At 37.2% G+C, this 121,896-nt stretch overlaps 1 protein-coding gene across 1 annotated transcript; it reads left to right on the top strand.

The window, feature by feature from the left end:
- Positions 1-290: 290 nt before the first annotated feature.
- On the top strand, positions 291-75,979 carry LOC116656646 (nucleolar protein 4). The gene is made up of 5 exons (XM_032467234.1): positions 291-2,806; positions 51,803-51,952; positions 68,722-68,833; positions 69,879-69,991; positions 75,664-75,979. The coding sequence occupies exons 1-5, from the start codon at positions 2,543-2,545 to the stop codon at positions 75,838-75,840; spliced, it is 816 nt and encodes a 271-aa protein (XP_032323125.1). The 5' UTR covers positions 291-2,542; the 3' UTR covers positions 75,841-75,979.
- The last annotated feature ends 45,917 nt before the right edge of the window (positions 75,980-121,896 follow it).

The raw sequence follows: 121,896 nt of genomic DNA, 5'->3' as shown, positions 1-121,896 counted from the left end.
TTTAAAAGAGTTGTTCCTGTGAGGTATACCACATCTAGAAGAGTGATTGAAACTATTCTTCTAATTGTTTGCTCCAAATATTTACGTGTTTAAGATACTGAAAGTTTTTTAAAAACGTGAAAAGCCTAAAGATAATTAGCCAAGTCAGTAAATTGAAAGTGATGCGCCCCACCCCACCCCCACCACTATATTAGATTCACTTGTGACTTCTATTGGAGCGTGGATTTTCTGAGCTCTACTGGTCATTTGATTGCCCCCCCCCCAAAAAAAAATTCAAGGACTCAGGACAACTGATTTTTTTTTTTTTTTTTAGATGCAAAAGAAGGAAATAAAGGGAATAAAAGCAGTCAGGGTAGCCTCTAGAGAAGGGAAGCTGTTGTTGCAGGAATCTTGCAAGTTAATGAGAATTCACCCGGGACTCCAGAGCCACGGAGAGAGGGGAGAAAGGAGGAGATGGGGAGGGGGGTGGATAAAAACTCTTCCTTTGCAGCTGGCCCTCTCCCTCATTTGTTGCTCCAATAAGCAGTAATTAGGTCCTGAGCTAATGGTGTCAGCTGATCTGCTGTTTTTAGGCTAGACCCAGAGGAATCTCCATGGAAACCCGGCTGGAGTCGTCCCCCCACCTGGATGCTGAGTGCTCCTTTCCGCCACCTGGCTGCCGCCGGGCCCGCTGCTACCTCCTCCTGCCTCTAACCTGCAGCCTGCAGCATGCGCACTGCCCCCGGGATCCCTAAATGGGACAATTCTGCCCGTGACGTCAGCGCCCAGCCGTCTCCACAGAAACTTTTGTCCCATTGGCCAATCAGAGAGCTTGGAAGGGGCCGGGGAAGGGGGGGCGGGAGGAGAGGGGAGTGGGAGGGGTGGGGGTGAGGGGAGAGGCGAGAGGTTTAGTGTGTGGAGCTGCTCGCGCTCCGCCCGGGCTGTCAGTCCCGGCTCCAGCCGCCGCGAGACCTTCCCGGAGACGCGCGCACACACAGCGCACCCCCTGCACACCCTCGCCCCCTTGCTCACACACACGCACGCACTCAGGCTGGCGGAGCAGGAGCCTCTGACCATTTTGCAAGTGCCGGGACCAGCTGCGGCGCAGTGGGTACAAACACTCCGCCTTCCCAGTCGGGGCTTTCGTCTCGGAGACGACGGCGAGGAAACGAGGTGGACTAGGACGCGGACCTGGCGCCGGCACTGGTCGGGCCGCTTTCCTGGGCAGAGCCGCCTCCCGGGACGGGCGCGGGCCTCCGCAGAGAGTAGAATAAAGAGGAGCGGCCGCAATCGCAGCGCGAGGAGGATGGGAACTCCCCTGTTTCCAGCTCTGTAACAAACGGATGGAAATCCTGAATGGAGGAACTGCTGATTTCATTTGCTTGAGAAATCGTCCAGAGGAACTCATATTTGGCTACTCTCAGCAGTGGAGGGGGTGTCCATGACGTGGCAGGGGGAAGACAGACATCTGAAACCTCCCGTGTGAACTGCAAACTGTAACCAAGCAAGGGGAAAATGATACCTCGCTGTATTTTAATTTCATGCACAGGGTTTTAAGCATCTGTGTCATAAACTTACTTCTATGCCTTGCACCCAGTTCAGCAGAGACCAGAGGAGTCCTGTCTGGGGACCCCGTCATTATCCGGGAGACCCGCTGCCAGTGGCCTGCCTTCGTTTACCCACATCCCCCCTGGAACGGATATCTGTTTGGGGGTACCACAGTGTATCCTACAGAACTATGGCTAAATCTCCGTGAATGCTTTGCTAATTCTGGGACTTAACTCCTGGAACCTACCTACGGGGCTGGATTTTAGCTTAAATACAGCAGAAGAAATGACATTTTAAGCCATTTTTTAAAAACCTTAATTATTTTTTCCTGTGTAGCAGGATTTGATAGGTTTAACAACATGACAGGTAAGAACTTTCTCTCTTTCTAGTCCCTGAACGCCCCACGCAGGGAAGGCCGAAGCAGAACAGGACCCTGGAGGAAGGAGAGCCCGGGGACCTGAGCGCCCTTCCGGCTCCTAGGCGTTCGGCTGGGCAGCTGCTTTTGAGAGGCTCCTGGACCGTGGGGTCAGAGGCTGGGGAAGCTTCTGGGGCACGCGCGGGGAGGCGGCGCTGCGCTCCACCTGCCTGTCCCGGACACAGCCTCGGGCGAGGCGTCGAGGGACCACCCCAAGTCAATATTGGGATTTTTAATAAACCAAGGAATGGGATTTTAATTATTCAAAACCCAACTCCTTTGGGCCAGATGCTGTTAGGATGGTCCTACTCACACAATATTAAAGAGACCCATCACTAAGAGGACGAGAAAAGCGTCTAAGACATCCCTTACAATTACGAATGAACCCAGAGACTCGGTGTAGCACAGGGCATTGATCGCTCGTGCCCAACCGGACCCTCCTCCCCTCTCCCCATTCCTCCCCCCACCCAAGGCAGGCTCCGGCGGCAGCCGGGACCTCGCATCCCTACATCGTGGCCTGGGCTGCATTTTTCATGAGCCCCGGGTGAACAGGTGCGAAGTGCGCTAGGAGCATCCGGCCAGCGGCCGGGAGCCGGGAACATGGAGAGCGAGCGCGACATGTACCGCCAGTTCCAGGACTGGTGCCTCAGGACTTACGGGGACTCAGGCAAGACCAAGACGGTGACCCGTAAAAAATACGAGCGGATCGTCCAGCTCCTCAACGGCTGCGAGTCGAGCTCCACGGACAACGCCAAATTTAAATTCTGGGTCAAATCGAAGGGTTTCCAGCTGGGCCAGCCGGACGAGGTCCGCGGGGGCGGCGGCGGCGCCAAGCAAGTGCTCTACGTGCCGGTCAAGACCACGGTGAGTGACTCGCCTTCTTCTGTTATTTGTCTGCCCGAGCAGCCCGGTGGGGAGGGGAGAGAGGGGGGAGAAGGGGGGGGCGGTGAGCCACCGTTGGCTCGTGTGCCCCCCACCCTGCTCAGCCCCCTCCCCGAGTCGTCCCCACTCTCGTGAGCCAGGCGCGTTCCCCCCAACGTGGAATCTTTGTGGTTCTTTATTTTAAAGCAGCAGCGCACCTCCAGAGCGCACTGCCCTCCTTGCCTCCTGGCTCCCGGGCCCGCTGCTGGAGCTTCCATCCCCGGGTCCCGCGTCCTCGGGCTGGGCCATTGTCCCACGTCCTTCGCTGGGCGCCTGGCGCGTGTCCCGCCTTCGCCACCGCGCATAAAGGCCACGCTGGAACCCCAGCCGCACGCTTGGATAATAGACGATTCTGATCGATAGTCTAGTGTCTCCTTATTGGCACAAAGCCCGAATGTGGCGCTAGTGGTGGATGTGGGGGCTCCCCCCCTCCTCCACGAACACTATCAGGTTTTATTGTTAGATTGCCGCCCGGGAGACACCGGCTGCCAATTGCCTTAATCACTCCCAGAGATCTTGCCACGACTACTTAGGTTGTAGATAAGATCCTGGAGATTCCTCCTCCTCGTCCCCCCCGTTCCTTTCCTCACTTCCCTCTTTCACAAATAAAGCCGCCGGAGCTGAATGATGAACAACAAAGAGAGATGGGTTTGGGCACAGTCAAGTGGTGTGTATTTGTTCCTCATTCTGGGACGTTTCTAGTCTCATGGCCACAAAGCTCTAAGCCCAGGCGCTGAAAGCTGCTGGCGTTGGGAGCTCAGTGTATCTCAGCCTCACTCGGCAGAAGCCTGTGAGGTTGGGGAGCGGCAGCGGCGTCAATTTCCTTTTTAAGGAGATGGGAGCTGTGGGCTACAAGTAGGATTGCAGATCAGATTCTTAAGACCGCTTTTTCCATCATGCTAGGTGGGTACTCGCCTGGAGTAGGGGTGGGGGAGGGTAACTGGCATCCTGTGTATTTTTGCCTTGCTTTGGGGTTTCTTGAGCATTTGCTCCTTTTCCCTCCCTCCCTTACTGGCAACTGTTTCCCGTGCAACATTCCTGGAGGATGCTAGAAAGGAGATGCCTTGAAAGCTGTTCTTCTATCTCAAACGGAGGTATATTAAATTGGAAATCTGTGCATGAAGGTTTTTCAAAGGATTATTTGTAGGGCTCTTTTATGTTTAGAAAGCAGTTTATGATTTCCTGAGATTAATTAGGGATAGTTGTTTGAAGGAAGTATATTTCTCTTGAAATTTATATCGGAAAGGGTAAATAGAAATAAAGGCAAAATAGAAACACGCATAAAAGTTCTACTGTTTTTTTAAAAAATGTACAGTTGTTGGCAGGTTTCTAGGAGGTAGATCTGTAAAGGCAGCCTTCTCCTTTAATGTGTGGCATTGCTAAGACAATGGTGAGATTGCCTTAATAAATGAGAACTAGATGGGCATGGATTAGAACTGAGGTTTGCATCTGGATGAGCCCGAAGTCTGTCATAGAGAATGAAGTACTTCGAGTCATTTGTATTTGGAATAATATTAAGAACTTGATTAAAAAAAATAACTTACTGTTACACAAAGTAAATTAGAATTCAAAACGTGAATATATTTTCCTTTGGACAATACTGGCTAATGGATGAATAAAATAATCATTTAAGATATATTTACTGAAATATTATTTAATAAGATTGTAATATATATTTTTTAATTGCTAGCTGGGGAGGTTTTTTTTTTAATTTTACACAGGCTCTGTTTATGTGTCAGATAGTTAATTTTGTATTGGTCGAATGAGTTTATACTTGCATGGATTGGGTTACATCCACTGTATAAACATGTGCCTTTTTAAAATGTTAATTACAAATTCTAACATAAATTCTGTAACAGACGTAGAGGCACTGAGATAAACATGGATGCCAGTAATTCAGACCAGCATTCACATGCTCAGATACCATATTTTCATTCGAAAATTAATGCAGAGTTGTTAAAGAATGGCTCCTGAGACATCTAATATAGAGTGACAACTCCAGGGTTAATAATAAAGTAACACGTGTTTCTCTTTTCGGTGAAGATGCCATATAGTTACAGGAGAATATGTCATCCTCAGGTGTTATTTTTGGAGAATGGTTTCCCGTGTAGTATTTAAGAGCGCTGATCTTCATTCACAGCTGTTTTGAATTGTTGAAGAGGTTTTTAATTCATGAACTCTTCTATTGCTCTTTATGAAATTTTTATGCGGCTCCTGACATAGAATTATAGGCTCCTCCTTCTCTGAGAGACAGCCAATCATCATTTCAATGAGTTAAGAAATACAGGATAAAAGGGGATCTTTTATTTGTTTCCCCACATCTCAAAATCTCTCTTCCTTAAAAATACATTGATTTTTTTCTTTATGATGGTAGGAGCGCAGTTACTAGAGAGATAAAAATATATTTTCCTTGTAATTCAAAGGCATATACTGGTTAAAAGAAAGTACTGTATTTGAATGGTATTTTCAAGTAGACAATCATTCTAGCTTTTTGAGGTTTGAAGGTTCACGGATGGCTTTGCTGTCGCTGAGAAAGATTTGCACCTGATGTTTCAGTAACCCACTGCTGCTGATAATTAGACATCATTACCACTGCGAAAAGGGAAAGGGAGAAAGGGAAAGGACAGGCTGGGGCTAATTAACTACTTGTGTTTAATAAAAGAAAGGGAGACTGATGGCAACTGGGAGGTCGGATGAGAACAGAGCAGACGCATGCACAGACTTAACTGAAACAGGACTGTCTTTCTGTCTGAAAGAAGCTTGGTTCTACCTCTGCTTTTTCCAAAAGAATAGATGGAGCTGAGCAAATGCTTTTTCCCCTAAAGCCTAAATGCAGCCGACGATAAAATCAAGCATCAAACTGACTTAAAAGTGCAGAATATTGGAGAAGATAAATATGCCCTTTAATGTTTGTCCTGGCCATGCCTAAAGCTGAGGGACATATCTGTCACTGCCTAGATGACTGTGTGGCTGAGGAGATACTGTTTGGTCACCAAGCAATATCCTGCAACTCAGCCATCTTAGGTCTGGAGTGGGACCTCTGTGTGCACGCGTGTACGTGGTTTGCTGAGCATCACCTCCAAGTTTTTTATCCCCGGGCTACCGCTGTTCTTTTTGTACGTGCTTTCATTAAAAGTGTCAGAAATTTAGAAGTATGAAATTAGGAGTAACTTAAATCAGTTCTGAAAACAATACAGCAAATGTCTGACATGGATTATTAAAAAAATGTTTAACCATCAATGACCATTTTAAATTAGCATTGCTATGGTTACTGTATTTTACATCTTTGATAGTTCTAGTTTAGTCTGTCTTTAGGAGCTTTGCAACCTGATTGACGTTTTGTTTTCTGGCAATAATTAGTTGAAACATCACACTTAAAATTTAAACTACCAAACCACATTCTACCACCAGATATTATGAAAGGTAAACCTAGAAAATAAACAGAAAATTCATTACAACTTTCCGTCAGTAATATGATGACTGCATTATCATGTTATTTTTTTTAAAGTCCACTGCACCATATAAAACGTTGAGAAATTCAATAAACTCACATATTTATTTGTTTTTCAGTCTCAAGCAGACAAGGTAATAAATATCCAAACTGTAAAATCAAATGATGGGAGCAATGCCTTTCTTGACCTGTAGTTGTAGGAACAGACATTTGAGTCTAATTTTTACCATTTAGGTATATTTTTTTCCTTCTATTTATTCGACTAGGAAACATACGATGAATTTTTCCTCCAGAAAAGAAAATGCATTATCATCAGTTATGTCATTTAAAAATGATGATTTATTCAGTTCTGCAATCTGTAGCCTCAGATTTCATATTATTCTTTCTGTGTATACTGCTAATTGACTATCATACAGTGATTAGAATGAATATTCATGGACTAGTTCATAAACAGTTACTGGGTTTTGTTTTTATTTTTAGTCTCTGGCTGTGGTCTTTGGTAATTTTTTATAAATAATCATTTATAAGGAGTCTGTACATTTCACCTGACCTAACTCCATGGCTGAGGCACACGTCACTCACTACATTGGGCCTTGATCCAGAATTCGCTGCAGAAATTCTAGAAAATGAAGCTGAGGGACATGCAAGCTATACGTGGTGATACTTTATAACTCTGACACTGAGACAAATCATAATAGTAGTCACTGAGATATAAGCAAATTTTTGCTTATCTCTTAAGACTCCCACAGTGGAAACTGCTACTGATAACCCTGCATTTTTTGCTTCGTTCAAGTATTTTGGGACATTCTATACCATGGGTCTTTGGGGTCAAACAGATTCTAAGTATGACTCTTAGCCTCGTGGCTTGTCAGCTGACTTTAGCGGTTCCTTGTGAGTTGTTGTCAGGAATAAATCCTCCATGGCAGGTCCCTAGCACAGTGCCTCTGTGAGGCTCTCAGGGAATGGTGGGTCCCTTTATTAGAGGCCAGTTGGCCATGAGTATTCAGGGACAAGAGGCTTGTAGAAATAATCCCTCTGAATTTTAGGAAGAAATCAGACCCTCTTAGTTTATGAAGACTATCCCTCTCTATTTCCTGAGATACCAATGTTTGACCTTTCCTTTGGTTCTTCTTCCTTGTCTTGCTAGTAACTACACAGGAGGTGAGGGCCAGGACTCCGTGTTCATATATATCTATCTCTGTAAACCTTCTGAGCCAGCTGAGATTCTACTTGGCAGGATTGTAACTCTAGACTTTCTGCATAGGATAGAGGAAAAATGAAGAAGGAAATGCAGGGATGTGGCAGCAGAACTTCCAAAAGTTTCCATCTCCATGTCAAGGTCATAAAGACCTTTCATTAACAGCTGTTGCCTTTGCTAAGCCTTCTTATATCTAACTGGGAGAGACTGAAGTGATTCGGAGGTGCTTTAGGTTACGTTCATTTTCACAGTCCTGGGATATCAAGATAAAACTTCATGGACAGCAGTAGATGGCAGGAAACATGGTATCAGTTTGCGGGGTATCGATCTTAGAGCAAGATTTAAATCCTGGATTTGGCATTTACTGGAGCTGTGAGTTATGGAAAGTTTCTTAACTAAGGATGCAGTTTCCTCTTTGTAAATGTCCGTAATATTACTTGCCTAACTAGTTTTGGATAATAACAATCATAGTTCATCCTTCATAAGCATATAGCATATATAGCATATGCCTGGCACATAGTAAATTGTAAAAAAAAAAAAAAAGAAACCATTTTAAGTATTGTAAATAAAGCAAGAATACCATGATGTAATTATAATTATGTATTATGAACTCAAAATCACCCTGGAGTTAAAATACAGGGTACGTAATACATATGTATGCATTAATGTATTATTCACATACCTATTCTGCCTACGCCACTTTTAGAAAATAAAAATGACTTTGTTTTCTTAAAAGTGATGCATTCTTATTATTTCAAAAGTCTAAGTGAAAAGGAAAAAAATACTAAAAATTCATGCTAAATCTCTTGCCGGGATATGACCACCACCAGCTAATTATCAGCATCATTACAGATGTCCCTCCAAACACGTATACCAAAAGAATATTAGATATAATGATTGTTAGTCATACTGTATATGAACCAGCAGAAGTAATTTTCTGAAACTGGGATAATTATATGCTAATTTAAGTAAGAAGAATAAAATATAATATTACCGAAATGTAACAAAAGAAGAAATACAATTCAAAAAAAATTGCCAATAGATAAATGCTTCTTCAAAGAGGTATTTTTTCCTGAATTAATAGATAAGATTAAGAAAAACATTGAGAGTGAATTACATTTATTTTTTCAACTACAAATTTCAATTTTATACCATATAATTGACTTTCTCCAGTGGCAAGTGAGTAACAAATGTAGTTTCACTTCTCACCTCTTTGTTACTTATCTCCCTGTTTATATTGGATTGTATTTATTATATTAGAGTTGTTATATATTTTATTGTATTATATTAATTATATAATTGTTTTTGTCAAGATTTTTTATGTTTATGTTTCAGTAGATAATTTGTTTCTTACAGCTATTTCTCCTTTGTTATATTTAAATGCTTATCCATTTTTTTTCACCTGGTTTTCTTTACTTCTAAATTCTTGATTTACCAGTTGATTAGCTGTAATTCCTGATCATCTTTTGTTCCATTTTTTCCTAAGGAAGAGTTCAAGAGTTCTGTTTTTTGAGGTTTGCAGGTAACTGAAAATATTTGTCCTTCGCCTTCATACCTAAGGACAGCTTAGCTAGGTATAATTTCTTTGTTTCAGTCTTTCTACCAGAACATCGTAGATATTGCATTAGCTCTGCTTAAAATTCTAAGGCCAACCTGTTTTTCCAAATTTCAAGGATTGTTTACTTATGTATCCTTGAAATTAAATAATTTCACCAAGATACATTATGAATTCCTTTCCTCACTCTTTATCCTGAACAATCGTACTCATATCCATGGCTTCACTTGTCTCTGGTGACTTACTGCACATCTTCTGGGGTTTTGATCTGTGTTTTCTATTAGATGATATCCCAAAGCACCTAAATGTGAACATATCCAAAAATGAATTTTTCATCTCTATTCCTCCATTCTAGGTCCTCCAAAGTTACTTCTTTCTTACAAAAAATATTTTTAAGTTTTCTTTCTCCATGGATAGAAACAAAGTTGCTCTCTTATCCAAGCCAAAAATCTGAGTGAGATGCTTGATTTCTCCCTTTTCTTGCTTCCTTATAGTCAATACTTGACAGAGTACTGTTTTTTAATTGAAATATAGTTGACTTGCAATGTTGTATTAGTTTCCAGTGTACAGTATAATGATTCAATTGTGTGTATATATTTGTTTTCATATCCTTTTTTATTATAGGTTATTGTAAGGTATTGAATGTAGTTCCCTGTGCTATACATTAGAACCTTGTTGTTTATTTTTACATTTGTAGTTTGTATCTGCTAGTCCTAAACTTCTAATTTATCCCTCCCCATGCTCTTTCCCCTTTGGGAACCATAAATTTGTTTTCTATGCCCGTGAGTCTGTTTCTGTTTTGTAAATAAGTTTATTTGTGTCAGGTTTTTTAGATTCCACATATATGTGATATCATATGATATCTGTCTTTGTCTGACTTCATTTAGTATGGTAATTTCTAGGTCCATGTTGCTGCATATGGCATTATTTCATTCTTTTTATGGCTGAATAGTATTCCATTGCATAGATATACCACTACTTCTGTATCCAGTCATCTGTCAATAGACATTTAGGTTGTTTCCATGTCTTGGCTATTGTAAATAGTGCTGCTGTGAACATTAGGATACACGTATCTTTTCAAATTTAGAGTTTTCTCCAGATTATACCCAAGAGTGGGATTGCTGGATCATATGGTAACTCTATTTTTAGTTACTTAAGGAATCTCCATACTGTTTTCCATAGTGGCTATACCAAAACACATTCCTACCAACCGTGTAGGAGGGTTTCCTTCTCTCCACACCCAACAGCGTACGGTTGATTCTACCAACTTACTATCACTTGACTCTACCATGTTCTTATCATACCACATTATGTAATATGCCTATGGCTTGATGATTTGGTAATTTTTCCAAAACCTGTTTTGAAGGAAGGGAGTTAATCTCTGTGCCTTCCGTAATGTGTAGTATATCATTGGTGCTCAGTATTACTGGAATGAATGAAAATTACTTCCCAGCCTCATACCACAGATGGGACCTTCTTAACTTACCACTGCACTAGTTACATAGTCATATTAGGTACTCTTTTAAAAATTCTTTTTATTTATGTATTTAAATTGTGGTTTAAAAAACCACCACATAACATATAATTTACCATCTTAACCATTTTTGAATGTATAATGTAATAGTATTAAGTACATGTACATCATTGTGCAATAGATCTCCAAAACTGAAACTCTACACCCAATAAACAACAATTCCTCTTTTTCCCTTCGCTCTAGTCCCTGGTAACCAGGATTCTACTTTCCGAACTACTGCTACTTTAGATACCTCATATAAGGGGAATTACACTGTTTGTCTTTTTATGATTGATTATCTCACTTAACGTCCTCAAGATTCATCCATGTTCTATAGTGTGTGACGGGATTTCCTTCCTTTTAAAGGCTGTATGTATTTACCACATTTTGCTTATTCATCTGTCAATGGACATTGGAGTTGCTTCTACCTTTGGCTGTTTTGAATAGTGCTGCTATGAATATGGGTGTGTGAATGGTGTCCCTTTAAGACCCTGCTTTTGGGGAAGCTCGCAGGAATTTTTCTCATATATTTAATGTGGGAACCTGCTTGAGCTCTTGGAGGTAAATCTCAACAGTATTTTGGGAGTCCCCCATGACTTGGTCACCTTGAAGTTTTTAAGCATCAGGGTCTCCACACCGAGCCTCCAGCAGTTCATTAATTACAGTTCATTAATTACAATTTTCCTACCCGGGCACTGGTTCCTGCTCTCTCTTCTCCTGTGTCTCTGCTCTGCAGATTGATTGAGGCCAGGGGAATTAAGTTTTTTTTTTAAAGACCCTGCTTTCAATTCTTTTGGATGTATACCCACAAATGGGATTGCTGGATCACATGGTAGTCCTGTTTTTACATTTTTAAGGAACCACCATACTGTTTTCCTTAGCATTGCGCCCATCTTACAGTCCCACCAACAGTGCATAAGGGTGGGCTCTTTATCAGGCTGAGAAACTGATGACTTTGCTGGTCATCTAGAGCTCTTTAGTGAGCAGATTTCTTCTTTAGGCAATAGCAAGTATTGAATATAACACGATAATAATGCCTCACATTTATCAAGTTCTTACTGTAGGTTAAGGATTGGGCCAATAACTTTAAACAAAATGTCCCCTTTAATATACACAATAGTCCTATGATATGAACACTTTATTACATACTTGAGAAAATGGTGATTTAAGTTAACTTTCTAAGGTCACAAAGCTTCTAAGTTTTAGTGTTGGGATGAGAAATCATTTGCATTGGATTCCAAAGTCCTTTCTTTGGTCTCCAAACTTTTAAAATAATGCACTCCAATTATTTTTTAAAAATTGAACATTCCCCCAATATGTGTATTTTTATAAATTACATATACTTCTGTATCAATACTTCACACATTATAACACATATTCAAAATATAAATGTATAGGGCTGATACTAAAATATATAAGAGCAAATTTTAATATTCTTCATCTCAGTAGGTCATCTCATGCATTGCCTGGGGTGTGCATATACCAATTTGGAGACAATTACTCTAATCTATGGTACAATATTGCCTCATAGTAAAACATTGTGTTTAAGATCTTATACTTCAGCTAAAATCTCACCTCCTCTCTTACAGGAGGCTGCCTCTTTACTTAATCAAAACACAATGTTAAAATAGTTCCTTAGCCATAAAAATCCATGGCATCCATAAAACAATTATACACATTTGGTGTTGGTACGAGGCAAGAGTTTATGTCATCAAAGGCAAGTTGAGGAGGTGGTACACAGTCAAGAACAGCTGAATTGTAGGGTACACAGTGGAAGATGAAGTTGGAAAAGTAGACTGGGGCAAAATTATGGGAAGCCTCCATACCATGTTGACAAGGTTGACTTTTCTATAGGGAATGGCAGCTACCAGAGTGAGCAGAGATGTCATGATTTAGGTCTCATAGGTAGGGACTTGAGGTCTCTCCATGATTGATGCTGTAGAATATAAATCAGTCGACTAAAGAATAAAAGTTAAATAGTTCCCTTGACTCAATATATTGTTTGAAATATTATAGACATTACAAATAAATAGTATACAGCTATTGAAATCAAATTATTAGGCAGTACATCAGTATAATTCAATAACTTGATATTGTTGTGTAACTGAATAATGCTGTACAAATCTCAGACTTATTAATTCCAATAAGAATGTTAAAAATAGGGTTCTGTTAAACTTAAGAATAGATTTAAAGATGCTTAAAAGGAATATGGATCAAGTCATCTTATAATAAACTGGAATTTTGTTTTGTTTTGTTTTGTTTTTGGAGTTGAGGAGAAATAATTTTTGACCTCTTAGTTGTTAACTACATCCACAACTACAAAGATTTCCCAGAGACATCTTTCTACCCAGAGGAGATTTCTATACAGGATACTTATTCAAGCACAGACCTTTTCAAAGTCGAGTTAATGTTTCAAATATTGCTTAGAACATGGAGTTTATACTTTAAGGCAGTATTCTAAATCTTACTCCAAGTTGTTTCTTGCTCAGATTTCTTTGATTTTATACCCACATGCCTGCCTCTTTTACTAACAGTCTTCCCTATGATTCTTCAATTTCTGTGAACTGCAGTAGGCAGGATTCTAAGATGACTTCTAAATGACCCTCACACTTGCTTAATTCCCTTCCCTTTGAGCGTTGATGGAACTTGTGAATGTTATAAGCTATCACTCCCAGAGTTATGTAATGTGATAGAGTTGATGTGAAGAAAGGGGGCTCTTTGGGAGCGGGGGAAAGGTTATGAGTTAATCACATAAACCTTTTAAAAGCAGAGTTTTTCCCCTGGCTGTTAGTAGTGGAAGTAGTCATAGAGTTTCAAAGCCTGAGGTAGATTCAAGGCAAGGGAGGTTCTCTGTTGCTGAGATGGAGGGGGCCACGTGGTTAAGAGCTGAGAGCAACCTCTAGGAGCTGAGAACATGCTTTGCCAGCAGCTAGCAAAACAATGGGGACCTAAGTCCTACAACCGCAATGAATGAATTCTGCCAGCAACCAAAGGAAGCTTGGAAGTGGATCTTTCCCTAGTTGGGCTTCCAAGTGAGAATGCAGCTGGCTGACACCTTGATTTCAGCTTTATGAGAACCTGAGCAGAAGACCCAGTTAAAATGTGCTGGATGTGGGACCAGCATATTTTACTGTGAGATAATAAGTTTATGAAGTTTTAAGCCACCTGATTTGTAGTTTTGCAGCAAAAGAAAACTGATACATAGTTTTTTCAGTGTAAATTTTCCAAAAAGCATTTGTTCAGTTAAAAATAACTTTTTAAAAAGCGTAGTTGACTAAGATTATTTGTGGTTTAAGATACAACTGGGAATAATTTAAATGCTATTTTGGCTCATCATGTTGCCATTTTAATAGTTTCTGATGAGGTCCATGATTTGCTAAAATATGTAATTTCTCACAGATTATTTGAAATATTTAATGATTGTGTTAGGAATATAGCTATTTTCCTAATAATATATATGTATATATACACATAGATATTATTTTGATTTTTCTAAATGTTTTTACTTAGTTAAAAAAAATGTTTAGGAGATACCTCCTAAATAGAATATGAAATGACTTACTGTAATTTTAGGTTTTTCATGGGAGGATGTAGATAGAGGAGTGCACATATTAAAAGAGATTATTATTCACATAATTAATATATGTTTAAATATTTTTGAATATATAGAAAAATATAACAAAATATAACATTCTCATTTAGAAATAACCATTCTACAATTTTACTTTTAAATAATTACATTATAATCGTACACATTTTAAAGAAGATCTGCCTAATATTTGGGGAATATAATATAGAAAATAACATGAATAGGTGTATCTCCTTCAGTTAAGATATTAGGAAGACTTGAAAATAATTTTCTCGTCTCTATGTTGAGAAGAAAAAAATCTTTATTTTGATTTTTTCCCCTTTCTGAGGTTTATTTAATAGACTCTTAAGTTCTGCTCTTCCTAATTTTAATCGAATATTCATTTGTGCTAGTTATTCTGAATTACAGATTTTTCAAATGGTTGGAGCTGTTAGGAAACGGGAAGATTGAGAAGGGGATTCAGAATATAAGTTGGAGGACCTGGAAGCTTGATTTTGGTGATAGGGAATACCGTGCCTTACCGGCAGAGAGCTGGTGTTTTTCTTGTTAGTAGTTATTTTCCTTGATTTTTTTAGTTATAATGTGTTTTCAGAAAATATTACTTGAAAATATTACTTGAATTTTTGCACCTCATCATTATATATAAAGGTAGTAGTCATTGACATAAGATTGGCCAATATTTTATAAGGTTGTTTTTTTTTTCTTTTTGGTGGGGAGCCAGGGTGAGGGGAGGTGCAGAGGGGACACTCATAGGTGGACCTAACTGCAGTTGCCAGATGGCTAGAGGGCTTTAGGGATTTAATCTGGGAACATGGGGCAAAGCTAAGAGGCACATGTGAGGACCTGATGTCTAGCTTGGTCATGATAACACCGTACGCTAAGAAATTGACCTAATTAGATAGGATTTTAAAATCAAGACTAGGTGGTATTTTGTTTGAAAATATAATAAAAAGATCTCTTAATAGTTGTTCATTATCTAGTGAATTAGCCAGAACTCTCTCTTCCCAGGGTGTGGACAGACTCACTCACAGTTGTCTACCCTGTAGTTACTTGCGCTTTGTGCACAGAAAATTGAGTTGTATGCATATTGTTGGTTATGTTTTCCCCACATCCTTTTTTGTGAGTTTCATTTATTATCATAGCGATGTGATTTAAATAGCTCATAAACTGATGAAATGAGTGCATGAACTTATTAAAGTCAGTGCTTTAGAAAGACTCAAAATAAATGTGGATGGCTAAAAACATAATCAGGAAAAATAGGGAAAAAAGAAGAAAACTTAGGTTTCCGCACAGACTAAATTACTTTGCAAATAATAACTAACTTTTCATTCTTCTTTAAAGTAACTGAAACGGGAAGTCATAGATGACGCATTCATTATTGAGGGCTCATACACTGAGAATGTCAACCAGCAGACTCATACTTCAGGAAAAGATCTTTGTCTTATCACAAAAGTTCAGCAAATAATTGTATATTAGCATGTATTAAATGAGAATTTGATATTAAAGTGTGTATGTATCATTTTCTCTGCCTTCCAAATTTATCTTTTTTTGTACACTGAGCAGCTTCACAGGCAACAGCAAGAGCTTTATGAGCTAATATACAAATTACAATACATGGTATTTGGTTAGCTGTGGAAATATGAGTTAAAGATAGGGATGTTGGCATTGCTGATAAAATAACATACTGTCATGATGATGAAGAATGTAGTGCTTCCTGAAGGCATATCCCTATTATGGAGGACAATGTTTCCATCCAGATGAGCCAGATGCCGTAACGTGATCCGCTTTCAGCCCACATTTAACGAGCCACCTTTTGATTGTTTGGGTTCCTACATAACTTGACTGAAGAGGGAGGATGCACTGGTCAGACTGTTGCCAATGTTGGGAACATTGAAGTTACATTTCTCTGTAAGTTAAGTGATTTTAGGTTTTATACTGTAATCTCTTGAGAGTTTTGGTGGAGTTTAGAGTCTCTTTGTCTAACCAACTTATATACACTGATGAGATCTCCAAAAGAACATGGGAGAGCTGTTGAGAAAAGAAGGGGGAAGTGCCCAAGGAGGCAACGAAATGGGGTCCATTATCTGACTCACTCAGAAGTCTTCCTTCTAGACAGTCATTCTCTCTTCGTTTCCAATGTCCTTGACATCCTGGTTATTCTCTTCTTAAATTATTTTCTAAAGTATGGTACTTGGCATATTTTATAGGATTATAATCATAGTTTAATATAACTTTGAATTGTGCTTCTTTTCATGGAAAATAATTAAGATTTTCCCAATAGTCTCAGTATTTATTTTTCTGGCTTCACAAGTACCTAATCAAGTATCTTTACCATAATTTTCTTTACAATTTCCATATGACATTTTATTTTATTTTCTGTTTTAAGTCCCTTCCCTACTGAATTATGATAATTACCTTTTCTCTTAAAAAATGCGTATGTGTGAACATGTGTGTGTGTGTGTGTCTTGGGATTGATGTTTCGGACCTCATTGAAGGACTTGGCATGAATCTTCTTAGGTTCCAAGAGCTTTGTAAATTTTGTTCCTGTTATTTAGCTCAGAATATGTCCTATTTTGCTGTGCTTACCCATTACCTGAGGATCTTATTAAAATGGAGATTCCGGGGCAGGGGAGGGCTCATAACTCTTTGTTCCTAAAAAGCTACCATATGGGCTTCCAGTGCTGGCCAAAATGGTGTAAGTCCATTAGGGACTATCTCTTCCACTGATTATGCTAAGAACTCTGGAGAGAATACAAAAGATAACTACATGAGAGCTTTGAAAAACAGACAATAAAAGCCAGGGTGGGGATCTGAGGACAGCAGTACAAGGGGTGAGTGTTTTTCCCCCCGTTTTATCTCCTACATTCAGTTGAATAGTGCCCTCAGTCATGGCGATGTGCTGCTGTTGTGTGGTGGCAGTGCTGGCAGAGAGGGACCTCAAGCTCTGAGTGGAAAACCTTTCTCTTTGGCCAGAGGAACAGGGGAGAAGGGCCCCGGTGGTCCAGTGAGCATGTGTGAAATCCCACTACTGCTTTATCTCTCTCTTTTTACTTGATACATTTTGCTGAAGATGACCCCAGTCTCTTGAAATTGTGCAAAGTGCAGAAGCCTGAAACTCTGGGGAACTGAGACATTCAGGCTAGAGGAATCAGAAAAAAAAAAAAAAAAAAAGGAGATATTGGAAATAAACTGTGAGGGAAATACCAAAGAGGAAATCCCCTATATCTTTATGTGAACAAGAATTCATTGAACAACCTTCCCATTAACCCCTTCCAGCTCATTAACTCCCATACACTCTTCAGATCTCATCTCAAGCCTTTTTCAGACCTAAGTTAGGTTTCTGTCTTATTCACATTCCTTCTTAGTACGTTTTATTACTTATCTCACTCTATGATAACATATGTGCTAGTATGATAAATTAATTAAAGCTTGTCATTTCCATGAGATAAATTTCATGGGACAGGCAGAATCTAACCTTCTCCCCACCATTGTGCAGCCATGGCTCAAAGCAAGCACACAGCACATGTTGCATAAAAACATACGCCTTTGTTCTTCTGAAGTATTATCAGCCCTCACACGTGTTTAATGTAGACAAGTCAAACAGTAATTCGCCTCTTTTTTTTTTTTTTTTAAACCTCACCTTGCTGCAGTATGAAATGAAGGGATTGGATTAGATTTTACCTTTGGATCTGTTCAACTCTGAAATGCCATTTGTCATCTCTTGGTTGAGAAGGATGAACTTCTGGGAAAAAGGATAAAGATCATAGTTTTCAGGTTTCTTTCCATTTTCTGGATTGTAAAGGCATAATTAAAAGGAATACTATACTGCCTATCACTGAAACTTGTTTAATTCTTGTATATGAGTTAGTGCTGTTTTGTATTATTGTCTTCTCCATCTGAGTAATGAATCTGCATAAATTCATCATTACATCCTCCCTCCCCTAAAAAAAAAAAAAAAACAAAAAATAGAACTTAGCATATCTCCTTAGCTATATTTACTCTGTAAGTACTTTTGAGAGACTGCAAAGGTAGCAGAAATCCACCTCCAAAAGCTCCGTAATATCTGCCTTGAAATTTAACAAAACCTTCTTAAACGTATTATCAGAAACATCTAAAATGTTATAGAATGGTGATTTTTAAACTATATGTAATTAAGCTACAACCATTCAATTTAGAGGGAATACTCATCTGTTAAATATTATTTAGTTTCTTGAATTTTTCAGTGTGGCTCCTTTATGTGGAGAAAGGCAAAGATGCATGGAAAATAAATTGGGCTCAGTCCCTTCCTGCTGGATTCTGTAAATGACAAATAAGCTTTCCATTTTATGGACATTTGCTGCAAATTCATGTGTTTTGCAGTTAACAGAGTGTGCATAAATCTCCTCAGAAATGTTTGCTTGAGGGGCCTCAAATCCCTGCTGTCAACGTCTGAGCAAAATTCATATTCTACCCACAATAGTTCAGAAACACCCAATTCACTTCCAGGGCATTTACTTAATTATTTACTCAGTTATGTCCTCAGCTAAAGTCACTCTGTGGTCCTGACTCTGCAAGTTGAAAATGTTGTGAATGTGTGTGGTTTCTAGTCTCAGACGGCTCTGACCAGCACTTTCCATAAGATGCGGTGATGTTTTCAGACTTTGATTTAAACAAGATGATAGACTCTTTGTAGTCTAGTTGACTAGCCTTAGTATCTCCATGAGGGAAAGAATGTGCACACCTTTAAGCAGCCTTCTCCAGGTAGCTTTAAGATTTCATGAACCAGGTACAATAGTACGAATAAGGTTTTCAATATCCTCAGGGAATATGAGGGAAACAGTGTATTCAGCCTAGACATTTTGGTGGGGAATCTGTTATTTAAAATTTAATGCATTTTTCAAGCATAAGAAAAAGGAAAAGATACATTTACATAATAATCCTTTTTATTTTGTCAGAATATGAGCTTTTATTACCCATTTTTGGTTCTTCATGAATATATCTATTTCCTGCATTTGTCTAGCTTTTTTAAGTGAGGAAGTGGGTAGAGATTAGCTTGGAAAGTGGAAAAATTAATTCTTTATATACTGGAAAGGATTTTTAAAAATAGGTGATTGATCCACTTGTGGACCTAATGCCAATGCCATGTCACCTTACTGAAGCAATGATAGTGAAGAATTCCAGACAAGGTGACACTTATTAAGGTCTCAGTTACCTTTTCTTAAAATTAATTTTTTTAATGGAAGCATGTTTGATTTACAATGTTGTGTTAGTTTCTGGTGTACAGCATAGTGAATCAGTTATACGTATATAAATATACACACATTAGATTTCACTGTATTTATAATTATTTGACAATTATTTATAGAGCATTGGATATCTATGTGTGTGTGTGTATATATATGTCACATATATATTATTTTCCAGTTGCATTGTATTTTAAGAGATTATTTTAATTTATATTCCAGGCTTTTATATGCATGTAATCTGTTACTGATGGCCTCTAGCCATCCTTATCAAGAGATAAGCGTTCTCAGCTCGTGTGAATTATGGTGAATGAATATCAATCAATCTGTTTTGCCTCTTTGCATAGACTATAATTCCAGGCGGAAGCCTGCTGTTTATAAATCTGAATTCCTGCCAAAACAGAGATGTTGAAATTCATTTGAATACTATCTGTATGTGGTGGATTACATATATACACACACACACACACACACACACACACACACACACACACACACACACACACACACACATATACACATATATACGTATATGTATTTTAACTTAAAAAAAAATCATCCAGTATGTAGTTTGGATGGGAAACCTGATGAGGTCTTAGTAAAAAGCAAAAAGATGGTTAAAAATGCATCTTCAAGTCCAAATGTCAAAGTGAGTCTTCTAGATTCAAGTATCTCACAGCCATATGGAAATTTTAAAAAATACATTTTGCAAATGAAGAACTGAAATAAAGTAAATATTTTGAACTTGGTGTAAAGGGTTTTAGCCTTACTTTCAGATTGATTTATTTCTAAACTAGAATAACATTAATTTAAAATATACCAAATGGCATATTAGATGTAGGGGGGGAAAGTGAAATGTATATTTCAGTAATCATTAACCTTATCATTTATAGAAACACTTGATTTTGCTCACAATATATTCCTTGTTCCAGAATAGTGTCCACTACATAGTGAATACTCAATAAATGTTGAACGATACAATTTTGATAAAATAATGAAAGTCAAATTGCCATTACTCAAGGTGTGGGGAGGTCCTGAATAGGAGTTACCATGTTGTAAATATAGCTCATTTTCTCTTTAATCTCTCTCAGTCTGTGCAAACAAACAAGGCTCCAAGGGTGGTACATTAAAGCCATGTACGTTGGATCCACAAATTTATTTCATTACCAGAAATAATATCACCTGAGGACAAATAATATGCAAATAAATATTTGCAAATATGCAAAATTACTACAATTCCAGCAATGACTAATTCTGATGTTAAAGCTTAGACACCTGGGGTGCTGAATTCATCCTTCTAATTAAATGAGACAATTCCTTTAAATTTATTTTAGTTTTTTACTAAAATCCTAGCATTTATTTAATAATTATTTCAAGGCCTTATGTACATTCAATGGATGACAAAACGATATATAACCTTGGCTACCCTTAAGTCCATCATTAACATGGAGATATAATGTGTACAAAAATAGTTACAATACTCAATATCATATGTTATTAAAGAATTGCAAAATTAAAACAATAATGAGATACAACTGCACACTCATAGAATGGAGTAAATCCAAAACAGTGACAGCACCATATACCAACAAGGATACGAAGCAACAGGAACCCTCGTTCACTGTTGTTGGGAAGGCAAAGTGGTACAGCCACTTTGGAAGACAAGTGGGCAGTTTCTTATAAAACTAAGCATACTGTTACCCTACAACCCAGCAATTGTAAACTTTGATGTTTACCCAAATCAGTTGAAACTGTGTGTCCATACAAAACCCTGCACAAGAATGTTTATAGCAGTTAATTCATAATTTGCCAAAACTTGAAAGTAACCAAGGTGTATTTCAATAGGTGAATGGTAAATAAACTGTATACTCTGACAGTGGAATATTACTCACTGCTGTAAAAAAAATGAGCTGTCAAGCTATGGAATAACCTGGAGGAGCCTTAAATGAACATTACTAAGTGAAAGAAGCCAAACTGAAACATCAACATAATGTATGATTCCAATAGTATGACATTCTGGAAAATGGAAAATTATGCAGACTGTAAAGGACCAGTAGTTTCTAGGGGTTATAGAGGAGGGAAGGATGAGCCAGGTAGAGCACAGAAGATTTTTAGGGCATTGAAATTATTTTGTATTATACTATAATGAAAAATATATCATTGTACATTTGTTCAAACCCATAGCATATACAACACGAAGCATGAACCCTGATGTAAACTCTGAACTCTGAGTGACAAAGAAGTTTCCTCAGTTATAGCAAATGCACCATGCTGTCGTGGGACGCTGATAGTGGGTGAAGCAGTGCGTGTGCAGGGGCAGGGAGTATATGGGACATCTCTGTACCTTCCACTCGATTTTGCTGTAAACCTAAAACTACTGTAAATATAAAGTATTTTTAAAAAATATCTGTATTACAAAAGTTGGTAGTGTTATAAGAGAAGCAAAATCCACATGCTTTGGGAATTTATAGAAGGTAGTTATTCTGGTTAAAGAAAATCTTCTGAAAAATATAACTATGATGTATAGATAATATTTTATTTAGGGTAAGAGTTAAATATTGCTTGCAGAGAGGAACGGCAGGGGTAGAAACTTTGACAGTTGTACTAGCAAATGACACACCCAGTTGGAATGTGGAGATTAGGTCACTGATCCCACACAGTTGAAAATCTGTGTATGAATTTTGACTCCCAAACTTAACTACTACTAGCCTACTGTTGACCAGAAGACTTAGCTTTCCTTATAACATAGTCAATTAATGCATATGTTATATGTATTATATACTGTATTCTTAGAATAACATAAGCTAGAGAAAAGGAAATGTTAAGAAAATCATAAAGAAAAGAAAATATATTTCAGTATGGTATTGTATTTATCAATAACCTAGGTGTATGTCTTCTGTTTACAAGATGAATTGTCTATCAGTGCCTCCGTCAATATTGTCCCATCTGATACAAAACACTGGATGTTAAGCATATTACTAACAGTAGACATCACAAATTAAAAGACAGTGTGAAAAACAAATTGATGTCTATTTACAGGTATAACAATTCATGCATTGGTAATGAAGAAGCAGCAATATGATTGGTTTATGGTTGCCTAGTGCCATCCATATGGTTGCTTCACAGTAGACCAGCCTGTACACTAATGAATGACTCCTTCTCAGCTTTTAGGGCATTACAGTATTACAGCCATATTCATAATGCAGTACTGGAAACACTGTTACGTTAAAAAAAAATCCCTTACCTATGATCATAGGCTGATATGAAGTTTCTCCAGTTATGAGAGAGAGAAGCATACTGAATGGTAATGTAATTCTTTGAAAATGAAGTTATGAAACAGTAAAAAAAAAACAAAACTAACACTTTCTTTTTCTTTTTCTTTTTTAACATTTTTTATTGATTTAGAATCATTTTACAATGTTGTGTCAAATTCCAGTGTAGAACACAAATTTTCAGTTATACATGAACATATATATATTCATGGTCACATTCTTTTTCTCTGTGAGCTACCATAAGATCTTGTATATATTTCCCTGTGCTATATGGTATAATCTTGTTTATCTATTCTACAATTTTGAAATCCCAGTCTATCCCTTAAAAACATAACACATTCTTAATTTTATATTCAGTCATTCACCTTATGTTTATGTAAGGATAGGCTATCTGCTTCAAAACAAGTCTTGTACACAATGTTCTACACGTAGATTTTCATATATTTATTGAAAAAAAATCCCCATATAAGTGGACCTACTCAGTTCAAACCCATGTTGGTCAAGGGTCCATTGTGGTTCCACTGGACTGAAAAGCAGAGAACACTTAGTGGAAGACTGGAAGCTAAGATTTGAAAGAGAGACTTGCACAGTTTCACAGTTAGCTAAGAAGTTTGTTTGATATACTCATTCCTCATTCTATAGATAAAGAAGGAGGCTTAGAGGTAGGGTAACACAATTATAACAAATAAGCTTGTCCACCTAATTCATAGTCCAAATTTTTGTTATTTTATGCTTCAGCAGCCATACAAGATCCTTGAACGTTAAGACAAGAAGTTTAAACTTTATTCAACTGGCCATTGGGTTTTTTTTTTTTATGTTGGATAGTAGCAAAAATAGAACACGTTCTTAAGATCAGTATGGTGGAAGTGAGCAGAATGAATTATGGACAAAGTAGAGAGACTCAAATGGAAACATTGCCATTTTGATAGGGCAGATCTGAGCTAGGGTGGTTGCAGCAGAATTAGAAGGAGAGACCTGGCATGAACTTGGGCTTGAGGAATCAGTTTGTTGATTGATTCATCAGTGAACTGTTGAAGAATCAGCAACAGTGACGGTTGTGCCACGCCAGTCTTGGATCGCTGGGTAGAAGAAGCAGGGCATGGAGTCTGGGGCTGAACTATCAATTATTTTCTTATGCAGCTTTCGATCAATTAGTTCTGAAGTAAGTCCCTCTTACAGTTGTAATGGAAACACAACTGTAAACAAAATAAATGTGTTAAGAGGATAACAAGGCTTTAATGTTGCCAGCAGATGGGAGACAAAGAGGAAATAAAAGGCTGGCAAGTTGAACCTGGATTGCGAGCGCAATAATGTGACAAGTGGCAGGGGGAACGAGGAGGAGTTGTCTCTGATGTTAGGTACTATGTCGGGATGAGCTTGTTTGGGAAGTATTAAACTTGAAAAGTTCTACCACACAAGTGGAAATTTTCCAGCAGCAGAGTAGCAGTAAGGGTTAGAAATTCAGAGAGGCCAGACTGGATTGAAAAGTCATGCTTATAAAAGTTGTTTTCCTAGAGTCAAAAGGATGTCAAGGCAAGAAAAGGACAGAATTTGAAACAAACACTGGGAACTTTTGTTGGGCACATATTAGTTCTCAGCTGATCTAGGTGTGCGGTATTCAGAGGAATGCGTGAAAATCTTTACCTGCAGGTAGCTGGCAGATGAGTTAGTGTTTATCAAAGCAAAATCTCTGACCTGCTTTACAACCTGGCTGAGCATCAAATGGTCCACAGGCATTTGAGCTGTGCCAGGAGGAAGAAGGATGAAACTTTTGTTGAAAAACATTTAATAAATGTGAAATGCAGAATTAATTATATCATCATCAGATTACATTCTCAGTAATGGTTCATGAATTCCATATCCTTGGTTGCTCACGTACTATGAGGGAAATAATACTCACGTGGTCTTGGCTAACATCCAGTTAACAGGGGGCAGGTCAGGTTGACCAAAGTGTTTTCATGCTATTGTTTATATTTGTGAAACTTGCATATTATTTTATTGAATTCCATCCTGAATTCACAGAAGTGGACCAGGGAAATAAAATGATTTGTCAAAGTATAAAAGTAACGTCATTCACCATAGAGTAAACAGAATAGAGAATACAGGTGTATAAATGTCAGGATAAATGGATTTGCAAGTGTATTATTTCCACCAGGCAGCCCAAAAAGAAGCATTGCATAGAAAATGTATGATGATGAATGTCTGAAAATTGAGTTTTGACTGTGTGCCTACTTATTCTCTTTCCCTTGCACATTGGCAATAATGAAACTATCAAACAGTGCTTGACATCCTGAAAGTCTTTGCAGCGAACTCTTTGTAAAGCAGTCAAAACTATCTTTCAGAGAATGCGTGAAATAACACTTTCCATAATAAAGTGGATCATATTGTCGTGAAAGGCCAAAAGGATTCCAAAAGTAAAGTGACATTTTCTCAGCTGAAGATATCTTTGCCAAAAGAAGCATACTTATTTCTGATAATGTTGTCAAGCCAGTTATAAGCCTAATAATTAACACAAAATAAGGGGTAAACATTTTCCCTGGTCAAACGACTGTTGGTCGTCACATCATCTTAGACATAACATGTAAAGTAAAAGTGCTCTCACCTGTATGTCCTAGATAGATAGATGGTATGATAGGTCTTTTGAGGTAGAGGAGAGAAATTCTCCTTAGTGAAGAGGCGACCATGATTTGAGTGGTTTAATGATGGTCTTAGGAAGGTAAATTGTATTTAAGCCTTATTTAAGAATTGAGAGATGCAGACTATAAACCTATTATAAAAAGTTAAAGAAAATATAAAATTACCTGAATTTACTTGGGGATATTGTAGGGACCATGGGAAACAAGAAATTTCCATGGAACACAATGGAAGAGAGTAGGGTTGAGCCTTAAGGGAACCAGAAAGCGTGCTTTTCTTCCCCTTTGTGGAATTGCATGGTAGCTTGCAAATGCTTCCCTCTGCATGAATGTTCCATTCTGCTCTCTGAAGATTAAACCTTTTGGTTTAAAAAGTAAGACTTTGCTAGTTATCTTCTGTGTCTTCAGTTTGCCCATGGCACTGTCTGGCCAGTTCTTGGTTGCCTCAGTCTTTTGTCTCAACTTCAGATTCTCGGAAATCTGGTCCAGGGAGGGGCAGTTATGTCGGAAGGGTTTAGAGGACATCCTTTGGTGATTATGAGTGCTGCTCTGTAAACCAGAGGTGGGCAATCAGACATCTCTAATACAGACAAAAGATGAAAATAATAAAGGCGAGTGTCTGTGAGGGCCACCTCAAATTCTTTTTTCATAAAGGATGCTGTGAGTTGTTTTAATAACTTTCTGTAGTAAATATATGACCCCAAAACCAAGAGAGAAAATTTGGGGAGCATTGGAAGGTTACTAGCATTCCTGCATGTCTTACGATCAGAGACACTGACTACCTTTGTTCAGGACTGTCTACAAAGGATATTTGTAGAGTGAACAGCCTTGGATGATAGAGATGGTGTCTCCCTTTGGAGCAGGGGTGAGTTTGCTCACTGTAAAAGATTCAGGCTCCCCGAGCCAGGGATTTCTTTCCTGTGATGCTCCCGAGTATGTGTGCAGGTGCCATCTGGCTCCTTCTTGTTGCTCTGTGAGTACTGGAGCTTGGGGAACAGATACAAATGCTGATACCTGGCTACTACTATTCCTGTAAGTGGCCATTGGTCCTTTGACATTGGTGCAGGAATCTTGTGTCTTCTGCCACCATCCATGGAACTGTGGCAGGCTGAACCAGCTTGCAAATAGGGAGACATCTCAGGTCCTTCACAGTTCTTGAGGGAGAACTATCCAGACTTTAAGGTAGACATTGTTTAATGGTTGCCCATGGGAGCCTAGGGTAAGGAGGCAAGTGACACTGGAAAATGGACTGATAATTGGAAAGACAGGAGAGTGGGAGGTAACTCCAAGTCTTAACTAGGGACAAAATAGTGAGTGTAGTAAGAGAGTGGGTGACATCAGAGTAAGGAAATCTTGAAGCCCTACTCAGGTACCGTTTAGGCTTCACAGAGGTTCCTACCCTACCATGTTTGAATTCTAACTTGTGATTCCTCTAATATCTGTTTCACCAGTTTATTGCTTCTCTGTCTTCTTTACTCCTTGCTTTATACAAACACTTGGTTTCTACTGGTTCATTTTCATAAATTGGCAATGGACAGTTTGATCACTCCCAAATATCCCAAATGCAACTTATATGTCAGCTAGAGAGTCCCTTCCCCTAAGAGACTAGATTGAGCTTCCAATCTGAAATTTGAAAAGTCAAATGCTCTCCTCCAGATTTCTGTGAATTAATGAGGGGGTTTTATTTCCATGTCACTTTTGGATCTGAATCCCTGCCTTCTCCGAATTCTTACTATTTATTTTGTCCCTAGAGGCTCTTCCCTTATCATCAGACTGATAGCGCTCAAATGTGGAACTCAGTCCTTCCATGAATTCCTTGCTGTCCCTTGCCCCACTCCACCTTCTCTGTCTTTGTTGTAGGTTTTACTATTATTTAGGAGAAACGTCATAGTGATGCAAGCAATTTCTAAGTATTAGTTATCCTCATATGAGTGTTCTTTCATTCCTCTTTATGTTGCTTGTCCATCTTCCATCTTTTTATAGACACATCTTTCTCAAAAACCTAATTATAATGTGCTATTGTATACAATATTTATGTATATGTTGTCACATAATATATAATTTGTATATTATTATAACATTGTTATGCTAACCATAATAGTAATGATAGAAAACATTTTCCTATTCAGAACAATTTAGCACTTACTCAAAATTATCACCGAATTTCCCTTTGCAGTTATAAGAACTCAGTTAAAGCTTCAAAATCACCTAGCAGGGTTAATATGTTCAATCTTTAGACAAAAAAAAAAACACTTTTGTTTTCAGGCCTAGTATGTGTAGATAAGTTTATGTGTCCACATATGAACTGGGATGGAGTTCCTTTGTGTGGTTACAGTTTACTTAATGCTTTTTGTCTCTTACCAATTGCTTGTTTTGTTTTTCTTCTAAGATATTCTTTATTCATTTTTATTTATAAAAAGTCTTGAAATCAGGTAGTGTCATTCCTCCAAGTTTGTTTTTTTCCTTCAATATTGTGTTGGCTATTCTGGGTCTTTTGCCTCTTCATACAAATTTTAAAATAGTTTGTCAGTATCCATAAAATAATTTGCTGAGATTTTAATTGGAATTGCCTTGAATCTACAGATCATGTTGAGAAGAACTGACATCTTGAAACTAGAGTCTTCCTATCCATGAGCATGGACTATCTCTCCATTTATGTAGTTCTTCACTGATTTCATTCATCAGAGTTTTATAGTTTTTATAGATTTTGCACGTTTTGTCACATTTATATCTAAGTATTTCATTTTTTAGTGTTAATGTAAGTGATTTAAAAAAATTTCAAATCCACTTGTTCTTTGCTAGTATGTAGAAAATTAATTCACTTTTGTGTATTTAGCCTTGAATCTTGCAACTCTGTTATAATTGCTTGTATGTCCCAAGAGTTTTTTGGTTGATTCTTTCCGATTTTCTACATAGATGATCATGTCATCTGTGAACAAGACAGTTTTGTGTCTTCCTTCCCAATCTGTATGTCTTTCACTACCTTATAGCATCAACAAGGACTTTCAGTACAATGTTGTAAAGGAGTGGTAAAGGGGGGAAAACACTCGCCTTGTGCCTGTTCTTAGTGGGAAAGCCTTAAGTTTCTCATCATTAAATATATTAGCTGTAGTTTGTTTTTTTGTTTTTGTTTTTTGCAGATAATCTTTGTCAAGTTGAGAAAGTTTCTCTCTATTCCTAGTTTACTGAGAGTTTTTACCATTAATGTGTATTGGTTTTTGCTGAAAGTTTTTTCTGCATCCATTCATATGATCATGTGATTTTTTTTTTCTTTTTTAGTTTGTTAACATGATGGATTACATTAATTGATTAACCAACCTTGCATTCCTGGATCAAATCCCACCTAGTCATGGTGTATAAGCAGATATTCTCCTAGGTTTTCTAGTAAAATGTTTTATAGTTTTACATTTTATGTTTGCTATGTGATTCATTTTGAGTTAATAATGTATGAGAGGTGGGTCAAATTTCATGTGCTTTTTGACAAATAGATACCCATTTTTTTCTGTCAAACTCATTGTATTAGGATAGAAAGTTAATTGAATTATTTTAAAAATTGAGAAAGAGAAAGTTTAATTTTTAAAAGTACCCTTATTCCCACCACCCCCAAATTTTCACTGTTAAACATTTCGGTGCATTGCTTTCTATACTTTATTTTTCCTACATTCAATTTACAATAAATCAGTGAAGATATGAAGCCATTCAGAAATTTATTTTTGTATTGCTATTTTATGGATATAATTTATGTACCATAAAATTCACCCATTTAATATGAATGATTCAGTGGTTTTAAATATATTCACCAGGCTGTGCAACCATCACCACTGTGTAGTTGCAGAATATACTCATCATCCTGAAAATAATTGCTCACATCCATTAGCATTCACTCTTCATTTCTCCCTCCTCCTGGCCTCTAAGAACTAATCAACTTTATTATCTCAGTGGATTTGCCTCTTATGGACATTTTATGTAAATGGAATGATACAATTTGTGAACTTTATGTCAGACTTCTTTCACTTAGTGTAAGATTTTCAAAGTTCAACCACATTGTAGCATATATCAGGACATTATTCCTTTTTTATGTATGAATAATATTCCATTGTATGGATATGCTAAATTTTGTTTATATATTCATTAGTTGACAGACACTTTGAGTAGTTTCTACTTTGGGCTGTTATGAATAATGCCACTATGAACATTTGTGTGCAAATTTGTGTGTGGACATATGTATTCATTTCTCTTGGCTATATACCCAGGAGTGGAATTGCTGGGTCATATGGTAACTCTAACTTTTTTAGGAATTGCTAAGTTGTTTTCAAAATAGCTTTACCATTTAAATTCACATAGCAGTGCATGAGGTTTCCAAATTATCCATATGTTTACCAACACTTGCTATGTCCCATTTTTAAAAAATTATAATCACCCTAGAGGATTTGGAGTGGTATCATCTTGTGGTTTGCATCTTCCTAGTGACTAATGATGAGTGTCATTTCATGTGCTTATTGACCATTTATATATCTTCTTTGGGGACATGTCTTTTCAAATTCTTTGCCCATTTTTAAAATTGGGTTGCCTTTTTTTTTTGTAGAGCTATACGACTTCTTTATATATTCTGTAACTATATCCTTATCCAATATATTATGAGCGAATATTTTCTTCCACTCTGGGTTGGCTTTTCATCTCTTTGTGTTCTTTAGCATACAAAATGTTTAGTTTTGTTACAATCCAATTTACCTATTTTTTTCTTTGGTTGATTGTGCAATAGGCATAACATTTAACTGTTACTAAAAGTAGGGTCATAAAGATTTACACCTGTGTTTTCTTCTAAGAATATTTTAGCTTTAGCACTAACATTTAGGTTATTGATCCATTTTGAGTTGTATTTTGGACATGGTATGAGATAAACATCTGACTAATTCTTTTGTGTGCACGTTTCCAGCACCATTTGTCAAAGACTGTTCTTTCCTTTATTGGATTGTCTTGGCACCCTTGTCAAAAATCATGTGACTACCAATGTATGGTTTACTTATGGATGCTCAATTCTACTCCATTGGTCTATGTGTCTATCCTTATGCTAGCACAGTGCTGTCTTGATTATTGCACCTCTGTAGTAAGTTTTGACATCAACAACAGTGACTTTAACTTTCTTCTTTTTTAGATTGGTTTAGCTTTTCTGCATCTTGCATTTCAATATGAATTTTAGGATCAGCTTGCCAGTTTCTTTTTTAAAAAAAGACAGTTGTAACTTTGATGTAGATTGTGTTGACTCTGTGGATTAATCTGAGGAGTACTGCCATTTTAACAATATTAAGTCTTCTAATCTAGGAACCTGGGATGTCTTTCTATTTACTTGTATTTTTTTAAAATTCAGCTTTATGAGATAAACTGATGTAGAAGATTGTAAGATATTTAGAGTGTATACTTGGGTGATTTGATATACATAGATGTGGTAAGAGGATTTCTCCAGTCTAGTTAATTAACACATCCATCAGGTTTTTTTGTGTGTGTATGAGAAATTTAAGTTATATTCTCTTAGCAAATTTCAATTATATGATAGTATTATCAACAACAGTCACCATGTTTTACATTCAATCTTCAGATCTTATTCATATTATAGCTGAAAGTTTGTACTCTTTAAGCAACCTCCCTATTTCCCCACATCCCATAGTCCCTGACAACCACTTTTCTACTCTGTTTCTGTGAGTTTTGTCTTTCTTTTTAGATTCCTCATATAATTGGTACCACGCAGTATTTGTCTTTATCTTTCTGGCTTATTTCAGTGAGCATAATGCCCTCAAGGTCCATCCATGTTGTTGCAAGTGGTAGGATTTCCTTTTTTCTTACGGCTGAATAATATTCCATTTTATTTTCCACACATGCATACATACATACATACATACACATACACATACATACATACATACATCTTTTGTCTAATATCCATTGGTGGACACTTAGGTTGTATATACAAAGAAAATGAAAACAGAATATTGTAGAGATATCTGTACTCTCATGTTCTTTGCATTATTCACAATAGCCTAGCTTTGCAGATACCCAGAAGGGGAATTGCTGGATCATATGATCGATCTAGTTTCAATTGTTTGAAAAACATCCATACTGTTTTCCATAGTGGCTGTACCCATTTACATTTGTACCCATAGTGGCTGTACCCATTTACATTTCCTTTTCTTCCTGTCCTTACCAGGACTTACTGTCTTTTGTCTGTTTGAAGATAGCTGTTCGTGATGATACCACAGATGGTAGCTGTGAGGTGATTATCCCATTGTGGTTTTGATTTGTATTTCCCTGGTGATTAGTGATGCTGAGCGCCTTTACATGCATCTCTTGGCCATTTGGATATTTTCTTTGGAAAAATTTCTATTTAGAAAAATTTCTATTCTCTGCCCATTTTTAATCAGATTTTTTTTTTTTTTTTTTTTTTTTTTTTTGCTATTGAGTTTATGAGGTCTTTATGTTTGGGATATTAACTCTTTATCAGATTATGGTTTGCAAATAATTTCTGCCATTCCATAGGTTGCCCTTTCATTTTATTGATGGTTTCCTTTGCTGTGCAGCAGCCTTTTAATATGATGCAGTCCTGCTTACTTACTTTTGCTCTTGTTGCAAAATCCAAAAAAAATGATTGCTAAGATCATTGTCAGAGAGCTTACTTACTATGTTTTATTTTAAGAGTTTTATGGTTTCAGGTTTTACATTCAAGACTTTAACCCATTTAGTGTTGATTTTGGGGTATGGTGTAAGATGGGGTATAAGTCATCTTCATTTCAACAATATTTTGAAGTTTTCAGTGTACAAGTCATTTCTTGTAAATTTATTCCTAAGTATGTTTTGTAAGGGACTTGTTTTCTTAATTTCATTTTCAGATTTTTTATTTGCTAGTGTGCAAAAACACAACTGACTTATGTACTGGTCTTGTATCTTGCTAAACTCATTTATTAATCCTATCAGTTTTTCAGTGGATTTGTTAAGATATTCTCTATACGTGATCATATGATGTACAAATATAGGTTCATTTCTTTCTTTCCTATTATGGATGCTTTTTATTTCTTTTTCTTGCCTCCTTTTTTTGGCTAGAACCTCTACTGCACTGTTGAATGGAGTGGCAGGAGCTAACACGCTGTCCTCTTCCTAAGAGTAGGGGGAAGCTAAGGATACCATTGGTTTTTACTGTAGATGTCCTTTATCAGGTTGAAGAAACTTCTTTCGATCCCTAGTTTATTGAGGGCTCTCTTTTTTGTCATGAAAAGTTACTGAATTTCTGTCAAGTTTTTTCCTGTATCTATTTACATGATCGTATGTATGTCCTCATTTATTTTATTAATATGAGGCTTTATGTTAATTTTTATAGATTGACTTAGCTTTACATTCCTTTGATTCATCTCACCTGGTCATTGTGCATATAATTTTTTATATGTTGCTGGAATTAGCTTTGCTATTTTTTTTGTTGAGGATTTTTGTATCTATAGTCATAAGTGATACTGATCTAGAATTTTGTTTTCTTTGATGCCATTGTATGGTTTTGGTATCAGGGTAATACTGACCTTACTGTTTTTTGGAGGAGTAGATGAAGTGATGGTATTAATTCTTCTTTAAACATTTGGTAGGATTCACTAGTTAGGCCATATAGTCCTGCACTCATCTTTGTGGTAATTAAAAAAGAAAATTAATATCCAGTCTCTTTTTTTGTTATATGTGTATTCAGATTTTCAACTTTTTCTTGAGTCAGTTTGGTAGTGTTTTTCTAGTAATTTTTCCACTTTAAAAATGTAGTGTCTATTTTTTTGTAAACAGCTCTTCATAGTATCCCCTTATAATCCTTTTTATTTATATAGAGTGGTAGTAATGTTCCCTTTTTAATTACTTATTTTAGTAATTTGAGTTTTCTTTTTGTAATTGGTTGGTCCTAGTTAAAGAATTATCAGTTTTTGATCTTTTCTATGAACCAATTTTTGATTTCATCGATTTTCTCTCTTGTTTTTCTATACTCTAAATTCAAAACAAGCAGAAATCAATAAAATAGTTTGCTTTCGTTTTCTAATTTCTTATAGCAGAAGCTTAGGTTACTTGAAATCTTTCTTTTTTAAAATTTAAGGATTTACGGCTATAAATTTCCCTCAAAGCACTTCTTTTGCTGTATCCTATAAGTTTTGATATGTTTTTGTTTTCATTCATCTCAGAGTATTTACTTATTGGTTACTAACGAGTATGTTTTATTTTCTATATATTTGTGAATTTTTCAAATTTCTTTGTTACTGATTTCTAATTTCTTTGTATTGTCTTTGTAGAACATACCTAGTATGATTTCAACTCTTTTGAATTTATTGAGACTTATTTTTTGGCCTGGTATATGGCCTATAATGGAGAAGAATGTGCATGTGCATTTGAGAAGAATATGTATTTCTGCTGTTGGCCAGAATGCTGTAAAGATGTCTGTTATGTTTAGTTGGTTTATAATGTTTCTCAGGTTGTCTGTTTCTTTGCTGATCTATCTAGTTGTTTAATTCATTATTGAAAGTTGAGTATTGAAGTTTCCAACTATAATTTTTGAACTATTACACCCTTTCATTCTGTCACGTTTTTTCTTCTTGCTTATGGGTATGTAGTTCAGCATGCATATGTTAATGATTGTTATATATTCTTGAAGGACTGTCAATGTTATCATTATAAAATGTCCTTCTTTGCATCTAGTGATTATTTTTATCTTACAGTCTATTTGGTTTAACATTGATACAGCCTCTTCACCTCTCTTTTTGGTTTCTGTTTGTATGATGTATCTTTTTCCATCCTTTCACCTTCAACATTTTTGTGTCTGAATTATAAAGTACATTTCTTGTAGATGTATTTTTGAATGATTTTTTAATCCATTATGCCAATATCTGTCTTTTAATAGCTGTATTTAATTCATTTACATATAATATAATTATTGATAAGAAAGGTCTTATTTCTTCTCTTTTGCTCTTTGTTGTCTACATGTCATGTCTTTTTGTTTCTTAATTCCTTCTATATTGTCTTCATTTGTATTCAGGATTTATTTTCTCATGTACCATTTTATTTTTCTTTCTGTTTCTTTTACTATATATTTTTGAGTTATTTTCTTAGTGGTTGCTTTGAGGATTACCATCAATTTCTTAATATATAACAGTCTAGTAAAGATTTTTATCAGCATAATTTCAATAGCATACAAAATGCTTCTCCTAAATACCTAGAACCGGTAAATTTCCCACTAAGTTCTTTCCTAACCTTTACTTCCTGCTTGTGCAGAGCCTCAAGGTCAACTAGAAGTTTGACCCTTGGGCCTTCTTAGACCTTCCCTGAGCATGCAAACATCTCTATCCGTGTGTGTCCTTCTGGATTCCTAGAGAATATGTTGGACCCTTTCAAAACCTCATGGACATCTCATTCCATAGTTTTTGCTTTTAAGATTTTGTTCAGTCTGTTGTTTGACTCAAATGTTATTCACTGTCTTAGGCAGCTGTAAAATAAAACATCTTCCTGTAATTGTTTTCCGTAAATGCTCCTAGGGGAAGGCTTTTCACATTAGGTGGATTCTGAGTCATTCAACTTCAGACAGCCTGCTAAGTGGAGTCTTCCTGGGAATCACTAGACAGATAAAATAATGTGAATGTTCTTTGGGACTAAGGCTTCGAAAAAGTTCCGGTTCCATTCTCTTTCATCTGGTAACTACAAGGCTGCACTAATAATGTGGGCTGTGTCTTTTCAAAGCCACTGCAGAGCAACACATTAGGAGATAGAACTAGAGCAAGTTAAACCATGGTAAGTTTCACTATTCCTCCCAAGACTCAGCTCTTTATCCTTAATAAATGCTTGCTTGGTTGTTACAAGGCTTTGATGAGTTTCCAGTCTTTTGGAAAAGTTCTATCTGCCAATTTAGGGCAGATCCTTCATTGCTTTTAGGAAAAGCAGATTTTCAGAGGTTCTTACTCTACCATTTTTGCTGACATCACTTCCATACACTGAATTTGAAGAGTACAGTTTAAGCTTTCTGCCAAAATTTTTGGGTGTTAGGCTGACACTTTAGTTTACTCTAAAGGGGCAAGCAAACTGGTAGGACACTAACTGAATAGTGCAAGGCAATTTGCTAACCGTCATCTGCTTTCCTAATTGTACATAATGTACTATTCAGCTACTCTGATTTCACTCTATGAGGTTATGAGTTTCCTAAGGGATTTTTAAGGTATAATTGAAATAGTTAATAAAAAGGATAAGTTGATGTTAAAGGGAGGTTCCTAAATGAGGAAAGAGTGAACATTTATTATGATTGAGGTTAAAATAAATATCCTTCATATTGAGAAAGATGAACATATCACCCAAGTTGAGAGATGCTTTCCCCCAGTAAAAGCACATTCAGACAACACATGGCACTGACAAGATTTGATTTTGATACATTTGCAACATCCATGAGTGTGGCAAAGATTTGCCATTCAAGATTGCGTATAATACCGTGAAGGCAGATCGAGGTATGTGGCGCCCCAGAGCAAGCTAGTAATTTGGTGCCCCTTAGGTAGACACTCTAAATGTTTCTTCACCATTTATTTGGAGCATATAAGGAGAAACTGATTTTTCATTTACAAATGCTTACCTTTTCATTTTCATATTAAAATGTTAAAATCACACTTTAACTGATTTGCATGACTAGTTCTTATTTTAGTCAGCATGTAAAAATGGATGATTCAAAAATTATATTAGTCAATAGACTAGTATTAATTGTTAATATACTAATATTGATGTAGTTATCCAAAAATATTTAGTTCACTTGCTACTGTACTGCTGGGTGGTGACATGGAAGAGATATATTTTGATAATTTCAGATTTGTAACAGAACCTCGCTTAGGTTGTCTAAAGTATATTTTGAAATGATTTGCTTGTATATGTATATGTGTGTATATATATGCACACACATATATGCATATATATACGCACACACACATATATATACATATATGTAAATGCCTAGGTTAGAAATTATTGGAGTTGTAAACAAAATATATGTTTTCTATCTCAAGGAATATCGTATCCAGACTGAAAGAGAAAAGATGTGTATTTGAAGTACTGTGAGAGTAATAATAAAGTAATATATTAATCAAAGAAGTGATGGGTAATTTAAGAGTGTGTATTCTTATACTCAGCAACAGACTGAAGCCTTTAAGTCTGGAAGAAGGTAAAGGTTGAAGATAGTACAATAAAATGCAGTTTGGATGACTGATAACTCTGGAGTATTTTGTGTATTGTAAAATTCTGTATTGCTCCATTGTTTTTATAAGTCCTGTTTAAGTCATATTGATTGCACAATGTGTGGCAGGGAAAACATACATGGTTTTGTTACATGATATGTTTATGATACTTAATTCTCTGTCTGGCTTTGACATTTCCCCTTAATGCCTTACTCAATGCCTGAATCAGTAACTTGTTCAGAGGTTTCGAACTAGATAGACAGGATAGGACACTGGCTGGAAATGTAGCAAGAGTAATACCCATTTTAGTTGCTGTAGGGATGGTAGGCTTTATCATCATCATATTAGACTGTAGATGATCAATCTGGGAAGTTTTCTTTCAATTATTATTTAGTATGTATACTACACATTTCCTAACAAATTTGTAATTGACAAAAGTTAATTTTACTTGGATATTTTTATAGTGAGATTATTATATTTTTCCTGTATAGAGTACTTCAAAATAGCTTGAAATGTTAGTAAGTACAAAAATCTGATTTCCTATATTCTTTTTTTTTTTTTTGGTTTTGGTTTTTAAATTTTTTATTGATTTATAATCATTTTACAATGTTGTGTCAAATTCCAGTGTAGAGCACAATTTTTCAGTCATACATGAACATATATATATTCATTGTCACATTTTTTTCTCTGTGAGCTACCATAAGATCTTGTGTGTATTTCCCTGTGCTATACAGTACAATCTTGTTTATCTATTCTACAATTTTGAAATCCCAGTCTATCTCTTCCCACCCCCTACCCCCTTGGCAACCACAAGTTTGTATTCTATGTCTGTGAGTCTATTTCTGTTTTGTGTTTGTGCTTTGTTTGTTTTTTAGATTCCATATATGAGCGATCTCATATGGTATTTTTCTTTCTCTTTCTGGCTTACTTCACTTAGAATGACATTCTCCAGGAGCATCCATGTTGCTGCAAATGGCATTAAGTTGTTGGTTTTTATGGCTGAGTAGTATTCCATTGCATAAATATACCACATCTTCTTTATCCAGTCATCCATTGATGGACATTTAGGCTGTTTCCATGTTTTGGCTATTGTAAATAGTGCTGCTATGAACATTGGGGTGCAGGTGTCATCCAGAAGTAGGGTTCCTTCTGGATATATGCCCAGGAGTGGGATTCCTGGGTCATATGGTAAGTCTATTCCTAGTCTTTTGAGGAATCTCCATACTGTTTTCCACAGTGGCTGCACCAAACTGCATTCCCACCAGCAGTGAAGGAGGGTCCCCTTTTCTCTGCAGCCTCTCCAGCATTTGTCATTTGTGGATTTTTGAATGATGGCCATTCTGACTGGTGTGAGGTGATACCTCATTGTAGTTTTGATTTGCATTTCTCTGATAATTAGTGATATTGAGCATTTTTTCATGTGTCTATTGATCATTTGTATGTCTTCCTTGGAGAATTGCTTGTTTAGGTCTTCTGCCCATTTTTGGATTGGGTTGTTTATTTTTTTCTTATTGAGTCGTATGAACTGCTTATATATTCTGGAGATCAAGCCTTTGTCGGTTTAATTTGTAAAAATTTTTTCCCATTCCATAGATTGTCTTTTTGTTTTACTTATGGTTTCCCTGATTTCCTATATTCAACAAAAATATTTGATGATAGTGGTATGTAGAACAATGGCTTCCAAAAGATAGCATCCCGATCTCCAGAACCTGTCAGTACATTGCTTTACGTGGCAAAATGGACCTTGAAGATGTGATTACGTTTAGGATCTTGAGATAAGAAGGTTATCCTAGAATTTCTAGGTAGGCCCTGTGTAACCTCAAGAGTACTTTTAAGAACGAGACAAAAGGCTAGAGTCGAAGAAGGAGATGTGAGGACAGAAGCAGTGGTTGGAATGAGGCACTTTGAAGATGAAAGAAGAGGCCCTGAGCCAAAGAATATAGGTAGCCTCTAAAGAGTGGAAAAGGCAAGGAAATGATTCTGCCATAGAACCTCCAGAAGGGGATCTTGGAAATTGAGAGTCGGGGTGAAGTGGAAGAAACAGCATGTGCAAAGTTTAAGAAGCAAGAGGAAAAATACATTAAGAATTGAAAAAAAAAGAATTGCGTGGCTAGAAAGTAGAATAAGACAGGGAGACTTCTGAGAGTCAAGATTAAAGAATTCATAAGGCCAAAACGTGAATGGTTTGACAGTTCATATTGAGGAATATGTGTTTTACTTAGGTGTGTTTTTGTGGTCTCTTGGCCTTTTCCTTCAGAGATATTTTTTTCCCCTAAAATTAGTGCTTTAGGAGTTCCTTTAGTTAAAGTCTGTGGGTGGTTAAATTTCTTAATTTCTTAGCTGAAACTATTTTCATTTAGACCTATTATTTTAACTTTTTAAACTTTTTAAAAAGGTCTTTTCTTTCTGTATACCATTATACTTCAGGTTGAGAAATGTCCACTCAGTCCTGACGTCCTTTCCCTGTAGATGATCTGTTTCTTTTTCTTGAAGGTCTTTACATTACTTTTCTTTATTTTTCTATGGTGTTCTTCAGATTCACTGCAGTGTGTCTAGGTAGAGATTTTAAAATAATCAGCCTTTTTTGATGTGTATTTATTGAGTTTCTGAATTAATGACTTTTTAATCAGTTGTGGAAAATTCTGTTATCTTCTTAAATTAGAGGGAAGGAAATTATGTAAAAGTGACTAGGAAGATTTAGAAAATAAAAAAGAGAAAGAAAAACAAATTTAGAAAGGAGGAACTCAGTGGTTTCAATGGAAACTTAGATCACATTGAAGTGAGAACTCGTGAAGCGAAATCTGGATGTGCAGGCATTGCCCCGCGTGCAGTCACTTTTCATTCATTCCTTTCCCTCTGATTCCTCGCACTTACAAATCAGCTTCATTTTCCTTACTTTGCCAGCATCCAAGGTTTAGTCTCTTTTTCTTCCCACTCCCTCCAGTCCCCAGAAGCTCTAGGTTCCTGGTATAGGCAGTTGCGCCCAGATAAGCCTAAACTTTAGTTTTCTATTATAGCTTATTCCTCTGGTTTCATTTTTACCATTTCTTTTAAATTTTAATTTTTGGGTCCTTGAGGATTTTCTGTGCTTTTATGTGAGCTCAGTAATACATTTTAAATGCTTGTGTTCGCTCTCTCTCTCTCCCCGTTTATCTGTATGTGGTACTTGAATAAGTAGTCTCAGCTATTTTGATGATCTCATCTTTTTTTTTAATTCTTATTTTTTATTGATGTGTAGTCGATTTACCATGTTAGTTTCAGGTGTACAGCAAAGTGATTCAGTTATACAAATACATACATATATATTTTCAGTTTATTTTCCACTACGGCTCATTATAAGAAATTGAATATAGTTCCCTGTGCTATACAGTAGGTCCTTATTGTTTACCTACCCAATGTTCACAGCAGCACTATTTACAATAGCCAAGACAAGGAAACAACCTAAATGTACATTGACAGATGACTAGATAAAGAAGATGTGGTATGTATGTATGTGTGGCGCACACACACACACAGACACACACACACTCAGAATATCACTTAGATTTTCGTTTTAGAAAGATACTTTAGACTACTCTGAGAAGGATGAATTGTAGCAGTTAGAAATGAAACAAGTAGAACAAGTAGTAAATTCAGTACGTAATCCAAACGAGATACAGACAAGCATCAGCAGATTCGAGAGCCACTTAATATGGATATGTCAGAAGTGTAAGAAGTCAAAGACGACTATTTTAAAGCTTCACAGAACTTTGTACATCAATTATTACACATCTGTTGGAGTAACAGCTTGATTGTTATAAATTTATAAGCTTTAGTTCGTATTGTTCTATCGATAGATATTTATTATCAGCACAAGTTCAAACGAGGTACCTCTGATGATGGGACTCTGGGGAAATGGATTTGGACAGATTTTTGTGTCCTATTTCCTGCAAAAGACAACCATCTTTCTGTTCCCCCCTGCTCACCTACGATAGAATCTGTTTATTCACTTCAGATCCAGGTGGCATACTCTATTACAGAGTGGCTACTTTTATGTTGTGTCCTTTTGTTGTTTCATTAATGCTTTTCTAGCAAACACTTTAACTCCAACTTATAAATTACTTGGTAGCTACTGGCTCGGATAAGCTAGCATGTGATTTTATTCTGATAGAGTGGTGGATTAAAACTGTCCATTTTCCATCATATGATGCATTGGCGCAGGGGATTGACAGCCTTGTAATAAGGTAAATGTAACAATTTCTTATAATACAAAATTGTTTAGTGAGTAAGCTGGAGATTTACATACAAATTTCTCTGGCTCTGTGTTCGATTTTAAGAACCTGTGAAATGCTCCCAACTCTTGGAAAGACGTATATTGTAGATTTTCATTCAGTTGGCCTTTTATCTACCACATAGGACTACCTAAAGATTTTAAACATTGAAAAAGTGTAACATTGCTTGTCATAACCAATAAACTAAAATAAACATAATATGCTTTTAAAAGTATAGACATTTATCAATCTTAAATGTATATTAGTGCTTACTATAAATTAATATCCACTTATTATAAATTTCTTAAAAAAGAAAACCAGAAGAAAAAAAATCATCTCTGGCTCTTCTATCGAGAGACGTCTATGAATAAAAATTGCATATTGAGTATATGGTATGTTTCTTTAAAATCATTTCTTAATGGACTTTTCTTTTCCCAGCTTCCTCACCTCTGGTGCACACTAATATTAAATGATCAGATAATTATTCATTTTGAAAGCATCAGCTAGCAGCTCTGTGTTAAATTTTATATTTTAATGCCCTGGCATCTATTGCACCTTGAGGAAATGGAACAGTACTCGATTATGCAAACATTGAGACCTAGGTGAAAATGTACCAGGCCTGCCGAGAGCTTCTCATACTGCGTGAAATAATAAGGGTGAGAAGCTAGGCTAACCTTTCCAAATGGCAAAAGCAGCAGTCCAGAAAGCTAAAAGCTTTTCTACTTACTTCCCATTCACTTAAACTTCCCATTGGAGTGTGGGGCGCTCTGATCGTGAGCCTCCTTCTGTGGGATCCTGATAACATAAACTGAGGTGTTAAATAAATTCTATGACTTATAGACAGATCTGTCTCCCAATTGAAATATACATTTGCCTTTAAGCAATGTAGGCAAAAAAAATTTTTTTTAAAGGAACAAATTTGGCATAAAGGGCATGGATAATATCTTAGGGACAGAGTAGAAATATTTCTTCCAGTAATGTTTGAAATAGCTTGGCAGTTTGGAAGGTGATTAAATAATGGTACATTGTCTTAATTAATTAATTGTTAAAGTGAAATTCTTTAGAAAAATCACCTTTCAAAATAACTGCCTTATACTTTTGATTATTTCTGTGCAAGGACAAGAGGATATAAGTTAACAATCAGATAACACTTCAATTTGCATTTTAAGGCATATGTCTAATCTCCAAACTTTAACTCAAAATCCTTTATGTTTTGGTAGTGAAATTTATTTAGTATCCCATATATACATATGGGATGTATATATATAAATAAATAAATATATATAAAAAACGAATCACTTCAAAATGTCTTAAGCAAACTATTAATTCTATTTTGATGAATGCTCTTCATTTTCCCACATATCTTCTCCAGTTAAAGATTATCTTCGCTGTAAGTGCTAGGTAACAATTACTTAACAATAAGCTGATTCATTAGGAATCTCCATAAATATTCAGAAAAATCAATGATGCAATATGTATTCGACACACATGTTGCTTCTGAATTTATTAATTTTCAAATTTTGTGCATCTTATTAAAAAGATCATAATACAAGCTTTATGAAAACTCCTGGTTATAGCAATAAAATATTAATCATTGCTCAAGAAGAGGACGGATCCATATTGTAAACTATAGAAAAACTGTCCTCAAAATTTCAACTAGAGAATGAAAAGTAGTTTCTTTGGCTTTTTCTTTGTCTACACCTAAACAGTGATTTTTCAGAATCTGTGGTGCTTTCTGATGGTTTTGAAAGCCAGGCAGCAACGTCCACTTGGCAGCCAAGCCAGCTAACCTCCACCTATTCTTATTTTGCTCCAGTAAATAAACCCATGATTCAGTTCTTTTAGGCTCTGAGTAGAATCAGTTTCTAGATGCAGTATTGAATCATCCGTCAGGGGTGCCTCTCTTGGATGCGATTTACAAGGCTGGGAGTAGTAGGGCACTTACTGCTGGCAACCCCCCTCCCACGTCGTCCCCCTTCCATGAGACGCCTGGCCAAGCCGAGCTGCTGACCCTGCGGGAAGCCCGGAGTCCTGTAGGGCCCCTTGCACTGACCGCCTTCTGCATGGCTCTGAAGCCCTACCCTTAGCTCCCCAAATGCCAAGGAAGAGCAGAGAAAAGAGAGAGGACTCGGTGTCCTGGTCCTTGGAGATAACCTCAAGTGGATGGAAGGGGCTGGCGGAGGGTGTCGCTGAGTTTGTGTGCAGACCGGCGGGAATCCCTGGAAGAGAGCCCGTGGCTCTGGGACTCCTCCAACTCGTCGGGGAAGGCGGCATCCTCCCTGCTTCCATGCGAGGATGGATTAGGGTGGGGCAAGCTTCTTTCAGGTCTTCGGATCTTTGAAGGGGACGTGCACAACCCCAGCATAACAGCGCCTCTGTCCCCGAGGGGCTGGCCAGGAGAGAGATGCCTTTCCAGGGCTGGGCGGTTGAGCCGCTACCCTGGCGGCTGCTAGGTCGGTGCTCCGGTCTCCAAGCAGGGTGGCCTGGTCCTGCGAGCGCCCCAGCGTGGTCTAGTCCTGCTCCTCCAAGCCCTCACATTCGGGGCACGGGGCGACGAACGCCAGAGGGAAAAGGACCTTGGTCTTCCTCCCCCACCCCCCGGCCCGGCCGTTGCCAAGGCAACCGTGCAGTTGGAGATGGACGCCAGGGGGCGGCTGGAGCGCGGCTCCCCCTCGAGGAGCGTGCGTGGCTGGAGGACCAGCCCAGAGGGAGTGAGTACGAGGTCGGGCGAGGCGCGGCCGAGGTTTGCTGGACGGAGGGCGCCTGTCTCACCTCCACCCCCTCCGGCGTTGCCGCGGAGACCGCCAGGGCACCATCACCTGCACCGGCTGCTGCAGCTGTTGCTGCCTGAGCAAAAGAAACAGAAACCAGAGCCCTCTTTTGCCCCAGCGGTCTCTACCGGGAACTCTAACCCAGCAGCTGCCACTGCTTGCCTCCCGCAAACAGGAAACGAGGGCAGACATCCGCAATTTGCCCCGGGTTCCTCCACCACGCCTTTCTTTATTCAACTTGCCACCCAGAATTTTATACCTCAGCGTCTTTCACAGTGACTGATCTGGAGGATGAAAAATCGGCTCTCTTTATGCTGTGTCTGCCACGCACCTCTTCTTAACGGCTTATTTAGTTCCGCAGTTCACTGTCCTGGGCCAAACCTAATTATCAACAGGGATTTTAAGCTGTTTTTTGTTTCTGTTTTTGTTTTTTTAATTGCACTAGCTACATGAAATTTAGTTTCCGTTTATAGGGTATGGATAATATTTATAGGGATGTCCTCTTACTGAAATTAACTACTTTTGGACAAATGAAGGAATAATTAAGTTCCAGAATATCTGGGGACATACTAGAGAAAGAATGGGCTGTTTAGAAGCCCCTTGCCCTTCTTTCTTTTTTTCCGGTTCTTTATGCCATTCCAGTGCTAAAATCTTTCTTTTCTGGGCTCTAGTCCATCCATGTTTGAGCTCAATTTTTGGCTTTGCAAAGGAGGTTATTTTAGCATGGGTCTGCCTTTGAACTAGCGAATGGGTGGTAAATTAAATACTCTAGAAGACTTAAACTCTGCTCAGGTTCAAATTTTAGTGCATGGATGCATCTCTACTGGCTACCAGCATGAATGCACTTAGCAATAAGGACTCTCCCTGATTAGAGCACACTGAGGCATCTGTAATCTTGAATTGCCAGCCACACACACAGCCTGGCAGGCTCTGTGAACTGCTGTTGGCCACAACCTCTTGCCTCTCAAATTTCTCTCCTGTTTAATGTGTATATGGTACAGCTTTCATTCTCTGAAAGCACCCTGGTGGCTTTTGCTACTGATAATCATGAGTTTCCTTACATAGTTCTGCAGTTTTGAATAGACCAGCCTTTTCAATGGACTTTAATGGTACCTCTTTAGAAAATCCCCATAAGGCAGGGTAACTGTTTCTTTCCTAAAGCTGATAGGTGAGATACTTAATGATTTTGTTTTATCACACTTCCTGTGTCACAGGGTTTTCAAAGCCACTAAAAGATTTTTATATATTCCAAGCCCTAGCCGAAGCTACGGATTTGAAACACTTTTGTCTTTGGTGTCCAAGTCTGCTTGGTTGCAACCTCTCCCAAAGGTCACCAGGGTTTCCTAAACCGTAAATCTGGTTTCCCCTTTTCATTTGTCATCGTACTTACGTTCTCCTAAGAATTGGACCCGCCTGATCTAACCTCTCATTTTCCTCGAAACTCTCTCCCCATCTTCTCCTGATCTGTCTCTGACGTCCTTGAAGGCTCTTTCTCAGTCTTTAACTTTTTCCTTTTCTTTTTTCTTCTATTACTTGTTGGTCTTGTGCTTTATCCATCCTGCGTATCTTCCTGGGCCTTCATGTTTACATCCATGGCTTCACCTGTCCTATTATTGTCTTGTCTTCTAAGTCTGTGCAGGCTTTTCTCTGCATGCTGGGGCCCTGTTTCTAGCTACTTCATGGACATTTCTACGTGTCTCACCTGTAGGCATCTCAAATTCAACCTATATCTTACTGAAGTATGTTCTTCTCCAAAACTTGCTTTTCCTACTGTATTTTGTATCTCCGATGGTGACCTTACTATCTCCCTGCTTACCCAGGATAAGAACCAGGAGAGCCATTGACTGATTCTTACATTCATCTAGTCAGATTTCTTATTGGTACCTAGCGTGTGCCAGGCAAACATTGTCATGAAGCTTAATTCTAGCGGGAGAGACAGGTGGCTACACTTACAGCTGAGTGATCAAATTACAGCTTTTGAGAAAATCTACTACAGAGGGAGGTGGGGGTGCTATATGACAAAGAATACATTGGGAGGAGCACTTTAGATGGGATGATCAAAGCAAAGTTCTGTGTATTAAGCTGAGATGAGGGAGGAAAAGAAGCCAAACATTCAAGTTGCTGGAGAAAGAAAAGGCCAGGCAGAGAGCAGAGCCTCGCAATGGTCTGGAAGTGGAGAAGCTCTTGTTGTGTTCAAGGAATTGGCGTGAAAGCCAATGTGCCTGGTGGGAAGGGAGAAGTGGGGTGCAGTGAGTGGACAGGGAGGCAGGGGACAGATTTTATAGGACTTTATGGGTCCTGATGTAGAGTGTGCATTTTATCTCAAGTGCAGGGTGCAGCCGCTGAATGTTTTCAAGAAGAGTGACATGAACTGTTTTATGATTTTCAAAGGTCATTCTGGCCATCGGGTGGAGAATGAATTGGAGGGGGTGACAGTTTGGAGGTGGAGAGGAAATTAAAGACTGGAGAAGTGTTCCAGATTAGTGACAGCAGGGGTGTGGAAGCGGAGAGGGAGAAAAGGGAACAAATAGTAGCTATTTTCAGTGGTATTTCTGCACTGAGCAGAACGGCTACAGTGGAAAATACATGCTCAGTAAATGTTAGATGTTGGTGTTGGTGACCTGAGATCTCACTCTGATAAGCATTTTAACGTGCCCATTGGGGAAAGTTCTGCAGCCTTTATTTTTAACCTATTAGTAAGTAATAATCTGAAGTGGCAGGGCGTTATGGCTAATCTTGAAGGTGGGAGGAAGTGGGAGATGTTTTGACAGACAGGCACCCTAGGGCTGCCCCTCAGATACCCCTTCTTAGGAAAATTATCTATGAGAAATGAGTTTTCTTCTTCATTCTCATTTTTAAGCCTATGTTTTGCCTTTTTTTTTTCTTGTTTGAGAGAACTGCAAGAAAAATGAATATGGAGTTCAAATCATGGCAAGGATGATAGAGTGTCTTTAAGTTGGAAAAATTGGATCTTGCTGCTACTTGATTTTTTTTTTTTTTTTGGTCTTGCTGATTCCATAATAAAGGCTCCTCAGTAATTCCAAACTTTAATTTTCCTAAGTTCTCATCTGCCAGTATTGATCGCCTTTGTTTTTTCAAGTAATCACTGTTCTTCATGAATTGCCTACATTCCCTAATTTTCCACATCAGCTATCAAGGCTTCTCAGTATTGAATAAATAAATGGATGGATTAATCCTTTATAAAGTATCATTTTCATCATTTTCCTTTCTTTTCTATTATTACAGCCCTCTGTCTAAACTAGGCCCCTATTACCTTTCTGCAGGAATATGTATATATTATCTTTTCAAAATATCTCCTCTTGACTTTTAAAATTCATGGCAGATAATTTTTCTCAAAGTATGCAGTTACTCATTTCACTCTTACAGTAAAAAAATTCAAAGGTGGTTCACTGAGAAGAAAGTTACAAATTGGCAAAGGGTTCATATTCAGACTGTAGGTAGAACTATAAATTAAAAAGACAGACCACCCAATAAAAAAAACTGAGCAAGTGACTAGGAGAGATACTCAACAAAAGTGCTCTCCAATTGACTAATAAATGAAAGAAAGGATCCTCAGTTCCATTCGTCATGGGAGAAATGAAAATTAAAACCACTAGGAAGTCATCAGAGAAACGAAAATCATACCTACCAGAATGGCTCCAGTGAAAAAGAATGACATTTCCAAGTGACAGGAAATTAATACAGCTGCCTGGCATAATCTCCAGAAGTTGAACATACGAATACCCTATGGAGAAATTCTACTCCTTGGGTTTAGACAAGAAGAGATGAGTGATGGATGCACCCAAAACAATACAAAACCATGAAGGGAACTGTTACAGCAGTATTGTTTTTAATAGCTGAAAACTGGAAAAAACACAAATGCTTGGGGACCATGATTAAATAAATTACGGCATATTCTGTAGTGGGATACTATGTGGCAGTAATACCTAAAAAGTACTGCTACACACTACAACTTGTATGAATCCCACAAACGTAATGTTGTAACAAGATAGGCAACGTTAATCTATGTTGAGAAGTTGAGGTAGTGGTTATCTTTGGGGAGGTGTTTTTAGCATATTCATAGGATATAAAAACTTCACCATCACCTAATTTTAGAACATTTTTGTCCCTTCTAAAAAAAAGACACTTGTACCCATTAGCAGTCCATCCTCATTCTCGCCTCCTGCCAAGTCCTAAGCAGCCAGTAATTTATGTCTATGTAAATTCGCCTCTTCGGTGTATTTCGTATGAAAGGAATCATATAGCGTGTGTGCTTTTGTGTCTGGCTTCTTTTACTTAGCTTGGTGTCTTCCAGGTTCATCCATGGCATGGCATAAATCAGTATTTCATCTCTTGTTATTTCTTCATATGGTTATTTTTTGTATAAGCACACTTTGCTTATATATATATAAGTATTCATCAGTTCAGGAACATCGGAATTGTTTCCACTTTTTGGGCTATTACGAACATGCTGCTGTATTGCGTTTTTTATGTGAATGTATGTTTTCATTTCTCTTGACTATATACTTAGTTGTGGGCTTGCTGAGTCATCTGGTAGGTCTGTGTTTAACTTTCCAAGTTACTGTCAAGCTTTCCAAAGCAATGGCATCATTTTGCATTCGCATTAGCAACACATGACAGTTCTAATTTCCCCGTATCGTCAGCTGATACTTAACTGTTTTTGATTATAACCATCCTAGGGGATGTGAGGTAGTGTCTTACTGAAGTTTCGATTTACATTTCCCTGATTCCTAATGATATTAAGCATCCTTTCTTGTGCTTTTATGCCATTTCAAAATCTTCTCTAAGAAATGTTTGTCTAGATTTTTTACTAATTTCTTAACTGGGTTATTTGTCTTTCTGTTATTGGGTTGTGTTTTCATGTATTGCAGATGAAATTCTCTTATTAGATGTATGATTTTCAACTATTTTATCCCATTTTTGTGGGTTGTCATTTTCCTTTTTTGATTATGTCATTTGCAGCATGGATTTTTAAATTTTAATGGAGCTCAGTGTATCAGTTTTTCTCATAGCTTTTGCTTTTGGTATCATAACTAAAAAGACCTTGCCTTACCAAAGGTTAAAAGCATTTCCTCCCATTTTCTTGTAAGAATTTAAAGTTTTAGCTCTTAGGTTTAGATCTATGATCCTTTTTGATTTAATTTTCATGGTGTGATACAGGCATTCTACCTCATTCTTGTGCATTGAGTGTCCAATTGTCTCAGCATCACTTGTTGAAAAGACTATTTTTCACTCATAGCATTATCTTGACACTCCTGTTGGAAATGAATTGAAAATAAGTAAAAGGATTTATCTCTGGAATCTCAATGCTATCCCATTGATCTGTTCTCATGCCAGTGCCATGCTATGTTTATTACTTTAGATTTATAATAAATTTTGAAATCAAGAAATGTGAGACCTCTGAATTTCTTCTTTTAAAATTTTATTTTGGTTATTCACAGTACTTTGCATTTACGTATAAATTTTAACTTGTCAACTTCTGCGAAAAAAAAAAACTAGGTAGCTTTTTAATAGAGTTGCATTGAAGCTGCAAATAATTTTTTGGAGTATTGCCATCTTAAAAATATTAAACCTTCTGATCCATGAACATAGGATGTCTTTGCATTTATTTAGATCCTTTCAAATTTCTTACAGCAATAATTTGTAGCTATCAACGTACAAGTTTTGCATGTCCTTTGTTAACTATAACTTTGTTAAAATTAAATTTATACCTAATATTCTAGTCTTTTGGATGCCATTATAAATAAAATTATTTTTCCTCGTTTGCTCTTGGGTTGTTCATTGCTAATGAACAGAAATACAATTGATTTTTGTATATTGATTTTGAATCTTAACTTTGCAAAATTCAGTTATTAGTTCTAACAGGGTTTTTTTGGTGGCTTCCTTAGGATTTTTTACATACAAGATTTTGTCCTCTGCAAATAGAGATAGCTTTACTTCTGTTTTTCCAATCTACATGCTGTTTCTTCCTTTTTCTTGCCTGATTGCTGTCACTAGGACCTCCAATACAGTGTTAAATAGAAATGGCGAGAGCAGAAATTCTTGTCTTGCCCCTGTTTTAGAAAGAAAGCATTCGGTCGTTCTCCATTAAATAAGACATTAGTTATGGGGTTTTTATAGAAGTCCTTTATCAGATTGAGGATTCCTTTCTACCCCATTTTCTAAGTTTTGGTCAGAAAAGTATGTTACTTTAGTCAAATATTTTTCTGCATCTGTGGAGGTGATCACATGCTTTCTGCCTTGTATTCTATTAATATGATCTAGCACATTAATTCATTTCCTTATGTTAAACCAACCTGGGATTACCCTACTTGGTTGCAGTGCACAATAACTTATATATATTATTGGATTTTATTTGTTAGTATTTTGTTGAAGATTTTTACATTTATATTCATAAAACACATTGGTCTGTAGTTCTTTTTTTTTTCCCCTTGTGATGTATTTGGTTTTGCTATAAGGGTAATCCTTTCCAGAGCTGGTGGGTGGACATCTGAAATGGTGCTAACCTGGCACTATCCTTTAAGGGGCAGGACATTTCCAGGCTGCAGGCTGCTGTGTTTTTTGCAGCTTCCCTGAACTGTCACTGCAGATCGGTCTTGCATCACAGTCAATGAAGGATTATTCATCGGGCCCGGTAGAGAAGAAGAGATGCCTCAAGATATTAAAGGAGAGGTCAAAAAGATCTGAAACCTACTGAGGAACCACATGCATCACAGATAATGTGTGAGGGAGCCCTTCAGATTTAACCAAGGTGGAACGCCTGGCTGTTTGACCTCACATAAAAATTCACACACACACATACAGTTATTTGAATATGCTGCTTTAAACACTGCTACTTCTGAGGCCTGTTGTAAATCAGAAAAGTAAAATAAAAATCAAACTAACAAAAATCATGTAATTTGCTTTCATTTTTGCAGTGAGCTCAGTCTGCTGGGGCTACTGTTCAGAAAAGCTTTTGCCATTTGACTCACTGACTACATAATGATTTTGCTCAGATTAATCACCTTCTTGTGTTGAATGCCAGCATTGAAGGCTGTGGCACGTTGCTCTAAGTTATGCCCCCAGTTCTGAATAAGGACACTGTGTGAGTGTGTATGTATGTGCGCGCTGGCAAGTAGGAAAAGCTTTCATTTCAAAAAGGAAAATGCATCTACCATGTTGTCAGTATTGGACTAAGGGACCCATGTGTTAAAGGTTAAAAATCTGAACTCTAGAGATTATCTGGGTGTGAACTTTGGATCCTCCACTCAGCAGTAGTGTGTTCACTCATGTTGCAGCCATCTAAGATTGAATTTCTTTCTTATCTCGTTCCAAATGTGTTACTTATTCTTCTCAATCATGTGTGGGAACTTTCGGCTCTTGGCTCATGACATCCTCTGCTTCAAATCTCACCCATGTCAAATTCCATTTCTGCCATGAAGCTACTTCAGCAGGAAGTGATATCTTTGATCTCTGACTCCCATAGTACTTGACTTCCATTTTTATCATGATCATCAACATGGCAAAAGTCACTATTTATTGACTGTTCACTCTATGCCAAACATTGGGTTATATATATATATCACTTACATACATTATTTCGTTCCACTATTACAGTTCTGTGAAGTAGGGTCTATTACCCCTATTTTATAGTTGAAAAAACAAATTTAGAGAGGTTTAAGTGATTGCCCAAAACGCAGAACTTCTGAGTGGATGGCCCAAAGATCACACCTAGATAATCTTCAGGTCACATTTTTGACCTTTACCCCATCCTGTCCCTTAGTCTTATACTGATAGCACAGTAGTTGAATTTTATTTCCTAGATTGTATGATATCAAAGGTAGAGATTTCATATTATTTCTTTCATTTCTCTAATAAAAGAGTCCAGTGCCCAAGCAACACAATTGATGTTTATTGGATAAATGAATCACTATGTAGAAGAAATTATTGCAATAAAAAATTACAAGTATATTTTAGAATAACTTAAGAAAGTTATACTTATGGCTACAAGAAAGTCATTATAAAATGTAAAAGATGAAATTAGTGGGTAAGCATGATTAACTATGCCAAATACTGTTTCTCATGTTTCTTAACATTTTATATGTAAACAATGTATAAAATAATGCGATCCATCAGGAATCTTTGACGTTTCCTATCTAGTTGGTTTGGTTCAGTTTATCAGAATATTGTCTGATGAACTTGATGTGGTAACTTTATATATTAAATACTTACTTGTGTATTTATCTTGTACCTTTCTGAACTGTTTTGTTTCCAGGATGGCATAGGGGTTGACGAGAAGCTGTCTTTGCGGCGGGTAGCTGTGGTTGAAGATTTCTTTGACATTATCTATTCAATGCATGTGGAAACAGGGCCGAATGGAGAACAGATTCGGAAACACGCCGGACAAAAGAGAACTTACAAAGCGGTAAGTTCAAAAAAGAAAAAAGGAAAGAAAAGGCATGCATTTTGAATTTTGATATTATATGCTTGTTTAAAAATGGGTTAAATAATTATGAATATTCTATCTTCAACATAAATTAGACCATATCATGGTCACACCCAGCATTTTATTATTATTACTGATTCTGTTTTGGTTATATCACTGAGTTTATTGCATATAGTTTAAATCTCTTTCTAGCTTTATCATTTTCTTTTCTTTAAATATGCATAAAATGTGGTAGTCCCAGTCAAATGCCCACAGATGGGAAGATTGTTTGTTATATATTCAATACATAATCTATATTCAAATCATCATCTATGAATTATATACTGGAACATATAAACTTTGTACTACCACTATTTTAACAGACCTTCCCCCTCAAGTCATATTAAAAATTTCTATTTAATACTTATAGTCACATGGATAAGAAAATTTCATATACTTTTCTTATATCACCTTATATGAAATACATTAGTCCTGAAATGTATCCATTTCTTAATTTTCCAGTATAGAGTATTTTAAAATATGTGTTATTTTTTATAGACCTAATGCCCTTGAACATTTAAAAGGAAAATATATTATGTTTTTATTATAAATTATGAAGAAAAAGATTTCATTAACTGTTAGATATTGAAATATATATTGTCAAAATGGAGTTATATATTACTTCTAAAGTTTCTAATTATACTTATTGTTTGATCTAGACACCTTAATCTAGTTTTTTATTTAAACGTTTTATGAAATCATCTTACTGTAGATAATTCATCCTTTCTAGGAAAATTGAACAGTAAATTACTCTTTTCCAGTATGAGCAAAGTGTACATCAGAAATACTTTATCAGCAATCAGAATAATATCCTTTTTTTAGAATTCTTATTGAACTTTGCTTTTGGCTACCTTTTATTAACTGTTTTCAGCTATATTTATACACAATATCAGTCTGGATCCATTTTTTTTTCAGATACAGAAAAATGTGTGAAATGCTCAAAGTTTCAAATACAGGTACATATGTTTGAAAATTAGCTACTGAGCATAAGAAATAGCTTCTTTTCCATAACTATTTTTTGCTATATTTCCAGGGTCATATTGAATCTTTGTAGTCGCATAATAACCCCTAATACATGTTGTATTTATCTCTCCTTCTCTATGGTTTTGTTTCTTGGCTGTTTCCAAATTGCATGGTTTGTGGGCAGGCACTATTGTAAGTTTCCTTACATAATTCTGCCACATAAACTTTCCTTTGACTTACATATCCCAGGAGACATTCTTATCATGACTAATGACAATGACCTAGCTTCTTGCGATATTTTTAATGTAGACTAATATTACTGAACTTAGTCATCTTGCCTGTCTCCTAAGCCAGGGCTGTATCTCTGGATACTAATAGGAAAAAAAATTGTATATTGATTTACTAATATCACTAACTGTGTACTCTTATGAGAATTCATTTTCATGAAACAGCTACTGAATTTGGTAGGGCTTTGTAAGGTAGGAATATATAAGTTCAGTTGTGTTAAATGCAAACAAACCAACAAAAACCAAGTGGCTTCATTGTCAGGAGTGGGGTGGCAGCCAAATCTCTTTAGGTGCCAAAAGCAATTTAAAATGATGTAATCTTTGAAATGCGCTTATTAGAGACCTTTAATTGAAACGGGGGTATGACATAGACCCAAATCTCTCACTCTGTGTTCCTAAATGAAATGCAGAGAATCTGACCCATTGCCACAATGCATGCTGAACACTTTGAATAAATTGGTTAAACACATTTCCAACATACATCATTTTTGCATTAACATTTTGAAGACATTTTCTGCATTTTGGAGTAGGAGACACCCACTTTGAACGTACAAGCAGTGTCTGAAACATCATCCTTCCCTCTTGACAATGTCCTATTTGAAGATCCGTCTCGTTCCCAAGTTTAGTTTTTGTTTCGCATCTAAAGTATTCTTACCTTTCCCTAATATCATGAAGGTTTCTCCTGGCCTCACCGTTTGCCTTCTGGTATCTCTCCATTGAATCCTAATTAGAAAACATTTTCCATTTTCTTGAGTAATAATACATCATAGAAAAAGAAAAAAAAGAACTGCATTATCAGCAAAACTGTGCACATTACAAGGAATTTAAGTCTAATGTTAAAAATTAATATAAATGTTCAAGTAATGGGGCATAAAACTAAATGCAGTTTGAAATGAAACGGTTTAGTGCTATCAGGGCCCTAGACTTTTGGGTCAGAATTCAGTTCTAATACTAATGCTGGAACTGGCTGGAACTGGAGAATTAGCTAGATGCCTATTGCAATTATAACGGTTCCCATTGAGATTAAGCTTTTTTCTACCTCTAACACATTAGCTCATAGAGCATGCATGATTATGTTTATTGACTTTCTTTTTCTCCCTTATCCTACATGGCCAAGAAACCATACTTATCAACTAATCATTAAAACGTGTCATATTGTCTTAATAATATTATCAATAGATTTAGTGGTCATTTTATTTACTTTTGCCTTTTTTTGCCAATCTTTCTATGTTTTCACTCTGCAGGAAATGGTGGTCCTTTAATACTGGATTAACTTTTGAATGCTATTTGTTTTTACCTATCTGCAGTATATCATTCCTTGAAATATCTAGTCATTATACAAGTTAAATTTTGTTGCACTCTGATCTGACTAGAGATAAAATTGGAGGGTGTGTATTCTACTACTCATGAACTCTTTTTAAAAATCCACATAAAATGACACATTTTAGGAATGAAGGCATAATTAATTTTTTTAGTCATGGTTGAATTCTAGTGTCGTTTAGGTCTTTTCTTTTTTTCTTCACTTGTCCCTATGTATCTGTAACCTTTACTGTTGCACTGAATTTGTTTCCTTCAATATTTTTGACTGTAGTCAACTCTTAATTATCTACATTAACAGTGGAGAAGTGTGGATCATTCAAAATCACTTACGTTTGGTCTTAAATATATCTTTCTAGTGAAAATTGAATGCTAGTGTGCTTAGCAATTTGGAAAGTTACTTCAAAATTGATATTGTAACACTGTAAAAAGAAAAAAAACTAATGCGAGAAGTTGTCTTCCAGTCCTTAACTCTGCTCAGCTATTGCCTGAACTTCACCTTCAGGGAACATACAGCTCTTCTCTAATTGTCTTATATCTCTTGTATTTTGTCACAGGCTAAGCATAGCTTCCTTTCCAGGAAGGTTGCTTCAGTTAGGGTCCGATTAAAGGATGAAGTTTCAATGCTCTTTCTTGCTACATGTAAAATAAAAGTAACCAGTGGAAATGCGGGAACCAAGAGGGAAAGTCAGTGTTTTCAGTGGAGAGAACAGTCTATCTATATGTGTACATGCACACACGCATGCACACATGTGCACAACTCATAGCCTGATACACTAAGTTTACATATATGACTCACATACATAGCTGTCAACAGTTACACTCATTTAATTCCAAGTGGAGAGCATGTGCTATAAGCAAAAAGAAAACAGGCTAGAGGCCAGACAAACTCAGTTTCAAATTTCGAAGCTAGTGCTTCCTATCTGTGTCGCTTTGGGCAAATTATTTAGTTTTTCCCCCTCCTGTTTAGAAGGAGATAATGATATACATGGTGCAGTAAAATGAGTGAGCTGATAGGCGTAAAGGGCTTGCCGTGTGGTAAACTTTTGGATAATGTTCTTTCTCCCTTATCCAATCACTGCTTATGTTCCACGTAGAAGGACAAGCAAGACAATCAACACAGCTCTATCGCTGCCCTAACTGTAATTACGGATGTAATTTCCTCTACCTGCCCCAGTGCCTCTGTGTTGAGAGGGAGGAACGGTGGTCACTTAGGCATCCTTTCATGTGCATCCTGTAAATGTCACTGTCTCTGGAAGTCCACGGTGTAACTGTTATCCAAGGTTTGACTGGGCTGAAGGAGAGAGAAGACACAGTACGTATATATAGAAGGTCTTCTGCTCAGTGAAATTTATGAAAATTTCAGTTATTTCATTTGCTTTCTTCCAAAGTCATCTATTACTTTTAAGTTAATTTTCTGAAAAATTTTAAAACTGCACTCTTTAAAGGATTTGCTTTCACTATGAATAGAATATTCCTTGCCAGGGACACACCGTAGAAAAATAACATATCAGGTAGAATTTCTACATCCCGATTTTGAATATTAAAAAGGAAAAGTCTTTTCTATCAGGTCTACGACACTTAACCTTAATACTTTAGTTAGCCCTCATTTTTATCGTGTTCTTCTTATCAATATCTCTTGGTTCAGTGTCTCTCCTGCTAAATGAGATATTTTAACTCGCAGTATTTCAGCTATTTTGTTATGTAAAAATTCCCAGAATTCTTGTCAACTTATAATGAGGCTAATGAGCAAAATTTGCAACCATTGTGGTGTGAAAAAACAACGCTAAATTAAAGTTCAAGAGTTCCGAACAATTCATTTACCCTCTTTTTGGCTTCGGCCACGGTTTTCTAACTTATAAAATAAAGGGGCTGAGTTTCTGTTTTCTTCCAGCTCTGGAGGGATTACAGCAATTTTAATGGTGTGTATGGGGCCCTTTCTGTGCAAGGGGGCACAATGAAAATAGTAACCCAAGTGAGCAAGTTGGCTGGCACGAGAAAAGTTCAAGCATAGGGACATGCCTCCTGCCCTTGAAAAGGCAGCTTATGAGCATAGATAGTACAGAAATAGGTTTTGGCTTCATCACTGTCTAGAGAATTGTTCTATAAATGATGATGATGATGATGATGGTAACGAAAAAGATCTGTGGTCATCAGACTTCATATTTCCAGGATTTTAAAATGGCAATCAAAGAAGAAAGGCCATAAAAATGACCCTCAAGTCTCAGCAGATTGTTATTGCTCTCCATTTTTGTTTAAAAATTTTGCAGGAGTCTGAACCATGTTATGCAAGGCTGGCTACTTAACTTGCAGTGTCATTTTAAGCTGCAGTGTGGTAGACGTGACCACACCTCCCGTTTCACTCTGAGCATAAATGCTCACGTGAACATCAGTGTCATCATGGAACTTCTTGGTCCTGACACTGTTGAAATGCGGTGTTATCCTTCTAGTTCTGTGATTAGTACCAGGAAGGCCTTGCTCTCCCAATATATTCCCCTTCCCTATCATGATGCCTTGAGTTTTACAATTAGCATTTAATTTATTTGTATTAAATCATTGACCTCCATATCTTTGTATGGACTTCAAATATCCTTGGTCAGGGGAATCTAGAGAATAAATCAGGCTGCTAGCATTTAGTCAACATTTTGTGTGATATTTTGTAAATTTGCTTGTCTCTCAAATCTGGCTGGTTTCAACTCAAGAATAGGGAGGTCATCGATAAACCTACTGGTATCCCCAGCAGCATCCATAGGCGCTTCCTGACTTGGGTGTGAATCCTAGTGGGGCGTCACGCATAACAGCCTTCAGCGCGTACCTTATAGAGACTGAGAACTCATGGCATCAAGACGAGGATGAAGGGCCCCCACAAGCCTTTCAGAAATATCTTCCAAATGAAGACGGTACTGTTTCTTTTAGTGAAATATTTCTAAAAAAAGAGAGTATTGTTTTGAACTAGATAAAAAGTATTAGATTAAAAACTATAAACATTAAATAGATTACTTGGTAAAAGTGTACCATGTAGTCATGATTCACTGATAGAATGTAAGCCACTCTGTTTTTGTGTCCTTGCTCACTTCCTTTTACAATTGTGAATTGTTCGTTTTCCTGCCACAGGTCTAAGGGCACGGATAGGGTGTTTCTGAAGCAAAGGGTTGAAGCAAGTATTCTCTGGGGCTTGGAATTAGTTGTATGCCTGTAAACCATCTTCTCTGACCTGATGTTAACCCCCAAAAAGCAAAATAATACAGCAGTTAAATAAAAAGAGGTCCTTGTCCTTTTTATGCAGAGGATAGAACAGAGTGGCTTAAACAAACAGCTGTTCTGGATAACACATAGAACTAGATAAACCTTAAAATTATTCCAGATTCAAACGGTTTTTTGTAGACAGTCTTTAATAGAGAAGCCAGTGATACTGTCACACAGAAAGTCGGTGATGTAAAAGTGTATTTATAACTAGTTCATCCTGGAGAGTTTATGAGCACAAGCAGTTACTCCATTATGGATATTTTAATGTAATAATTTTTGTGAGGTTCCTTTTGTTTGTTTTTCTTTTTTCATGGCTAGAGTACATGTTAAAACAATTGTGTCTGTTCCTTATACCCCTGTATAGTCACAGCTAGTAAAAGGACCGTCTCAGAGCAGAGCACCCTCCGTAAGTACTTGTTGAAGGAGTAAATTCGCCTTGTCTCTGCGAAGTCCTTGCCTTTTTGATACCAACTGAGTAGCATAAAGATGGTCCTATAAATAGAAATAATGAAATAAGATCAGAGCTGTAGCCCGTGGCTGAAAGATCCTGCACCACACAACTCATGTTTACCTGGACCAGCGCCCAGGATTTCTGCAATTTTGCAGGCTCTGAATAAGGTCAAAAAAGTATTTAACACGAGTGCTTCCCTTTTGCTTTTCAGGGAAGACTTTGACGCTCCATTAAATAATGCTGTCATCTTTGAGGCAGGATATAAACACGTCACTTACATTTCCACACGGTTTATATTTTATCAGATGCACACCCACATCCACATACCTGCCCCACCTTCCCCGCCACATATATAGGGTTTACAAAGGTGATTTCTAACTATGGAAAACAGCTGTTAAATTTAAACATGGGACACATAATATTAAACCCACTTTTATGTAGGAACAGCCTCATTGTTTTTGATAGCTAAAAGCAATATTCAAAACCAATGTGTAAAACCGTCTCAGAAAGAAAAAAAAATCAGTGGCGTGACAATTAGAGTTATTAAATAGCGATCCTAAAACAGAAGACTAGTGCACTACCACTCGTAAAACTTGATTTATTTCTCATACAGGTGTAGTTGGAATTATCCCAAGTGGTCAGAGCAATTGTGTAAGCCCTTCATACCCAGAAGCTGGCTTTTTTGGTTGTAGAGGCCATCAAAAGACACCAGAACTCACCCAAACCAGATTACCGTCACAAACCATGTCATTAATAATTTTTGTATTATTGTGAATGGTTGTATCCCTTGAAAGGGAATCAACCTTTTGGAGAAATATTAACTCTTTAGGTCCAGCCTGATAAATCGCTACTTCAGTGCGCCCTTGTGGTGAACATGTGCCAATGCAGCTTTTAAAAGTACTCCGGACGATTAATGATTCATTGTTAGACCCAGAGGTTTAGGTATTCCTCGGTACTGTGATGATGTAATAAGTAAAATCTCCTGAATTTCTTACAGCATATACACATGTGCACCTGTATAAATAACTATAGATGTATTTAATTGTGATGAAATACAATACGAAGGTGAAATAGGACATGGGCTGCAGGTGCGAGGTGGTATCAGCTCTGATGTCAGCGCAAGACTTGGGTTCAAAGCCTGATTAGGGAAGTTCCATATGTGGGATTTGGGCATGTATTATTTGTAGGCTTGTTTTGAGGCTCAGAAATAATATATGTAAAGGTTTTAACCTCATAATTGCTTCAAATATGATATTATTATAGCGAGACAGAGACATGGTTTTTTTTTTTTAAATATGGAGTTGTTTGTGGGGTGACCGATACTGTAAACAGCATTTTTTTTCTATTAACTAGATACTGAGAGCTCTGTTTCTTTCTTCGTATCATCTGTGTTCTCCCTTGGCCCATGGATAACAACCTCCTTATGTCTTCATTCATGACTTTCCCAGAATCGAATGTATTATTCACTAGCTTTCTCTGCAGCAGTTTTCATCATTTCATGATAAGTAAAAAGTAACCAGCCTTTACCTCTTTTTTTATCTGTTTATCTATTCTGCTCCACATCCTCCCCTCCACCATCATTTTCCTGGGAACGCCCTCTCCCACTCAGTGTGCACCACACCATTTCTGAGCATGGCTCTGCTCCCCTCTGACCCTGCTAATCAGAAAGGAAGTGCTTCTGGGAAGAGACAGACACAGTGACCTAGTTGTGCTTCTGAGAACTTGGAATGTGGACCAAGAAATTTCTATCTGGGTGTGTTTTTACTCCTCACTGGAGAACACGTGAACATAGTATCTTTTATTATATGTATCCATTAGCTTGCATCATTCTTTGCATAGTCTGAAGTGGTATTTCTCAATAGGGCACTGTAGACGTTGGGGACAGACAGCTGGCATTGCCCCAAGAACTCCCAGCTTTATCCTTAAACCCTGAGTGTTGAGTTCCAGCAACACAAGCCCCAGTGATCATGATAACCGAAGTGCATCCCTGCTCCCTAGTTTCAGAAGTCACCTTTACAGCACAGTATACACCCTAAGTTTGTTGTAGAGTCTTAACTCGTTCTGCTCGCTGCCTGGCAGGCCAGTAAATCAGGAGACGAGGTGTTGGGGTAAGGAATAACGACTTTATTCAGAAAGCCAGCAGGCTGAGAAGATGGCAGACTACTGTCCTAGAAGACCATCTTCCCCCAGTCAGAATTCAGACTCCTTTTACATTAAGAGGGGAAGGGCTGTGTTTGGTTGTTGCAAACTTCTCAATGTTGAAATCGTTTGTTCTTGCAGCTCTCCACCTACATCAGGTTACAGTGTTCCTATACACCTCCAACAAGACAAATGTTATTCTCTGCTCTGCAGCTTCTTATCTCTACATGAATGGAAAAGTGTTGTACCCTGAAAGTCAGAGGTTGAGAATGGGCTGTCCTGTATATTTTGGGCTCTAGGCAACATTCTTTTACAAAAGGTGCAGAACCAGCATGACTAAGCACAGGAAACAGAGCCCAGGGTAGGAGCTAAAGGAACAGATCTGATATGGAGTCAGATTTGTTCTTCCCTGTTACAAGCTGAGAGCCATTTTCTAGGAAACCATGTGGCCAGTTCTTTACTTGGCATCTCAGAAAGATGTTTTCATTACTTGTCGTTGGTGGAGCAGTTGAAGAATCCAGACGATGAATTCTGCATCCGTGGCACATGATGACCATCTCACAGACTTTTCACAAATACATGAGAGTTGTGCGACGCACTGCACTCCCTGGTAAGGTGAAGCCTAGCTTTTTGCATTTTCCTTTTGTTTCCCCTAAAAGGGCTGCATCTTGCCTGCCTTGCGTGACTGCGGCAGCTGTGATTTCGGCTCCCTGTTTTAAAAGAAGTACTGCCTTCGCACTGACTAGCAGGGCTTCGTAAGGGTAAACTTTAGCAGAAGTTGCAACAGGAGCCAAGGGGAGCTTGACCGTGCCGTTGAATTCTAGCCAGAAAGGCTGACTTCAACTTGTTCTCCACTAAGCCCCTGCAAAAATGCTGATAGATCACAGAATATACACTCTTCAGGAAACATCAGGAGGAAGTCAATTTCCCCACACTTCCATGTGTGTAATTGTATGTTTCAGTACAGCTGTTTCATGCTGCAAGTCACTGTAGAAACATTTGCTTTGCTGAGTCATTTTATTTACATGCAACATTTAAGGATTCTCTTGCTTTTACTATTAGGAAACATGTAAGGAGAACAGCTTTTGCAGTGCCCATCTGCTCAATTTTTTTTCTTCTAATACAAGAATTCTCTGTTGTGACAATCTGTTCCTTAACAGACAAATATTCTAACACAGGAAGCGACACAAAAACATCACCCACAATTTGGGAGACATACCCCCCAGTTTATTTGACTGTCTCTCTTTTTGCTATTGTCTCCTTTGGTCAGTGGATGACTTTTAATTATTGCAAAGTACAACTCCAAATTAAAGGTGTTTGTCATTATAATAAAGATAAAACAGAAGAAAATAAAGTTCTTTTCTGCGAAGCCGTACAGCTACATTTGATGTGTATATATAATCAGTGGAGCAAAAACTATTTCCAATAAAAATGAATTAGTTATAATTAACTTAAGTCACATTCCATTTCTTGTTGCCTATACCTTGATCTATACTAATGTGTAGCAATGTGGTGCCAGATTCATCTGATGCTGCGCTGGAATGCTGTTACCTCTTTCTGTTTTCTTCCTCTAGTTTCTTTTCATCATGCAGTGGATTTCTGTGCCTTTGCCCAAGTTCACTGTCTTTGCCTCTTGCCTCCCACTTGTACCATTTTCCTATCCCCGGAGAATACAGACTTATGCCTCTGTGCCGCGTTCACTTTTCGTTCCTCTCACCCTTCATTTGATGATACATTTGCCTCAGATTTTCCACCATGCTTTTAGCTGTCTAAAATTTGACCTGAACTGTCTAAAAATAGTCCTGCCTGCTTTAGACCTCCTTTGAATTTTGCAGCCTTCATTTTAAACTTGACCACATAACCACCATCTTCCCTCAACACCAAAGCAAGTATCTCTGAACTGAGAGGCTGCATTCCTCTGTTTTAGACCAGTATTTTTCACATTATGTATCACAAGCCATTAGTGGGTTTTCAAGCCAGCTTAGTGGGTTGTGATAACTTTTAAAAAATGAAACAGAAGAGAATAGATATTATCAGAGTTTTTTGTAGAAATGTGTATATGTGCTAACTTATGATATAAAATATATTCTACCTGTGTTATTGGTCTAAAAAGTTGGAAAACATTGCTTTGAGTGGTTACTGTGAGTCAGATTGCCTGCAGACTGTCCAATAATCATTTCCACCTACCCTGCTTCTCACTTCTGCTCTTAGAATATTCTTAGATTTTCCTGACATAATTTGTTCCAAATTTAAAATTATCTTCAGGCTTTAACTCATATTTTCATTCATCTTAGATAAATATACCTGGTAAGGTTGCCAGATTTAACAAAGATACAGAATGCCCAGTTATATTTGAATTTCAAATAACAATTTATTATATGTTATTCCCAGCATCGCATGTTTCTCTGGGCTCACATTTAATTGTGCTTGCTGTATTTTATCAAGGAACATTAATCCTGTTTAAAAATCAACTCAAGACATTCCTGACTGGGCTAGGAATATCCCCCTCCCACACCCCTCAACTAAGTTAAAAAGACAAGAGCTGATGAATGAGTGTGACGACTGAATGTGGAAAATGGTCAGAGAAGAACGAAGGGAGAGGAGTAACGGATAGTGATATGAACTGAAAATAGCGTGTTGGACTAAATGATAACAGTACCAGAGTGCATGTAGCAAAACAAGCAATGCTGAGGGATTGACAGGAACCCAACCAAAAGTGTTGCCCATAATCTGCCGCCGGGGGGCAGTGCTGAGTTTGGGGGCTAAAATGCAAATCTGGTAGCATCCTAGTTTTGACACTGGACACATCGTTAAGGTACAGGAATTCAGTTTGCTGGTTACCAAATGTTTAGAGGTCAGACAGCTACAACATAACACAAAGTCTTTCTGAGATAGTAAGTAGTTAGTGTTCTGAAGCAAAAATTGTTGAGGGCCAGAGTAAATACAAACGGGATTAGGCAGACCAAATGTCTGGCTTTTTGTTTAGTTGATTATTACTATGAACACACTCTTCACCTAAGAGTATTTATGTTGAGCTCTGATCAAAGCGTTTTTCAAAATTAGCCGAACAATTACCAGGTGATTCCAATAATGTGCTATATCCAGACACATTAGTGGTATAGAACCACGTCTGGCAGTATTCAAGGTTAATTATAGTGCCTATCCATTTAATAGCTATTTGTTCAATAAGTGTTTAGGCGAAAGGTGTCTTCATCTTTGTAAGGCTGCTTCCATATGCGACTCCACCGATTAATCATCTCCTATGTAGAAGTACAATGATGTTCACTGCTTATCTTTTCTCATGCATGAAATGAGAACACATATAAACGTAAGAGCAAACCATTGGCTGGACATTTCAATTTTGTAACACGTCTAGAGAAATATCTGGGTCAAATGTTGTAGCGTTTGTAAGCCTTACATGTACACGACTTGTATGTGCATATGTATATATATATATATATATTTTTTTTTCCTAATTCTCTCTCTTCAGATGTGTTCAAAGATATACAATGTGTAAACCAGATAAAGGCAGAGTGGCCCGTGTTGAACTGGAGATATTACCCAGAACCAAGACTTCCCTTCCTCACGTAGGGGTCTCTCTGAACTGTGTTGTCTTTATGAATCAAGACATATGAGGTCTTTAATGGCATTTGGATTTGTAGACTCTGTTCAATTACACTTTAATTTTGCTATTTTTAAAAAATAGATTTCCTGTAGCTTCATTATCTAGTTAGGTACATTCCAGGTGGCTTGTGAGAGAATACACAATATGAAATGTCAACTGTCACCCTACTAAATAGGGTGCAAGACACAAATTTCATTAGGAGGCTTTTTCTTATTTACTCTTTATTCATAATCTCAAGAGTTTCACAATAGAAAATGTTAAAAATTTGGCCCCAAAGGCATATTCCTCCATGAGTGTACTACATGATCTTTGGCAAAAACCAAAGTTTTAATGTTGTTTTTCCAGTAAAATAAAGGTAGTATGGCTGTTCTCTAAATTCATTTTATAAAGCAAAGGTGGAGAAGGTAATTTAAAAAAATAGTGTCATTAGACCAGTTTCATTTTGCTCTGAAGCTCAGTGTCTGAAGTGGTGTAATGCTACATACGAAGGCATCAAGCTGTGGAATAATGTGACTGATAATGAAATTCAGCACTGGCCGAGTACTTTTCCAAATTACTGTTGTTTGGAAACATTAGTTCTGTTGGGTTTTTGTTGTTGTTAAGACCTTAGTGGAGTTGGGACAAAACAGTGTGATTCTTGGTTGATCTATCTTTTGAGGTTAGCTTTTTGGTTTTGCTAATGCTCGCTGTTTACTCATGTCACAGGATGTCTCTATTTCAGCTCCTGCATTAGGTCCAAATCTTAAAGCAACAATAACTCCTCTACTGGTGAATTTTTTTTTTAACAGTCAGAAGCCTTTTTCCTTTAGAAACAGGCTACTTATCCTCCTCCTTGTCCATATTCTTAAAAGTGGAAGTCCTCTGCATTTAGTTCCTGGCTGTTACAGTATTATGGTGTTATCACAAAGCCATCACTTCAGCCATTAGTTCTGCTGGAGCAGAGCAGATGGCTGGTTAATTTCCTCCAGGTGGGGCTCTGCATTGTTACTGCGCAGTCTGATGTGTTTCTTGTGGAACTCTGCAACCTGAGACAAGGGACAGAGCCCTTGACTAGCCCTTGTGTCCAAAAGGGTCACCTCAAACCGGTCAGAGCGTTTTGTACCTATAAAGACCCTCACACCAGGGAATATTCTAAACATTCTAAACATTTAGTATGATTAACCTGTGCTGTGACGTTACTATTCCTGTTCTTTGTGGATGAGACAATCTCTCTCTTTCACTTTTAATATTGATGACCAGGAGAGGCCATAAAATATAGTGAGTAAAGGATAGACTCTGAAACCAGATTATCACATGAAGAATGTTAGGACTTCGATGACTAGACAGCCTAGAAGAACACATCCCTGTGTTTCATCACCGTTTATGAACATCTGTTTAAGTCCATTTAGCATTTCAGACAACCATGGCACCAGGGTCTTGCATCAGGGCAAGGGCCATCGGGGCATTTAGCCGAGGCCTCAAGTTCAAGGGGCTTCATGTCGACTTCCTAGGTTATCTCTGAATGGCATTATGGAAGGATGGGCACTGACAAGATCAACTACAATATTTCATTACATGGCTTTCATGGTGAAATATGATTATTCAAATGTACCAGAACTTTGGAACTTTTAAAGAACATTTCCTCACTGTTTAAATATATTCTGAGAACCTCACTAATGAATGTCTCACGGCACTCTGAATTTCAAAGAGGCTGGAGAAGGAAGATTCTAGTTAAGGAAAAAGAAATAATTTCCCCTCTTCACCTCCATGGCAGGAGAAATGTTTCAGGAATGAGTGTGAGACTTGAAGAGGCTGTTCTTGAGGATCTTTTCTCTCCATGCCTAAGACCCAGAGATCCTTGGATTCAGTGAGCAGAAGGTGGGGCAGAAAAGATCTGAGGGGAGTGGGGGTGTCTCAGCATGTCTCTGCATCAAATGGGTTCTGAACACCAAGAAAAGAGCCCCGAAGTTAGTGATTTTGCCCACTTACATAACATAGAGTGACATGCCCAATGCCCTGGCAGAGCAACACCACAAACAACGTGATGAGACACTTGCTGAAAGCTTTTCTCTGAGATACAAAGTGGGGCTTTATATTGTTTCATTCACACCTGTACCCCTAACATACCTTCCCACTTATATAATGTATTTGAGGTCATTACAGGTACCTGTTTTTCAGAGTCACACTATGAAAGAAATGTTATATGATTAGCAATTCTAAGAACAAATTGATTTAGAGCTAAGTAGTGCCTGGACAAATAATACAATTGAGGCAGGTCAATGATAAATCTCTTTAGAAGGGGTTTCTATACAAGTGCTTTGTTAGCGTTGAGCAAAAGGCAGACTGGGGAGAGCATCAGGACCATGGAAACAAATGAAGCATCTCTTTAATGCCTCCAATGGACTGTTTTTCTCAATTGAAGTGTTCTGCCTTATAGAAGGAGAGAAAAGCCTTAATAGAAATCCTCTATGAAAAAAACTCAGTGGAGCATTCTTCTCAAATCCTGTTTGTGGATGACTTTACTGAGTTCCAATGGATTATAACTCCATGCGACTTAAAATATGAAGTATCAGGACTGGGCATGCATCATAGACTTCCCTTCTGAATTACTGTAAAATAGGTTTTCAGAGAGTCAGAAAACAATGATCTCTAATCAGATAGCTAAATGAGGCAAAAGTGTTAGTTCCCTCTGTGAAATAGATGAGTAGGAGTCAAATTCGTGTGAGTGTGTGTGTGTGTGTGTGTAGAGAAAGAGACAGAGAGAATGAATGAACATTTAAATTGCATAGATGTGTTTCTTTATTCAATAACTAATATAACATATTTTGATGAATACTTTCAAATCGCTTTGCTTATTTTCTCCCCTAATTCCTTGTGTAGTACAAGGAAGTTTATTCTTGTTTAATCTGGACAGCATCTTAATTGACAAATGATAGGGACCGAGTTTCATACTACCAGTCCTGGTAGAGTTGAATTGGGATACCTGTACGCAGATCATCCACAGCCAACTTTAGTTGTGGCTTGTCCTCCTCTTTGCTATTCTTTTTTTTTTTTAATTGAAGTGTAGTCAGTTACAGTGTGACAGCTTCATTGTGCCAGTGCACAGCACCATGTCCCAGTCATGCATATGCATACATATATTCCTTTTCATATTCTTTTCCATTAAAGGTTATTACAAGATATTGAATATAGTTTCCTGTGCTACACAGAAATATTTTTACCTATTTTTAGATATTAGTGGCTAACATCTGCAAATCTCAAACTCTCAAATGTATTCCTTCTCACCCCCTTTCCCTTGGTAACCATAAGATTGTTTTCTACTTCTGCATGTCCATTTCTGTTTTGTAGATGAGTTCATTAGTGTCCTCCTTTTTTCTTTTTTAGATTCCACATATGAGTTATTTCATATGATATTTTTCTTTCTCTTTCTGAATCTTTGCTATTCTTTTCCCTGAGAGTCAAAGAGATAGGCTAAGAGAAGCAAACCAATTTTCATATTCAATTCAGGGGGGAAATATGCTTTACCGTGTTGGATTTTAATATGTGAGGTTGCCTCCATGCTGTGGTCCTCTCCAGCATTGACAAGCAAAAGTTGACCCCATCACCACTGATAGAATAGGAGCATATCTGTACTCAGTTATACACAAGCTGCACATCTTCCTTCCTTTCTACAAACTTAGAATACATCAGTGTTCATGACAGCTATGCGTGCATCCGAGGAATCGTCTGCAGCATTTATGTCTAATTTACAACTCATATTCCTCCTGCTTATCTCCTATTTCATGTCCCTGTGTCACTGCTGGCTGTGATGGAAAATGGATGCCCTGCCTCACACTGCTTAGCAGCGCTGTCTCAGTCAGTGTCAGCTTTTATTTAGAGGTATTTAACAATCTATCAGTTTCACTTCAGAAATTATTTGCTTTGATGAGAGACGTACCTTGGTTTTTGAAAAGGTAATATGTAAAAACGTCACTGACAAGAATATTGATTACTAACATGATTCTAGATCATGGTTCTGAAAATAGAAGCTCTGTAGAGGGCACTGAGAAAGCTTACTCTGACAATCAGTGTGATCACTTGTGAACAGAAATTATGAAAAACTGACAAAAAAATAACAAATGAAACAGGTGGCCAAAATGCATTCCAGGTGTGTCATTTTCTGTGGAAGGGATGATTCACTGCAGTCAATATATACATGAGTTCTGTTGGAATTATTTTTATTTTTACTTAAAATATTTTGAAAAGCCATAATGAAAAAATGCTTATTAATGCAAAAATCCAAACTTTATTGTTTCTCCTTGGGGCTAAATTTTTTAAAACGTATGTAAAATTGGATACAATTTTGATGGTGCAAGCAATAAGTTTAAAAACCAGTGTTGGCAAATTTTAATAAGGGAGATTGATGGGACTATCTGTACCCTGTGATTATTTTTTCCTAAAAGAAATGCAGAAATACAAACAGATATCCATCCAGATGGGGTTGATTTTTTTCCTCCACCTCGCATTATTAGCAGTTACTGAGACATGTGATTGAGTTGGATAGATATTTCTGGAAATGATGCATGGTTTGCAATGCATGCTTTCAATGTGCTTCCCGCCATTATGGCATAACGCGTCTCATTTGGAAATACAATGATCATTTCTGCTGAGTCATGCCCAGTCAGCTGATATAATAACACCTCTATTTTGTGAATCATTTCAGATATCAGAGAGCTATGCCTTCCTACCAAGAGAAGCGGTGACACGGTTTCTAATGAGCTGCTCAGAGTGCCAGAAAAGAATGCATTTAAACCCAGATGGAACAGATCATAAAGGTAGCCGCAGTGTCAAATAGTGAGACTTAAAGTAATTGTATTCATAATGGAAATTTATAGCCCACATTTTTATAAAAATGTGGCCGATGGAAACAGTTCAAATCAGATCATCTCATTTATTCAAGTAGGAGGCAGTGAGTGTTGAAAATCCACTTACCAAGTAGCTCTGTGCCCTTTCTCAGAAGAAAGACAGTTTTGACTGTGGCAAATAACTTTTTTTTTCCTATAATAATGTTTTAATTTTCATTTACTATGTATATTTCATGGTATTTTAGGTATATTCGGTGAGGAAATGGATGTTCCATCATCTGTGTCCTTTTAAGTCTACCAGTTTCTTATTTCTAAAACTAGTGGTGGGGAGGGTAGAGCTCAGTGGTAGAGTGCATGCTTAGCATGCATGAGGTCCTAGGTTCAATCCCCAGTACCCCATTAATAATAAATAAATAAACCTAATTACCCCCCACCCCCCAAAAAAAGTAACGAATAGTATGGAGTTCTTTCACTGAAAAATTGTACATAAAAGTTATACTTTGGCTTCAGCGTTCATTAAAAATTAGTTGGATTATTTTTCCAATCGATGAATTTTTCTCAGAGATTAAATTCATCTCAAAGATACATGTATGCCAGCCTATTTCCATGCATCGAAAGATGAATAGACTAGCAAAAATATTTTTTAAAAAGAGGAAATTTCCTTTTGCACACAATTAGTCCATGTGGAAAGTACGTGTGCAGCAAGGGAGAAAAATACAAAACTACCAGTGATTTTGTTTAATCATTATCTTAGCTTCACTCATTGTTATCCGGGATATCAAAAAGCTCCCCTGTAGTTAGAAATAACTAACTTATCCATAGTGCTAATTTGTCCCAAGACACCTTTGTAGAACCTTACCAGTTACTTCTTCCGACGCGCCATCTCTGATGCTACCAATCTCCTAAACAGTTGGTATCTAGAATCTTATTTCAATGTGAGCGAAGCGGATCATTCTGAAATTACAGGTAGAATGCAGTCTCACTTTCATTACCCCTTAAAAATGTTTCCTTACAGATAATGGAAAGCCTCCCACTTTGGTGACCAGCATGATTGACTACAACATGCCAATCACCATGGCCTATATGAAGCACATGAAACTGCAGCTGCTAAACTCCCAGCAGGACGAGGTAAAACGGAAGTACCTACGTTTGTACCACTTACACGTCGGAATGCAGTTTGATAGCCGTGACTGTCGTGTTAAGCGTGACGGCATTTGGAAGACAGTAATTTATTTTTTTAATGACAGGAATGTCACTAGGATTGCCTAGACGGAGAAACAGGCAGAAACTTCTAGTCTTCAACAGAGATTCCCTGACTTACCCTGTCAGCCTTAGTGCTGTGAGGGAATCTGTTCATTCTCGAGAAAGATTTATTTTCCTTAATAGCCCACCATGGAACTGGCCTTGGTTAATTTAAGTGCTAGAAGGTCCAAGGGAAAGTATTAGAAGAGTGTGGACCCAGGGAGATTTTTAGCACTGAGGCTGTTTTATCTGGAAATCAGAAAGGTGAACGTAATAGATATTTCAAGTATAACCATTTCCCCACCATCCCAATCTTGTGTATATATTAAAGTTGTTTTTCAGTTAGCCGTTATCCTATGTATTTGTTTATCTACTTCTCTGCATTTTCTACAATTTGGGGTGATTCTTCTTAATTAGAGGTGTTTTGATTTTCCAAATTATTCTATTTCATTTGTGCATAAGATTGTAGCAATGTGCTTGTTGGCGTATATTAAGCACTAAATGCGTATTTGTTAAATATTCTTCTCTAGCATGCTAATTAACTCACCAGTTCGGTTGAAACACCTCTAGGGCAGAGACTAAGTTGGGAAGGTACCCTGTGTGTGTTCCCCCAAAGACTTACAACAATAGGGGTTAGTAAATCCTTATTAACTAGCGAGTAGCCGTTAGTCGATACACACATTCAGATTGTCTATATTAGGAGAAGTTTCTTGGACTAATACATTCCCTCCTTTTTGAAATTTCTCTACAACAGGAAATGAGGTTAAATATTTATTTTTAAATATAGCATTATTTGGTGAAGGATTCGTAAATTCTTTTAAAATTATTGTGTTAGTTTTATTCATAAAACTCAAATTAGATTTTTTGTTTTCTTTATTTGAGTGGCTTTAATTTCAGAAGTATATTTATAAAATTGTTTTATCTCAAAAGATTTGATTAAGAGGACACTCTGTAAGAATATCTGTATGAGTGCGGTGGCAGAATCAGGTTCCATGTTACCAGATAGCGACATCTAAATGATTCAATAATTGGAAATAAAGTCATTTAATGATAAGAAAGCCAATTAAGAAAATATTACTGTTTATCCATCCCTGAGAATGAAAATATTATTTCATGATTCATCACATAATTGAAAATTAAAAAAAAACAAACTCATAAACTAGTTAGAGCTGTCAAATTATTTGTAGGAAACTCATTTAGATACTGATACGTTTATTTCTAGGCCAAAAAGTAAGATCAGCTTTGTGCCAGCAATTGAGCCCACATCTGCTAAGCTCTTCTGTCTTCTAAGAAATCGTAAATGTTTCACGTAAGAGAAATAGATCGTTTCAAATTTATAACTCTATTAGGAAAATAACTCATCCTTATATTTTGAAAACACGAAATTGGGCATACATTGTCTTAAAAGTTCAGATAAATGATGTTAGGTTATTTACAAAATTTTAGAAATTGTGATTGTTGAAATGTAGGAAAGTGGGCTAGGTAAGGTAGTTCAGTCGTGTTAAAATGGAATATTCCTTAGTGACAAGTTATATTTAAATTTTAATGAGGGTTTATTCAACTACTTCAACCCATATTTATTATCTTCTCTGTGACTGTCACTCTTGTAGATAATGGAGATAAACAGTGAATGAATTGACAAAATTCTTGTCTTTATTAAGCTTCTAGTGGGGTTAGGGGGAACAGACAATAAAGGAAGTAAATAATGAAAATATGTATATAAGATGATAGGAAATGCTATTAAGGGAAGTAAAGAAGGCCAGGAATGGGGTTCCCTTTGAAATTATAAAATTCTGTATCCAATGTAAGATCAATTGATCTTCTTATAAATGGTTGATGAAAGTTTAAACCATAACAACCTTTCTAGGGGAGAGTCTGGCAATAATTATTTTAAAAAGTTATTTATGTGCTTTGACTAGAAATTTGTACTGCGGATGTACGAAATAGTGTATGTATCAGGATGTTTATTGCATTGCTATTAAGATTCGAGGTGACGCTTTTCATAGAAAAGCTTATAATATAGACCTTTGATTGAACATAAGGTAAGTGAAAAACAATGGAAGCTGAGAATGGTGGGAGTGGTTTTCAAGCAGTGTTATGGAAAACCCTGAATGTTTGATTGAGTAGCCTACACATTACTTTTTAAGCATTGGATGTGGCTGCAAATTTATGAGCAGAGAAGTGGCATGTTCTGAAATGGGAAGGTTAACTTGGCAGTAGTTGACGAACAGAAATGCTAGGAAAGAAACTGGAGGTGGGAGATAAACTCGGAAACTATTACATCATTCAGGAAATGGAAGAATAGGGTCTCTAAGCAATCTGGGCAATAGCGTTGGGAATCAGGAGGTATACGGTAGAGACTTTCTAGAGATAAAATGTAGAACTTGAAAACTAAAATGAAATCTGAAACAGATCAGGAATCTGAATTTCAAGGAATTCTCAAAATAGAAATAAAGCTCCTTACTAAAATTTAAAAAATAAATAGTGTCATTTTTAAAAAAGGAAAAGACTGGGAAGGAAATTATGTGTTGCAGTAAAGTACTTGTTCTAATTCTTTAAAATTAATTTTCAAGGGAAGCAGAGTTCTGTGGTGGTTGGCCATGGCTTTCATTATCATGAGATTTTAGTCACAAGGAATAAGCTCACATTGTAGGATGTGAAGATTTCTTTTTTTGGTTGTCATATAAAAATATTCAGAGGGAAGGATTTAGATGAATGGGCTACAGCTGATCGTGGATAAAATAAATCAATTAATATATCAATCAAGTTTTCTGATTCTTCATCTTTAGAAATCTTAAGTTAATTTCTTCCTAGAGTTATTAGCATTATTTTGCATTTATACCTTTAAAAAACACAATTTTATATTTTATATACTTTTGCCACCATTTCTTAAAAGATAATTTAATCAGTCAATAATCAGAACTTGCAGAATGAATGCATATACTTAGTTTCATTAAAGTTCTTTATAAATGTAAGCAATTGGATAAATGATATTCTGATAAGGAGTAGAATTGTGAAAAGTGAATTGTGTTTCATAAATCACTGAAGGAAAATATTTAAAATATAATCATTAGTTTACTTATGATGATAAATTCTTTAAAATGGTGATTCTTTTTTTAATATTACAAAAATATGGAACAGATACGTTAGGTTACATCATCATTTTAATCTCTTGTCCACATGTCTTAAAAAGTATGCCAACGAGAGCATCGTTTAGTGGTGGAAAAATTCATATTGTTTAGCCATATGTGCTAAAGCAGTTTGTATAACTGTTCTGTAGGACAGAGATGGCTGCCTTATGATTTGTCTAGCTTTTCTTTAAACATACAGACACATATCCTCACAGACATACTTTTTCACATAAACATATAGACAAACATATATATACATATATCTCAGATAGTTGTATGTGTATATATATATACACACACACACATATACCATGGAAACAATATTTTGCTAGATTATATCTACTCAGTTATTTGTAGTATATATAATAAAAGCTTTTATAAAGACTATATGTAGTATTCACGGCTATTTATAAACACATGTTGATCATCTTTACCATCATATTTAAACTGATTTTTGTGTGTGTTCATACAATGTAATAAATATGATTCTTACATACTATAGAATTTGTTATACATTGTATATAATAATATCAAACAGTTTCATGCTTATTGTGTATCTGACATTGTATTAACTGCCCTAAATGTATTATAGCCTTTCAAGCATGATACAGCCCAATGGGACAGATATTATTATTATTCCCATTTTATAGGTGAGGAAACTGAGGCACAGAAATGTCAGATAACTTGCTTAAGGGAACATGTCTGATAGATGGCAGAGCATAAATCTGAATCCAGGCAGTCTGGCTGCAGAGAATGTGCCCTAAAGTGGTATATTACAGGCACTATATATAGCATATGCAATGGATATCTGTGTCATCTAGCTTGTGTGCATATATATGTGTGTATTTGTATGTGGTACACACTGATAACAGTGCTGTGCACACTGAATTCTGTTATTTTTTTCTCTTTTGAATATATATATTTATTCAGATGCTTAGGATTTTCTTAGAATTTAGACTTGGAGAAAACATAATGTACCAAGAGAGAGGTTATGCTGCCGGGAGAAGGCTGCGTGGCAGATTGCCCAGGGGCCTCACAGGGGGCATTTCCTCGCTGAATTAATGAGTAGCTGGTGCCACTCAGTATACCAGACATGATCAGACCATTGGTAAAGGACGAACACCAGAGCCACCTGGGCCTGACCCAGGGATGAGAGTGCCAGTTGCTAGTCTGCTAGAACGCTCCTGTCCCCTAACCGTAGCAGCTTCTTTGCTGATACCAAGATGTCATTTTTGAAGCCAAGGCAGATTTTCTAGTCAAAGAAGCTATTTTTCAAGCCTGAGTGATATTTTAATGAATCCCAGTTCTGGACTATGATATGATAGGATATGTTATGATAAATTACTTAAATGCCCTGTGCCTCAGTTTCTCAATCTGTAATCATTGGGTAAACCCTGGTACCTAACCCACAGGTTGTGATGAAGATAAAGTGAGTGAACAAATATTAACACCAGTCCTACAACATAAATAGCATACAACACGCATAGCAGCACTGCTGCCGCTAACTAGGACGTGAACATTAACCTTTCAGATCAAGCATGTGCGGAGTGGCGTTAAACCTGGCGATTTCAGTCAAACATTTGCGATACTTTACACGGGTTTCTCAGGCCTGTCTGCCTACAAAAGCACACCATTTATCCAAAAATCAGTTCTCCAGAAGGAGTTTGCTTCAGGGAAATGAGTAACAGCCACATATCACAGATTTGGTTAAAGTTAGTATTTGACAGATTTTGATGGATTGTCCATTTGGCAAAGTTGCCTCTAGGTAATTTAGTCATTTGATGAACTGGCTTTTTGGTAAATGGATCTTGTACACTTGTACCTAGAACTTTCTGTGGTTGCAGTGCAATTTATATTCCCTTGTAAGGAAAGAAAGGATGCGCTAAGATTACCTTTTCTCAACAAATGTGGACTTTGAATCTAGCCATGCAAGTTTGTCTGTTATTAGAGTCCATCCTGTTTACCAGTGAAAAATTTTGAGTTCAGATTTTCTTACTGCAGCCTAAGATTTTTGCTTACAATGATGTATTAAGTCATTTATTTAAAAAACCACAACATGTATGTCTTTTTATGTTGTGTTTTATGAATGACTCTTTTAAGAAGTTTTTTGCTCATTAAAAAAAAAAAATTCCGCTCTTTCTCATTCAGATAATTCCCCAACTACATCCTTCCTAAACACATTATTTTACCTTTGACATCTGCCTGTAGATAAATCCATTGAATCTTCCCAAGTCTTGAAATCTCTTAAAGGGAGAAATTATGCCCTTATTTGTTATTTCAAGAATCTATTAATGTGTAATATATTTTACTGAGTTCTGCAAAAGCTTACTTACTGGCTAAACTCTAATTGACCTTAGAGATAAAATGGTCATTATCTGAATGTATTCTATTTTATGATACTTGATGATATTTTAAAACCATTTTCAGGATGAAAGTTCAATAGAAAGTGATGAATTTGACATGAGCGACTCAACACGGATGTCAGCCGTGAACTCTGATCTTAGCTCCAACCTTGAGGAAAGGATGCAGAGTCCGCAGGCTCTCCACGGCCAGCAAGATGGTAAGCCTTTCCAATTGAACAAAGAAATAAAACATCAGCAATAACCCGAGTCAGAATTTATTAAAACAACCACCACCTCTTATTCTTGTGTTAATTTTTATCTGTTTCTATGGGGACTTTTTTCTGTGGATTCAGGTATTATCCACTTGACTATTTTTAGATTCACTATTTTATTTGCTTAAAACTGCAAATACTAGTTGTAAAATCCAAGCTTGTCCATGGTTTGCTCTCAGAACTTAAAATGAGTTGTATCGATATAGTTTGGGTTTCTGCAATGTTTTCTAGCTTTGGTTTCTTGGGCTATTATTCTCCTGATTGCATTAAGAGTTTAAAAAATGATCAAAAGATTAATTTGGATGTTTTAATTTTCTGCAAGACCAAGTTGTAACTAAAAAAACAACTTCTATAAGAGTACAGTTTTACTGGAGTGATTTGCTGGGTAAGACTATTTTTGCAGGGATTTTGAAGCTGTAAAGGAAAGAAAGATCAGGGTCTCTCATTCCTGGGTCCATTAGATTCCTGAGTCATCCATTGTTCTTGATAGAATGGTCAAGGTCAAGAAAACTGGATGCAAAGAGAAAGTAGACTTGGTAGTTAACACTTTAGGTCTAATATATTCAGATATCTTTGCAGACTATCTTTGTAGATTTTTGTCTTTGTAAATATAAAATTATATATGCAAGTAAAGGACCCTAACCTGGGTGGTTGTGGATGAAAATTCAGGGTCATAAATAGAAGGACGTTGGCCAGTTTTACTCAAAATCAGATTATTATTCCTTTAATTAACAAATTTACACAAACTTTTTGACTCTGTGGTTTTTTGCCTGCATCTGTTGATAATGAAAAAAATCCTTCCTTACTTTCTCTGACACTTGCTAGTAAAAACTGGTTACAACAGATCGTGCATTTCTAGTTGCCATTAGTGTTCTGCTTCTGTAGTCAAATGAGAAATCCCTAGTTGTAAACACGCAAAACGTCTCTTAAAAGGTGAGGGGACTTTTGTTTCCACTTCAGGTGAGTCTAAAAGATGCTGGTGACCTAGTTTGCATGATTACAGGGAAGGAGGAGAACCATTGATCATCAGTGATTTAAAAATTTTACTTTCTATGTATTTTACTCACTACGTATTTTAGTTGCTACATAGCAGAGTAGCTATTGCAGTAAAAATTCCACTTTTATTTGGGAAATTTCTAAGAATGTAGTTCTTCTGATGTAGATATAAATTACTGTTTTTTTCTACTAAGATAGTAGATCTTCAGCTTTTGATTTTTTTAATGGAAAATGTTTTCCACGATTACCAGAATCGTGGACTAAAAAAATTATATATGTAGACACACACATACATCACCCTATTAATAATTTGTTCATTTATTTCACTTGTTTATGCCATCATCTTTTTTAGTCCTTAAATATGGTGGGCTATAAATAACAAGAGGATATTTCTCATGATGCAAATTCTTTATTTTCTCGATTGAAGTTGTCTGTTGTGGATCTTTGGCTAGGGGACAGCTGATGTGTTGTAAATCTGTGTTGATTTAATAAAATGCAGCAGAATAAGCTCAACTCTTACTTCCTCTTAGGAGAAGCACTTTTTCATCATATATTGATGTATGCTCCTTCTCCAACCTAACTCAGCCGTCCCTTCCGTGTTAAACGCCTTTCCCTCATACTTCTCCTTGAGTTTTCTCTTGCAATGACCTCATCTTTCCCCTGTATCATAGGTTCTTCCAGGATCAGCATACAATCGTGATATAATAAATAGCCTCTTTGGAAAGCCTCCGTTGATCCCATTGCACTCCTGTGTTCATTACCCCATTTCTCTGCACCACCTCTGCAACACGCTTTACAGCAAAACTCACTGGCTTGTCTCATCCTCTCCGCTTCCTCAGCTCTGCTCTTTCTGGCTCATCTCAGCGAGGCTCTCATCCTCACCACTCCCACTTCACTTGCTCTTGTGAAGACCACCAGCCATCTTCATGTTGCCTGATTCATTGGTGAAACCATAGTCCTCATCAACCTCAACACGAGCATCAAAGGACAACACACCATTTGCTTCCTGGGGGGCATCTGTCCTCGGTCCTGTCTGTGGGTTCCTTTTCTGTATCCTGTTCTCTAGATAGTGGAGTGTGCTAGGGTGCAGCCCTGCACTCCCTCCTCCTCCGTACTCGCTTTTTGTGATCACATCGAATCACATGGCTTTCAATACCATCTGTACCATATTTACCTCTCCAAGCCCTGACATCTTTCCTGAGCTCAGAACTCCCCTCCTCTTTATTACCTAAATTTTAATATTCTTTGGTGAACTTATCACTGTATGGGATGATATTTTTATTTATCAGCTGTTTCTCTTCCGTAATGCAAACACCGTACGACTCAGTGGACCTTCTTGTGCTTTTCATTTTCCTTTCAGTTGCTCCATTTGGCATTGTTTTAAATGCTCCATTTTTAAAATGATTAAAATATAATAACTTTTCGCCATAATCATGATTTGTCACATCAGTTTGACATATTTTTTGTGCTTTTCTTTTCTCCTTTACCCTGACTATAGCACTGTCATAGGTAACCCACACTGACAAACTACTATTCCTTATGCTTTTCTGGACTCACACATGCATACACACACATTCACACACAGATGTACACACTCAGGAGATTTTGTCATCATTGTTTTACACAAATAGGCTTGTATCATTTACACTAGTCTGTATCTTGCTTTTCTCCTCCAGTATTACCTTTCTTTTAGAACTTCTTATATACTGAGATATGTACACACACACACACATATAATAGTCAGCAAAAAAGACACAGCCTCAATACCTTCAAGTAACACGCAATCCAAAGGAATAAATGTACAGTGATACCATTTACTTTGGGTACAGTTCATCTAACCAATGGGGGAATAGTCCTGCCTTTGTAAAAATAAGAATTTTTACTAAGTGAAACTTTCAGTCTGTGTGTTTCTCATCAGTGGGAACTCTGAGTCCTAGGCCTACACTGGGTCTGGGAGTGCATTGCTTTCTTGTGGGTGTTGTGCATTAATCTCTAGGAGAACTCAGGAGGTCAGGATTTAGGATGTAACAAGTCCATTTGTGGATAGGCAACCTGAATGCAGCTTCAGTGTAGAGCGGTCTGGTCCAGGGTTTCTCAAGCTGGGCCCAATGGACACATCTTTCTTTGCCGTGGGGGGAAATCTTGTGCCCGGGAGGATGTTTAGCATGCAGGTGTTACTTACCCCCCAACTAGGACAATCAAAAATATCTTCAGATACTGCAGACATCCCATGGGAGACATAATCTCCCCAAGTTAAAAAAAAAAAAACAGCTGGTGTAGGCAGAGGAGGACCGTCTGGGTAAGAATCCAGTGAGATGAAGATAAAGAGGCCATCGCTGGAGTTTAGAAGTGGAAATTGGAGGAAAGTCTAGGAAACACAGCTCAGTCGACTTTCTGAGATTAAGGCAATGTTCTGTATCTGCACTGTCCAATGTGATAGTCACTAGCCATTCTAGGTACTGAGTACTTGATATGTGACTAGTGCAATGGAGGGACAAATTTTAATTTTATTTTGTTTAATTTTAATTAATGTTAATTTATATTTAAATAGCCACGTGTGTCTGATAGCTACTCCCTTGGACAGTATAGGTCTAGAGCATTATTTTATTTTGACTTGGCAGTTAAATTCCTTAGTCTGCAACTTTGGATTAGATGTGTTGGAAATCTTTGGAGAAACTGTGAGAGAAATTCATATTCTAATAGCTGCAGTTTAATATTCATAAAATAGGAACCATGCAAATTTTTGAAAGTTAAATTAAAATGTTCTATTTTCTTAAACACTAAGTGATTACTTTAAGATATTATTGTAAAGAAAACAAAAACAAACCCCTAGTTACAGAGAACAGAGTAGGGGTTACCAGCGTGGAAGTGGGGCTAGGGAGAGCGCTCAGTGGGTAAAGGGGGTCAACTGTGTGGTGTTGGATGGAAACTAAACGTTTGGTCCTAAGTACTTTCTAGTGTGTACAGATGTCGAAATATAACACAGGTAAGTATAACAATGTGTTATTGGACATATATTTATATAAAATAGAAAAAAAAGTTTTCAGTTTTCATTTCACTGTGGTTATGAAAGACTTGCAAACTAATACCAAGGGAAAGAAAGAATTTAAAATATAGATCATTTCAAAGATGTGACTATGTTATACATACTGGGGAAAAGGAGGAAAAGAAGGGAAATGTCTTGCCACCAGGCTAGATAACCAGATAAAGGTGAAGAAGACACAAGCCAGAATGAGGAATTTGGTAAAGAAAAGAACGTGTCAAAATTGATGTATAATATTCAGCTTTTTTTTGCTTATTTGAAGTTTATAATGCTCCCCTAACTCAATGAAAATATAAAGATAAAAAATGCACAGAAACTTTAACTCTTTGCATAGGAAGTAATTTACCCTCATTTAAAAAAATTGAGATATAATTTACATATAATATTGTATTCGTTTTAGATGCACAACATAACAATTTGATATATATATATATATTCGATTGCAAATTATCACCACAATAAGTCTAGTTAACATCCATCACCACATATAGTTACAATTTTTTTTTCTTATAATGAAAACTTTTAAGATCTACTCTCTGAGCAATGTTCAAATAAACAGTACAGTATGATTAACTATAGTCACCATGCTGCATTATTACATCCCTAGGACTTATTTATTTTATAACTGGAAGTTTGTAGCTTTTGACTACCTTCACCCATTTTTGAGTAACATATATTAAGCTTTTTTTAAAACTTTTTTTTGCAATCTTAGAATAATGCCTTTAGGCTAAAATCATTTGCAGGTTGTATAATCATTTGAGTCACTCATGAAGGCATGAGGTTCTTAAAACTGTGGTGTGGTTTAAGGGCTAGTTGTGAAACAGGTTCGGCTTTGCAGCGGCTGAATTCCAAAAGCATTTCTGGGTCAAAAAGCTTAAAGGTGCTTGGTGTGTGCACATTCATCAATTTGTAAGTGTTCTTGTTCTGCCAGCCATTTCAATGGATTTTAAGTAGAAATCTTACCACTTAAGGCTTCTGTCGTCCAATCCCAGATCCTAGAAATCTGTGGGAACGTGACTTAGCACAAACCAGTGTTCTTTTTTTCTTAATCAATTGTTTATTCTGAATTTTTACATTCTAAAAACAGCTGATTTTTGCTTTTGTTTTTATTGTCATTAGGTTGCTTATTACAGGATGTCTGGCAAGTGTCAGATTTAGAGACAGTCTCAAAGATTCAATTCAAAATAAATAGTCAATTTCATCTGATAGAGAAATACTTTTCTAAGAGCCATTTTCATTGCTTTTCTGAGTTAATACCAGAATCATGTACTAGTGATATTTTTGTAAGGGAATATTTGTGTTTTATTAAGCTCAGAAACATTATTCAATTATTATTAGGAAAGGACTTATGTATTTTGAAATCACAACAAATTGTATTTTCCCTACTGCTTTTTTTGGTAAGATTATAGAAATATAAAGTGAAGTTGAGGCACATTCTTCAACTTTGCACATCAGCTTAATCAGCCTTAAAAGTAAGGAACCATAATAGAAAAAGACACGTATACATTTCCCTTTGGCCCTCATTTTGTATAATTTTGGTTTTGACAACACAGAATATATTGCCCTTAGGAGAGTGTGTTAAATATCCCTTATTGTTTCCTGACCCATTGGAATAATGCATATTTTTTTTAAATGTAGCTTTTCTTTTTGCAGTATTTAGTACTTCATTAATGTATTGAACAACGACTTGTTTATACGTTGAAACATTAACGGTGTCCCATGTGCCAAGCACAGTGTGGTGGTAATGTCTAGACACAACCAGAGAGGGAGAAGAACCTGTGAGTTAGGAGTTCTCAAAGCATTCATCAACATTTACTTCATCTTCTAACCAGGATGGGCTTCTAAATATATTCATGGCAACTTTTTCATTCAAAGATGTATTTGATAATTCCAAGGGCATTTAGGAATGTATAGTTCATTTGCCAGAATTTGAAAATCTCCCTTCTTCCACATAATATTTGTATTCTAGAAATGTTTTGCTATGCTTCAGTTGGTCAGGCCATTTTTGATAAACAGGAGAAAAATGAATTGGAATTTAGGGGCTAATCTACATACAAATAATAGATTATAGTGTCTATATATCTCATATATCATATATGTATAATCTTACAGTAATAATTATAATAAACTTTGCAGAACTTTAGGTCTTTACTGCTAAGAACAGGTAAATTTTTGTATATAAATAACTGTAGAGAAAATTAATAATTTATATAAGCTATAAATATATTATAAGCTGTAAATGTATTATAAATGAATTAAACACAGGCATACATCATTTTATTGCTGTTCACTTTATTATGCCTTGCAGATACTGCATTTTTCTTTTTTTTTTTTGCAAATTGAAGGTTCATAGCAACCGTGTGTTGAGCAAGCCTACTAGTGCCAATTTTCCAACAGCATTTGCTCACTTCGTGTCTCCGTGCCACAATTCAGTACTTCTTGTAATATTTTAAACCTTTTCATTATTATTATATGTGTTATGGTGATCTGCAATCAGTGATCTTTGATGCAAAAGATCAGTGATCTTACTATTGCAAAATGATTGACTTACCGAAGGCTCAGATGATAGTTAGCATTTTTTAGCAATGAAGTATTTTTTAATTAAGGTGTGTACATTTTAAACATAATTCTGTTGCACATTTAATTGACTGCAGTATAGATTAAACATAACTTCTATATGCACTGGGAAGGCAAAAAATTCATGTCACTGGCTTTATTGCAATACCCGTCTTATTGCAGTAGTCTGAAACCTAACCTGCATGCTCTCTCAGGTATACCAGTAATAGATATATTACAGTACCATTCCAACGTCCAAGCAAGAACATGACGTTAGGTTGAACCATATGAAATTGCCATATTGATCCAACCTAATAGCTCAAGTTCTAGAATAACTTAAAATAGAATGTGAAAAATATGAAAGCAAAATAGTTTTGACATTGGGAGGTATCTCTGTTTTAGATACATCCTGTGTATCTTGACGAGTACACTTGTACAATGACCGTAGTCTTGTTTTGAATGGAAGCACAGAAGGGAGTAAACTTTAAAATAGTAATTTCATTGTGACGTGAACAAGTGGGTAAAGTGATCATCTCGTAGCAGTTTCACTTTTTCTTCTGTCCTTGAATAGACTAAATGCTGAGCGGACAGCACAGACTTCTACCTGGGGAACTTGTGTTAAAAAATACAGATTTACTGGGACCCACCTCAGGTGGGATGACTAAGACAGTCAGATGTGGGAAAGCGTGGAGCCAGTGTTCCAGACTATTCTTTTTTGAAGAGACTCCTCACGTTTCTCCTTGGAAGTTCTGGAGCGTCAAGGTGGCAGCAGAGTTGAGTCATGTAGGTGTAGCTCATGCTCAGATGCTGTTTTGGTCAGTGGTACCTTCTGACTTACCTGCTGAGTGAAAATTGTGCAAGTCTCCATAGATTTCAGTTGTTTTCTTAGGTATGAAAATTGCTGCCTGCTGCATCCTTTATTACCTCTGAAAACACCCCTCTGCAAGTCTAATACATTTTAGTCTGTTTGCTGTCTGATGTATCTGAATATAGCACACGTGGGCTTTAATTTAAGAAAACACACACACAATAGTTTCTTACTGATGTCTGTATATGTGAATACAATTGTAGTAAAAATATGTGACTAAAATTGCATCTAATTTAGCTGAAAAGAATAGATTCAAGTAATTATTAAAGCATACAAGCCAGCAATAAAAACAGCTACTATTCACCATTTAATTTAGTTGGAAAGCCTAATAAAACATGTTTTTCATTAAAAAATGATGTATAACAGAACACTTACTTAGGAAATTAAATTTAGTAGTTAACTTTTTATGATGATGAGTTTTAAGCAGAAAAGCGATTAAAATTTGTTTAGACTGAACACCAGATTCTCTGTTGAGGTTGTGTAAGTTACTTTCTATGTTCAACAACTTTGTTTTCTTTTAACTGTTTCTAGTTGTTAAGGAGATTTTGCATAAAACAAAAATGGTTAAAAGGATGTTGATTTATTTTCTTTTTTACATAAATGTAAGAATAGATCCAAAACCGAGTCTGTTCTTAAGTGTTATTATTCTCATTTTTTTAAGCTTTATATACTTAGGGACTTAAAATACATGAAAATAATACAGTACTGCTATTTTTTTCTTAGTTCAAGTTGTTCTAGTGCCAGACTGAAAAATAATTCTTATGGAGAATTTATTGAATTAATTAATCTAGGTTGAGATATTTAAGCTGCTGAAGCTTTTAGAGAGATTTCTCTTCATGGCAATAGCTCTATAAATATAATTTGCAGAAATATAAAGTATCATAAATAAAGAAAACAGATAATTATAAGGAATGTTACTATGAATTACAGGAATGATTGATTGCTATATTTTTTAATATGTATGCTTGTATGTGTGTCTCTGTATGTGTGTGTGTGTGTGTGTGTGTGTGTAGTGAATCATTTGAAACTGCTTTTAAGTAGTAATTCTCTATTTCCAAAAGCAGAATAAATAGCAATTGGGCTTACATATAAAGTATAAATATGGAAAAAAGATGCTAAGTTATGCATTGATTTAATATCCTTTGTAGGGAATATTTTTTCCTTCTTGCATTTAGGGTCATATTATTTGAAAGTTTACTTTCCTCTTAAGTTAAAATTCTGCTTTTTGATTCTCTACTCATGTTACAGAAGTGATTTTTCATACAAGTGAGTGCTTGATAGAAATTTAGCTTACTGATTTCAGTCTGAAGCTTGCACCCCCCAGATACCAGTACAATCTCAGCTAGGTCCTGGCCTCTGGAAAAGAAGGGGAGATTGGCTTGATTCCAGGCTTGCTTTAGAGAGTCTGATGTGATCAGTGAGGGGTGTCAGAGTAACCTGCAATCTCACTTCTGGGCTAGTTCTTTGTTTTGAGGTGTTGCTCTTGTGGCTTGTCATCTTCGTGGTGGCGACTGCTGGTTCATTACTGATTACGTGTGTTGACCTAAAACAAGACAGACTGCCAGATACTTCTCCAGCAAAGATGGGTTTACTCAGGATTAGCAGAGAATTGCAGTGAGGGGTCTGTGGTCATGGCAAGCAACATGCAAGTCCCCACATGACAAGGGAAGGAAAATGCTTTTACAGACGGGAAAAGGAAGTTGCAAGGGTTATAGTAAGCAAAGAGACCATGTGCCTTCATTGGCTGAGTCCTTCCCAGGAGAGGAGAGGAGTCTCTCTTCTTTCCCTTGGGCTCTGCTGTCATCACAGGGCATGAGGGCTCCCCCTTCTGACACCCTAACTCTGTTTTATTGAGGTTTCTGTTTATTAATTTTTTTCACTTTCTCCTTTTGATCAAGTTCCTTCTCTGAAAGCATTACAGGGCAAGAGTCAAGTTTTCTAGTTAGAGCAGCTTTCTGTGCCTCAGTGCCAGGAGGGACCTGTCCTCAGAGTAATGTCTCATGTCGGAGGAAAAAGGCACAGATTAGAAATCTGTTGTCCCATTTGAACAATGAGGAGTGGTAGGAGGGAGAACTGAGGTCCATGTGTTACCAAGATCATAGACATCAGAGATCATCTGAAGCATTATGTCATCATCAAAGGCTGGGTGACACACTTCTAACAAGCCTGGTCTAAGTATCTTGGGAAAGCTATTTTATCAGATGTCCTCTGCTTCGACTCCAGGAAATCGTCACTTTCAGGTCACCAGATGATGCGCAGGTCCATTTGGGGTTTGGTGCTTTCTGCAGGTGTGTCAGATGAATCTCTGAGTCTGTTCTGGGGAGTTTGGTGGTACCAGGGTTAGTTAGAAGTAACTAACTGACAGGAACCTGTCCATCGAGTTTGAGGAGTTCGTCTGGAGGCATCTTTTCCAGTAGGTGAGATATCCAGGTTACAAGATGTGATTTCCTAAGGTCTCCATCTTCTGAGTGCACACTGTCAAAAGGTTACTCCAGGGGGTTTCCTGTAGATCGTCAAGAGGAGTCAGGAGGTAACTCATCAGCACTAAGCAGTTGTGAGGGACTTTGTCAGTGACGGTGGGGGGGGAGACAAGTAGCAGGGTTAAGGCTGCTACAAGGTAAAAGAGTGACTTGAGCAGTTAACAAAAAGACTTCGTAAGAGGTGAAGTCGCTGAATGAGAACTGTTGAGTGTGATGAGAATTCAGGGCTGGTTAAAAAGTGGTACAAAAAATGAATGAGGTACAGAGATGATTAAGGGAGATCCCACAACAATTTTCTCGATGATCTTAACCAAAAGAACAGTGGTGGTAATGGCTGTAGGACAAGGGGAGGATCCCTGAGCCACAGGGTCCAGCTGCTGACTGTAATACCCTGTGGGTGGATGGTGGTCCTTTTGTTTTGCCCCAAGGGTGCTTCTTTCCTTTCCATATACAAAAAGAAAAAAGGCAATTGGATAATTGGGATACCCAAGGGCGGGTGGGTTCATCAAACACTGCTTAAAGAGAGAAATTTGGAATCCAGTTTCAGCAATAACCAGCTAACCTGATAAAGCCTTGCAGCCACACACAAGTCCCCACATGCAAGGGAAGGAGAACCCCTTTACGGAGGGGAAGGGGGACTTTGGAAGGCTGTGGTGAACAGAGTCCATGGTTTTTCACCTGCTGAGTCCTTGCCGGGAAAGAAGAGGAATCTTTCTCCCTCCTGTTTGGGCTCAGCTCTCGTTGCAGGGCATGAGGGCTCCTCTTTCTGGTCTAAGAACTCTATTTAATTGAAGCTTCTGCTGATTAAATTTTTTAACACATGGAGCCAATGTTCAATGTTTCATTGCCCCTGAGAGATGCCAAAATTCTGTTAGAACCAAGTAGAAAATGCTAGACCCTTTAGTCCTTGAATATTGAGTTTTGTCTCTCTGATAATGCATAAATAAGGTCAGAAATTCACACGACCCTAGAGAGATGTTAGAAAGTACATATCTTCTGTGAATTTCTTCCAATAAAATTTGAACCTATAAATCCAGCTGTATTACAGAATCAGAACCTTGAATTTCCCTAATACGAAAGTCATGAGCAACTAACCTTTTTTCGAACTGTCCTTTGTTTTTACTATCACCTGGCTAGCCTTTATAAACTCTCACTGTAAAGCCAACACCATGCTGTGTTTCTTTACAACTTTCTTGTTGCTAATGTGGGTCAGCTAGCTATTTTTTTTTTTTAATACGAAACAGCTTTAGCCTTTAGGCAAAAATAATATCAGGGTTGAATAGGGCTTTGAAGCTACTGTTGCATGAAAGTTGTACGGAGAGGTAAAGCAGCTACAAAATGGGCTAAATTGACCATAAAAATCTTTATTTACGAGGTTTACAAAGATCATAATTAGATGGTGCGTTGATAAAAGGAAAGAACAGTGGAGGATATTAAAACAGTTGGAAGGATATTTCATTATATTCATTATAAATTTATCATACAATTACTTTCTTATCAGTCTCACTTGATTTGATGGGGAGTGCCTTGGGGGCAGGAAACTGTTACCTTGTGCGTCCTTGCATTCTGCCTTTGGAGCTCTAAGCAGTGTTTGACATACAGTAGAATGTAGCTTCTGAGTCGAAATGGCACTTTGAAATCTCTTCCCCATCTGCTTGCTTCTATAGTGAAAGTGTATGCAACCCTTAGACTCCGTCTTTCTTGCCAAGCATTAGACAAGTAGTTGATTTCCTGGCCCATGACTGAGTAGTCTGTCTTTTTCACATCTTGCTTTGGAGTTCCTGATGCCTGTGTTGGCTCCCTTGTCTACCTCCTCAGTCCAGCCAGGAGCAGTGGAACAATAAAGTAGCTTCGACATCTTAAAGTGAATTCATTAACAAGGCAGTGTGAAGCAGCTCTTAATTTTAAATCTTGAGATCTGGTTTCCTATCCCAGTTCTATCGGTAACTAATTTTGCAGCCTTATTTAAGAATTGATAACATATTTGGGCAACTATTTTTACATCTGTCGATGAGAAGCTTAGCTAAACCCTCCGTGAGATCCACTCTAGCTCCAGGACACTCCGTGAGTACTCACCCCTTTAGAATTCTTTCTCATCTATAACATTTTCAGTGTCTTTATCTTGACAAAACACTTTCCTTAAAAAAAAAAAATAACCAGGACCCCGTTATTTTCTGTGTATCCCTGAAATAGTTTATTTTCTCATACTAGAGGAAAGGATTAAAGCATGATGGAGACACCTCCATCCTTCTCCCAGCAGCCTTTCCCATCTTGAAAGAGCCATTTTAACTCCAAGATACACATGTGACGAGTACTTAGAAAACCAGGGTGATTGCTGAAGGAGCAGACCTCCCACTCTCCCAGTTTTCCCTCCAGCCTTGACTGCAAGAATCATCCAGAATCATTCTCTGTCTTCTGTTTGCTTCCAGTCTTCTGCACCTCCGGTAAGAAAGTGCGTTCAACACAAAGACTCATGGGTATTGGCAAAGTGTGAAATTAACACTTCCTTTCCTTTTCCTCTTCTTTAAGAGCATCATTCATAAGAACCCTTATTTCTACTCCTTCCTAAATGTATGTGTGTGCATAGCATGTGCATACATACATGTGTGGGCAGGTGTGTTATCTAGAGAGGGAGAGAAGGAGGGAGGCTGGATGGAGGGAGGGAGGGAAGGAGAGAGGATGAATGAGAGTTTTAGTGCTTTCAATAATAATGATTGTTTTCCTTTAAGCACTTTTTATAAAATTTACCCTGAAATCCTGAAGTACTAGAAGGGTCTTCGGCTTTCCTTCAACAGCAACACCATTAAAGCTTTGACAACCTCCAATGTCTATATACATTTCAGAAATTTTGAGTTTTTTGACAGTCATATATCACCCATCAGCCTGTCCTTCAGTGTGCAGACTTATTTCACTGGCATATCCACTAATATATCTTTCTTGCTATGCTTTAACAACGTCTTGGAGAATAGATCCTGGCATCATAAAAATAAAAAATCGAGCCCATCACTGCTTAGCTCTGTCTTTACTCAAATCTATGAGAAAGCAATCAAGAAAAAAAAATCAGATTCGTGTTATAGGTACAGGGGAGTTTAGAAGTTTACTACACTGAACACTGATGCCAGTGTTCTAAATGGGCGTCAGGGAGGAGGTACTCTCTTAACGCATGTCAACAACATCAGCTGTACATAATTCCATTTTAGAGTTGATGAAACACATCTCAACTCTCATCTGAATTCAACCGTCTAAGAATCAGATGATTGTTTTACATATTTCCAAATGAAAGTGAAGATAGATGATGAGGAGAAATAAAATGTCTTAACTGCTTACTGTATGCCAGGCACTGTCCCCGGAAGATTACTTTTTTGGTTTTCACTACCATCCTGTGATGGTAGAGACTCGTTATTTTCATGGCATAGATAAAGGAACTGAGGCTAACGAACAGTCATTATCCAATTGCTAAGTGGTAGGATCAGGATTGGAACAGGCATTTTGGCTCCGAGCCTCTATCTTTAAAGATGAATTTCCAAGTTGCCCCAAACCCACCTCGGTAACCATTGCATTTACTATATTCTGTAACTGTGCGTAGCTTGACGCGTTCTTTTATGTCATGCATGCTCAACCATCCCATCAAGTTCTTATTTCCTGAACGGAGCATTAATATTCTGGCTAATATTTTACTATTGCCTGTGCTCTTTAATCTGTCTGTAACAGCTGCTTGTAGATGGCCCCCCACACTTTCCTCTTTTCATGCATATGTCTTTGTTTCTGCCTTGTTATGAAGAAATTAAAATAATGTTTCTAGCCATTGAAATCTATTGGTTTTACCAAGCTTTCTAAAACAGGAATAGCAAACTTAAATTCTGCTTTTTTTTCAGTAGTATCTTTACACAATAATTGCCCTGTGTTTAAAATTCATATTTCCTTTTATCTGTTAAATATGTAATTGACTTTTGACAATTTCTTTCATTTCCCTCGTTCTTGCCTTGTATGGAAGGCACAATGAGAAACTGTGATTGACCTCCTCTCCTGCATTCTTTATTTTGAATCTTCTCATTTTATTTTCCTGTGCTTTATTTTAAATAATAAGACCAAGCTTTGGCAGAAGGGGGAAAAAAAAAACAAACTTGTCATTCATGACCATCCACTCATGCCAATAATAATTTATTTTCTCTTATAAGCTTTCTTTTTGGGTAACGTTTCAGCTTTGCTTTGTGTGAAATAACAAAGGGTACACTTTTTTTTGATAAAGAATACCATTTTCCTGCATAAAGTATCCAGATGAAAAGGCTATTTTGAAATATCAGTCAAACAAGTCGTATGTCTTAAAATAACATACTTTATGTAACAATAATGGTCATGTTAATGTAATAAAAACATTAGGGAAGAATGTGAAAGGGCGCCTAGAGTGGAAATGATCCAGATGAAGGGAAGGAGACTTACAAGATGATGGGATATCCGGCCCCACCCAAAAGTGAGCCAAGTTTCAAAATAAAACCAAACATCAAACTTCAAAGGAAGCCTTTCAGTATTATAAATTGAAGTCACTCCCATTCGTGAAAAGAACAAAACTAGACCAATAAAATCTATTAAAAGATTGCGAGAGCTTGTGGCTTTGAAAAATCTATATTTGGTAAATTGAGAGGCTATTCATAGAACCAGTTACCACTTGGGAATTTTTTTTTGGTCTAACAATAGTCAATATTCCTACATGTGTTACAGTGCGTGTCAGGCAGCCAGCCTGTGAATAGGCCTGCTTCTGCATCTATCTGTAGGTAAGGGTCTGCTCCTGCTTTCTTAAAAAGGCTACAAAATGTCATTTTGGGTATAAAAAATATATAAAAAATTTCTAGATTCACTAGGTATTTTCACTTTCTTTTTAAAAGCGCTCCTTACCCCACCATGGTGATACTTGAATACTGCTCTCATGTGGTTTAATAATCAAAATAGTTTCTTGGGTCACATATTATGCTCGTTGCAAAATTAAACCGTGTCTTCTGTTTTCTTTCCGGTAAACCGTACTGCTGTTTACTACTAAAAATAATACTTTACCTTGTCAAGCAAGCATTTACTAAGAATTCATTATAAACCGGATTCCAAACTATTTTTAAAGATGATGATGACAGTGGACAAGGACGTGGTGTGTTAACAGCAGTGGATCAGGGGTTCACAGGGTCATAGTGTAGACACTGGTTCTGTGACGTAACCCGTGTGTCCTGATGCACACTGTTCCATGTACAGTTAGCCTAAGAGCCCTCCATTTTCAATTAGGGGTAAGATTTGCTTTACAACCTCAGAGTCCATGATAGGAACCAGTAAGATAACGGAGTCATTTCCAACAAAAATGTATTGACCATTATGTGCAAGAACCTTTCGAAGTGCTGGAAATTCAGCAGTGGACAAAATATAAAAGGGGGTCTACGCTATTAGCATTGATATAGGGTCTAGCGGGGCGGGGTGACAGGACTAAATTTAGAATTACAAACTGTAACAGCCCCTATGAGGGGACGGCGTCTGCTCCCTCATGAGAGAGTATCGCAGTGTCACTGACTTAACCTGGCCATGGAGGAGCTGCAAGTGCCACTCACAAGTGACCTAGATCCAGAGGATGAAAGCAGTTCACAAGTGGGAAAAAGGCATGAGCAGCAGCATGTGCAAAGGCCGTGTGCTTTGTAAACTGCCCAGGTCTGACGGGGCAATATTATGATGTTAAATCGTGCGTGCTTGGTTTTTCAAATCCTTTTGTACGTCTCCTCTCAAGCAGAATCCAGGGCTTTCCAGTGAACTGCCCTCGATGCTAAGTGTGGTGTAGAAAGGATAAAGAATCGATTGCTTAGCTTTTGAGTACTTACATAGATATTTTTAAATTAATAGCATAGGTATATATCTTTAAAACCATGGCTTTCACTGACAAAATCCAGAGAGAGAATTCTAAGAAATTCACTTTAAATAGGAGCAAAACCCTGGAGGTCTGCACGAGTAAGTTACAGAAAGGACAAGAATGCATAATTACATAGGAACTTTTTTTTTTCCTCCCCAAAGAAGTTAACAGTCCTACTATATGTGGAAAAGAGCAGTTTAGAGGGATGAACTGCAAGGTTCTCTGAGAAAAGTCTGGTGGCCACAGCCAGGGCAGCAAGGTAATTGGAATATGCTTGAAGGGTGAAAGAACAGAGTGAGCGTGGGTCCCATTGCCCAGGGGGGCGTTCAGGAAGACTGCAGACCTCATAGAGAGATGCCCTGTGTCCAACACAGCATCTGAGGAGAGCACTCACAGTTGCATGAGGCGCTAAGACAGTTGGTTAAAGGGAAGCTTTACAGACACACTGTCATGGGATGGGCTGCAGGAGGAAGCAGCTGAGAGGTCTGGTGAACTAGAAGTCTCCATATTTGGAATGAAAAAGCCCTGAATTATCACTTAGAAGCCCTGACAGGGTCATTGTCAACATCAGCAGATCCAAGAAGGATAGACAACAAATGAGAAAGCTCTTCTTCCATGGAGAACAGTGGGGACAGAATAAACTGGCCTCTCTTTCCTTCTCACTTACGCTTCCCAAGCTTCACACGACACGATGGCACTGATGCTCCCAGGGAGAAGGGAGCGGAGTGCTGGTGATGAGTAGAGCTTTGACTAGTTTACAAGAGAAACTGAGTAGTTATACCAAAAAAAAAAAAAAATGAGTTTTCACTGCAAATGACTGAACTACCTTCACTTGGCATGAATTTCCCTCTTTGACCAGACGTGGAGCAAATACACTGAATTCAATTAAAAAGGAGAATGCCCTCTGTTTTGTTCACTTTGAGTTGATGACCGTGTCAGTTGTCATCATCATCAAATCTGGGACAAAGCCCAAAGTTAACATGTCTAAGATTCCTTCACTGTTACCTTAAATCTATCATCCTGATCGATTTTCCTCCTTTTTAAGTACTTTGTGGGAAATTGGATACCAGGTTGATTTTGTAGCTGTACTCTTCTGTAAGTGATCGCTAGGCATTTTAGAAGTCCTTCTTCCAATAGAAACAGATGTTTTAAAACTGTGCTGTGTATTTTGATCCCAGATGAGTAATTATTGAATTAGTGCTTTTCATGTTGGCTTGTCAGTATGTACACGTAGTTGTCTTGAGTATGACTTATTCAAGGTTTTGTCTTCCTCTATACTCATCTCTTTAAAATGAACTATTTGATAATATATAGCATAGAAACACATTTTTACTTGTGGGAGGTAATTGGTCTGTTAAAGTGTAGCATTGAGGCTGTGCTGCGTTGTCTCCTGGGAGTTGGTCTAAATCCACATCTAGTGTCACCTGCTGCTCCCCCAAGATATCTTCTGCATTTTGCCAATTGTCTTTATTAATAAAGGACAGTAGCCATCATTAATAACAATGACTTAACTTGAGAGGAAGGAAATTAACTTCACCTGAGGCATTTAACCTTCCATTAGAAACTGATTTATGTCCACCTAATGAGAATTTCTGTGACCTGACCAATGCTGAAAGGTTTATAACCATCATCCTCCAAAACTGATGTTCATTTCACTCTCATATAAAGGGAAAATATGTATTCATTGTCTCCCTTGCAAGTAAAATCATGTATTAATTGGTCACATATTTAAATTCAGACTAAAATATTTTGGCTTCAAGAAAGTGCTAACATACTTCAATTTCTGAGATGAGAAGAAACAACATACACATATGCACTGGTTTCCTCTTTTCGTGGAGGTTATTGTGTGATGGGAAAGGTAAATATCTGGATTTTACAACTTGTAAAGGCATTTTTTCAAGGGTAACAATACTAGAATATTTTTATTTGGTAGTCTGTAGTCAACCTGCTTAGGAAGTTTTATTTTTTTATTTTGTTTTTTCGCAAAGGCATGAATAGATTTTTACTACTACTTGCACTCTTGCTGTGGAAGATAGTATCTTGGAATACTTGAACATTTCTGTTTTGTGCTGAAAGAGGCAGTAACACAAAATAGTAAAATATCAATTACTCTAATAACCACTAGAGGTCTACTGATATCAAATTTTTGCCAACATCCTTCATTTCTTATGAATTAAAGTGATTTTCCTCTTCTTTGTTCGGTACTTTTCATTCTGTGGATTTAATTTCACTTAAAATTAAGGGATTTGGCAGTTGTTTTTGTTTGTTTGAATTCTGTTCTGCTTTTCTCTCAAGTTATGTTTCAATACCATATCATGACAACTAAGTTTTAGGAAAGCTTAACTTCTAAGTGATTGGTGGGCGAGGAGTACTTTAATTAATCACGTGCATATATGCATGTGTGTTTATATATATTACAACATTAGTTTAAACAATGTATGTCTTTCTTTTTATTCAGTAGACTGTATGAATTGCATTTGATTCTAAAGCAAGAACTTCCTGCCTGGTGTGACACATTTTCACATTGACTTGTGAATGCCCTTCCAGGGAGTTCGCAATGTACATTCAAATCAAGCTTTAAGTAGAGTTCACCATTCAAGGATTCATGTTGTAGTCGGTCACATTGCTAAAAATAGATGCTTTCTATGTTGTTAGCGATAATGAATGTTACTAGGAACAATTTGGTAGAAAATTTGCGTCTGAGAACCCGGGAAGTATTAAATGTTACTGTGCTCTTCAGTAGGATTCGCCGTTTTACATTATTTTCTGTGAAAGAAGGTAGCAGGTCAAATCTGCGAGAAAGAATTAAGGAGCCCCTCTTTGAATTTACGTGGTTAGGAGAAGCTCCGTAAAAGCTGTTCAAATGGCTTTTCTGTATTCCTGTAGTTAAGCGTAGCGACATTTGAAGAACTAAGAAACACCCTGCTGTCTGAGAGTCTCCTGCTCCTACAGTAGTTTGAAGGGTCCCTACTCCCAAAGCTTAGTGGAAATGTCATTGTCATCATTTTCTCATTCCACTCCAGCCCCAGCCCCAGCCCCACACTCTTGCAAGGTGAGAAGTGAAATTTGAAATGTGGTGTCATCTTGATGGAAAAAGGAGGAAAGGAGATGTGTAAGTTTTGCAATTGCTTTTTCCCATTAGCCAAAAACAATGAATACATCTGTAATACAGAGAAGACAATCTGAATTTAAAGAAACATCACATCTACATTTTGGGGGCCATTTAGTGAATTGAATTTATTTTTGGACACCAGCCTACCTTGGAGGTGGGGCAATATTGTGAACGCAGCAAAAGGGTGACTTTCATTCAGTCCAGTTAGCCAGCACTAATTTTTTTTTTTTTTTTTGCCACATGTTCCTGGATAATCATGTTTTATACCATCCAGGATGATCTTTTGAGTAAACAGAATGCACTACAGTCGATATTAGGGATTTGGAGGGTACCAACAATGGCTCCCTGTGGCTGCTGTGTGTGGGTATGAATTGATGACTTTTGTGCACTCTACACGGGCTGCTGGCCACTGAGTGAGTGAAGGCTGATTCCAGGTCATATTCTGCTCTGCCAAGCCAAACAGGCTGGTGCAAGGCTGCATCCGCCCAGAGGAATGGGCATCTTTTAATAATTCATCTGTCAAGAGGAAGCACCTTTTGCAAGTAGACAGCCTTTCTGTAGTTTCCTCAGAGCATCCCATGTGCCTGCTACTGTCCGATCCCTACTCAAATATCATCCTCTTTCACCTATCATGGTACATAAGATCTTACCATTATACTTTTGGTATCTGAAGTTTCTTATATTTTTCTCCCTTATCAAAATTAAAATAATATACACCCCTCAAAATGAAACCTTTGAAAATTTGAATGAACACCTAAATTTAAATTACCAGCTTCTAATTGGGAAGGCTCTACAAAAATTTAAACACTTTTTTTTTACATTTATGGAAAAATATATGTATATGTATATGTATGTATACACAAAATGCATAAAATACATACAGAAATTTCAAATGTAGATGCAGATAGAAAAAATAGTAGAATATGTGTATATTTATAGTAAAATGTACTCATCCCCCCAACTTCAAAAATTATTCACTTGTAAACTGTTTAAATTAGGAGAAGAAGAACACTGAAAGAAAATACACTTTTGACTTTCCAGAATTTTGCCTCACTTCAGCCATGCCTTTTGCACCAAGGTCATGCTGAAAAGAAATTAGCCCCATCTTTCCTTTTGTTCAGCTGTGATCAACGTGATATAATGAATGAAAAGATGTTATTTATTTACTACTCCAGGAAACATTTCAGAAATATGATTGAAAAGACTGTTGTTAATACCCTGGGCTTAAAAATAATTTATCTATTCCTTAATTATTAAGCCCTTACTAGGAGCCAGACACTTTTTACTGCTAGGACCATAGCAATGAACAAGGCAGACAAGATACCTCTTGCCTTGGGATTTATATTCTAACAAAAGAAATCATATTTTATATGATATAAAATAAAACACTAAATCATATATATGAGAGGAAGTATGGACCATTAAAACTGCTTTTTTTTAAAGAAGGAAAATCAGAAATACAAATTCTCTTTTAAGAAAGGAACATTTTCATTAATATTATTTAATAACTAAAAGGGAAAAGTCTGAAAAAGTATCTATGTGTTTATTATACTGTGTTCCACTCTTTTTAAAATTTGTGGTGCCTGAGAAAAATCAATCTTTCGTAGGCTATGAAACCTGCGCTCCTCCATCCCCTATTATAAAATACACTGTAATGACTCTTCATGCTTCAGTTAGTCTCATAATTTATAAAATATTGCTTATAAAGTTAGATAAGCCAGGAAAGAATGACTACTGTAAAAACTGGTAATTAAAAGTTTTATCAGTTGAGGTGAGTAAAACTATATAAGAACTTGGATTTCCTAGGTTTCATAGGGTACATTATTTTAAAAGCTATTAAAAAAATGTACTTCTGACAGATAAGAGGAACATGACTAGTTGCTGCTTTCCTGCTGCAAAAATTTTAAAATAAAATTATTTTGCTAGAGCTTTTTTTTTTCCTGAAAACTCAATATAAAAACTTTATTTTTTATGTCTTATTTTAAAAAATTTTTTGGAGTGGTTTTAGGTTTACAACAAACTTAAGAGGGAGGAAGTACTTTTCCAAATACCTTCTGCCCCCCAAACATTCATGGCCTCCACATTATTAAAATCATCAGAATGACACTTTTTTTTTTAACCCAAAGATGAGCCTACATTGACTCATCATATTTACCCAAAGTTTATAATATACCTTAGGATTTACTCTTAATGCTACACACTTTATGAGTTTAGATACATATATAATGGTATACACCCATCATTATAATATCATACAGAGTATTTTAACTCTGGTAAAAATCCTCTCTGCTCTGCTTTTTCATGTCTCTCCTTCCTCACCCCTGGAGTCGACTGATCTTTTTATAATCTACCTAGTTTTATCTTTTCCAGAATGCCATATAAATGAAATCATTCAGTATGTCGCGTTTTCAGATTGGCTTCATTCACTTGATAATATGCATTTAAGATTTCTCCACGCCTTTTCATGGCTTCAATAGCTCCTTTATTTTTGTCGTGGAACAAAATTTCATTGTCTGAGTGTACCACAGTTTATTTATCCATCCACCTATTGAAGGGCATCTGGTTGCTTCCAAGTTTTGGCAATTAAGAGCAAAGCTACTATAAACACCTATACACAGGTTTTTGTGTAGACATGAATCTTCAACTCCTTTGGGTCAATAGTAAGTAGCATGACTTCTGGATTGTATGGTAAGAGTATGTTCGGTTTTTAAGAAACCACCAAACTGTCTTCCAAAGTGGCTGTACCATTTTGCATTCCCACCAGCAGTGAAGGAGAGTTCTTGTTGCTCCATATCCTCACCAGCATTTGGTGACGCTGGTGTTGTGGATTTTGGCCATTCTAATAGGTATGTAGTGGTGTCTCGTCTTAATTTGCATTTCCCTAATGACACAGATTTGGAGCATTTTTTCATACGCTTGCTTGCCACCCATGTATCTTCTTTGCTGACACATCAGTTAATGTCTTTGACCTATTTTTTAAATTGAGTTGCTTTCATACTGTTGAGTTTTAAGAGTTCTTTGTATATTTTGGATAACTGTCCTCTATCTTTTTTTGCAAATGTTTTCTCCCAGCCTGTAGCTTGTCATCTGATTCTCGTGATACCATCTTTTGCAGGGAAGAAAATTTTCATTTTATGTAGTCCGGCTTATAATTATTTATTTTATGGATCATGTCTTTGATGTTTTATCTGAAAAGTCATCACCAGACCCAAGGACATCTAAGTTTCTTCCTAGGGAATTTTCTAGTTTTTGATTTACATTTAAGTCTATGATTCATTTTGAGTTTTAATTTTTGTGCCAGGTGTAAGTAATGTGCCTAGATTTTTTTTTCACATGTGGTTGTTCCAGCACCATTTGTTGAAGAAACTGTCTTTGTTTCATTGTATTGCCTTTACTCCTTTATTAAGGATCACTTGACTATATTCATGTGGGTCTATTTCTGGGCTCTCCATTCTCTTCTGTTGATCTATTTATCTAATCTTTGGCCAATACCACAATGTCTTGAATACTGTGGACTTACAGTATAAATCTTTCACTTGGATGATGTTTTCTAACATTTTCTTCTTCTTCAATGTTACATTGGTTATTCTGAGTCTTTTGCCATTGTGTGTAAATTTTGAATGGGATTAAATTGAACCTATAGATCAATTTTGGAAAACTGGCATCTTCACAATATTGAGTCTTCCTATCCATGAACATGGAATATCTCTCCATTTATTTAGTTCTTTCTTTGGTTTTTTTCATCAGAGTTTTGTAGTTTTTTCTTACTCAGATATTGTACATATATTGCTAGATATATTCCTTAGTATTTCATTTTGAGGGGTGGATATTATATTTTTAATTTCAAATTCCCCCTATTCATTGTTGGTATGTAGGAAAGCAATTGACTTTTGTGTGTTAACCTTGTATCCTACAACCTTTCTATAATCACTCATTAGTTCTAGGAGTTTTTTGGTCAAATCTTCAGATTTTCTACATACACAGACATGTTATCTGTAAGCAGACAGTTTTATATCTTCCTTCCCAATATGTATATATTTTACTTCCTTGCCTTGCCTTATTGTATTAACTAGGAAAGGAAAAGAAAAGTGAGGGCTTTCTTGCCTTGTATGTGATCTTATGAGAAAGCTTTGAATTTTACACCATTAAGTATAATGTTAGCTGTGGGTTTTTTGCAGATGATTTTATCAAGTTGAGAAAGTACCCTTCTATTCCTAGTTTATTGAGGTTTTATCATGAATGGGATTTGGATTTTGTCAACTTTTTGTCCTTTCATTGATATGATCATGTAATTTTAAAAATCAGTTGATATAACAGACATAATTTTAAAAATCAGTTGATGTCATAGACTACATTAATTGACCTTGTGATGTAGAACTATATTTGCATACCAGGGACAAATTTTACTTGGTCATGGTGTAAAATTATTTTTATACCTTTTGGGGGGATTTGACTTGCCAGTATTTTGTTGCATCTGTATTCATGAGAGATATTGATGAGTAGTTTTCATTTAATGCTTTTGTCTGATTTGGGCAAAAGGATAATGCTGACCTCATAGAATGAATTAAGAAGTATTGCCACAGTTTCTATCCTTTGAAAGAAATTATAAAGAATTTGTATGATTTCTTTTCTTTCCAAAGACTTGAATGTTTTATTTTCTTTTCTACCCATTTTGTTGAGATATGATTGACATAAAGTACTATATAAATTTAAGGTGCAGCATTATGATTTCACTTACATACATTATAAGATGATTATCACAGTAAGTTTAGTGAACATCCATCATCCATCCTAATCTACCAGAATAAAATATCCTTCAGCATCTGATCTTCAAAAACAGTTTTCTTTATGAATGATTAAGTATCATACTTATATTTCCACTGACACCACTTTAGTTGAACTTCTGAATGGAGGTTATAGGTTCAAAGGCTTTTCTGATATTGTAATCTATGTGGAGGCAGGAAAGGACATGTGCCTTGGGGCTATATACAGTCCATACAATGCTAGTCATTGAGTATAAACAGTCTAATATCATTTACATAGGGCGTTGATGATAATTCTGTGTTGTAGCCTTCATTTTTCTTTATTTTTTCTCTTGCTTCGTTAAAATTTCAACAAATAAGAGAAGCTGGCTAAGGATAGATTGTTGAGTCCAGTGTGTCTGCTTCATTTCCCTTGGACTCATTTGATCCTTCAGTAATGCCCATCTTGCACCAATAAAAGAGTAAATATGTTTTGTGTTTCATAGGTTGTCAGTGTACTGACGGTGTTGTATAGTTTGTACTTGACTTTATACGATGGTCTTTGTGTCTCATGATTGTTAACTCTTTCTAAACACAAGAACCATTCAGTCATACCAGTCAATATATGGCAAGAAAGAAAAAACGTCAGTTTCTGACTGCATAAACAGAGTTGTTTCCTGTATATTAGTTTAACCATAATAACCATCATCATATAATAATAAAGCAATACATAATATCTGGAAGCGATGATGTTTGTTTGTATTTTGTTGCAAGTGCATTTATAGACATTATTTTCTTTGGGCAGAAGGGAGACAGAAGTAGTTTTCTTGTGTGCTGGCTTAAGAGATGTGAAAGGTCAGACTGAAGAGATGACTTCAGTAATATACTAGTAGTTCAAGAGAAAAGGCCTCAATCTGTTTCTTCATTTTAATACCTAATCTCATTTTTCTCCTGTAGTACAATTTCCATGGTCAGTTAAAGATTGCCAAATTCTGATACAAATAATTCCACATATATCTTAAATTTGGGGAGTCAATGACAGGAAAAAATATAGTTAATGGTTAAAGTCTAGGACATTGAGTAACAGGCTAGTAAGGACTGAAAGTGCGTCTTATTTTAGGAAAGGAAATATTTGCCCAGTGTTTACCCCTGTAAGGGAGCCATTTCCCTAAAACCTTTGGCTGGTGGTTTTACATGCTGCTCCCAGTGTTGAGGTTTGTTTGTCTTTTCAGCTTCATTTCCCACCGTCTGATCACTTCTGTTGAGTCAGGTTAAGATATGACTGTGATTTCCTTTCTCTGTTCATTTGGGTTCAGTGATTCATCTTTTCTCTATACCTCACCCAGGAGTGCAAGTGATGGAGGACTGAGTGAGAAGGTAAAAGTTATCTTCCCCTCTGCTCAGAAGCAGGTATTTAGAACTGATAGAAAAGGCAATACAGTATCAGTAAGTTCTCTTCATAATTCTAGGATACACGGGTGATTGAATGATGAATGGCATTTTGTATGACACATTTAATGGTGACCAACTAGTTCCATAAATTGGCAATCTCTTTGGTTTGTGATTTGGATTTACTTCAAATTTTCCAAACATTTCATTACAGATATAGTTAAATTTCTTAGGTGAATATGCACTACTGCTTTCTACTTGCTTGGGTCAAAGTCCAAATGACTCCTTTCTATGGTATAATATGGATGTGTTTCCATTCAACTGCCTATTTTAATTTTGATATGGATATATATGCATGGATATATAAAATGGATATTTGAGTGAAATTTAATGTATTATTACTGTTTTTTAAAGTCAGATAATCAGTTGATCTTTCCTTTCACATATTCTACCTACAAACTAGATTAAAGTTGTCTTTTAGAAATTTTGAACACTTCAGATGAAGAATGGGATGGAAATAGCATATATTGCTATTCCAGTGTCTTACATATTTATGAAGAGAAGATCATGCTTTATATCTTTAGAGAATTTATAATATTCTAGCAGAGGCTTCTTTAGGAAGGATTCATGCTTGAGATTCTGCCACTCCCCCTCCTTGCCCCTCAGGTGAGGCTCATGTGTTCAATTGAGATTTAAGATCCATCATGCAGTGCTTTATTTCTGTATTTCTCTAAAATACTTAACTCTTATCTTTCATCCTCTCTTCTCTGAGACTTCTAGAGCTCTTCTTCTTTTTTTCCCTTCAATTGTATCTCTGTGTTACTTATAAATATTCCAGGTTTTGATATTTGCCATTTCTTATTTTAATTCCTCATTTTCTTTGTTTTTCCATTTCCCTTGCCCCATCCAGTTTTGTCCTTATGTCTCTTCTTTCCATGCTTCTGCTTTACTTTTTGCCCATCATATAGACTTAATGTTTTTTTCTAGTGTGTATCATTCTAAAAAATACAGGCTTACTTCCTTTTATAATTGAAGCAAGAGTTAATTTCTCTTAACAGATCTGGAGGGACATGTTAAACAATGGTAAACAATGGTAACTGTTTACTAACTGTTCACTCTTTTTAAATGCTGTAGGATACAACAGATATTTAAGATATGGTCTCTTTAAATCAATGAATTTATAAATACAGCTGACTAAAAATATTATATGATGCATAAATAAAATGAACTGTAGATGTTACAGTGAACTGGCTATACTTTCTTTTCCTTCATTTGTGCATGGTTCTTAGGAGTTATCATTACACTAACGTAGAGCTGATGAAAACAAAAAAATGTACCTTCGCTAAGCCAACTTTATAATCAGCCCAGCAGTGTAACTCTAGTAGGGCTGGATATGTGTCTTGAAAAATGATGATGATGATGATGATGATGATGATGATGATGATGATGATGATGATGATGATGATGATGATGTGTTTAGCTAGACTACTGGTCAACCTTCTTGCCATAACGTTTTAATGCCTTGGCCACCATCTCGTAAAATGATCTTGTGCGTATGGTATTCTTCAAAAGAGCTCTTGAGCTGTTTCCGCTTAGAACTACTGTAGTGAGCAGTGTAAGACACTAATAGTCCTCTTGTCTCCCTATAAAGCTAGGGCTATTGGATTAGAGTGTTGGTAATCATACCTCGTTGAATTTTTCTTATTTACCATATCTTGAAGAACACCACTAAGACAACGTTATTATCTTACTAACGCATGCTATTACTAAAATTATTGTATGTAAGATTAGTGTTTGTTCATCCAGCAGTAATTCAGCAGGCATCTTTCAAATATCGGTTATGAACTAGTGACTAAGCTAAAGACATGTATATACTCCTAGCCCTTAAATATAGTCTGATAGTTTAATACCATATAATACATGTAAGGGATTGCTACATGATAGCATAAAGCTGTTTTTTCTTTTATAAGACATCTTAGACTTTCTTTTTGTGTGAAACTTGGGTCACTTAGAGCATGACAGCCTTGTATATCCCTCTAAGTTAATTTGAGGCTCTGTTTTCTGAAGAAAAAAAAATACTAAATATCTAGAAATACCTTTGCAATTTGGAATCAGTCATGCAGCAAGGCAGAATGTATCTTTCTGTGTCTATGTAGCACTTTTGTTCTGAGGAGGTCACAGTGTTCCACATACATTTATCTCATTTCCACCAAACTTTCCTTATGCAGTAATTGCCAAAACACAGAGAAGTAAAATGTCTTGCTCTCGAATCACGAAGTCCTCCTCCTTAGACACCAAATATATGCCTTCTCTGAGTTCTGGTTTTCTCTACAGTGTGGCTTATGAATATGTTCATTTCCTCCTAAAATGACAAACTAATTCAACCAACAAATAGTGTACATCTGGCTGTCATTAGGCATTTTTCTAGGTACTTGGGAGATATCAGTAAGCCAAACAGCAAAAACAGAAAACACTCTCCCTTTGTCCTCCTGACACATATTTTAATGACAGAAAGGTGTGGCATGGGGGAGACTGACAGTAAATACCATCAATTGGTAACATATAATATTTTGATGAGAAATAAATGCAAAGGAAAAATAAAGTAGTGAGGGACAGGTTAGGCAGTGGGGTGGGGACATGTAAATAGTGTAATCCATTTGGTACAGAAATAATTGGAGTTCCCAGCTATATAAATCAATATTACAAAATCTGGTTCAAAATAAAAATTTAACAACAGAGTTTGTGGGGGGAGTGGTTCACATATCAAATTGAGGGGAACTGAATTTATTAATTCAACTTAGCAAACATGTATCGAAAACCATTCTGTCCAAAAGTATTGTTCCAGTGGTGGTGGGCACAGGAGTGGATAGAGTGCAGATTCCACTCTCAAGCTGCTCAGAGACTGGGAGACAGGGTATTCTGGTTATCTATCTCTGCATAAAAATGTCACCTCAAAGCGTAATTGCTTACAACAATACCATTTTGTTCTTTCATGGTTCTGTGGGTTGACAGCTTGGCTGGGAGTGCCTCTGCTTTTCCTGATGTTGTCTAGGACTGCAGTGGTCCGAGCACTTGGTGGGCTGGACCATCAGAAGTGGTGGGGAAAGGCTGGAGAGGCTCGTTTCAGCTGAGACACTGGGTCACTGGACAGCCTTTTTTACTCCATGTGTCAGGACCTCCTCTTCTCCTTGTGGCCTCCATGTAGTTCTACCCTTGATTTTTCCACCTGATTCTTCCAACAAGCAGTAAGACTTCTTACTTGATAGTTCCAGGGTCCACAACATACAAAAGTAGAAACAGGCCTTCTTAAAAGGAAAGTCCTGAGCTTCCAAAGGGTCACTTCCCCTCCATCCTCCTGGTGAAAGTGTGTCCCAGGCCAGCCCAGATTCAGAGATAGTATTTCACAAGGGGAAAATTACAGGACGCACAAGTCATCTGGGGCCATTTTAAATGACTAACAATTCCAGGAGGCAGGAATATGTACGGGATACTGTGGAAACACTGAAAAAGGGCATTCTGACTGTCTAGAGGTACTCGCTTAAGGCTTCCAAGAACAAGAGGATGCTGAGCTAGGCCTTAAAGGAAAAATCGGAATTAGCCAGTGAAGGGGGAACAGAAGGGTACACCAGGCAGAGAGAGAGAGTGAGCAGTGAGACATGCAAAAGACATGGTGTCAGAGGAGAGCTTGCTTGTGTTCTAAGAACTTCCAGTAACTTCATAGGAGATGAGAGTCCAGCCCCTTTTGCTAAATGTTAAGAAAGAAGCCTGAAGAGGAAGCCAAGGCTGTGGTCCAGAGGTATGTTATAAAATGAGGATATTCTATCTCAGAGAGCTGCTGTGAGGATTAAATTCTGTCAAGCATCTGGCGTGTACTAGTGTACATACAGGTATGTTGTAAATACACAAGGTGATTTCTAGCGTGTGTTGGGCTATGATGAGGGGGTTGACCTTCATCCTGAAATTGATGGGAAGCCAAGTTTTCTGAGGGAATCACTTTGCTGTATGGAATTTACAATAGAAAATACTGTGTATATTTATTATTATGTGTAAGTTGTATGTTACACATTTTTCTATCAGTGAAATATGTAATACATGTATACTCTTTTTGGAGAACTAGTTGTTATTTACCAGCACATCAACCATACTATCATTTTCCTGTTTCCTACATGTTCCTCATTCTCTTTTCTCTATTTGTCATGCACTCAACTCAGTGTTGCCATCTGGGTATCCTCCACTGATCTATATTCCAATTCACTGATTCTCTCTTCTTTTCTCTCCAACTGTTATCAGCTGTAAAGCCAATCATAAATGCCTGATTTCAATTATCTCATGTTTAAAAATTCTCAAATTTCCTTTTGATTCTGTTTTATAAATTCCGACTCTGGTGAAATCTCACCTCTTTTCATCCATTTCCTTAAATATAAGAATAATCGTGGTGGTTTTAAGATTTGTTTCTGACACCAACGACTGGGTTATCTGTGTTTCTTTCTACTGTCTGTTTTTATAGAATTTCTACCCCCATTGACTCTGTTTCTTGGCAGGCCTTGCAATTTTTAAAATTAAATTCTAGGTATTGTGTATGAAAAATAGTAGAGGGTCTCAGAAAGGTTGTCTGGCTTGGGGAGAGTTCCCCTTACTTCCTGAGGACAGATGAGGACACAGAGGTCATCTGAATCTGATCAGCCATTGAGTGATTTGATGCTGGGTTTCAGTTCTTATAATAAACTTCCTTCTGCATCTGTTCTTCCTCCACTCCTGGGGCCACACCTTCCAGAGGTCCAACAGAGAGCCTGGATTATTAACAAAATCCCGTCCTCCTTACAGGTCTTGTCTTTTCAGTCCAGAACTGGAACCACAGTAAACATTGCTCTGTTTTTTTTTTTGTTTTTTTGTTTTTTTGGTTTTTTTTGTTTTTTTTTTTTTTTAGCATTTTTCCACCTCTCTTCTTTGCCTTTTGGTCTGTGCAGCTCAAGAACAGGCAAGAGTCTTAAGGGCAAAACCATGAGTCGTGGTCTCACTTCATGCTCCCACCCTCTCCCTGGGCACTTGGCTCCGAACCCTGGCTACCTTTTAAAATCTGAATTCCCCCCTTTTCTATAGCACTAAGAAATTTCCAAGAGTTCTACGCTCTTCTCTGCCTCTTAGCCATATATGCTCATATTATCAGTCTCTCTCTCCACATGAAATCAGCATTTGTCTTCAGGGGTAAAGTTGCTTAGAGAAGGTTGGTTCACAGTCCTCTAATTTCCTTCTCTTGGGGGTCTCGGGCTCTCAAATTCTGGATGTCTGTTTCTGTTGGATGCCTTTACACAGATTTCAAGTATACATTTTTTACAATTAGCTTTTCTGGTTATTTTCAGAGGTAGCATTGGCCTACTCCAGTCTAAGATTCATTATGGCTGTATTCCTGCTCCTTACATGACTCCATAGCTCTACCTCCTTGTACCAGGACAGAGTTCTCTCCTAGGTCCTCCGATGACATTCTGAGGATAGTTTTATCATCATCATCATCACCCTGAGTGGTAAAGGCTTATGCACCTGTCTCTACTGCTAGATCACAAACTCCTAGACGGCAGGCTATCTTATTTTTCTTTGTATTCCCTTTACCTGACCTATGATTGCTGCTGAGTGAATGATTGTTTAATAAATGGGTGCGGGTGTCTATAGATTACTGGATCAAACAGGGTATCATTTATCTGACAGATATTTTGGCATTTGTTTTCTTCTACGTTTATTGTTTTTAACATGCAATTTCTTCCCATACTTTTACTTGATTCTTTTAAAAAATTTAAGTCTTTGGCCCATCTGGAATTTATTTTGCTGTACAAAGTGAAATAGAGTTACAATTACATTTCTTCGGTTATTTTTTTACCTTTGGAAAATAAGACAATAGTTTTCAAAATAAGGGGAAATTAAAAAAAAAATGGGAAATTATTTTTATGGATCAACTATATATTATTTCAGCTGCTAGAATAACATATTTTTTAACTGACAGCAATTATTTTTGAACATTGTAAACCTATAATAGTAGGAAGATTTATATTTGGCTTCTGACATATTTTAGTATTTTTATTCACATTGTTGTATCAGGTATTAATTTCATATAGATGATGTGGAAAAAAAATACTATTTGATAGGCAAACAAGAACTTTGATATATTTATTTTAAAATTTCCTGGTTGGAATTTGACCACTCCCCCTTTGAAACTTCCTCAGATTCCTTAGGGAAGAGTTAGCCAGTCCCTCTCATAACTGCCCGTGGTCCGCTGTGGCCCTTTTATGGTGCTTATCCACTTGTGTGATACGTGTATGATTATGATCTTGTCCCTGTGTCCACTGTACTTCCCCTCACCCAACCTGGCTTTATTTTCCTCTCCAGTAGGAAGACGAACATACTCTTGCCACAGGCACCCCCACACACACACAGCGGGGGTGGACTTCCTGAGTGTAGGCATTTCTCTCTGTGTGGCTTGTTGTTGGATTTCCGGCACCTAGAACTGTGCCTGGCAGACAGAGTCTGTGTTGAGTAGATGTCTGTCTCCTACATTATATTGTGAGCTCGGAGAGATCTAAGTCTTAGCATCCCAGCCCCCAGAATAAAATCTTCACTAAAGCAGGTGCTGAATAGTTTTGTAAATACGTGGAAACTCATTTTCTTTTAAAACCAAAAGGGATCATGTTGTGCATATTCAAAGACGATTCTGCTCATTGAAATCTGTAGCTAATGTCTAGCATTTAGTTCTTAAAATAGAATTAGTATGCAAGAATGCGACATACTTGCAACTTTATTCCCGGAATACGTCTGTCTTTATTAAACTTTATCAACTTATAATAATTATATAGACAGATTTATAATTCTCTTCTGATACATTTTAGAATTCTTAGTTATTATGTGGTCCCTGTGCGTTATTGTATATTAGAGTCATATAAGTGATATGAAAAATACTTTTGTACATTTATTGAGTCCATATCCTATAGCAGACATTGTGTTAGGAATGGGGGAATAGGAATGAATAGCATTTAGTCCCTGTCTTCCAAATCCTAAATAATACCTAACATTTAAGTAGCATCTTCTCTATGCTAGCAACTCCTGTGAGAACTTTATTTATATTCACTTTTTGAATTTTTATAAGGGTTCCATGAGATAAGTACCATTGTGCTGTTGTTTTTCCCATTTTGAAAGCGAGGAAACTGAGGCACAGAGAGATTGGTCACGTAATTGGTCATTGGAGTCTGTGCTCAGTGTCCAGCTAAAGTCTAGGGGCTGTATTGAAGCCTTTCTACAAAAGGGGGCTCTTTAGAAAAAAAACGGATTTGACCCACCCTTTGATCCCCTCGCTGTGGGCACCATTGTTTCAGCCTCTTTCCTTAGAACTTCCTTGGGTTTCATTTTCAAAACGAGTTGTCAGAAGACCATTCTCTCCCCTACTCTGCCTCTAAGACAAATATATTGTTAGAGTTTAATAGACAGACTGATTATTATGTGGAAAAACAAGGGCTCAAAAAAAAAAAAATCCGTTGGAGATAATGATAAACTTAAATTTTTAACAGTAGCGGTTGCTAGCATTCATATAACCTTACTTGGTTATAACTCACTTTCAAAATTCAAATCTCAGTTGTTACACTTTCAGCAGGACCTGCCTCAAAAACTTAAAAATAAATAATATTGTCTTTGGTGAGGCAGGGGAGCTGGGAAATATATAACGTGATTGATTTCCAGGTAGTTTGTCTTAAAGGAATAGCAGATGGTAAACATTAGCTATTAGAGCAGGAAGTTATTTCTTCAACGTATTTTTTTAGCTAAGAGATTCTTTAGCAGTAAGTAATTCTGGTTGGTTGATTTTGAAAGTAAACCATATGTTGTTTACATGTTTTGGCATTTTATCCAGTTTATCTGAAGATGAGAGTGAAAAAGGAAAAAAAATAGCCTTTTACTAATTAGGTAATAATTGAACATAATGAAAACAGGTGCCATTTTTTTTTTGAATTATGAAAATATATCTTCACTACAAGCTCTGGGAATAAGATCCTGGGGGAATACCTGCGAAGTGAGTACATATGTGTCCTGGAGATACATCCCAAGGCACGCACTAAACAAATTTCACTGCTATTTCTTACTGTGATAGAAATCAAAAACGCAAATCAAAATGAGTTTTAAAATGCCTTGTCCGTTTTATATGAATTACTAATATAAATACATGCATTATTTGCAGTATTGATGTTCTAGTTAAAATCTTAAAGCATGTCATACGCATTTGGGTGATAAATGAGAAATAACCAAAGCTAGCGCGGTGATTTTCCTAGAAGACCAGCAGGACATTGAATTCGTCTAACCTGTAGATCCCCTCACCTCTGAGTGACAGCAGCATCCATAAGGTCCTGTTCTCCCTCTTGGGAAAGAGGAGATGCTTCAGCCGCAAAGGGGAGTCATCACAGCTTCGTGTGGGGGAGGGGTGGCGCTTAGTAATTGCTGCTCCGGATAGAAAGGACTGAGATGCGGAAATGATAATGGGGAAATCGAGGAGTCAAAAGGACAGTTTGGATGACTCCCCGGGTGACATCTTCAGTCACGGTGGTTTAGTGAACTGAACCTCGGCTGCTGAGAGGGGAAAACTTTCCTAGCTCTGTGTCCTTTCCTTCCAAAGAAAGAAATGGATGTGTTTGAAGCACAGGAATGTTTCTGAAGAAAAATGAATGGTCCCAATAGGACACAATTAGGGCAATTAAAATGCCTTAATGACTATTTAAAATATGTAATAATGTATATGTTAATTATTTTCCAAAAATATGACTGCTGTGTTTGAAAAGAATGTATAAAATCTGCCCTCGCACAGTATGACCTAATACTAGCTCTCTTTTGCTGTTGCAAAGGCACTTAAATTGCACTGATGATTATTTTTCTAAATGATGAATGCTTATTGTGATGATTCTCTGGCTAATATATGTATGCAAAATGTGGCTGCGAGGATTTGCTTATGTTAGCATATCCCCTCCCCCACTGTGAAACCTCAAGGCTCCAGACATTGATGCTGGAGAGAGAAAATGGATGTGTGTGTGTGTGTATCTAACCTTCAAGTTGATACAATGGCGATGATATACAAACGAGGGGAAAAAAGATAAAGCTTTCCCCTTGATAATGCCGTTCTTAACACATTAATATCATTTTAGAAAAACTTAGAGTAAGCAGAATGCTTTAAATTTAAGAGAGGGTAGTGTTTTAAAACAGCTATGCAGAGCATTTAAAATGGGAAATTTAGTATAACTGAGAATGGCACTTTTAGTAAAGATTCTTGTGATCTTCCAGCCATGTTCTTAACTAGTGATCTCCCTGTAGCAAAATGCATAGATAATCAACAACCCAGTCTGTCAGTAAACTTGTTGGGGGATTAAATCCTGAAGGAAGGAGCCCATAGCCCTGGAGGAAAATTGAGTGCATGTTTCCCTGGGTCTTTGAAGGCTCATCTCCGTAGTCCCACTGCTAGAATGTGCTCTGTTGTCATAGCAACACCATCTCCTGCTTCATACAGGAAAGATTAGCTCTTACTGTGCAGAGGAGAGAATTTAGGGGAAGTCAGACTAATCCCTGGGTGCACTTGGAGAGAAAGGTTGGACCTCGCCTGAGGGATGCTGTCTCTGCCATGGTAGAATTGGCCTGCCACAGACACTGATATTTAAGTTGAAGAGCAGAATTCACAGTAAGTGTCAGCTCCTCCAGAGTAGAATACTGATGAATGAGGTTTGTCTAAGTCTTGTTGAAGACCGTCCCATGCAGCAGTGGAATGACAGCAGGGGACTCAGAGACTGCCAATGTTTTCCTAGTTTAGGTGGTATTTAAAGGGTTGACCACCTCAGAAACTTGAGGGAAAATTTTAGATACTTTTGAAACGCCCATCTAAAATCCTGGGAGCGCGTCAAAATTAGATAAGCAAAACCAAAAATGTGTTATATGCTTTGAGCACTGAATTTATTTACCCTCGATTTTTGTGCATTTAAATTTCAGATTTTATAGAAAGAAAAAAAAACTCATGAAACAAATCTATATGTGTAAGCAGGTGTGTTTCTTCAACATCAAAAGTGGTGAGATTTCATTTTAGGGTTGCAACTGTTCTTTTCCAATTATGCATGTATTTTTAAAAAGTCTTTTAAGAAGCATACAAGTAGTAGAGTTCTTTTAAGGTAGTTATAAAATTATAAAAAGGGATTCTTTGGGGAAAATTAATGTATTTAGCTCCTCTGATTTGGTGGTGTTACTTTGACTTCTCAGCATAAAACATATGCAATGTGTAAAGCTTTCAAGATTTTCTGCTGCTTGTTTCAAATGGATTTTGTTGTGGGGGGCTGTCTGTGTGGGTTTGTTTAGTCCCCCCCCCCCATTGGTTTCTATTTGAACATTTTTTAATGCAATTACTAAGGATTGTGTGGCTTTTAGCTGAAGAGCTGGGAAACCTTGTTATGGATTTAAATGTTTGATATTGATAGCTATTGTGGAGATGTCTAGTCTTTCGAAAACTTAATTCAAAGTACACTTTAATCCACATCCAGAAATTAAAAAAAAATTTTTTAGGAATATGTAGATTTTATGTACTATATTACTAATATGTAAACTGTGTGGTTTTGACTATCAGTGTGTGTTACCCTCAAAGTATGTATGTTTTTATTTAAAGTATTCAGGGTAAAAATTGTCTCATGCAGCATTCATCATGTTTTTCAGTCGTTTGATTCTGACCCTATATGGATAGCGTGTATCTAGAAACTGAGTTGTGTTTCCCGTGTACCAAATCCTAGGCTACTAATGTATTACCACACTACAACTAACATCACAGTCTATGCTAAACAGAGCCATTATCGTAAAAATATTGAATTGCCATTTGAAATGTGCTGCTTTATCAGAATGAAAGAGATTTGGGTGTTGGTGTAAAAAAGCAGGGCACCTTTTTCTCTTAAACTTACTGCTATGATAGACCACACGTGTTAGATTTAGAGGAACAATTGTATTAAAAGATGGCATAAAATTATTCTCTTTGTTTGTCAGGAAATACACACAAAACCGTAAGGGTCATACTTGGCTTAATAGCATGCGAGCTGTAACTATGGAGGAGCCTGGTGCTAATAAGAAAATGGAGACAAAGCAGGAAGTCAGGAGCCCTTTGAGCAAATGATTGCAGATTATTCCAACAACCTCTTTTCAGTGATTTCAATCTATAGTTGAGGGTAGGATTCTTAAAAATCACTAAGAGGAAAAGCAAATCTGTTTCTCCCCAGCCCCCAACCTCACCCCTGCAGAAAACAAACTAGAGTAACTTAGCCTTCTTCATAGACTTTGAGCAAAACTGAAGACACCAATGAACCTTACGTTAAAAAGAGAGAAACTTCAGGTCTACTATATGATGCTAAGCTCAGAATGAATAGAACAGAACTGGGAAAAAAAAAGGGTGGCTAAGAAAATATGGGCACCATTTACTGAGGTAACAGAATAAAGTGCACAAATATATAGCTGAATAATAATTGGAAAGTCATTAAAGTCAAGGATTTAGTTCATTCACTACCTTAACCAAAGTTTTTGAGAGATGTTCTTAAACCAGTGTAAAGAAAAAACAACGAAAACTTGTTATATCACTTAGATTTTTTTTCCATTACCTGTCTTCTTAATTATAATTCCATTACCTTATTATTATTAGGAAATACAGTAGTGACTGAACTAGAGCCCAATGCTGTGCGTTGAAGACTCAGATTTGTAACATCTCTGAGACAAGTTTGGTTTGGGCTCCTCCCACTCTGTCAAGGTCTTGCTTGGAGAGGGAACATGTCACCCTCCCAAGCCTAATTGTCCCTTGATAGGCATTGCTTCAGGAAGTTTTAAAAGAGCAAGTTGTTCCATTTTTGAACGTGTCTCAGAGGTTTGGAATGTCATCTGGAAAGTCCAGAAGTCAGTTTAAGGATAAAAGTCTTTAGGACATCAAAGTCTTTCCGACTTTGCTGTAGGGTTGGAAGATGATCTGGAAATGCTCTGAGCTTTTGCATGGAAACCAGAACACAGAAAAGAAAAAGAGGAAACAACGGCACAGGGAAATGCCAAGATAAGTGTCTACTGGAGAAATCAACAAACAAACCCACCCAGGAGACATTAATGCATGATTTCATGATGGTCAGTTATTGTGTAAACTGAGGGTAACTTCCAAAAGCAACCAGTATGGTTGATGATTGATATGTGTATTATAATAGGTATTGAAAATAAAAATCTTCAGCACAAAGGGGAATACTGTGATATAAACGCTTTTCATATTTGCTTTTAAAAATCAAATTAAGATTCCATTTGACTATTTATGTAAGATTAGAGTCTAGGACACATTGTTGGGTGAAAGGCCTCTTGAGAGAACTGTAATAGAGCAACAGTTCTTTTTTTTTTTTAATTTTGGGATTTATGCTGATGTAAAAAGCTTCTCTCCATATCCTTTAAGTTTTATGTAATATGTCTCAGGACATATATGTTAGATGCTAAATTTATGATTTCTTAGGGTGGCCTGGAAGCAAATGGGTAGTATGTTGAATGGGGAAGATGGCTGGGGCAGTTGTGGAAATTAGGTTGTAGAAAGGGCAGAAGGTCAGTCTGGGCTTTGTGCTTTTGATGATATATACTCTTGAGGGCAGATGGAGGCCAATGAGCGTTTATGAACCAGGAGTGAAAAATAGGAGCTGTACTCTGTGAAGACGTATCCTACAAATGAGGAGCAGGGTGGATAAATGGTGTGGGCAGTAGTTAGGGGAAGGGAATAGGATTGAGAGCCTAAGCTAGCAGAGAAGCCCCGAGAATGACAAGTAGGGAAGAGATGAGGAAGACACTCTAGACATCTAGTCTATGGAATGTCATGTGTTAACTTATACAACCAAGATTTATTTGACCTTTGCCAAGTGACAGGCGACAAGACAGATGGTAAGAATGACAGAGCAAAATGCTAAAGTTCAGGCATTCCTAAAAACAGTCTGGTGGGAATGGCTGAAAGATTGAAAAACAATATCTTGTGGTGAGCAGCGTGCTAAGACAAGCAGAGGGTAGACTTGGCCAATGACTGGGTAGCATTAAAGAACCTTCAAACCGGGAACCCATGGGTACCATTATTAGACATAGGGAAGTCAGTAGGACGAGGGGGTTTGTGAGAAGACTGGTGGTGGTAATGGAGGCAGCTAGGAGTTTGATTTTAAACATCTTGTTTGATATTTGAGCCTGAAAAACAAACACTGCATTTAATTAGAGTAGATAATCTACTCATAATGTAGTTTATTTTAAGAGGTCACATTATTGCATGAAATTTCATAGCATCTTAGCATTTATTTCACTACTCTCTATATTTTGCCTCCTCTTTAATATGTGTATATAGCAATTAGAGTATGTGAGAATGTGACATGTATTTTCCTTTTGAAGTACTACTTTTTGGTGTGATCAAAAAGAAGTTGAACTTTCATTTCTGACAACTCTAAAATTCAGCAATTTTTAACTGCGAAACTTTTATATTCTGCTCTTGGCATTAATATATGATAAAAATAAATTCAGTACAAAGGGGGAAAAAGTATATATTCAGCTGAATTTTTTTGAGAAAAATCACCTCTGTTGGACTTACCCCATTAGCCTAGGGACAGAAGTATTTTGTATTGTCTTTTTTTATCTGGACTACTGGCCGAATTTTCTGTTACTGTTGTCCTGAAATAATAATAGTTGTAATATTATAATAACAATCTCAACAATGAACAGTTTTGGTACTTTACAGTTTATAATTCTTGGGGAAATAAAAACAATCCTGTGCCCCCAAAGGGCCCTCTATTCCTATATAGAAGAAAGAGAGAAAACACGGTCTGTTGTAGAGTAAGGCTGTAAGGTGCCATGAAAATAACTGCAGAGCATTTCACACATATGTACATGGTAAAGCAGAATAAAAAACAATTCCAACTTCTTTATCTATTTGAAAGGTAAAGACCTATTTGAATAGATGCATCTGTTTAATGTCCTGTTTGTCTTGTGAGAGAAAGTCCTGGGCTAATTCTGGAGGTGTGCATTTACAGGTGGAAGGGTCAGAAGTCCCAGACTTGTACTGAAAAATCTAAAGGTTGATCCTCTTCTCACACCTGTGTGTCTTCAAGAAGATGCCCTAAGGAGGGGTGGCAGGGAAACAGTTAGCTTCTCTCCTCAAAGAAAATTCATTCTTTTATCCTTACACAATGCACCTGTTTATACACATGAGCTCATTTAATTATCACGATACAGCCAGACACTTAAAATTACTGTCATGTCCCAGTTTTATGAATAAGGAAACTTAAGCTTAGAAAGGTCAAGGAATATTTCTTCAGTCCTGTAACGAATAGCAGAGGACTATTCCAGCTCACTCTTGGTCTCACATTTTCATTTCTTAAATGAGGCATCATAGAAACTCATTTTTGGATGCTCTGTGGAAAGCTAATGATAAGGAAACAATTACTTTTATTGTCTTGCCTTCAGTTTCTATGTACACAGAAGCCCTGTGTTGTAAGTAAGCAGACTGTTGGGCACAGTCTGGTCCAATTGTGTATAATAACTATTTCTTGGGATTATTTGGGGGAATTAAAGGCAGTAACTAATGTAAAGACGCTTATACCACATTAGGTGTTAATAAATGATAATAGTCACTCAAGATCACAGAAACACTACATCTCCTGTTACTTTGCCTGAAAGTTTGGGAGATTTTTTGTTAAAGATCCACGGACAGCTTTTCCAACATTTGATCCTCCATGTGAATCCTTTGGGGTTCATACCAACTGGAATATGAAATGGTGGAGATGTCCCTCTAAACTTTAGAAAATATAATCATGTTTTCTGGCACAATTTTCTTGTTGCTTACAGAGGGAATGGGGCTTGGTGAGAGGGAGGTCTTGAGAGTTTTCATTTGTAAAACTGAGGGCACTGTTTGTGGCGAGGGAGCTTGCCTCTTCCTCTGTGTTGACTTTATTCATTGGTTTCTTTGAATGGATTGTAGAGAAGAGTAAGAAAATCAGAGCCAGAAAAAGGAAAGGGCAGAGCTTCTAATCAGGTCTTCAAAGGAGTCTGTGGGTCAGAATGCCTGTGTGTGTATCATTTTATCCTACCACCTGTTTCTGTGTTTTTAAATCACACAACAAACTTCATGCAGCAAAAAACTCTTTGAAGGCCATTACTTTATCTATGGCAGAGCTCTGATACTTCATACCTTTTAGTAAAAGCCAACTCTAGGGCTGTAAAGTTTAGCCCTGTGAACAGCAATCCTCTTTATACTATAGAGAATACAGTGATTTGTGGAATAAACCTAAGGTAGATTTTAAAAGGAGAATAAGAAATTAACTTGGATGGATGCTGTCAATATCTTCCAACCTTGTCTAGTAATGGTCACCCCACATAGTTGAAAAAATAAGAAAAACAAAAAATTACATATAATGATTTTTTTAACAGTTGGAAAGCAGTTTTGGAATTTAGAAAAATCCCAGAAACTATGACTTTATTAGAGAATGCTGCACATGAATATCCTCTCTCTAGAAACTGCTTTAAACACGTAGGGAATTTAAAGGTGATAATTTTTTTTTTTTAACTGTAGCTAATAAGCTCCCAAGGGATGACTATTACCCATTTCAGGAAGGAGACATTTGCTTCTCTACCATCTGCCAAGTAGAATATCTGGAGTCTTCTTTGCCTTTCATTCTTTCCTCTGTTTGTGAGTCTTCACAGTGGGAAGTGGGGGAGGGGGGTAAAAGGCTCAAAAGTGTGATTTTTTTCTCCTGTTCATTTTTTTAACTTTTTTATTGATTTATAATCATTTTACAATGTTGTGTCAAATTCCAGTGTTCAGCACAATTTTTCAGTCATACATGAACATATATATATTCATTGTCACATTTTTTTCTCTGTGAGCTGCCATAAGATCTTGTGTACATTTCCCTGTGCTATACAGTATAATCTTGTTTATCTATTCTACAATTTTGAAGTCCCATCTATCCCTTCCCACCCTCTGCCCCCTTGGCAACCACAAGTTTGTATTTTATGTCTATGAGTCTGTTTCTGTTTTGTATTTATGCTTTGTTTGTTTGTTTTTATTTTATTTTTTTTAGATTCCACGTATGAACAATCTCATGGTATTTTTCTTTCTCTTTCTGGCTTACTTCACTTAGAATGACATTCTCCAGGAGCATCCATGTTGCTGCAAATGGTGTTACGTTGTCAGTTTTTATGGCTGAGTAGTATTCCATTGTATAAATAGATCATATCTTCTTTATCCAGTCATCCGTTGATGGGCATTTAGGCTGTTTCCATGTCTTGGCTATTGTAAATAGTGCTGCTATGAACATTGGGGTGCAGGTGTCATCCTGAAGTAGGGTTCCTTCTGGATATATGCCCAGGAGCAGGATTCCTGGGTCATATGGTAAGTCCTGTTCATTTTTTATTCCAAATCCTCACAACATTGTTCCCCAGTTCTTCTCTTAAGGTTTCTTTAGCGCTTAGGATTTGAACTTGTTGATATAGCATTGTTTCTCCTTGACCCCAAGACCTAGTTTTCTTAGTGGATAGTCCCTCCTAAAATTTATATCATAGTTTTCAACTGGTCAAGAGAAATAGCAGTGCTGGGACTAGCATAATATTGTTAGTCATTCTCTAATTTTAATTATATTTTCAGTCTTTAGGTTTGGGGGGGAATTTTCACTTAGAAGCAAATTGTGCTTTTGGGGAACTGTGATAGAAAATTCGATTTCTAATCTGGCAAATATTTTTCATTATGCTTTCTCCATCCTAGAAGAGTTTTGGTTATCGGATGAAATTATCTGCAGTGTCCTTGCCAACACAGCATGGTCTCTGCGCCCATCTCTAAGCTTTTAGAAACTGAATGGATCTCTTACTGATTTTACAATAACAGGGGGAGAATTCAGTAGGGTAGGTAAAATATGAAATATACTTCTGACCAAAATTATATGAACAATTTGGGGATGGAACTCTTGGTTGTATCACTGCCACTGATCCGTGTCAAATATGTTTTTTTGTTGTTGTTGTTTATCCACTCTGTGTTACCTAAGTTAGAAATACAAGGAGATTCCATTAAATGATACAAGATACTCATTTTTTTTACTGCCTGGCAACATAGGGAGGTGGGAAACGTACAGACTTTAGCTTTGCACATGTTCCCCTTGGAATCTCAGCCCCATACCTCCACAGCCATTTCCTCATCCGTCTCCTAGAAGGACTGAGAACCTGCCTTGTGTGCTGTTCTATTTCAAAGTTCAATGGATAGAGTAATAAAAGATATTAATAAAATGTGACACATTTGTCTTAAAATACATATTCATGATTAACACATTTAGACTTACCAGCATCTCTTCTATCACCAATATAGTAGTAATAAATTACTGTATATTCATTTAAATATATATTCATGAGAACAATTTCCAGAAGTACAAAAATTACAAAGAAAAAGGAAGAGCCCCACTATTTTCCACTCCCAACCCACTGTACTCCTAATGAATCATTTTTGTTAACAGTTTTTTAGGTACTTGTCCAGCTAGATAGATAAGTGCTAGATAGATATATCCCTTTTGGGAAAAAATGATCACTAAGAGTTTGAATGTTGTTGCTTTTCATTTTTATCATTATTGTGAGTCAGTGGTTGGAAAGAACATTTTGCCAGTGATGTGCTGAAGTTGTCGTTGTTTTCATATTGTTTTTATACTCGCTGCTTTATACCAGCTCTTACTACTAAAGACCTACCCAGTTGCAGACCAGAGAAAAGTGGGATGCAACTGACCACACATCTTTTGGGCGCCACTGATTATTTGTGGCAGGGTCTGTGCTGGAGTGACAGTGAAATACGCATCATGACAGCGTAGATACCGAAAGGCAGGCTAAGCCAAATTAAAGACGAGCTCTTAACATGTTGGCCTGCAAACGTCGGCATCGCTGAAATGTGTAAATTAGAGATGCGCTGGAGTCTGCTAGCCAAAAGTGAACGCGAAAGTGCTTACAGCTCGCTAATTAATGCCACATGTCCAACGTGATGGCAGAGAAAAAAGGAGCCGCTCAGGCCTGTGGGAGAAGGCAGTGGCCTGAGAGTCAAGAGAACTGAGCCCCCTTCTGTTCTGCATCTCAGTGAGGGACCATCGGTAAACCAGCCAGTCCTTTGTCTCCAGTGTAACCACTTAAAACAGGGATCGTAGCCACCACCCTGTTTTCTTCCCAGAATTGTGGTGGTAATAAAATGAGAAAAATAGAGCAAATTAAAAAAAAAAAAGTGATGTAACTCTAATTTATTCCTCAACTGCTAATGTTCAGATGTCTGTATTGTTTATAGATTTTACAAAAATTTAATGAGTCTCTACCAGGTTGGGCTCTTCGAGGAGCAGTTAGTGGACCAGTGTCAGCCCTTTTAAACTGTTACTGGTCCGTGACGAGTAATTGATTTGGAACAGAGCAATTTTATGTCTGTGGAATTTCATATCAAGTAAATGTGTTTGTATTTTATATGTTATAGTTCTAGGTTTTAAAATTTTTTTTACAAATTATTTGTCCATGAGAGACTGGAAATAAAAGGACCTGATTCTTTATTACAGATAGTTTGAGAAGCATCGTACTAGGGCACAGGAGCTGGGCTGTATAAAACAGAGTGGAATTTGACCCACCCCTCTGTCGGTGCTTGGGGTCCTGGGAGAGACCTGCATATTAATCAGATAACCCTACCTAAGTGATTATGTCGTTCAAACTGAAATAAGTGCTCCTTCTCAACCTCTTTCCTCCTCTCTCCTCCCCTCCCGTTTATCTGTCTCTACCCCGCCTTCTCTTGTCTCCCCTTCCTGCCCCCTCCGCACCGCTCATCTGCCTTCTCCTCTCTCCCCTCCCCTGCCATGACTTGCTCTCCCTACTGTCCTTCTTAATCTTTCATTTGTTTTTCACCTACTCTAATGCATATCTCTAAGAAACTTGACTCAATTGTCAATTATTATCTTAACATCATTAACAAAAACAGAACTATTCCAGTATTCTGATTTTTAAAGAGTATTATATTCTCTTTGAGATTATAATTCCTTCTTTTCTTATTTTCTTATAAATAAACATTTATTTATTTTTTGGTGAGAGGAAGTAATTAGGTTTATTTAGTATTTATTTATTCTTAGAGGAGGTAGTGGGGATTGAGCCCAGGACCTCATGCATGCTAAGCATGTGCTCTACCACGTGAGCTCTACCCGTCCCCCTTCCTTCTTTTCTTCTTTCCTTCCTTCCATCAGTATAACTCAGCTATAAAAAAAAAAGGTGGAATGGGACTGAGTTGCCTTCTGTTCTGCTCCTCAGTGAGGGACCATCGGTAAATGAGCCTGTCCTTTGTCTGCAGTGTATCCATTTAAAATAGGGGTCATAGTCAGCACCCTGTTTTCTACCCTGAATTGTAGGCAATGTATTTAGGACTTATGGAGCCACAACTCTGCGGCAAGCACTGTGCCTTGCACCCCATTATATTCCTGCTTCCCATCCCCTCTTCCTACCCCTAAAAGGAAAACTAAGCACAAGTAGTAAGAGGGTTGGAATTCAGGATCCTGTGGACATGTAACCTGGGCATACACCGTCTTAGGATGCCCTCTTCTTGCATGTATCGTTTGTAAAAAGAGGTAATATTGAGATGAAGCTTGTAGCAGTTGAAATTTAAAGCTTTCATTCTTAGGAGTATAAATACAATTTTCACGATTCCATTTCCTTCATGCCAGAAAATGTGAGCATACTAGAACTTTACTTAAACTTTACTTGTCTTTAAGATGGTACCCTGATTATAAAAAGGAGAAAATAATCCATTTTTTGAGGCATGAAATCACTCACTAATAATACATTTTGCACTGCTTAATAACAGTTGTAAATAATGGCTGAAGTGACTGCATGTTGAATAAATGTGAAGTTTGGTCCTGGTTTAATTCATTAATTTGTTTTAGGTTGTATGTCACTATATTTACTATAACAGATTCATTACTGTTACAGGTTGGTTGTTTACTACCTTGATGCCTGTAAGAAAAGAGTATTCTTTTTTGGGGAAAAAAATATTTAAATAGAGTAAAAAAAAAATCTGGGTCTTGGTTTTGTTTAGTCCAGAAAATGATGCTCAGATCATATCTGCAAAGCACTGAAGCATTTTCCCAGAAAAAGAGAAAGAGGACAGTATCCTCTAAACAGAAGGATTTTTGTGCCTTCAGAGACAGTCACGCCCAGGATGGTTTCTTTTCATTGCTGGTGTCTGGAGCTTCACCAGGAGAACTAGGTGACATGAGATCATTTCCTAGAGAGGTATGTGGTAGGGAGAAAGGCCAGGGGTGATGGAGTCAGACGTCTTGGGTGTGAATCAGGCCTCGGCACCTGTGGCACCTTAAGGAAGTCACTTAATCAGCATCCCAGAATATGCTCCTGTGACATTAGATTACTCGGGCCTGCTTTCAGGATTAAATATAGCACATAATGTTTAATTGTTTTTCATAGCACATAGCAGGCATGAATTAAACAGTAAGTATTTTTGCATCAGTTACTTCAAATAATCAGGGCAGAAGAGAGGTATCAGTGTTTATAATAAGAAAGAGAGTGATTTAAGGACTCTAAGAGAAAGTATAGACCAGCCAGGCTGTGAGTTAACTTGGACCGTATTGCGTTACACGTAGGGTTATCATAGAATCGATTGCCCAAACCAGAGCACAGGTGAGTCAAAGGGGGCACAATTAATAATCATGCTGACCCCAAGACTGTGTGAGGCCAGTAGTCATTCTATTATGTACCTTATTTCCTGTGTCCCTCTGTCCCCACGCTCTGGCTTCCTGTGCTGAATTTGATTTACACGTAGGCCCTGGTAACCTGTCCAGCCCGATTTTTCCTTCTGACTTTGCATCAGCTGCGACTGCTCACCAAGCAAGGAGTTTGGGCTTCTGGGATTTGCTTATGCACGTGGAATGTCTGAGAGCCTTGTTACGATGCAGGTTC

The sequence above is a fragment of the Camelus ferus genome, chromosome 24 (assembly GCF_009834535.1).
Source record: "Camelus ferus isolate YT-003-E chromosome 24, BCGSAC_Cfer_1.0, whole genome shotgun sequence".
Lineage (NCBI taxonomy): Eukaryota > Metazoa > Chordata > Mammalia > Artiodactyla > Camelidae > Camelus > Camelus ferus.
The sequence above is the reverse complement of the archived record's forward strand: the minus strand, read 5'-3'. Positions and strand labels throughout refer to the sequence as shown.

Bases quoted from the DNA above. Each gene is read 5' to 3' on its own strand.
- LOC116656646 (XM_032467234.1), top strand. From the start codon at position 2,543: ATGGAGAGCGAGCGCGACATGTACCGCCAGTTCCAGGACTGGTGCCTC. The intron at 2,807-51,802 runs GTGAGTGACTCG...TTTTGTTTCCAG, and splicing joins ACGTGCCGGTCAAGACCACG to GATGGCATAGGGGTTGACGA. The intron at 69,992-75,663 runs GTAAAACGGAAG...AACCATTTTCAG, and splicing joins TAAACTCCCAGCAGGACGAG to GATGAAAGTTCAATAGAAAG.